The sequence below is a fragment of the Mangifera indica genome, chromosome 2 (genome assembly GCF_011075055.1).
Source record: "Mangifera indica cultivar Alphonso chromosome 2, CATAS_Mindica_2.1, whole genome shotgun sequence".
NCBI classification, from domain to species: domain Eukaryota; kingdom Viridiplantae; phylum Streptophyta; class Magnoliopsida; order Sapindales; family Anacardiaceae; genus Mangifera; species Mangifera indica.
In genome coordinates this window covers 13,199,072-13,343,161 of record NC_058138.1, presented here as the reverse complement: position 1 = coordinate 13,343,161, position 144,090 = coordinate 13,199,072, and the positions used below count along the sequence as shown (strand labels likewise).

At 31.2% G+C, this 144,090-nt stretch overlaps 11 protein-coding genes across 22 annotated transcripts in view; 6 read left to right on the top strand and 5 right to left on the bottom strand.

The window, feature by feature from the left end:
• LOC123209780 (oligoribonuclease-like) overlaps positions 1 to 4,129 on the bottom strand; it is a 7,597-nt gene extending 3,468 nt beyond the window's left edge. The window contains exons 1-3 of one of the 2 annotated variants that reach the window (XM_044627918.1): positions 3,838 to 4,129; positions 3,571 to 3,702; positions 2,354 to 2,430 (exon numbers count right to left, since the gene is read on the bottom strand). In XM_044627918.1, coding sequence (XP_044483853.1) covers positions 2,354 to 2,430; positions 3,571 to 3,702; positions 3,838 to 3,934 — 306 coding nt within the window. In that variant the 5' untranslated portion in view covers positions 3,935 to 4,129. The remainder of the gene's footprint in view (positions 1 to 2,353; positions 2,431 to 3,570; positions 3,703 to 3,837) is intronic. The other variant, XM_044627919.1, reaches the window with a different exon arrangement.
• An 11,193-nt stretch (positions 4,130 to 15,322) lies between these two features.
• Positions 15,323 to 23,940, top strand: LOC123208835 (protein FAR1-RELATED SEQUENCE 3-like). 6 transcript variants are annotated; one of them, XM_044626417.1, is made up of 6 exons: positions 15,323 to 15,385; positions 16,062 to 18,415; positions 18,498 to 18,587; positions 18,877 to 19,026; positions 21,412 to 21,528; positions 23,629 to 23,940. In XM_044626417.1, exons 2-6 carry the CDS (start codon positions 16,166 to 16,168, stop codon positions 23,671 to 23,673), a joined length of 2,652 nt encoding a protein of 883 aa, XP_044482352.1. In that variant the 5' UTR covers positions 15,323 to 15,385; positions 16,062 to 16,165; the 3' UTR covers positions 23,674 to 23,940. The 6 variants fall into 6 exon arrangements, with proteins under 6 accessions (XP_044482352.1, XP_044482355.1, XP_044482354.1 ...); XM_044626419.1 differs by lacking the exon at positions 15,323 to 15,385 and adding an exon at positions 15,423 to 15,670 and having other exon boundaries at positions 16,065 to 18,415; positions 21,412 to 21,525; XM_044626418.1 differs by lacking the exon at positions 15,323 to 15,385 and adding an exon at positions 15,424 to 15,670 and having other exon boundaries at positions 16,081 to 18,415.
• Positions 23,941 to 29,831: 5,891 nt separating this feature from the next.
• Positions 29,832 to 38,708, bottom strand: LOC123208886 (serrate RNA effector molecule-like). Its single transcript, XM_044626504.1, has 12 exons — positions 38,193 to 38,708; positions 36,047 to 36,168; positions 34,042 to 34,099; positions 33,791 to 33,865; positions 33,600 to 33,674; positions 33,476 to 33,523; positions 33,228 to 33,296; positions 32,329 to 33,132; positions 32,194 to 32,242; positions 30,920 to 31,197; positions 30,663 to 30,842; positions 29,832 to 30,298 (listed from the first exon to the last, which is right to left on the bottom strand). The coding sequence occupies exons 1-12, from the start codon at positions 38,657 to 38,659 to the stop codon at positions 30,238 to 30,240; spliced, it is 2,286 nt and encodes a 761-aa protein (XP_044482439.1). The 5' UTR covers positions 38,660 to 38,708; the 3' UTR covers positions 29,832 to 30,237.
• A 5,843-nt stretch (positions 38,709 to 44,551) lies between these two features.
• Positions 44,552 to 51,164, bottom strand: LOC123197305. 3 transcript variants are annotated; one of them, XM_044611537.1, is made up of 7 exons: positions 50,901 to 51,164; positions 50,406 to 50,668; positions 47,327 to 47,407; positions 45,869 to 46,105; positions 45,446 to 45,523; positions 45,142 to 45,359; positions 44,552 to 44,983 (listed from the first exon to the last, which is right to left on the bottom strand). In XM_044611537.1, exons 1-7 carry the CDS (start codon positions 51,013 to 51,015, stop codon positions 44,881 to 44,883), a joined length of 1,095 nt encoding a protein of 364 aa, XP_044467472.1. In that variant the 5' UTR covers positions 51,016 to 51,164; the 3' UTR covers positions 44,552 to 44,880. The 3 variants fall into 3 exon arrangements, with proteins under 3 accessions (XP_044467472.1, XP_044467481.1, XP_044467489.1); XM_044611546.1 differs by having other exon boundaries at positions 44,552 to 44,945; positions 50,901 to 51,163; XM_044611554.1 differs by having other exon boundaries at positions 50,472 to 50,668; positions 50,901 to 51,160.
• A 4,912-nt stretch (positions 51,165 to 56,076) lies between these two features.
• Positions 56,077 to 64,262, top strand: LOC123208781 (protein ALTERED PHOSPHATE STARVATION RESPONSE 1-like). The gene is made up of 6 exons (XM_044626308.1): positions 56,077 to 56,232; positions 57,488 to 58,653; positions 59,022 to 59,093; positions 60,662 to 60,876; positions 61,333 to 61,556; positions 63,175 to 64,262. The coding sequence occupies exons 2-6, from the start codon at positions 57,543 to 57,545 to the stop codon at positions 63,899 to 63,901; spliced, it is 2,349 nt and encodes a 782-aa protein (XP_044482243.1). The 5' UTR covers positions 56,077 to 56,232; positions 57,488 to 57,542; the 3' UTR covers positions 63,902 to 64,262.
• A 5,901-nt stretch (positions 64,263 to 70,163) lies between these two features.
• LOC123209704 (NDR1/HIN1-like protein 13) lies at positions 70,164 to 77,247 on the top strand. The gene is made up of 2 exons (XM_044627833.1): positions 70,164 to 70,269; positions 76,150 to 77,247. Exon 2 carries the CDS (start codon positions 76,181 to 76,183, stop codon positions 77,021 to 77,023), a length of 843 nt encoding a protein of 280 aa, XP_044483768.1. The 5' UTR covers positions 70,164 to 70,269; positions 76,150 to 76,180; the 3' UTR covers positions 77,024 to 77,247.
• Positions 77,248 to 84,779: 7,532 nt separating this feature from the next.
• LOC123208799 (ETHYLENE INSENSITIVE 3-like 1 protein) lies at positions 84,780 to 88,013 on the bottom strand. Its single transcript, XM_044626348.1, has 2 exons — positions 87,677 to 88,013; positions 84,780 to 87,151 (listed from the first exon to the last, which is right to left on the bottom strand). The coding sequence occupies exon 2, from the start codon at positions 87,011 to 87,013 to the stop codon at positions 85,157 to 85,159; it is 1,857 nt and encodes a 618-aa protein (XP_044482283.1). The 5' UTR covers positions 87,014 to 87,151; positions 87,677 to 88,013; the 3' UTR covers positions 84,780 to 85,156.
• A 9,519-nt stretch (positions 88,014 to 97,532) lies between these two features.
• LOC123209540 (leucine-rich repeat protein 1-like) lies at positions 97,533 to 101,097 on the top strand. The gene is made up of 6 exons (XM_044627629.1): positions 97,533 to 97,953; positions 98,364 to 98,435; positions 98,621 to 98,764; positions 99,413 to 99,484; positions 99,604 to 99,675; positions 100,809 to 101,097. The coding sequence occupies exons 1-6, from the start codon at positions 97,727 to 97,729 to the stop codon at positions 100,879 to 100,881; spliced, it is 660 nt and encodes a 219-aa protein (XP_044483564.1). The 5' UTR covers positions 97,533 to 97,726; the 3' UTR covers positions 100,882 to 101,097.
• Positions 101,098 to 109,840: 8,743 nt separating this feature from the next.
• Positions 109,841 to 113,157, top strand: LOC123201810 (L-ascorbate oxidase-like). Its single transcript, XM_044617376.1, has 5 exons — positions 109,841 to 110,284; positions 110,395 to 110,487; positions 110,571 to 110,783; positions 111,056 to 111,250; positions 112,070 to 113,157. Exons 1-5 carry the CDS (start codon positions 110,024 to 110,026, stop codon positions 113,027 to 113,029), a joined length of 1,722 nt encoding a protein of 573 aa, XP_044473311.1. The 5' UTR covers positions 109,841 to 110,023; the 3' UTR covers positions 113,030 to 113,157.
• A 7,250-nt stretch (positions 113,158 to 120,407) lies between these two features.
• Positions 120,408 to 128,565, top strand: LOC123209612 (protein argonaute 4-like). Its single transcript, XM_044627727.1, has 24 exons — positions 120,408 to 120,537; positions 121,041 to 121,074; positions 122,272 to 122,547; positions 123,109 to 123,314; positions 123,401 to 123,625; positions 123,704 to 123,840; positions 123,916 to 124,013; positions 124,106 to 124,203; positions 124,345 to 124,516; positions 124,638 to 124,754; positions 124,840 to 124,947; positions 125,051 to 125,113; positions 125,191 to 125,304; positions 125,391 to 125,556; positions 125,644 to 125,756; positions 125,946 to 126,083; positions 126,182 to 126,312; positions 126,492 to 126,557; positions 126,666 to 126,729; positions 126,816 to 126,927; positions 126,996 to 127,069; positions 127,798 to 127,892; positions 127,981 to 128,012; positions 128,122 to 128,565. The coding sequence occupies exons 3-24, from the start codon at positions 122,275 to 122,277 to the stop codon at positions 128,295 to 128,297; spliced, it is 2,778 nt and encodes a 925-aa protein (XP_044483662.1). The 5' UTR covers positions 120,408 to 120,537; positions 121,041 to 121,074; positions 122,272 to 122,274; the 3' UTR covers positions 128,298 to 128,565.
• Positions 128,566 to 130,294: 1,729 nt separating this feature from the next.
• LOC123209610 (la-related protein 1A) lies at positions 130,295 to 142,735 on the bottom strand. Of its 4 annotated transcripts, none has more exons than XM_044627725.1 (15): positions 142,241 to 142,735; positions 141,633 to 142,152; positions 140,761 to 140,923; positions 140,403 to 140,493; positions 140,164 to 140,235; positions 139,557 to 139,779; positions 139,244 to 139,478; positions 137,848 to 137,917; positions 136,171 to 136,284; positions 135,704 to 136,044; positions 135,337 to 135,480; positions 135,194 to 135,257; positions 134,375 to 134,520; positions 134,099 to 134,203; positions 130,295 to 130,904 (listed from the first exon to the last, which is right to left on the bottom strand). In XM_044627725.1, the coding sequence occupies exons 1-15, from the start codon at positions 142,427 to 142,429 to the stop codon at positions 130,754 to 130,756; spliced, it is 2,628 nt and encodes an 875-aa protein (XP_044483660.1). In that variant the 5' UTR covers positions 142,430 to 142,735; the 3' UTR covers positions 130,295 to 130,753. The 4 variants fall into 4 exon arrangements, 3 of the variants coding, with proteins under 3 accessions (XP_044483660.1, XP_044483661.1, XP_044483659.1); XM_044627726.1 differs by having other exon boundaries at positions 139,244 to 139,466; XM_044627724.1 differs by having other exon boundaries at positions 139,244 to 139,779.
• Between the last annotated feature and the right edge of the window lie 1,355 nt (positions 142,736 to 144,090).

Sequence of the window (144,090 nt, the reverse complement as noted above, 5' to 3'; positions counted from 1 at the left end):
CATAGTGAATATTAATCATTATCTCTCCTTGGTCCCATAGCAGAAGTCTAGGAGCAAACCCTCAAAGACTTTTAGCAAGCCATGTGTGCTCTTAGCTTCAGATATTTCAGTGCTTATTGAAAAATTATATTCTTTCACCAAAAGAAGAAAAACATTGGTGTTATAGAACTAAAAGGTTTCAGCTACTTTAGGATTAATTGGTTGGAAAGATGCAGAAGCAGAATTTCTGGGCATAAAACTCAAATTTTGACAACTTTTTTGACATCAGCTTCAAGCAAATTCATTGACAATCCACCCTTTCAATCAGAAAATTTTGAGAACAATTATAAGATGACTTCTAGATAAACATTGATTTTTTTCATTATTATAGATGTCTTCTTTTTGTGCTCTAGCGGTTCAATGGCAATGGAAAGTTTAGCTTTCCATCAAAATGAAGGTTCCATACATGGAAATTTTGTTACATAAGATAGAACATCAACTGTTTTACTCTAAAGCAAATGGGTATAGGAAGCTACAGAGTATTGGAACTGAACTCAAGGTTTTTTTTTCTAGTTTCCCAATATCCACAATATGTGAGGAGAAATTTATCACAGTAACTGAATCAAGATTTCACACACAAAAGTACTGACTTATATAGCAATTAGAATGTTAAAGCAGTCTCCCTTTCCCATCTTATTTTTTTATAATGCTTTACATTACTTGATAATAATTCCATCTTAAAGTTTTAATCATGAACTCAAATTGCACTATTTTGAATACATTTACAAACATCAAGTATGAACCTTGTTGCCATTCATATTAGGGCTGGACTCGAGCCGAACCAGCTCGAGCTCGAGCTCAGCTCGGCTCGGTTCGAGCCCGAAACGAGCCGGGCTCTGCTCGGCTCGATCAAGCTTGAGCTGGCTCGGGTTGGCTCGGTAGATTTTTTTTTTAAATTTTTTATACAAAACGACATCGTTTTGATCCATATATATACAAAACGATGTCGTTTTAATATGGAAAATGTGCCGAGCCGAGCTGAAAACGAGCCGAACTCGAGCCGCCCATAAATAAACCGAGCCGAGCCGAGCTCGAATTCAACCCTAATTCATATTGCTGTAATATTTATAGAAACTTCATATATACAAAGGAAAATGCAAAATAATTAATGGAAGTATTAGCACTCAATCTTATGCTCTCAAAATTGTACTAAATAGAATAAAATCACAAGGAAAGATGAAAATCAATCCTAACACTCTTCCCACCCCTAAAGAGGTTCTTTCAATGATGTGCACGTTACCATAGCTAAAGGTGGATTCGAGCTAAACAGACTTTGAACTTGGGTTTGCTCGAGTTCAACTCGAAGTTCAAGCTCTATTTGGCTCAAGGGAGTCGAGCTTAAGCCTAAGACCAAGTTTGATGAGTTTTGACAAAGTCAAGCTAGAGTTCAATATGATGAGCCAAGCTCAAGCTTGGCTCTATACTATTCCAATCTTTAAATTTAACTATTAATTTTAAACTTATTAATTATTCATTTTAAAAAATTATGTTTTTTGATATAAGAAAATATGAAAGAAAGTTAAATAGTGACAAGAAAGGAAAAGAGTAGGCTTATTTTCACAAGTGAGATGAGTTGTTAGAATTTCTCTCACTTGATGTAGGAGTTTTAGAATTGGGTTAAAAGCTTATTTATAATGGATAAAGTGAGTATTTTGAAAAGTATCTTTCTAATGTAGGATTTTTGCAAAAAGGATATACATTAAACAACTCACTTTACCCACTATAAATAAACTCTCAACTCAATTTTAAAACTTACATATCAAGTGAGAGGAATCCTAACAACTCATCTCGCTTATTATAAATATGCTAACTATTTTCCTTATCACAATTCCACTTCCTTCCATGCTTTCATTTATTAAAAAACATAAATTTTAAAAAATAATTGTTTAGAGTTAAAAAAAAAAAATTTGTTGAGCTCAACTCCCATGGCTCGAGCTCAATGAAATCTTAAAACCATGACTCAAGCACGAGCCATGACTACTTATTTCGGGCTAAATCAAGTCGAGCTAACAATTGAGCTCGAACGCTCGAGGCAACTTAACTCAAATCCAACCCTACATAGTCCATTGATTTTAATCATAGAACAATCTACACAAATTCAATAGTCTTATACATGAAGGAGTTACTTCCTTACAAGGTTTTAAATGGGATGCAATGGAGCAAATGATGGAGCAAGGCGTATGATCTTTCTAAAAGTCATATAACAGTATCATACTGTGGAAACATCTATATACACTTTAGTTGAATAAAAAAAATGACATAGAAAACAAGGTCTGTAAACACCCTTAAAAGCACTACTAGATAAAATATGTACCTCCACCAATTTTTTCAAATGGCCATCTGTAATTATACAAGCAATCTCCAGTATTCGATCAACTTCTATGTTCAAACCTGTATAGCAAGACAATAAATTATAAAAAGATTTCCTATCTACTTTATCCTCAGATATAATCAATATAGTCTGTTATGATGGTTCTAATAAAGACAATTTATAGATATGTTTATGAAAGAATTTTTATGATTAAAGAAACACAGTTGAAAAAACAAATCTTTATTATAAAATAATATAGTGTAGCCACAAATTTTTACAAGCAAAAACAATCCATACACGGATAACAGAATGTAGAATGTGCAAAAGAGACTTTCTAAGGTAAGAGGGTTTTTAAATTCAATTGCTATAGGGACAAATAAAATAAAGATGATAATCAAAGGCTCATCATAGGAAGAGTAGGCTAAGGGAAAATAAATCATCTATTTAGACATGGGTGATAACTGAATGTAAAATTTCTTCTGATGACAATAATTCATTTTTATTGTCTCCGCCACTTAGGTGGCTGATTGGAAGGCAATAAGATTCAGGGTTGATTGTGGATAATGCTTTTTATGTTTGTTGTTTTGTAGCTTAAACAGGATGTCTTCATTGTAAATTCAACAATCAGAAGTTCGTAGGTCCAGCTTTTATATATATAGATGAGATGCAAATTTATTTCTGTGTCTTCAATGATAGGCAGAAGATTCTTCCTATGTTTTCTGATATTTTAAAAGTTAGTTTAGTCCACAAAAATCTCCAAGTGTGCAAAGATCAACAAAGAATAAAGATATGCCAATACGGGCATCTTCCCAACTTCACAAAAAAAAAAAATTCGAAACAAGCCAGATTAACTGAAATTTATCAAACAGATTTCAAGTTCATGACAAACATTCTCACCAACAGCCTAACCCATGTACGGGCAGTTACAAAACACAACAATGATTAAGAACATTATTCATATTTTAATTCTTCATTTTAAGGGATTAGGCATACGGAGAACCTTCCAAATTATCTCCAACACATTTTTCTTCTTATTTTCGTGACATTCTAAATTTACCCATAGTTCAAAGTATTGCACCTCATCATAGAGAGTGAAGCTATTGGCAATTTAAAAACAAAAAGAAAAAAAAAACTAAAATGACAATATAAATAACCTAAAGGTTAAGCAACTAAATTGTTCACAAAAACCTCAAACATAACGATTTAAAAAATAAGTTTACCAGTCATTTCCAAGTCAATCCACACAAGAGGCAATTTGTAATCCAAACAATTCTCAGAATTTTCCTCATTTCTTTTCTCAATTTTAACCGGCTTGGCATCACTAGAAACTTTTGCTTTATTTTTGGCTTGACCTGCAATTGTCATGATGAAATTATAGAACAAAGAATTAAAAAAAAATCACGATAACCAAAAATAAAATAGTATTCCAAATTTGCTAACTTAAAGCTATACAAAAATACAAAGTGTTCAAATGGAAATAATAAAACCTGACGTGCGGGAAGAGGAAGAAGCAGAGGAGGATTGAAGTTGATCATCTTCAGCATCGAGCTCTAACTCAGAAAATCTATTTGAGATGGTTTCCATTCTTCAGTCTTATGTTTGGCCTGCGCTCATAGGTGAAGATGATGACGCCTCAAGCGCTCCCGTGTATCTTAAACCCTAAATCTCCCAAATTCCCCGCCTTTATTTAGAAGATGAATCGTGCTGCGTCACTTTTATTTCTTTCTATATTCAGGCAAATATATCTGGAAATATGTTTGGGAAATTAATCATTTTGCCCTTTTTATTTTTTTAATCCGTTTATGTTTTTTAATTTTTTTAATTATACCATGCAGTCACCGCTTTATCTTCTTTACCAGTAAGCAAGCTTAAGAATTCTTCGCTTTACATTTATATCTTCAAAGGAGCCTTTCCATTAAGGAATGTTTTATTTGATATAAATTATCATTATATTTAATAAAATTTAATAAAAATAAATACGCATAAATAATTATGAAATTTGGTTAGAGGTAATAAAAGAATAAACAATATTATATTTATTTATTTATTTTAGGTATATAAATATATACACATTTATATGTGTTATAATATGTTTGGATTGATTTTATCTTTAATTTAAAATCACTCAATCGTATAATGACATATATATGTATGTATATATTTGTATACTTAAAATAGATATACATAATTTTATTATAAAAAAATATTTATCTTGATAATCTTTTAATATCAAATAAAAAAAAAAGATAATCAAAGTAATCTTTAATCTCTCTCAATCAAACACCGCTTAAAAGTTATTGTATGTAAATAAGTATATGGAAACTTATAATTAGGGTTGGATTCGAATCGAGCCAAGCTGAGCTTAAGCTTAGCTCGGTTTACATATACTTGAGCTCGAGCTAGTGAAAGTCAAATTCGAATTTGACTCAGTTCATTTTTTGTTATTAAAATGACGTCATTTTGAATACATATTGGTTAAAACGATATCGTTTTGTATCAAAATTTTTAATTGAAAAATTTGACGAATAATTCGAGTTCGAATTCGAGCTCAACCAAATTTGTATAGGATTAACTCATTTCAGATTCGTTCAAATTTAAGCTCGAACAGACTCAATTCAAGTTAAACCGTACTTGTAATCTAAGTATCCATCGTTATAATATGGTGATAGAATCCTTGAATTATGATATGTATATTGTTGTTGTTTTTTTTTTTTTTTTCTATTGATTTAAACTTGAAGTAATGATAAGAGTAGTAGTAGATTTACATCAAGCTTATGTTAGATTGAAAGTGGACAAATTATAGTGATCAAATAGAGATAAAACATGCATTTTTCTTGGAAAAAAAATAGGTGGGATAGGTGGATAGGAATGATGTAGAAGGGTAAGGAGTAAACGAGTACTCACAAGGTTGACGAGTAGGCGTAAGGTAGGTCGGTGAGCACGACAAATGAAAAAATCAATTTTTTTAAAATTCTTAGGTAGATTTTGAAATATACAAGAATTTAGAGGGTTATATGAGATTTTAGAAACATAAATTTTATCTCGCGGATACCCAAAGTTGTTTAATCATAATAATATTATTAACTAAAGGTATAATAATAATATTATTATTATTAACTCTCTCTCTCTCTCTCTCTCTCTCTCTCTCTCTCTCTCTCTCTATATATATATATATATATATATATATATATATATATATATATATATTATAAACAATGAAACCTTACTAATTAATGTTCACTTCTTTAGTCTTTTTCAAACGTCTTGTTTGAAAAAATGATTTTATCATTCTTAATACATGCATGAGCATACATCCTTATAGTGTGCGTTCATTCATGCTCCCAAACAACACACAAACAACGTAAATAATAAAAAAAAAAAAATAGAAATACCTTTGAGTATATCTATGAGTGTTACACATCTATTTAAATCTATATTCTTCCTAAGGTTATGTATATGAAAAAGTGTATTTCATATAATTTCCTCGAAGGCTAATGAATAACCCATGAGCACATAATTTAATGTAGGTGTATATCTATAAATAGTAGATATCGACGGGTTATGTTGTTGTATTTCTTTTGAATTGCCCATCTCATGGACTCAATTGTTAAGTTGCATACCATGTCACCTCATAGATAATAGTTGAACACCTTCGTATCATTAACTAGAAAAAAAAAAAAAGTGGTCCAAGAAAATAAAGGACAACTAACTTAACAATATCCTCATTGTTGTCTCCCCAGGAATAAGACTCAAATGTCATGGGCAAGTTTCCATATGAAATTGATATAGATCTAAGAAAGTATTGTTACCTCAACCTTAGGACCCCTTACACCGTCACGTAGGACTACACATCGATGTCATCACTAAAAAACAATCTTGTAACCAATGTAAACTCAATCAGTCTGAAATGAAGGCCACATTGTATAGCTAAAACCAAAACTTTCTAGTAAGGTCCTCTTATTCACTTGCCAAAAGAGCACTTAATATATTAGAACTACATCAAACCAGTGCTCTTCTAGTCAAGAATGTAACCGAAACATGTGGTAGATAACTTCGGCCAAGTGTTGCTTGTTGTTTCCTTATGCCCTAAAACAGTTAACTGCATTTTAAATTGGTGTATCTCGTTAAATTTTAATGGACATGATAATTTATTGTATATCTCAAAAAAAACCAAATATAACATTTACGTTAGTGAATGAAACTTTTAAATAGGATAACAAATATGAAATAAATTAAACGAGATCAATAATTTTAAAAAAAAAAAATTGTGAACAGTAATTTCCGTTAAATTTAATGGATACAATTCAATGCATGGTACTCTGAGCGAGGGATGGCAATGGGGAGGGGCGGGGAGGGGATATCAATCCCCGTCCCTGCCCTGTCCCCGTTACGGGAATAAAAAATAATCTCCGTCCCCTCCCCGTGAAGGAAAATCCCCTCCCCATCCCCTCTCCGTCCCTGCGGGAAAAAATCCTCTCCCCATCCCCACCCCGTCCCCATGGGAAAAAATCCTCTCCCTATACCCATAAATATAAATTTTAATTCTTTTATTTATTTTAATAAATAAAATAAATCATATTTTCCTAAAATATCACTTATTACAAGACGTACAAAATATTCTTTGTTATTGTAGTTTAAATAAAAGTTTTTATAAAATCTAACAATATACAATAATCAATCTCTTCATTAGTAGCTCTTCATATATGTGATTTAGAGTAATTTTATAATAACATTAAATTTAACACTTTTCATTCACTTCAATTGATTTTATCAAGTTTATAATTTATTATTTTTTGTGTGTAAAACCTGGTGGATTGACTAACTAAGTTTTGAAGTTGAAATAAAATTAATTTGGTGCATTTGCATTTTATGATAATGAGATTCTGTGGTTTTTTTAATATATTAGATTAATAGTTTAGAAATTAGTAAAAGCTAATAATTGATAATTCAAAAATTAGTAAAATTAAAGTTATAGTTTTAATAAATCATAATGTAAAAATTTCTAAAACTTAATAGTCTAGAAATTATTATATTAATATATTACGTTTAGGGGTGGGGATGGGGCGAGGCGGGGACACATGTATCCTCGTCCCCGACCCGTACCTGATTACGGAGATTTTTTTCGTCTCCATCCCCACCCCTTTTCCCATTTTTATCGAGAATCCTCTCCCCGTTAGGGTCAGAGATGGTCAAAACCCCTAAAGTCGGGTTCAAATCGCCATCCCTACTCTGAGCAATAATTTCGTTAACGTTTTCCATTAAAGTTAACCGAGGTGCTACTATAAACGTTTACGTGAACAGTGCGTCACAAGATTTGAACAATGCAGTGGGCAGGCTGTGCAAAATGTCAATTTGCCCCCCATAGGCGTCCAAGCTGCCGATTTCCTCCTAAACAATTACTGGCAGGGCGTGTAAAATTTCATTTTGTCCTCTAGGCGACCAACCAATTTCACCTCTAAACAGGGAAGGCATATGATAGGCGGATTATGCCTAGCCCATTTTCAACATTAGTAATAGGGTTGAATTTAAAGTGAGTTCATTTGAGTTTGAGTTCGATTCGAATAAGTTCAAAAAGAGCTAGTCTTATACAAGCTTGATCGAACTCGAGCTATTCGCCAAATTTTTCAATTAAAAATTTCGATACAAAACGACGTCGTTTTGACTAATATATATTAAAACGACGTCGTTTTAATAACAAAATAGTTAAAAACTCGAGCTCAAAATAAATCGAGCTGAATTTGAGCCAAGTTCAAGCTTGGCTTCCATGAGTAAGGTTGGATTAGAGCTTAGCAGAACTTGGCTCGGTTTACATATACTTGAGCTCGAGTTCAAGTTCAAGTTCAAGCTCATGAAAGTCAAACTCGAACTCAGTTCGAATTCAGTTGGACTCATTTTTTGTTATTAAAACGACATTCTTTTAATACATATTGATCAAAACGACATCGTTTTATATCAAAAATTTTAATTAAAAAATTTGATGAGTAGCTCGAGCTAGATCGAGTTTGTATAGGGCTAGTTCGTTTCAGACTCATTCGAGTCGAGTTTGAGCTCTAATTCGAACTGACTCGATTCAAGTCTAACCCTATCCACGAGCTTGAGCTCAAATTCGAGTTATGTTATATACAAATCGAGGTCAACTCAGTTCGAATCCAATCCTAATTAATAATAACAAAAACTATCTTGTTTCTAGTTATATTCAATGTTATAGGGTATAAATAAGTCAAAACGATTATTCAAAAATACTATTTCGACATTTAAGGGTTAATTTAACACAAAATAGTAACTGATTAACTAATAAATATTGAAAATTTAAACCCTAGGCTGATAGAAATTAATTTCTCCAACAAGATTTTCAATTTCAACACATAAATTATCTATTATACAATCGAATAGGCATTTACACGTCTCAATAACCATTTCCAAACTCAAAACTAATAAAATCAAATTAAAAATCAAAAATCATAGTTGAATCGACGAATATCAAAAATTGAATAGTAAACAAACATATTACTAACTTGTGAAATCATTTTTAGTTGAATGTACAAAGATTATGAAGATTTGGATGTCGAAATCATTGAAAAATTGAGGACATTTTGGTGAAGGGTAGGATGGGTAGATGGGTGAAGTGAAGAAAATATGTTCCTTTCCCCTTTCATATTGAGGCGCAAATTCGAAAATATGTATTATCATGACTAAAACGGTATGATGAAAAAATAAAAAATAAAAAAAGTTCAGAAAAGTTTTAAAAAAAACTAAAATAAATAATTTTCCAATATATTTCATGATAAAAGGGCTTGGTTTTCACAAGAATATCCAAAGTTTTCAAAAAATAATTAAATATCACACTTTTATGTCTATATAATTATCTCTCAAGTGATGAAAATGATCTCATATATAAACTAAACTTTTACCGATTTTCTATTTTATAGGTTTATAAATCTCCACATCTCTCATTTTGTTTCGACACAAAATTGAACCATTTTCAATATCTAACCTTCAGGTTTGAAGATAAAAATGTATTTTAAAGTTATTTTTTAAATCTTTTTTAGTTTTAGTTCTTTTTTTTTTTTTGTCTTTTTGTATCACAACCTGCGTGTTTAGATTATTTTTATGTCTACAAAATTGGGAAAGAAGAGTTTAATGCATTTTTAAAAAATATTTTCTATAAGTATATGAATAAAATATTATATACACAAATTTTATGTACTAACATTTTACGCACACTAATGTGGCGACGGTCATTTCATCTGCCATGTGACAACATTACCATATCATGAATGGTAAAATAAAATCAAAACACTCAGTTTTTTTATGCAAATTGCACATGTCTTCTTGCCTAAAAATTTCACCTCTTTTTCACACAAAAAGTTCACCTCCTCTCTCTACCACCATGACCAAATGTCAACTATCACCACCACCATCATCTTGCATTCGACTAAAGATTCATAAGGGTTTGTGATGAAGCTAATTTCATTTTATTTGAACCCAAAGGCACACCCCATAAAACATAATTTTCAGTTTCTTTGATATTTGCTTTTTAAGTTATAAAATCTTTCATATTTTTCTTGTTTTGACAACAATCTGTAAGAATTTTTGTTTATATAATTGCTCTATAATATAATAAGCAATCTCTTAAGTATAAGAAGTCGTTCAAACAAGTTGGCTAATGCTCCCCGAGCTATGAGAAAATCACCTTTTATCTAACTGAACTTGAATCTACCAAACCATTTTTTTTATGTGACTGATTACCAAATGGGTGGATGTAAAGTTTCCTTGTGTTCTTGAATTTCATTTGTACTCACCGATCCCCCACTCATGTGAATTAGTCTTTGGTAGAATAAAAAGAACTATAAATACAAAGTAAAATTCAAGAACATTAAATCACTCATTTGACAATGGTTGCATACTAGAAAAGAATAGGTGAGATAGGATGTGACTATTTTATAGTCTATGAAATATTAATCTAACTTATATAAACAACTTTTTACATTGAGTGTTTTCTTTTAGCACATACTCATTGGCAAATTTGTTGCTTGATTTTAATGAATTTTTGTTAGAATTTTGGTGATCGATATAAAATATAATTGGGATTAAAGAAAATATAAGTATTTTTTGTTATATAAAATGCAAATGCATAAAATTGGTATAATCTTTTAAATGAATTGGAGAAATATGTGAACTGTCTAATTCTTAATCAATAGTTCAAGTATTTTTCCTAAAACATTTAAAAAATTATGCCAACAGAGGAAAAGCTATAGAAAATTACATGAACTTGGTATGCATAGTTTTAGCATATATACATATATATATATATATAATATTATATGCACAACTTTACCTCCTCTCTCTACCACCATGACCAAATGTCAACTATCGCCACCACCATCGTCTTCCATTTGACTAAAGATTCATAAGGATTTGTGACGAAGCTAATTTCATTTTTAGTCTCTTTGACATTTGTTTTTAAGTTATAAAATCTTTCATATTTTTCTTGTTTCGACAACAATATGGAAGAATTTTTGTTTATGTAATTGCTCTTGAGTTTGGCTGTATAAAAATTGTGGTCTTGCAAGGTATTTAATGAAATGCCTCCGAAAAAATAAATGTGTTTTTGTTATATATTTCTTTATTATTTGGGTTTTGTTTTTGTTATGGATGGCCTTACACTTTGAACTTCTTATATCACTGTTTGTTCTCCACTTTGTCTCCATCATTAGTTCTCTGTGTTTGAGTAGCATGTTTTAATGTGGCCGAGTCTAAAATTGGTTGATGCAGAACCTTCACTGAACTTTACTTTCATGCCTAGGATATGCGTTACCCGAATTATTTATAGACTTACCTTTTATTTTTGGGTCATGCTAGCGACCTTTCACAGACACCATTATGCATTGCACTTCCGTGTTGACTAATAGCATAAGCTTTATTGTTTTTAGCGTATGAACCACAAAATTTGGAGTCAATATGCAGTATATTTTATTGGTAAGCAATATATATATATATATATATATATATATATACAAAACTTATTTTTAGAACTTTATAAATATTATAAGTTAGTCGTCATCATTTGCCAAAGAGAAAGTCGAATAAAGGGAAGACAAAGGTGGTGATGATTGTCACTATCACTAGAGATGGAAAAAAAACTTTAGGGATTTAATGGGAAGTGTTACAAGTTAGTCGTCATCATTTGTCAAAGAAAAAGACGATCAAAGAGAGAAAAAATGTGGTGATAATAGTTGTCACTATCGTTAGAGAAGAAAAAAAAACCTTAGGGATTTGGTGAGAGGGGGCAAATTACTTTTCAAAACTAAGAAATTTAAAACTAAGATAAAATTATTAATTTTAAAAATCTGAGATGAAAAATGAGATATAATTATATTTTTTTAATATAACTAATAAAATAATCATTTTATTCTTAATTTATCAAAAAAATTTTAATAAAATTTAGATAAAAATTAAATATTTAAGTTTTTTAAATTTTATAAATAAGAATTTAAAAATATATCAAACCTTATGTGAGAATCAGTCCGTTTGGCTTAATAACAACAAGATATTGGTGTTTTGAATTGCTAGCTGGTTGTCCTAAAAATGGTCCCATTTCATGGGTAATGTTTGATGTAAGCCCATTTTCCTAGTAATTGACCATTACGATATTTCAGGTCATTTACATTATTATAAAAATCTGATTAAATTGATCGATTCGATCAATTCGATTGAGGTAGGCCAAGCTCGAAGCAAAAAAAATTAATGAAATTTATGAAAGTTCCTAACACAAAACAAATCTTCCCTTCAAGCATACGAACCCAACTTCCACAATTAAGGAATTATCATGTTTAACCATCCAACCAAATTCAATTTTGTTGAAATATGCCCCAAATTTAATATTTAATGATTTAATGAAAAAAAATTGTTTTAAACATTTTATTTAATATTTATTTAAATAGTGCATCAATCCAATTATCAATTAAGCAATCCAATTATCCACTGATCTAGATTGATCTTATTACCAAGTCAATGTTCAGTTTATGTCTAAAAATATTAGTAATTTGTATAACGCTTCCTATGTTCTAGCTTTTGCAACAAATGTAACACTGTATGTGTATCATGATTATTAGTATTTTATAATATATAAAACATATGATACAATATATATAAAAAATAATATATACTATAAAATGTATCAAATTAGTTTAATTTAATAAATGATATAATATATATTGTAATATATGATACATAAGTCTATTAAGGATCGTTAAAGTTTTTTAGATAAATGATTATATGATAAAAGTGTATCTAAGAAATTTCAAATTTTTAAGAGGTGTTTATAGTATTTTCAAAGATGATGACATGATAATTAGACTTTATGTGATACGAAAAAGTTTCCTTGTGTTCTTGAATTTCATTTGTACTCACTGGTTCCCCACTCATGTGAATTAGTCTTTGGTAGAATAAAAAGAACTATAAATACAAAGTAAAATTCAAGAACATTAAATCACTCATTTGACAATGGTTGCATACTAGAAAAGGTTGGGTGAGATAGGATGTGACTATTTTATAGTCTATGAAATATTAATCAACTTACATAAACAACTTTTTACATTGAGTGTTTTCTTTTAATGCATACTCGTCGAAAATGTAAAAACATGCGAAACGTAGTATAATTGAGATATAATAATAGTCATTACTCTAAGTAAGTAGAGAAATGAAAAATGTAAAACCTTATATGATAAATGGTCATAAAAAAAAAAAAACCCTATATGGCAAATACTCATACGGCGTTAATCACATAATATATTAAACATATAACAATAAATAGGAAGTAAATGTAAATAATAATGGAGAAGAAATGCTAAGGGATCTTTTACAATGGTTCAAAGTTTTGATCCACAACCTTTTATATTCACTTCCTCAAGGGAACACCTTAGGGGTCATTTGGTTTCGAGGTTTTAAAAGATTACATCGGTAATCTATTTTTTATTACTTATATTATCTTGTTTGATTTATCAATTATAAAATATTGTGATAATCTTCTATTTTCAATGGTAATTTAGAAGGTAATATAAGTGGTAAACCTATATTATTATTTATTAATATAATAAAAATATAAAAAATATTAAAAGATTGTCAAAGTAATCTTGATTTTATTATAATTATATTATTATTTATTAATTTTTTAAGACAAATAAATTTATTTTTAATCAATATAATAGCTAATTTAAAAATAATTATATCCAAGGACATTTAAGTAAAATAATTTACTAGTATGTATTTATTACTTTTAATCAAATAAAATAATTATTTATATTTATCTATTTTTATCAAATTTTATCAAATATAGTAATTATTTATACCAGTAATTTTCTAAATAACTATATTCAAGGTAATCTTCCTATTTTGATAATAAAATATTATCCAAACTAAATGTCCTCTTAAAGAAAAAGAAATGTTCTAACATTTTCTCGTAATAAAAACGAAGTGTGTTAATACTCTGTTGAATTGAAACTTTTTTAAATTAAAAAATTTTTATAAAAAAATAATTATGGAAAGTTTTTTCTGCTCATTTGTCAAAGTGGAACGAGACTTGGCCATCTCTTCCCGGTGCCCCTGGCTCATCAGTTCTGCTTTAAAGTAGCTCGATGTTGGAAATCTTTCTGTTTTAATAAATAATTATTGTTTTCATTTGCGGTTTAAACTACATTTTGCACAAAAAAAACAAATTAGTTAGTTTTCATAGTATTTACATATTGTAATTCTTTATTACAAAAAAGGGACAAAAGAATTTGGAAAAAACACTTACATATTAAACAAAGGCCAAAGGACTATTTTCCACTTATGGTATAGTGAAATCTCAAATTCTTATCTTTTAACTTTTAAAAATCTAAACACTCACCTATAATTAAACGTTCGTTAAAAATTTCAGTTAATGTTAAAAGTAAAACTATCATTTACTAAAAAATTAAAGTTTTATCATATTTTTCTTTTTTAAATTTAAAAACTTAATTTTCCCCCAGCCAAAAGTTTAAAAAGTGACAAAACCCTCATAGGATTTATTCCTCTTCCTTCAACATCAATTTCTCATTCCCTGGTCATCGGCCATCTTCCTTTCCCTCTTTATCTCTCCTTCAGTCTCATTCTCTTGCCTCTGTCTCTGATCGAAGACAGTCAGAGAGGTAAGAGAAAGAGACTGGAGGAGAGACAAGGGGGAAGGGAGGATGGTTGATGGTTAGGGAAGAAAAAATTGACTACGGAGGAAGAGAAACAAACTCTAGAAAAGTTTTGATCACTTTTCAAACTTTGAGTTAAAAGAAAAATATAAGTTTTTAAATATAGAAGAGGAAAATATGATAAATCTTTAATTTTTAGTAAATAATAATTTTATCCCTAACCTTAACTGAAATTTTTAACAAAAATTTGATTGTGAGTAGGTGTTTAGGTTTTTGAAAGTTGAAGGGTGGGAACAGGATTTCACTATAGTTTAGGTGGGACATAGTTTTTTGGCCTTAAATAAATAAAACATGCTTACTAAAAAATATCAATAAACCACTACTATACGGGACCCACATGTTGAAAAATACTTGAACTTCCTCTCGCATGCTAAAAAATTATCAATGACCCCCAATACATCACGCAAGTTTAACAAATACCCAAAAACTGCTCACTTTCATAAGCTTTTACCATGCATGATCCGTGCATAGTGGAAAAATTGAACCAAATCACTTTATTTTCAAACTCAGTTTTATCATTAATCAATTGTAAACCTATTTAAGCACAAAACCATTGACAAAATTCCTGTAAATCACAACAGATTCAAACTATTTTATACAAAAACACAACCTTTGAAATCTAACATTCAAAACCTATAAAAATTATGCAAAATACTTAAATCTTAATATTATAAGCAATAAAAATATGGTGATGTACGCTATATTAACTTTTTTTTTTTTCCCTATTTCAATCACAAGAATCACTGAAAAATCTTGTCGAAATTCAATATATGGGATTTTCCTTGATGTAAATGTTGAAAATGGATTTAAGGTTTGTTTATACAAAATAGTTTTGTTCAAGTATAATCCATTGGTAAAGTGGGTTCTGCGTAAACCCAAGTCATTTTAATCATTTACCATTATTATTATTATTATTATTGTTGTTGTTGTTGTTGTCGTCTTTGTTAATTTAAAAAGTTGAACCGGTAAAGTTAGGGTTTCTGAGAATTCTATGAAAATTAATGTGATCAAACCATCACTTCCACTCTAAGACTTGTTACCAAATTAAGCTTCTTCTCTAACGCCATATAATTCTACTGCAAAATTTTCATAAAAGGTACTCTTCCTCTCTGTCTGTACACCTTTTCCTTTCACTGCGAATTGGGTTTTTTATTGGTTCAAGTTTTCCTGTGCCATTCATAGATATGTTATTAATTTCGTCTCCACAGTGTCCAATTTCAGTTCCTTTTTTGGTTTTAATTTTCATCTGAATTCCGTTTGCTTTGGTCACACAATAGGTGAATTTTGAAACATGAAATTATGGAAAGTGGGTTCTGTTCCTTTTCGTGTTTTCATTTAGTATTTGAATATAAGCGCTTGGTTATGTTTGTTGCGACAATTTGAGTTGATGAAATCAAACTGATCTTTTTTTTTTCCTTGAACTTGCGTTGTTTTTCTAAGGAAGCTTCTGGTTGCTAATTTATAATTGTATTGTTTCATAAATAAAGCAGCTGATGCTGTTTGCAGACTGCACCAGTGGGAATGTAAAACATTTGTATTCTTAGTCAATTGGCTTGCTTCATAGTATTAAATTTAAAGACATAGTCTGCATATGGATGTTGAAGTAATTGAAGTTGAAGGTGAAATGGGTCATCGTGGAGTGTCAGATGATGGAGATGCTGAACCCAATGAGGTTGGTGATGCGAATACTACAGAGAATTCCTCTACTCATGGTGATGATGATGGGATAATGGAGCCATATGTGGGGATGGAATTTGATACTGAAGATGCTGCCAAGACTTTTTACAGTGAGTATGCTAGACGTTTGGGTTTTAGTTTTAAAGTCGGTCAACATAGCCGATCAAGAAGTGATGGGTCAAGTGTTGCAAGGGAGTTTGTATGTGGAAGAGAGGGTTTGAAAAGAAGGCATGCAGATAGTTGTGAAGCAATGCTTAGGATAGAATTAAAGGGTGAAGATAAATGGGTAGTTACAAAATTTATAAAAGAGCATACCCATTCTATGGTGAGCCCTGGTAAAGTGCATTACCTTCGGCCCCGTAGGCATTTTGCTGCTGCTGGAAAGGCCGCACCTGAAGTTTATCAGGGAGTGGGAATGGTACCTAGTGGTGTAATGTATGTATCCATGGATGGCAACCGAGTGACTGTAGAAACAAATAATCATGGATCTAGGGCCACTCCTGCCATTGAGTCAAATCGCTCTTTTAAAAATATGGGGGTGATGAATTATGCTGTTAGGCCTGCCAATAGAAAAAGGACATTAGGAAGAGATGCTCAGAACCTACTTGACTATTTCAAGAAAATGCAAGCTGAAAACCCTGGTTTCTTTTATGCAATACAACTTGATGATGATAATCGCATGACTAATGCATTTTGGGCTGATTCAAGGTCAAGGACAGCTTACAGTCATTTTGGCGATGCGGTTACACTGGACACTATGTACAGAGTATATCAATATAAAGTACCATTTGCTCCATTTACAGGAGTAAACCATCATGGTCAGCCTATCTTATTTGGGTGTGCTCTACTACTGGATGATTCTGAGGCTTCTTTTGCTTGGCTGTTTAAGACGTTTCTTACAGCAATGAATGATCAGCAACCTGTCTCAATAACTACTGATCAAGACAAAGCCATACAGGCAGCAGTTTTTCAGGTATTTCCAGGAGCACGCCACTGTATCAGTAAGTGGCACATCTTGAGGGAAGGCCAGGAAAAGCTGGCTCATGTATGTCATGCTTATCCAACTCTTCAGGCAGAGCTTTACAATTGCATCAATATGACTGAAACTATAGAGGAGTTTGAATTGTCTTGGAATTCAATCCTTGACAAATATGATCTCAGGAGACATGATTGGCTTAATTCAATATATAGTGCTCGCGCACAATGGGTACCCGTTTATTTTCGAGATTCCTTTTTTGCTGCAGTATCGCCGAATCCAGGATATGATGTTTCCTTTTTTGATGGTTATGTGAATCAACAGATGACAATTCCAGTGTTCTTTAGGCAGTATGAAAGAGCTTTAGAAAACTCATTTGAGAGGGAGATAGAAGCAGACTTTGACACAATTTGCACAACAGCAGTCTTGCGAACGCCTTCACCTATGGAGAAACAGGCTGCAGATTTTTATACAAGGAAAATATTTGCTAAATTTCAAGAAGAACTGGTGGAAACTTTTGTATATACTGCAAATAGAATTGAAGGAGATGGAACTATCAGCACATTCAGGGTTGCAAAATTTGAAGATGACAACAAGGCTTACATTGTTACGTTAAATTATCCTGAAATGAGAGCAAACTGTAGCTGCCAAATGTTTGAGTATTCTGGTATTCTCTGTAGACATGTTTTGACAGTTTTCACTGTCACAAATGTACTTACGTTACCACCTCATTATATCTTGAGACGGTGGACAAGAAATGCAAAGACTGGGGCTGGCATAGATGAACGTAGCAGTGAACTACATTGCCAGGAGTCACTGACTATGCGTTATAACAATTTGTGTCGGGAGGCAATAAAATATGTAGAGGATGGAGCAATTGCTGTAGAGACCTATAATGTTGCGATGGGTTTTCTTAGAGAAGGTGGGAAGAAGATTGCTGCTGTGAAGAAAAGTGTTGCCAAAGTTGCACCTCCTAGTTCACAGGTCAGTGGCACAGGTTATGAGGACAGGAAGGCAGCTACATCAGCTTCGGATGCTACCCCTTTGTTATGGCCTCGCCAAGATGAAATGACAAAACGGTTTAATCTTAATGATTCTGGTCCTCCAATTCAACCTGCTTCTGATTTAAATTTGCCACGTATGGCACCTGTGTCCCTTTACCGTGATGATGTTCCTTCTGATAACATGGTAGATTTTAAGAATCCTTGTGTTGTTTGTTTGTTTGTTTGTTTGTTTTATTTATCATTTATATTCTGACTCTTTTGCATAGGTGGTTCTTCCTTGTCTAAAGTCAATGACTTGGGTGATGGAAAATAAAAATTCACCGCCAGGGAATAGAATAGCAGTGATTAACCTGAAGGTATGTATATAATGTCCTGAAATATCTTAATAGCAAATGGGAGTTTTTGAGTCATGAGCCATCTCCAGTTGGGATGTGATCAATGTGACAATGAACAAAACCCAAGTGTTGCCATTTAAATATGTGAAACTTTATTACATGTTAAAATAATTGTTTTAACAATTTCTTTTTGGTTTGACCATTCATAGAATGTTCGTGTCAACTCTAGGTAGTCTGAGTGGAATGCCTTAGCTGTTATAATTCAATTGCCATTGTTATATAGCTAACTGAATTTTATATATATATGCAGTTGCAAGATTATAGCAAGGCTCCATCAACAGAATTGGAGGTTAAGTTTCAGCTCTCTCGTGTTACGCTCGAACCCATGTTGAGGTCTATGGCCTATATTAGTGAGCAACTTTCTACCCCAGCTAATAGGGTTGCTGTCATCAATTTGAAGGTAAGAAATTAAGACATGAAGTTGACCTTTTGATGCTGGATCTTCTACACTGATATTAACTTTTTTTCTCTAAAAGGAAGAAAATGTATGGAATGATTTAAATTTTTTGAAACAGAATTAATATAAAATCAACACACACACACATGCACACACACTCACATATATAAATATCAATGAATTCCGCATACATTGTTTACATGAGCAACTAGAAAGAACAATATATTTTGGGACTGGGCTTATGCACACCCCGTTGCAGCAGTCTTATATGTTTATCTTTCCTTCGATGTCCTACCTTGGTGGTAGTTCTGATGAAAATATGAATAGGATGGCATCTTGGGTTTCATTCATACAGGTGTTGAGCACTATATTCTTGCATTTTGATTTTGTCTGTTTGTTTGATTTTACTGGAGTTATAGTTTTAGCAATTGTCAATGGGTTCCTGCTTGGCTTAGATGGTAAAAGGAAAAAGGATTGCCTGAATAAACAAAGTATGTCTTTTTTATTGATGGTAATATATTCTTATAAAAATTTCAATAATAGCAAGCAGAGAGGAGGTGTAGTAATTGCATTTTGAGATGATTCAGAAAATAGTGTTCAGCAGGCGTTTCTGAGAATGTCATTGCTGTCTGGCAGTGAAGGTTACCCAATACTTTGAATTTGTGCTTTTAATGTTCTGGAGATCATTAGTTTGATGAATTAGAAATGTCCTTCAGAATTCTCCTGTTACCTTTTCTAATGTTTTACCTTATAAATGCATTCGTTTTCTTTTTATCCCTTACCAGGTGTTCCACAGTTTGCATTATCAGGAATGTTGGATTGAGGAGTGTGAGCTTGTGTATGTGTGTATTTGTAGATATTGAAGTAAAAGTTAATCTCGGGGTGATGTATTTATATATTATTTTTTTAATATCATTTTAGGCCGTATATTAAGTGTCTCATATTTTTTAATATTTGGGGATCAACTCTGCACAATTTTGCATTTTTGTTTCAATGTTGGTCTTTATTTGATTTTTTTAGTTTTAATCTTTGTAAACCTTGTCATCGTTTTTAATTTTCTCCGTCCTCTTGTGTAGAAGACAAATCAATAGATTTTCTTTTTAGCAACCATGAAAAAAATGGGAGGGTGCTTCAATATATACACTCAATGTGACATTTGATAAAGAATGGATGGTCAGTGAGGTGTGGCACTGAGTGATAAATTAGAATTTTCAAAATGACTTGAAAGTGGGTGAAGTAGGAATAATTGATGAGGGTAGCATATTAGGTATGGTACCATGACTAGTAATCAGAGAAGGTGAAACTGAAATTACTGCATAAAACTCAATATAATTTGGCATTAAGTGAAACGAATATTGACGGTCATATCATAGTATGAGTTGAAAAGAGATGATTCAGGAGTAGGATTGAGAGGAAGGAAAACACTGGTAGAAAACTTCCTCGTTAATTTTTGCTCTAATGCCTGTTAAGTCCTCTCTTGTTATAGCACTCATTTTGTTAGTGACTGAATTAGTTTATGTTTCCTATTCTTTGTAGGTCTCTTAATAGAGCCATGGGATAATGTGAAATTGATTAATACCTATCTTTCATTATTTATAGGTCTGTTAATAGAGTTCCACTGTACATGGGATAATGTGAATATGGTTCAGATCTGTCTGTCAATATTGGCAAATTTTCTCTTTAACCTTTTCTTATTGATCAATGTGTGCCTGTAATAAGATCTAGGAGATAGTTGCATCTAATTAACTTAGCCATCTGATGTTAATTTTTTTCTTTTTACCTGGTTTAAGAGATTTTAAGCCATTTCTTTGCTCTTGTGCTTCATCTTCTTTTATCAACTATCATTTCTTGAAAAGTAAATAAACGACTGTCTTCCATGTAAACTGAACTGAGGCTTCAGGCCTTGCTTCTTGTAAATTCACCTTGTTCTTCTTCTTCTTCTTCTCATCTTTTCGTGAATAAGTACATATATGATTGTTAGTATGCGTAAATTGAACACAGGATTTCAGCCCTTGCTCCTTGTAAATTCATGTTGGATTGTTCAATAGAAATGAAGCAAGATTATAGATACTTTATGTGAGTTATGGATGTTCAGCTTCATCCACCATATCTGGTTTACATTTTAGATGCGTCTAATTTTGAACTTCCATTGATTACCAATTCTTTGTCTTTAATAGGTTTAAATATGAATCATGAAATGATAATTAGGTTACAAGAAGATAATCTGTGTATATATTTCACATCTCTCAGTTATGTCCAGTTGCAATGTTGTTGCGTTGTTTTTCTCTTTTCCTTTTCTTTTTTTTTTAATTCTTTGAATGCTTTTTTTAAATTTTTTCTTTTTCTTTTTTTTTTTTAATTCTTTGAATGCTTTTTATTTCATTTCAGCTTCAAGATACTGAGACAACATCTGGAGAGTCGGAGGTTAAATTTCAAGTTTCAAGAGACACCTTAGGTGCTATGTTGAGATCAATGGCTTACATCCGGGAACAACTTTCTAATGTTGTAAGCATTGTCTCTTTAATCTTGTTATCACTATTTTTGGTGCATAACTCACACATATTCTTCGGTGCTAAAATTATGACTTTCTGCCATCTATCTTCTAGTGTTTTTGCTTTTTTAAATTTTCGACAATGTGCTGAAGTTTGTTTGCATGATCTTGTCACCAGATCTGATCTGTAAAATTAAAATGGAATTTACATGTTTGATGATGGAGTTGAGACACTTCTTATGTTGCTCAAGTTCAAACTTTGTATTAAAGTAAATGCTATTTCTTTGCTATGTCAAGATTTAGAAAATGCTGCTTAGCAGCCCAAAAAAACAAAGATATAGGAAATGCTATTTCTTTGCTATGTCAAGAATTGATTATGCCTGGGTAATTTTGATGTGTCAAGATATAGAAAATGCTAATTCTTTGCTAGAGTATGTTCAACAGGTGAACCTTTGATTGTCCTCTTTTGCAGTATGAAAAACAGCTTTTTGAAAGCTTAAAAGGAAACTTCTTTTGCACAGATTTGATTGGCATGCTATATATGCCTGGTAATTGTGTTTAAAACATAATTACCATATATTGGTTGAATGTTATTACACATGATTTCTTACTACTTGTAGTTAGAGGAGCTAATGCTTTTGGAGCCACCTATCTTAAATATTTTATTCCATCGATTTTTTCACCGCTTAAGGCTTTAGGGTCTAATTGAGTACCCAATTTCAAATCCAGGGTATAGACAAGTGAGGTCGACGGATTTTTTGATACTAAAAGAGGGAGAAAGCAAAGATTGTGTCAAAAACATGTATCATTTTCCAATTTCCCAAAGATTGTACCAAGATAGTTTATTGGTGAACTAGGTTTTGGCATTCCTTATGAGATTCTATCTATTTTGGTAAACAAGACATGGGAGAGATAAGATAAGCAGATGCTTTGCCTGAACGAACAAAATCCAGGTTAATTAGGGGAAATTAACAAAGGTTAGACAAAATTGGTAGAAGCCTTTGAACCCATAACTGAAGGTAAATCAACCTACTATGGATCGATCCCCTCCTTCCCCTTGTTTTAGTTCCGTGGGTTCAACAATTATAGATCTACTCCCATTAGTGTGTATGTGTAAAATTGATGCAAAATCCTATGATCATTTGTTTGTTCATTGTCCAATGGCTTCTTGGTTATGGGCTAAAGTTTAGAGAAAACCTAACTTCAGTAGATTATTCCAAAACCTTGTATTGATTTATTTATGGAGAATTTGAATTTCTTTAGTGAAGGGTAAAAGGCCAAGACGCAAGCTACAAATTTGAATTGCCAATCTAAGACATAGTCATTGGATCATTAAAGTGGCTGTCGAAACATTGTGTATTGTGTATGGGAAGATACTGTTGTTCTATGGATTTGTTAAATGTTATGAATTATTTTATTTTAATTAATTGAATTTTGTTATTTTATAATTTACTAGTGATGGCGTGTATGGGAGAATGTTATCCAATATGTGTTATATGCATGAAATAAAGATGGCATTGCTTTCTTCCTTCTCTCTCTAGAATTTGTAATTTTTTGTCTCCCCTCTCTTCTTCATATGTTCAATCAGTTATGGGTTTAGATGGCATCAGTTAGGTCCAGAGCATCGATTATGATCATGTCTGAGGGTACAAGATCTCAAGAGTTGAAAAGGGAGCTAATGCAAATGGTGCAAGAATCCAAGCTGTACCAACAAAGATTCTCAAGGAATCTATTTATGAGATTACTGATGTTTTTTCTGATGTTTTTTCTTATAGCAGTACTGCTAACCCTTGATGATTCATTGTGCTTTGTGAAAAGAGAGGAACCCTAAATTGGCAAACTGATGTAGGATTCTCTAAAATAGTTCTCTTTTAGATATTCATTAACTTGTTCTTCTAGTAAAATCATACTAGAACTCCTTAGTAGAATTCTATTTGATGCAGGCTGGTTTGGTACTGATCTTTTTGAGTGCGGTTGTTATTTCTATGTCGACTTTGGAATTAACATGAATGTTGCGTATTAAGTTACCATTTTTGTTCAAATACATCACACATATTTTTAACAAATTAAACTCGAAGGTATTGTCTGATCACTGGAAAATTATGTTTTGGCAGGCTGAACCCCATTCAGAGCCTCTGCAGAAGAAGCAGCGAAAGTAAACTCAAGTTAGTTTGTTTGTAATTCAGGTGTGCTCTGTTAATTTGTTTCTGTGGATTGACAAGCTTGTTCACCAAATTTTTGGTCACTAGTCTCAGTTAGCTTGAATCCTTATGGCTCTGGTATTAATTAGCCTTTCTTTTTTCAATTTATATATATTCCTTTTTCTTTAATTTCTTTGCCTCAACTTTTTGTAAGTTATGTACCACACTTGTAAATGTATAATATCCATATTCAGAAATTCAAGGCATCGAGGAGCTTTATGTGAAGGTTTAATCTGGTCCTCTGGTGACACTGTTAAGTTCATGTCCTATCTCACTTATTGTTAATATGGATTGCTCAAATAAAATATCTATTCTTATTTTTATTATTATTGTGAAATGGGTGAACTGTGAGACTGATCTTGTAACTGTTAGGATTACCTGCTTGTGGGTATTTCTTCTGCTGGTAGTCTTGATCTGGGAATTAGGTGGTGCAATGCACTGGAATTTACTAATTTTTTCGTCATTTGGATGGAATTAGCTTGCATTTGTCATCTCCTCTGTGGCCACTTCTGAACACTTGAATGCCATCAATAAAAAAGTTAAGCTAAATTCAGAACCAAAAGTTTATTTAGTTTTTGTCTTCCAGTGCCGTACACCACCCCCAGGCCCCGGCCAAAGGAACCAGTGTGTGTTAATATCCAGTTGTTCCTCCTAGACAGTTTCTCATTCTGAAGGGGAGAATAACTATTTTCCATCTGTTTTTTCGGTCTAAATGGTGTTATTTTAATATTCGAAAACAACAAATTGTCAAATTTTGTCCAATTTTTTTGTCATCTTTAACTATAAAATGATTTGTTGGTAGTTTTCCATTTGTTTAATTCTTTATTTTTTGTCTAAAGGATTTTTTTTTGTCAACTATAAAGAGGGAGAACAACTATTTTCCATATGTTACTCAATTTTGTTTTCAATTTTTTGTCAATTTTCCATATCAGTTTTAATAATTTAGATCTTTAATGATTGTAAAGATTAATAGTATTTGGAAAAGTACATGTATTATGAAGGAAAACTTGTGGTTTTTGTCAAATAAGAGTAATGAAACGCTTGAAGAGAGATAGCTTGAAAGAGCAGATGTATGTTTATATATTGCGTTTTTTTTTTTTTTTCTAATTTTTTAACTTTTTTTTTTAATGTTATATGTAGGAGAATACATAATTTAATTTAAACCATAAAATTATATTAAACTGTTTAAAAATTATAATATAGTTTAGTTTTATTTGGTTTATTCGGTTTAAGTTAATAAATTTTAGAAATAATAGTTTACGATTTGGGTTACAGTTTAAACAATTTTCAAATCGAATCAAATTGTAAATTGTATTTTTTAAATACATATATAAAAAACCATATTTGACCAAAAAAAATTCGATAAGCAAATAGGTATAACACTTGGTTTTTATATATATTTTGTCATTTTCTTTATATGTTTATCATATATGTATTTCATATCTTAGATAACTATAATTTAATTATTATTTATTAAGTATGAAATTTTTGAAATTGAAAATTTTGAAATTAAATGATTTTTAATAGGTTCAAACTGTAATTCAAATAAAATCAAACCAAATTTTTTTAAATTAGTTTGGCTGGAAATTTTTTTAAATTGTCTTTTATAGTTTAATTTTAGAAAAAAAATTTAAACTGCGCCAAACCAAATCTGTTATTTTGTTGGTGTTGATTATTTGTAAAATCTCTTGACATTCTCATAAAGCATATTAAAAATAATTAACCTTCATTAAGCACTGTCAATTGCATTATTCCTTTAAATTTGTATCAATAGTTTCTAAAAACCCTAATTCACTTTCCTCTTAGTTTGCTTATTGTTGTTAACTTATCCGTTCAGAGCTACGAACATGAACCCTAGGGAAATCTTATACCATTTGTGAAAGGTTTGCTCTCAATAAATCGTTATTATTTGATAGCATCTGATACACCCATTGAAAGAATCGCATGTTGATGGATGTAGTGCAAGATAAAGCTTTTGTTCCCACGAAAAAAATAGATATAATACAAGTGTTTAAAACTAGTTAAAAAAGTAAGTCTTATTAGTTTTACGATTTACTCAATTGTATTTTATCTCTATCTTTTATTTTTACGAGAAAATAATTATATCCTATTTTTACAGAATAGTACAATCAACACATCTTCTTAAACATCTAGATTCAATGTATTAAGATTTAGATATATTTGCTTTTAACTATATAATTTCACAATAATTCTTTTCTCTTAGTCTATAAATATAAAATTGTATAGACGCAAAAAGATGATACTTTGTATTCTCATACCACAACTCTCTTACAGTCTCTCCAGAAAACCTAATAGCTAACAATAAATGTAGGCTTTCAATCAACAAGTCCAACCACTCAAAATCTTATTTTGTTCTTTGTTACTTGTTGAGGAGCATTTATTTGGGTGGAGGAAATTGGGGTGACCATTTAAAGTGAGTTGAATGAAAATCCTGAGTTGGTTGGAAAGGTTAAAAAAAAAAAGGAAGGAAATTGATAAGAAAATAAGAAAAGAAAGTAAAAAATTTTCTATTTTACTGTTTGATTTCTGCTTGTGTTCACAAATGATTGCTCAACTATATATATATAAAAACTTGTGGATAAATTTTTAATCTAATCTCAAAATTTAAACTCTAATTCAATCTAATCTCACATTTTAAACATAAATTAAATTTAAACTCAAATTGGATGTCTTGATTAGGCAGACTTTGTCTTATCTACCAAACGTCATCCAACTCAAGACTCACTCAACATCCTACTCCTAGACTTTGCAAAACAACCATGGAGTCAAAAGGAGCTAGTGGGGTTGGTGCCACTAACAAAAAACTTTTTAACACTCTAATCAGATTTACCCATTCCCCTGGTCCGGCTCAACGCTAGATTAGATTAGTTCCCTCAATCTTAGACTTTTGTCCCTGGACTTGTACTCACCAATCCATAATATCACCCTCTATTTCATGTCATGTTATAGCAGTGACTCAAAAGATGTGTATTTTGTGTGAGATATTGCGTTAGTGTACAGAAAACATAGCCCCAATTGTCTTGCAAGTCATCTGTTTTTTATAAACTAGTTTCCAAGTCGCCATGTGTTGCCTTGTACGCAAAATGTGGAGGTGTTGCCCATCCACCTCATGTGTCTTTGGCTACTATTCGCTTATAATGAAATATATTGTTCATTAAATATTTTGGTAATACAACGATTCTGAATTATATTATAAAATACATAAAAAGATATACTCATGTAACAAACGTAAATTAAAGATATAAACTTTTGATAAAACACTAAAACTGAAACGTGATTAACAAAGTATTAGACGGGTGACATCACCTTCGAACAAGATTGGAGATGAGGCATTGGATCCTTATGTCCACGTCTAAGTGGAGATTTTCTTTGTCAAATTTTTCAATAAATATTTTCAACTATGAATCATCATGATTATTTTGTGCGTCAAGGAAAAAATTATGGAGTTGTGGGGGCTTCTATGTGGAATATGTTAGCATTGTGGAGGAGGATAAAGGTGACTGAATTATTGTCATCTTTAGACGCTTCTAAGTTAGTAAAATTCAACAGAAATTCTGAGAGAAGTAAGATAAACACTGAGAGGATTATTAAAAATAGCATGTTGAGTAGGATAAACATCTTCTAAAAGTGGGATCTCTCATCAATGGTGACACGCATTAAATGGTTTTCATGAGAGCATATTTTATTTCGTTGGCACTTGATGTGATTGTAGTAAGTTGTGTTTGAAACCAAATGGTTTCTTTGAGGGCTGTTCAAAATTGGTTGATAATCAAATCGATTTTCTTGGATAACCAAATTGAATTTTTCAGTTACCCATTTTTTGAATTTTATATAATAATAATCTATTTTAAATCAATTTTTTATGGGTTGGTTGGTTGTTGAGGAATGAAAATCAGTTAAGGCCAAGTGGGAACTGGGCAAGGCAAGACTCAAAAAATAGAGAAATGAAAAATATAGTAGCACGCCACATGTTCTCACACTGTCCAAGAGAATATAGAAAGCCAACAGATTTTTTAAATTCTTTTTTTATTTTGACTTTTGGTTAATGATATTGTTAAGAGAAAATATTTTTTATTATTTATTCAATTTGAAGATCGATTTGATTTTGGTACCCAATTTTCAAATTTTAGTAAACTAAAAATCAAACTGAAATTTTGATTTTCATAATATTTTAACCCAATAACCAAATCGGTTTTATGAAAACCTTATTCTTTGGATCGGTTTATGATTCTAATACTATTTCAGTTTGGCTCTCGTATCATTTCGAACACCTTTAGCTTCTTTGGTGATAAGTTTGTGGGTGGCTCATGGTTTTGGGCTCTCAATTTGATGCTCAAGTCCAAGCTTGTATTGCAGCATTGCGGTACCTTCAGCCTAATGCTACTACTCTGGACTCCCATCCAGGCCTTTGAACGTTTGACACTCAAGCTTGCCTTCCACCTTCCAATTTCCTTTCCAAAGGCGAATTTCCCTTTCTTTTACCTTTGAAACTGACCTAAATCTATGGCTCAATCATCATTATCAATAACATCCTAGTTTATTTATTTCTTCTTTGGAGGAATCATATGTCTGGATCCTGGAGTGTCATGCTTCAAGCTTGCAACTGGTTGATGATTTATGGCCACTGCCACTTTAATAATTTGTTGTATAATAATTAACTAACGTGTAAAAGGATGAACTAGTCCAAGATGAGACAAAAGGTGAAAGTGTAAGATTATAGGATATAAGGACTAAATTGATAGTTAGATGGTGAGCTTTTATAAAAACATATTCTCTTGTTGCTCGCCTCTAAATGTAAAATTGTAACAGATGTGGCTTCAAGCCCAGTTTGATTATAGTATAAAGGCCAAAAGACTTATTCCCACCCAAGGTTTAACCTAATACCAATACACACCCGTAAAGTTTCAAAAACCTAAATATTTACTCATAAACTGTTAAACTTAATCAAAACCATTAGTTATAGAAGGAAAATGATATAAGTTTTTAATATTTTAAGATTTAATGATAAAATTATGATTTTACCTTTTATAACTAACGGTTGCGGTTGGGTTTAATGACAACTTATAGATAAATGTTTAAATTTTTAAAATTTTACGAATATGTATTTGAAAATAGGTTAAACCTTGGGTGAGAATAAGTCTTTTAGCCTAGTATAAAATACAGACTTAAAAGTATAACATGATATACTTGTTATGATGTTCATAATTATTATGTTTCCAAAATCTTACACACAAATTATTTATTGCTTAACATTTCAATTTTAGTGGGATTCAATTTAATGGTTCTACTTATTAGGCACCAGATGTCAATCTTCCACAACCACATGATATTTCAAAAAGTAATATTACGGTGCATCAAGTATCCAATCAAATACTATATGATATATTATTATTATGTAAATAGTATTATTTTATTATTAATTTAAAATAATATAATGATATATTATATAAATATATAATTAGATACTCAAATATAAATACACATAATTTTATTGTTTGTTTTAACATACAACAGACAGTCAAATGTTGTATCTGACACTGGAATTATATGTAAAAAAATTATCTCGTATGCAGTCTTAAAACATTTTATTATATCATATCATATAATACATTCATTATACTATATTAATTAAATATACTTTATAATATATATTGTTTCTCATCTATATTACACCGTCAAGTATCGATAACTATAATTCAACCTTTAATTTTGTTGAGTATAAAACACAAACATTGTATAATGTTATCACGGGCTAATTCAACATTTCATAATCATTTATTCAATCATAATAACATAGATAGAAACTTGCTATTTCTAAAAATTGAGCACAACTCATTTAAAATGTTAATACGAGTACGTTCATAGAAATATTTAGTTAAAAAATATAATGATCTAGCTTTAAATTCTCAGAACACTTATTTTTTGCAAATTATTTAATGTTTTCATTATTGTTAAATGTTTGCTTCCAGCAAATTTTGAGGCTGTCCATGCTGAACACTGTATAATAAACCGTAATTTGAGAACCAAAAAGACTTACACAGTCCAGAATGACATAGGCAACTACTCAAAACTCATCAGACGATGCCCAGGAGTTTACCATCAAAATATCTTATTGTCCAAAGGAAAGCAAAATGTTTGGTTTATCATCTATTCAACACCAAGGGGAAAACAAATGAGCAACTAATAAAAATCTACTTCATTAACCATAGTATAAACCCACCCTAAATTTGTAAAAAGAAAATCTTTTTTCAAAGCCAGTCAAACGGTGGGGGAAAAATTGGAAATTGGATCACTAACACACAACTCAGACATTGCAGGACAAAGTACCACTGTCATTCCACAGATGCAGAAACAATGAGCTACCCGCATTAGATACACATTCTAATTAACTAAGCATAATGTGGTTTCTTTTACCATTGCAAATTGATGTCCCGGTAGTGCAAGAGTTGACCCGATCCTCCAAAAATATCAGCTTATCCTCTTTCACAATTCACCACTTCTTTACAAACTCCTGTAGTCTATAACGGTGACTTCATCCTCTGGTGCATCGAGGTCTTGGTAGCTGCATGACATTAAATATTTGCTGAGATTTGATCACAGGTGAAAATTTGAAAACAGCATAAAACAATAACAATCAAATGAACTGAGTTCTTTCTTTCTCCAGAAACAGAATCTTCCTCAATCAACTGGGAAATTTGTGTTTCACCTTACAGTAAATTAATATTTAGGAGACAAATCTTTTATAAGTAAAGCTGTCCTTCCCCTTAAAGGTAAAAGTTTTATATGCCACAAAATGCTATTCACTAACTATAATTTCAGTACCATCTAAATTTGCTCTCATGTGGACTAACAGAATTTAATAGTTTCACCACACAACCATGTCACATTCATTAAGTTTATAATGTGAGAGCCTGAACAAAGTTTACCTTCTTAATCGTCGAGGATCCTGTCGAAAACCAGGAGACAAAAGAATAGGGCCAGGTCCACCTAGTTGGGGCCCAGGCCGCCCATTTCTACCACCCCCTTCGAAAGGAGGAGGACCACCCTGCTCTCTAAACATCCGCATAGCAACTTCAGGTGGCGCAGGGACAAAAGGCCCCAATGGACTGCAATTACAGGCATATATAAGCTCCCTAGAAAGATGGCCAAACTCTTTCAAATGAATCACAAACTGTTGACTTACCCAGCACCAGGAACAGGCATCAACACCGGTGGAGGGGGTATATCAGAGGCAAAAGGAGGCCCAACCCGTATGCCTCCTCCAAAAGCATCAAACATCGGTTCATCATGATTTACTCCATCAGGACCATCATTATTGGATGGAAATTCACTAGACTGAGCATTGTCAGACCTATCATATCTATCACTCCCATTAGCTCGATAGTCACGATCTCTACGGTTTCCACGTTCATCTTTTAATCGGTTGTCTGAACCCAGCTTGCGTCTCAGTGGTTTTTCTTTCTGCAAAGAAAAAATGTATATAGCAACACTGACTCCAAAAACCAACAATCACTGATGGTGATAATAATAAATTTTGTTTAATAAGATATACCAATTATAATTAAAACACCCATAAGAACAATTATATCATGAGGGTGCAGTTATATATATTATGCTGTCTAGCGTCTAGTTCCATATAAAGTCAATTTTTTGAAGTCATGATATGCATCATCAAGTCAAACAGAGTGGAAATGTGTTGCAGTATACGATAGCTGCAAACCAACGAGCACAACCTTTAGGCATACTATATGAACTTATACATATAAATGAAAAAGGCCTTAATTACAAACTCCAAAAAGAAGATGAAACTAACAATATCAGATTAGAAAGACAAATATATGCTACCAGGCATCAGAAAAGATTGAAAAACTATTTTCAACTCAAAGTCATTCTGACAGCTATGATCCCTTCCCTCTTTCTTCATATTCAATTATTACCAAAAAAAAAAAAAGCTTTGATACTAAGCCTACTTTATCCATCTCTTGCAGTGTCTATTCTTTCAAATCCTTAAACTAAAATCAAGAAAATTTTTCTTTAGACAAAATGAAAATCACTGATTGAACATAAAAGATATTACTAACTGAGAACAAAACTCTTACTTCTCAAACAATTGTTGTGGTGGATACTAACATGTACTATAGCCACAGCCCTATCTGTTGATAAATAAATTTTCCAATAATCTACGTAATAAGAAGTTTACAAAATAATCAAAGCACCTGTAAAATGTTAGCAAGACTTTTAAGATAGGAAACAGCAACAGGACTAAGGCACTCTTGAATCAGTTTGCAGAAATAATATAAAAGTAGCATTTCAACTCTTAGTGCCAGTGATCCTATTCCAATATTTCCAGCCAATTGTAAATATAGTCAAACTGGCTGGCCCATTCATATTAAAAATATCTCCTTAAAATAAAAAGCATTGATTGAATAGGACAAATAACAATCAGATAAATCATACCGGTAAAGGTTGCTGCATGACAGGTGTCCCACCAGGTGCATCTGCATCACTGTCAGTGGCATTAAAGAATTTACTTTAGCATCCTTACAAAAAGTACAAAGAAAATCAACATAATATCTAGAAAACTACCCTTACTTCATGTAGTTCTGAAAATACAGTTCTTCACGGACTTTGACAGTGAGCTCCATCACAAGTTCTGGGTGCTTCAGTTTAAGATGCTTGTGCACAAACTCAGCAGCATGAAAAAGCTTTGTGCAACCTTTGGCTCCACAACCATACTTCCACCCATACTTTTCATCCCTGATCTTCCTAACAAAGGGATCCAAAGCATCAAAAGCAGCAGCATCGATCTTGTCCTTTGCAGTCATTATTTCTAATGGATCTTGGGTCCTTAATCTCTCTTGCCAATAAGAGTCAAGTTTCTTTTCCCACTCAGACCCATTACCACCTAAGTCACTACTCTTTCCCTCTCCCCTAACATGTCTGAGACCCTTTGCTTCACTTGTTTCAACCATCCCATAATAATCCACACCATGGATGCGCCACATATAAGTAAGAAGTGTATCCAGAAGTTCAACACCCTCCAAGCCCTTGACAGAGGTCAACCCCCTTATGATAATAACCGGACCAGTAGAGCCACCATGGGATTTCTCCCGACTCATTTTATCATTATCAGACCCACATAAGATATTTTCCTCGATTCCTTTCTCCAAATCAAGTTTGCGCACAAGAGCCTGCGCTTGTTCAATATCAACTTGGATTCTTCTAGGTTCTGAACTAATTGGGTGTGCCTTAGGAGCAGCGGATAGAAGGTCAGTTTCTTTAGCAGGTCCCCTACCATGCCGCCTTCTTTTACCACCAGTATCTGCTTCATCATCAGAATTTGGATCACTAGTCTGTCCAGATTTATTTGATGATGAGGCATTTACACCGGGACCTCTGCATCATAAAAGTAAATATAAGCTTACAGACAAAAAAAAAACGAAGTAAACTATGCACACGTATGAAAGTAATCAAGGAGTTGCAGCTCTTACAAGTTCAATGTCCCACTCTGTAAATCTAGAAAGAAATCTTTTGCAACTTTTCGTGCAAGTTCATTCCTCCTACATAGAAATTCCCCAATATGATTAACTGACTACCAACATGATACGAGATGGTAACGGGTTTTTTAAGGAGAGACATAAAAAGTCAACAACCATGAAAATAAGGAGCCTCACAATTCTGTCAAACTAATTTTAATTTAAGAAATTCCTATCATCATCAAATAGGTGGGAAACCTCACCTTTCTATGACTGATAGTAAATTGGTTGGGTGATATTTGTCCTTCAACCTATGTGCAAAAGCACAATCAATTAGCACAATGATGAGAAAAATAAAGGTAGAAATCAAAGAATGATGAATAGTACCATTCCTCATCCTTATGAGCATCAAAAAATACTCGCTTCTGAGTTGAAATATATTCTGACTTGTATTCTTGATATCTGCAAAATTAAGGGCCAAAGTGACCTTATCTGTTATTTCTCCTTCTAAAACTTGAAGTTGTAAGTATAGAGCACAATCTAACTCTAGAGCAATTTAAACAGCCAGCATTCTGTACCTTCGCTCTGCTTCAGCTGGTAGTATATCATCTTCAAGCTCCTGAATAAATTGCTTGTATGACATCAAGCCCTCCCTGATAGAAATTACATAATATGTTACGTTTATTTGTGCATCAAATAAGGCTCCAATTCATTGAATTGAAAACAAATGAAATAATGGAAGAGAGCGAACACCATGGAGGAATTATCAAATAAAGGATAAATCAAACCTCAAGAAATATTAAAGTCCATTAACACCATCAATTCTAACCTTTGCGCACTCCCTGTGTTCGGAACATCACTGTATCCACTACGACCTGAATCCCATTCTACAAAGATAGAGAAGCCAATAAGTTCTACTTCAACAAATGCAATGATGTGTTCTATATACACTAATATATGCAGCCACACCAGATAAAAGTTGACCAACCAGCTAAAATTCATAAAAATCATAACACGGGGGTCTCCTGAATCGACGTAAATTAAAATTCTTCAACATGTAATGGATTCCAGAAATATTGTTATATTTATTCCATCTACAGGTTTTTCAAAAGCAAATACTACGTGCATCAACTCTATCATCATGAAACTCCTATTAATAGTGGTGTGTACAGTTAGATTTGGTATGATTTAAAAGTTTGTTCAAACTAAACTGAAGAAAAATTTCCAAACCAAACTGATAAAAAAAGGGTTTGCTCCAGTTTGGATTACGATTTAAACATATTAAAATCATTCACTTTTAAATATATATTATTTAACAAAATTAATTGAATTATAATTTTCTAAAACATAATATCAACATATAAAATAAATATGAAATATATACAATATACATATAAAGAAAATAACAAAATAAATAAGTAAAAAAACACGTTATACACCTAATTACTTACCAAAAATTTTTGTCAAATATAGTTATACATATGTATTTTTTAAAATTGATTCGATTTGAAAATCGTACGAATCGCAATCCAAACTAAAAACAGCTTTTCAAAAATTTATCCAAAGCAAAGCAAGCTGTAATTTTTGAACGGTTTGGTCCAATTTTACAATTTAAACCAAATTATGCACACCCCTACCTATTAATATTTAAAGCAAAGCATTCCAGGCTATCTACCTCAAACTCAGTCCTCAAAACTATCTTAAGAGATAATCATGAAATTCCAATGCGCTACTCCTAAGCAAAGACTTGAACTACAAGTTATAAAAGATCAACACATGAGGTTATATTTTAAGAGAGATGCTAAGTGTATGAATGATGATGTGTCATCATGTAATTAGAGTTACTTTATCCTTAATTTAAAATTATCCAATTACATGGTGACACATCATCATTAATACTCATTACAAATGTATATTATTTTATTGATATTTTAACGACATAGGCTACGAGAACCTAAATATTTGAAATTCAAGAGTTAATTATTGGCATGTACCTAGTGTGAATTGATGAACTTGAGAAGAAAGATGAAATAATTTGAATTAAAATTAAGTCCAATATTAAGTTACTATAGCATAACCCTATAATAAATCCCAAATTCATTGCACACTTTTAAGACAAATGAAAGTGCATCTCTTATAATTGTATGTACACGGGTGAATACTAGAGTCATAAGAGTATCATAAACACCATTTTCAATTAAAGAAGTAGGGTATGTCATAGGTTTGATAATTTTACAATATAAAATTGACAATGCAAGTACTTTCATACTTTTCAATATACTTCATATCATGCAACAATAAATTTCAGAATAACCTCAATTGGAAGCCACTTGCTAGTGAATCTTGCACCAAATAACAAAGTGCTTTGAGTTGAAAACAAGAACTTAAAAATATAATAGTAACTTGATATTGTAGATGCTATAGCAATAAATGTGCAGTGCTACATCCAGCAAGAGTGAAAAATTAGTACTAGTAAAATTAGGCAGTCCATATATGGAAAGAAGTTACTAAACTAGAAAATACTACAGCTACAAAATGGACCAAGATGTCAAACAAAATAGACTATATTCGATTATATTACCAATTTAAATCAGTTCTAAAACAAAGTCAGAAATAAGAGAATCAATCAATTATGTTACCATATTTATACCAGTTATATAACAAAAAGTCAATAATAAGGAATAAGCCATGCATTCGGGGCTCAAATGCAAGGCATACTCCTTGCTTGAGAACAATTCAACAAAGCACTAGATCAAAACTTTTCCAGAACTTGCTAATTGGAATACATTTGAATACTTGAAGCAGTAGCAACTTCAAAGTACTTGAGCAGTTACCTGGAGGACCACCATAACCACCTATTGGCCGACCAATATACCGGCCATGAGGCCTTTCATCACCATAGCCAGGTCTGCCCCCTATCTCACGTTCATATCCACCAGCATAATCGTACCCGAACCTATGGCAACAAACGCATAAATCAATATACTCAACAAATATTTTAACAAAACAAAATGCTAAATTCAAAATACCCTTTTATAAGAAGTGGATGAAGGAACACTGAATGTATAATCCCATGAGAAGAATCAAAGGAATACCCTATGCATGAACAAAAAGAGCAGAGAATATAGAGCCACAGTAAACAGTATTAGGTTTTTTTTTTGGGAAAATCAGTGCACTTCTGCACAGTGACAGCTACCTCGTCTCTGTTAAAGAAAAAACTATGAAGCTTTAGCTACCCATAAACTGATTTCAATAAGTAATTTCCTCTGTAATCACTTTCAAAAACCGAAAGTTACCATCCTTCCGACCCCCACAAACCAAGAAACTTAACACTGCCAGTGAAACTCATCTAAACACCCTTTTAACTTTCTGAAAACATCATTTGATTACATGCCTGAAAATTGTAAATATCTACATACTATCATATTTACATCATCAGATTAGCCCAGCATATTATAGCTCAACTACAAGAAATGCAGACAACATTAATAAGCGAAAAAGGTGGTAGACACATATCACAGGAATGTAACCCAACAGTCAGTTCATGCAGGTCGCAACAGCTGGAAATATCTCTCAGCTTGTCAAAGGAATCTAACAGACATTTGAAATAAAATTTGCTTACAGTATGTGAAGGAGTCTCACACTAAAAGATCTATCTAGGATATGGACCAGTCACCCCATGACATAAAATCAATATCATTATGACTTTGGACAGTATCCACAAATTATTTCAGGAAATCACAACCAAAGAAATTACCCAAAAGAAAAAAAGCAGAAGCAGCCTCTAGATGGCTTGAGATGCCATGAATGTTAGAAGAAAGTTCATTTTTCTGGTATGATCCAGGGGCACAGAGCTGCTAATAATCATCCCATGCAGTCAAGCTTCTTCCTCTGGCTATGTATAAAAGTAAGCCATTTTTTCTACTCCAGGTCTCTTAATTTTCTAAGTAATGACTAACTGACTGCCATGTCCTATATTTGTACATCACTGTCCTCATCAAGGCTGCATATTTTACATCTCAATCATAGCCACAAAGATAAAAAGTCTACAATATATAAATCAACATAATATCAAGCAATTTGTTAATATAAGTGTTTTATGTATTCACTGATTAGGAATTTGAGGTGATATCCTATTGCTATAATCTTAACCCTATCTACATTATTTTGCCAAATAAATACAAGAGTTTCTCACTCAGAAGCAGAATGTTTAGTCTCTCCTAAAGGCAATAATGTCAAAAATATATAGTGAAGGCCCTAAATTTTGTCAGCAATAGGTACCCAATAACATCTACCAAGTAAAAAAATTCACATGTAGCCAGCACTCCAATGTTTTCCAAAAACAGTGACTATATCCCAAATTTCTATCTCCTAAATCTTTCACCAAAAGATTATCATGGCTCTATTATCTTCATTATCTTCCCTTTCCCTCTATAATCCATCCTCTGAGTTGATTTCATATTGGCATTCCCCCACGTAATTATGACAGAAAATCTGACTTAAGATTATATCTACTTTCATTATGAGGTCATAAGAGGAAATCGCGACAAATATTCATGAGTATCAGTATGTTTCACACCATAAATACAAATTATAAATTTCTCGATATAACTTGTTTCAGATATGTAATTGGAAGAAAAATTTTAAATGTCTCTCAAAATTTACGCCTATGCTCATTATAGAGATCACATATAAAAATCAACATCCCCAGCTTAGTAAAAATTTCATACAGCCAGTCATAATTAAAAGCCAGGCAACTTTTCTATTTGATTTCCAACAAAAATCAATTCAAAACATAACTTTATAGTAAGACTAACCAATCGAAAAACAAAAGGCATTTCAAAAGAAAGAATTATGAGGCTAACTCAACTATGCCTAGCTTCCTTAATCTCTCATAAACGACTATAATTGCCACATTTACCCACTAAAAAAATCAAATTCTTAAATCAAAGACATAATTACCCAAAAAATATACCCTACCTTCTATCACCAGGTCCAAAACCGCCACGTGGACTTCCTCTCCTGCCGTCATAACCTCCATCGTCCCTCCTAGACCGCTTGTAAGGAGGCGACCTTCTCGGTGGCGGCGAGTGCCTTCTATCTCTATACGAAACAGGCTGAGGAGGACTCAATGTGCTACGCCTCTTATAATCCCTATCTCTATCTCTAGCCATCGGCGGAGAGCGATTCCTGTCATAATAATCAGGTCCACGACGGTTAGGTGGACGGTCAAGGTCTCGATCATCACGCCTTTCTCGCGAGTCTCTATCGCGTCTTCTAGAAGACGGTGGGGGTTGAGTTTGCTGTTGAGGTGGCGGTGGTGGAGAGGACTGGGATGCGTCAGTGGTGTTTTCAAGGGTGGTGTCGTCAGCAGAAGAGGATTTGTCTTTGCGATCGCGACGACGGTCGAGTGAATCGACCGCCATGTTGTTCAATACTTGGGCCATGGTTGTGGAACCCTAGAACCAGGAGACGATGGAGTGTAAATGAAATGAATAAGATTATTTATTTATTTATTTCTTTATGTTTTTTACAGGGTGGCTGTCTTGCGTGGGGATAGATTTTAAGATAGAGAAAAAAATTTACGTGTGATTGTTTTGTTTTGTTTTGTGGATGGATTGTTATTTTTAACCCCCTTATTTATTATGAGCAATGTTATATGTACTTATTTTTCGTACATAATTTATATATATAATGATGTATCATCATGTAATTAGATTATTTTAAAATATGTTATCATATGATAAAGAAACATCCAATAATATAATAACACCTTATTTATGTATACAAATTATGTATTAAAAATAGACACACATAGTTTTATTGATTTATTATTATTATTTTAACCAAAATCCTAGCCATGGGTGGGATGGTCCATTACCCTAGGAAGCCATGCCAAGCTTACAAATTGTCCGAATTATGCATAGTAAAAATATGTATAACTAGATTTATATTGTAATATCAGATTAAATTATTTAAAAATTATGATTTAGTTTAGATTAATAAATTTTTTTAAAATAATTTTCAGTTTGGATTATTGTTTGAATAATTTTTAAACTGAATCAAATTATAAACCGTATTTTAAAAATACATACATACATATAATTTGATATAATTTTTTATATTTATTTTGTTATTTTATATATATATATATTTATATTATATTCTTAAAAACCATAATTGAATTAATTTTATTAAACAAAATATATTTAAAAATAGATCGTTTTAATATATTTAAACTATATTTTTTTTAATTTCTCAATTTTTAATTTTACCTAACAATTTAATTTTTATTTTATTTTTATAATTTCCCTTTAATCTCCATCTCTCTAAACTTTTTGAAATTTCTCAATTTTAATTTTTTTCAAACAATTTTTAAATTTTTTCTAACAATTTAATTTTTATTTTATTTTTATAACTTTATTTTTTTTTTTTTTTTGAATACTTTCATAGTGAAAAAATTTAATATATTTTAAACGAAAAATATGATTAAACAACTAAGACAAATTATTTTTTTAGATTCAAATTGGAAGAAAATGACTTAGTTATAATAGAGCTTTGTAAGAGTAAGTAAGGTTTTTTAAGTAAAATTTTATAGTTTTTTTTTTTAATTTGAACACAAATAGATATAATAAAAATACACAAATGATTTTACATAATTTAAAAATAAATAAAAAATATAATTTGATAGGTCGATCCATAATTTTTGAGATACTGTTGTCAATTTTAGGAATTTGAAAGTAAATATAAATTAATAATATTTAATTATTTAATTTAACAAAAATTATTTTATTATTAAATTAATAGGTCAGATATTAAGAGTTTGACATAACAAGACCCACTATAGTGTGGATTATGTCACAAGCTTTTATTAACTGGTAAATTGGGTAACTTACAAAGTTTGCATTATGGCAAACCTTGTCACAATCTAACTTGTCAACACAACAAGTCGAGCTAAGGTTGGCACGACATAACCTGGCCGAAGCCTGACCATGTCTATTCCCATCCATGATTTGTTGAGTAGACAAAATTTCACCTTAAAATTTGAAAAAGGTAGATTTTCTACTACCATTCATTTTCATTTATGAATTTATGTCAAATTATGTTAGCAAATATTTATTTTTAACTTTTTTTTTTATTCTGTTTATTTCCTCTTGTTTATTTTTTTTCTCTTTAATTTTTTTTGTTTTCTCTTTAAAAAATTAAATCATTAAAATATTAATAAGCATTTTTAAGGGATTTTAAAATTTTAAAATTTTTTTAATAATATTTATAAAAATTTTAAAACATCAATATCTTTTCGTTAGTTTCAAAAATATTAAATTTTGTTTACGTTAATAAAATTGAATAAAATAAGAACTAGACATACGACTTCAACCAAGAAATAACCTTTGAATATTAATTTGTCTTAATAAATGTGGTAACCAATATTTTTTTTGGTAACGAGGAATTGATAACCGAATTTTTCCAAAGGCAAAATCATCTATCTCTATTTTATATTACTTTCGAAAATTATCTAACAAATATTCTTTAATATATGTCTTATGCATATTTTTTTCTTTAATATAGGAAAATAAAATCATCTTTAATTGTGAAATTTAAAGGGAAAGGAATGAGTTTAAAATAAAAAGTGAAGACAAGACGAAAAAAAGTATTTCACATTTTTCCGTAGTTGATCAAATACGTCAATAAAGAAGTTCAGGTTCGATTTGATTTTAGGAGAATTTATTAAACTTGATCTTATTAAACTTAATCCTAAGATCAAGTTTGAGTCTTTTAAATTGAGTTGAATTCGAATTACGCTAAAATTAAGTTTAACTCTTTTTAAATTCATCTGTGGATCAAACCCTATTGATCCATCCCTGGTTTATTAAATTTAAAGATGGGTCACTGGGGTTGGGATTGTTCTTGGATTTGGTTTGGGTTCCACAAATAATTCTTGATTGATTGACTTCAACCCACCAAATGTTTTCAAATGTGATACTAGTAGTGTTGTTACCACAAACATCGATTAATTTCTTTTCTCAAATCTACTTTATTTAGCCCTTATGAAATAGATAAATATCATACTTATACTTAATAAGATTATATTTGATTCAAATCGAGTTCAAATTTAAATTCGTCTAAGTTTGAACTCGGTTTAATTTCAGTGAAATCAAACTCAAGTTTGTCAAATTCAGCTCGTTAAAAAAGAGTTGAATTTGGGTTTAAGTTCAAATCTAGTTTTGAGCTCGGTTCGATACTATAACTGATATCATTTTGATACATATTCATCAAAACAATAATTTTTAGTTGATTCATATAAGAAATTTTCAAACTCGTAAGTTTAACAAGGTGAACATTCCTAACATTCGAGCTCAAAAATATTATCCTCTTTAGGAACACCCTTGTTGCCAATGATATGTGATGGTTTCATCTATTTATTAAATTAAAAGTCTAATATACCCTTTCATCAGTTACTAACTCAATGAATTTCTTAAATCCTCCTCTCAGTAAATATATCAAACTTCTTACAACTGTATTTTCTCAGAGAATATGCAATTATATAGCAAATCTAAAGAAACATTTAATTGAAAAAACATTAGATATTAAGTTTCTCTCTTAGAAAAATATTAAAATTAAAATCATAAATACACAGTAAATTATGTGAATTTTTTTTCTATATTAATATTTAATAAAAACAACCAAGTAAGAGGGCCCAAAAAAATATTTTTGAAGTTGGCCAAAGGACTTATTCCCACCCAAGGTCAACTAAGACCCGCTAAATCTTGAAATATCAAACTCTCATCCGTAAATTGTTAAAATTTATAAAACTAGTTAGTTTCAAAGATAAAATTGTTATTTAACTAGTAGTATATCAAAAATAATAAAACTGTATCTATTTTCTCATTAGTTTAAAAAACTAACAACATACTCTTATAATTAAACTTTAAAAAGTTATATTTTTCCCTTGTTAAGTTTTCATTTATCTGATAAAATTCCTCTGGTGTTTTTCCCTCTGGCAATCAAACGCCCCCTTCTTTGGCGTCTTCATCAACAATGTAGATGATACTAGAGGGTAGTTGACGACTAATCTATAAGAGATCGTGTTGAGAGCGAGATCATCGGTGGCAAAGAAAAAGAGGTCACAACCAAATTCTAGTCGTTAGAGAAAGATGAGTTGAAAATAAAACCTTAGGGGAGAAAATATGATTTTTCAAAACTTAATCTTTGAAAAATTATTAGTTTTTCAAATTAAGAAAAAAAATGATATAAATTGTTATATCTTTAACTATTAACAATTAAATGATGATTTTACCTTAAAATTAATAGATTTTATTAATTTTAACATCGTACGAGTGAGAGTAGGTATTAGTTTGAGAATTTAAGAAACCTTGGGTGGGAAAGTTAGTAAGTGGTGGGAAGGGATAAAATATATTTTAAATTTAAAATTTAAAATGGAACCTAACATATCCCTCAAGGTGGAGATTTTTTTTTCTTTAGTTACAAATAAAAGTGTTGGGTTTGATGGTAAACAATCTCATAAGATTAAATGAAATAAACTACATGAAATAAATTAATTAATTAAGGCCAATAAAGGGAAGTATAAGATAATCCTTCAAGTATAAGATAATTCTCCAAATGTGGAGGAAGGCCAAAGTTAATTTTCATACCTATGGGTTGTAGGAACAAAACTAAGTATTCACGTTGATATGTTATTAGATGAATAATGTTATATATATATACTTTGATTACAAAAAATATATATATTGATGATGTGTTTTCATATGATTGAATATTATTTTATCCTTAATTCAATATCCTTAACCACATTATAATACATCATTTGTGTACACATAGATGATTCAATAAAATTATACGTACTCACTTTGAGTATATAAATAGATACACACTTATATATGTCATGAAATAATTTAATGATTTTAAATTAAGAATTAAAAAATATTCAATCACATAATGACTCCTATAAGTATGTATCTATTTATATATATAAAATAAATAATATAACATTATTCTATTTGATTAAATAATTTTAAATTAAAATAATAATAACATTTAGTTATATGAAAACGTATTTTTGTTATATCCATATTAGTACACACATAGCATTGCTCCCAAAAGTAGCCCCATAGGGAAAGTGTATGATGATAACCCTAAAGCTAATTTGGGATTTATTTCTTGTTCCCCAAGGAAATATGTATTATAAATTATTAAGAAACTTATATTTAAATAGACTTTTCCACCATCTCTCCAACTACAATCAAAGACTAGGAGACTCCATTAACAAGGTTAATGACTCAAAAGCTCGGTTACTGTGATCATTGTCTGAGACTCATCAAAGTGATCATAGATGGTTATTTCATGTAAGTAATCTCTTTCTTTCTTTCTTTCTTTCAATTAATTTGCAAATTGGTGGCAATTTTATGTGTAATTTTAACCTTAATCTGTCCTTTCTAATAAAATCCTTTCATTACGAATTTCTTTTTCCTTTGAAAAAAAGGGAAATTGTATTAAATAGCTTTTTTTTTTTTTTTAAATTTTAAGTTGAGAACAAATATATGTATAAAATATTAAAACTTTATCAGAAAAAATTGTTATATTTCAAAATTTCAATATAAATTAACAAAATTGAGAAAGTGTATTTGAAACATTAGGCACTAAAATTTTGAAATAGGGTCTCCTATAAACAAAGTTAGTCCTAAAAAATCAATTATTTATGGCCAAACAATTTTTACCATTAATTTGAACAATAAAATTATGTGTATACACATAACAATGCTTTAATTTGAAATTAATTTTTAAATTTTCGGTTTCTCTTTGGTTGACTTAACGAGAACTCCAATAAAATTTTCAGTTTTAAATATAAATATAAATGGTAAGACTCGAACCCGAATATTTTACTTAAAAGTTCAAATACCTTACCAGTTTTACTAATCTCTGGTTTCAATGCTTCTGATATATGAGTGCAGGACTTGTGATATATGTGGGAAGGTATTGGCAGATAAGAGCACAATGCTTGGAACCAAAAAATTGATGCCTAAAAAAATTAGAAAGAGAACTAGACGACGACGTCCCACTTCTACAAGGAAAAATTACCGTGCATATCAATTAATCTTGACATATGTGGTGGCCGAATTTTTTCCAGGGCAAAATAATGAATCTCTATGTGATATTACTTACCTATTAAGAAAGTTATTTTATTAATATCTGTCTAATGTATATTCTTTTCTTTAATGAAGGAAATAGAATCATACTTGATTGAGAAATTCTAAGGATATTATGAATGTCAAAATAAAAAGAAAAGTAGACAAAAAAAGATTTAACAATTTTTTTGTAACTATCAAGATACACCAATAAAGAAGTCTTGACTTGAGTTGGTTTGAAGAGAGCTACATGAATGTCGACAAAAAACGACTTTACATTTTTTCCATAACTATCAAGATTCAAAATACAACAATAAAGAAACCTAGACTCGAGTTGGTTTGACGAGAGCTCATTGAGCTGAAACCTCAGATTAAACCCAACTCTTTCAAATTGAGTCATATCCGAACTAACCAAGTTTGGATTCGACTCAGCACCAAATCTATCATCTGTCAGTCATCTATCTTACTTTAGGGATAGTGTGTAGATAATTCAATAAATCAAAATAAAACTTATAATATGAAATTTACAGAAGGGTTGCACCTGTGACTTTTAGCCAATTCATCTCTTGACAAGGAGTTTGAGGCTTTTCTGAAATGAAGAAATCAGGTGCTTGCATGAGTGTCCATCTATGTAAAGAAGTCTGTTAGAAAAGCTAATCACTAATGCAATATAAGTTCATTCCAACATTTAAATTATACACGCCGTTTTGGCTGTCCATAGCACTAATTGTTACCCAAAACTAAGAATTGTGAACCAATTTCCATCTTAGTCATAAGAGCATTACATTTGACGGGTAGAGCTTCGAGTTACTCTTTTTGTATCCGAACTAGATATAAATGTTTGAGAAGAACTACCATCAACATCAGCATTTCTAAGCCTCTTTCTCTTAGATCGTACAACTTCAGGTTGCTCACTTTGATTTAGCCCATTTGCCTCCTCTAAGGGTTCTTTAGGTGCTTCAAGCTGCCACTGCATGCCACAACTTGGACAAACTACAGCGCCCTGAAACAAATTAAGTTAGTAGATTCGTCATCAAGCAATTCTGTCATAATACACAAGACACAAAGGAATGTGGCAGGACTTTGTACCATTTTCTGAGAAAATTTTTTCTTTAGGCAGTAGTGATGAATCCGAGCCAGGCAACCTTCAGATTGGCACAGTTCTCCCTATCAAATATAATTAAAGTATCAATGGAGTCAGCAAATAATGTTATAGCAACTCAGCTTAAAATATGACTAATGCTTCAGTTATGTCGTAAATTGCAAGAACCAGTCATCAAGAACAACCCAGAAAGTACTTCTATTAATGTTATCAGATAAGCTAAAGGGATATTGTTAGGATCCCAAGTGCAAAGTATGAGACTTGGATATAGCTAACTTTTGAGGTGTAGTTCTCCTAAGGTTCGTATCAGATATCATATAGACTAAATCAAAACAAAAATAAAACTTGTTACTAAACAAACATCAATCTGATTTCGCAAGAAGAGTAGCAAAGAAACAATTGAATACAACCTTCAGCACAGCTTCGTTGCATAATTCACAGGAAGCAATGTCCAGACTGCGGAACCAACTCCGCAAATCAAGGAAAGACCTGACACCAAGTCCTATTTTACCATCATCTATATAATTAAGCCACTTGTCTTGCACTAGATCATCCAAAGTTTTTTCCTTCTGAGACATTGTGAAATTTCTGAATGCAGAGGGGACATGAACACCATTTTGTAACTGGGATCCCATACCAGAAAGAACCTGAAAATAAACCATAAGAATCATAAAGAACTAAGAATGATTTCTCATTTCTTTTTCTAAAGGGCAAGAATTTATTGCTAAATAGAAAAATAAAGTAACACAATAATGTAAACAAGCAATCAACCAGGAATTTCTATTAATTAGAAAAAACCAGAAAATTAGATTAAAGATGAAAATCACAAAAAAAAAAAAAAAATTTGATCCAAAATAATGAAAAAATAACTGAATTCATTTGTGATGCAAGACCAAAGAGATGCATAAAATTGAACTCTACTTCATAAAATCAGGTCTCCTCTTTGTTATCTCCTGAAGCTTTTCTAAGCATTTCCATCCAAATAAACCAAAAATAAAAATAGCAGCACTCCTATACAAGAAAATAATGAACAACCTAAATCTATGTTTGTAGTGTAGCCTTTTTTTAAAATGCCAAATACAGAGTACCGCTCAATGTACAGGGAATTACAGGATTCTGAAACAACTCAATTGCGTCTTGTTGATTAAGTTTGTGTTACGATCCTATTGCAAAGTATGTGACTTGAGTCTCACATTGGAAGTATGAGATTCTAGTGTGGGATTTATATTGACTTTGGACTCTCCACCCTCAAAAACTAGCTTTTGGATGTTGTTCTCCCAAAGTCTGTATCAGTTTAATTATAAACTTAAGGCAATGAGACAATGAAGAAAGATGATTAATGCTCTCCTCTTGCCTTTTAGACATAACACACCATCGTGGTTAAATTAACAACTTCCTTCTCCAACCCCTCAACGCTAATTTATGGAGCTAGACTGAGGTCAATTTCCCTTTATGGCAACATATTCCTCAAAACTAATGTAAGCTAGATAAGTTTCTCATACTAACAGATAAAATGATATGAAACATTAAAAACAATTTATGTTGACCAAAAGTCAATAAAAACTTGGTGAATTAAAGCTAATATCCTGATTATTTTGACTCCTAAGTTTTGATTCGTCATACTTGATATGCTATAATTCACTTAATTTGTTCTTTGAGTTATTCACAAAGAATATATCGACATAGTTGCTGCATCTCATCAATGTTTAAAGCTATAATTCAGTAACAAATTGAAAATAATTAATTTTAATTTTTTTTATTTCCTAGATTATAGTTCCACCTACAGAAACTTGAATTTTCATGAAAATAGATCATGTTTATTATATTTTGACTTGTAAACATATATAGATTAGGAAATAATACTAAACCTGATTTTCTAGTCGTATGTTGAGAGCATCAATGTTGGATATGCTACCTTGAGCCATCACATCTTGGGCAATTGCTTCTATCTGATGATTAGCATCAATTGAATACAAAACGAAAGAGTGTAAAAAAGTCCATTACTGAAAAAAAGGCTTACGCACTGATAGATATTATATGCACTTATTTTTTAAGACAAGAACAAGAGAATAAACATAGCCCAAAGAACAGTCCAAAAATTAAATAATGTAAAGCAAGGTGCTTAATTGTAATAAAAAAATAAAGAGAGATGACTTATAAAATGTTAAAAGCAAACATAAAAAAAATAAAGATAGTTTTCTCAAAAAATGAAACAGAAGAGAGGCACATAAAGAAAAGGGAATAGACTGAATGTTAACCGATGGCATCCTTAGAAAGAAAGTGAAGATAATTTTACAGGTTCTCCTTGACTGGTTTGTTTCACAATAGAAACTTTAAGGGTCTTTTTCATTTGTTAGCTTGCCTTCATATCTAGATTTAGGTTTGCCAAAAACAGAAAATAGATATTAAGAATTTATTAAAGTTTAAGGACCAATCATTCCTGACTTTGACAAGATGATTACTGACATTTAGAACTTCCAAATAATTTCTTTTGCCTGCATACTTCTATTCTCATCATTTCTTTTACCTTTTTCTCCTGGAATTGATGTGGAAAGGTAAATGACCCCATCTTTTCTCACTCTAATGGCCATATTAATCAAGGATCAGTTAGAGATGATGTCATACCTGCTGTAAATGTAGTTAGAGAATGAAGTGAAAGAGATTTACTTCATTTCCCCTTACTGAGTAAACTACACATTAGGAATATTGATTATTAAATTAAGAAGATGATGCTCCCTGACCTTTGAGATCAAGCTTAAAAAATAAAATATAGGAAGACTATAAAACTAGTGCTGCACATATAACTGATATCCAGCATTTGACTAATATTTGGCAAAAAGATGTGCCCTATTAAAGCTACCTGACACAAAAAAGGTCTGGCAGTGAACATAATTTAATTGCAAAGATAAAAGATAACTTCGAAGTTAGAAGATAGAATGTGAAAGCAATAAATAAAAAATAAATCAAAATAGTGTATGCCGTTGCAGTAAAGATAGTTATTGAATTGGCCAGAAATGAGCCCAATGCAACATCCAAAGCAGCAACTAAGCCTCTTGAAATATTTCCGCAACCTAACTGTTGATATGTGCCAAGAATTCCAATTCCTCAATGAAATCATGGCAGGCCGAAGCTAAAATAGAAAACTCAATGGAGTCCAACAAAAGAAGATCACTTTGATACAAAAGAAGAATTTGACTTGATAGTACAGCACAAAACTATAAAGATTGTACTTTTTTATGAAATAGGGAATCATAAGAAAAGTTGGATGAGTCGACCGATAAACAAAAAAATTTGAACGCTATGATACAATTTCTTTTTATATAACAAAAGACTTGGTTATTCAAAATCTTATTCCTATCACTTCTCCAACAAAATACAACATTAGATTCGAATGAAAATTTTTCTAATCAAAACAGTTACTTAGAAGTTTCTTTGAAGAGTGTTTCCTTCTCCGCTCCTTCTATTTTACCGATCAACCAAAGTACATGGTTATCAAGCCAAAGGAGCATTTGTCTTCTCTTAAACCAAATTATTTCACAATAAGTAGAAACAAAAATATTCATAAGCTAAATGGGTAACTTTCTTCTCCTGAGCCAGTTTATAAGTACTCTTTTAGTGAAAAAGCAAGAATAACAGTAAGTTAAATGGGCATCTTTCTTCTCTTTAAACCAATTTATAATCACTCTAGGTAAAATAACAGTAATGAGCTTAAGCCAAGTTGGCCTGTTTCTCATATACAAGAATTCATTATGCATTCAGAGATTCATCAAACTAGTTAGTAAACTGTACAACCATATCCCGTGAACTCCAAACATGAGATGTATAATATGAGTTTTACCAGAAAAGCAATGTTGTGTGCATACAGTTTTAAGTACACAATTAGGTACCCAGATGATGTGTCATCATGTGATTAGGTGTTATTTTATCATTATTCAAAATTACTTAATCACATGATCATATACTATCAATTAATTATGTACTCAAAACTTTCGCATATAGTTTTATTGCTACCAAAATATGGCATTTTCAGTTTTCTGATACTTCTTGTATTTTTAAGTACCCTAATAAGATGAAAAGCATACAATCACAATCCATATTTTTGCAAAACAAGAGAAAACTCTATATTTCCTTGGACTTTATGAAAGCCTTTTTCAAAATGCTTGTCAGAAACTAAACTTATCATCAAAATTTCATCAACTTTATAAAATTTCTAATGCCTACCTTCCAGCAGCCTGGTTCAAATATTTATCATAAATAGCCATGAGCAAATAAACACTACTGAAAGAACAAAATTTATAACTCCACATATACAAAGAATATTTCACTTGGATGTTCATAAAGCTTAGCAAGAGGGAGAACAATAATCATCCAAGCAAATCTTTTATTATTTATTTAAGCCAAGTATTCCTAAAACTAAATTAGGTATCAAAATTCTATCAGTTTAGTTTTGTTGTTAGAAAGTAAAGTCTTTGACAAATGGAAAAGCACCAATGCAAGAGTCAGAATTATTGTATAAATACACAACACATGGTTACAATAACAAGACATGCTCAATTTATATAAGGGTCCCTAGAGGGTTTATTTTGCCAGCAAAAACTTGTATACTGCTGTACAACAAGTGAAACCAAATAAATTGCCAAACATTAATCATAGAAAGCAATAACTCAAGTTCCAATCCAAGTTTAGAGACGAAAAGAAATCAGTTCAACTTATATGTTCTAAAAGCTAACCTCCTAGATGAGGCTACCACATGTTCCATCATGTTTCATGTTTGTTCAATATAAATATATACCTAAAATATATATGCACACTCACAAAAGTGTTCCATCAGAGATATATGTCAAGAATGAATGAAATTAACTAGGACCAAACACTTTGACTACATTACTTCCCATTGTCTAATTATGACAGACTGGAGAATTGCACTAAAGAAAAGAAATAACTTACTTGGAAACCAACATGGGTAAAAGCAATTATTTGCTTCAACGAATAAGAATTGACAACGAGACTTACAATGCCCTTATAGAAAGCGATCTGTGGAATAGAGTATCTTGTTCCAAGCTTGGAATGTTCGTCGGCAACATTGTTAACCACCCCATAAAAAACATGGCCATCATATTGGTTTCTGCACCCACGCAACTCAAACTGACACGATGAAAGCTCCCTATTTATCTTTAGGAGATACTCATTAAACAGTTCCTGGTGAGCACCTTCACGGAAAATTGATTACAAGCTAATCATAAGCTTTTTCAACTACCTTGAGTAGAAGATTTTAGAAGCTAAATCAAAGAGAATGAAAATATAAAACTTAATCAGAAGATGAATGCTCTAGGTTAATTTTCAAACAAATAACCAAGAAATCTCCCTAGGCACTTTCTCGCAAACTAAACAAGTCAAATCTCACCATATTTCTAAAATACCAAAAAAGTTAAAGGAAAAAACCTGGACTCTTGCCGGTAACGGCAGAGAAGATTTCATGGAAGTCGTTTTCCTTAAGAGGGCCGCGAGTGAGCAACGCTTGAATCAGCGATTGGTGCTTCCAGCTTAACGACGGCATGTTGGAATGTCGATTAAGTTATTTCTTCAAACCAAAAAAAAGTTCCAGATTGAGAGAAATGGAGGGAAACTTTGGCTGAAGTGTAAGGCTTTTTCACCTTTACTGGAATTTAGTAAAATCAATCTCAAAGAGGGCAATTAAAATATCTTTTTTTCTTTTTTTTTTTTTCTTTTTACTCTTCCATTCTCGGTCAAATAAGGTCAGATTAAAGGCTTCGGCCATCATAGAGGCCTAATCTGGTCTTATGTGGTTATTTCAAGGCCTTGACCATTGAAGACTACCACGCCCACAGTCACAAGTAGAAGTGTCAAATAGGTTGGTCAGCCTCAAAGGCTCAGCTTGTTATTATAGTAGATTGGGCCTCGGGTCTAGATACAAGGTTTATAGGTTAACCCGTTATTATTTTTATAATTATTTAAAAAATATAAAATTAATTAATAATTATAACATAAAAATTATTTTTTATTTAAATTAATAGACTGGTGTGTTACTATTAAGCTCAGCCTGCTATTGTAACAGACTGGGCCAGTTCGTTATCGTTTTCATAATTATTAAAAAATAATAATTATTATAACATAAAAAATTATTTTTTTATTAATGGGATGGCCCGTTATTGTAAAGCCCAACCCACCTTATATATAAGGTTAGGTCATGGGTCTCACACTTCCCATGGGCGCCCCAACTTGCTATCATCTCTAATCAGAAATATGATTTCTTTTTTAATTACAAGTATAATCTTGCATCTACATGAAATTTGATTATTTATCAAATGTTTTTAAAATCAATCTGATAATTGAACTAACTTTTTTATTAGTTTATGGTTTAATTGATTTGATCAATCGATTTCAATTTAAACAAGTATAAACGAATAAATAATCATAAAATGTTAAATTAACAATTTATAACATTATACAATCACTCCATTAATTAATATGAATATTGAACCTTACAATTCTAGTTTGAGAGATGAGTAAAATTTATTTACGTTTGAGTTAGCTACGATTCTAGATTTTACTTTTTAGCTTTAAGTTTTATTTTTTAAACTTTATATTTTGAATTTCTAATGATTTCAATAAAAATTGTAGAACCGGTTCATGGTTGAACCAAGTGAACCGATAAATTTGATCCAATTTCAACAACATTATATTAATTAAGTGGTTCATGGTTGTCAATAATAATTTATTTTGTCTTGAAATTAAGTGGAATTGATTGATTTTGCTTCTTATTCATGGCTCTGTTAGTACGGGTATATATAGATACAAAGTCAAGTGTTGTGCAAGCAAGGTCAACAATGGTGGTTGCAAAAAGAGTTGTAAAGTCCCATGGTGGTTGCAAAAAGAGCTGTAAAGTCCCATATTGCCCGAGATGCATAGGCAAGGCTATGAAAACAAAGTAGTGATAAATTTTAATGATCAAGACAAACAATATTTTGACATTGAATCACATTATACAAACAGAATCAAACTTGATCCCAATTGAAACTTGTGGCTGATCTATCACTCAAGATTTGTAGCATGTTGAATATGAGGATGTCAAGTCTAATTTACGAGGTGAATGCATTAACTCGTATTACTTAGGAAAGAATTGCGAGGGTTAGTTAACTAGTTTTTAAAATTTTTAAATTGTTCTAGAGACATTTTTATTGAAAAAACTAAAAATAAAAATCATGTTAGACAATATATCGAAAGTAAACAATAAATCACCAATGGGTTAAGTTCTAAAAAAAATTTATTTAGACTCGAGAAAACATTATGAAAAGTTGTTGAAATGTTTAATTATTGGATTATGTATCGACATGACTCATTTCCAACCCCTAGTTTGATCAATTTCTTAACACTTTTTTTAATCAATTTAGTATTAGTGACCATTGCTACTTAACTCATATTTTGAAACATATACTTTACGTTCATTATTTTTTATTTTTGTAAAATATATATTATTTTAAATAATAAAGAATAAAACAAGGTCAAAAGATTTATTCCCATCCAAAGTTTGATGTGTATTTAATCTCTCATCTCGTAAGATTTTAAAAACTCAAACATTTACTTTTTTGTTAAAATATGTTATTATGGTTAAGAGTAAATCATCATATAACAAAAAATTGAAAAAAACTAAAATTTTATTTCATTTTCCCCTCTAGTTTAAAAATTAACAATTTTTTTCCCTCTTCCCACCCAAAGATTGAAAAGTTAAAATTTCACCCAAGGGTTTGCAAGTCTTCTCTAGCCACCTTCTTCGTTGCTACCAATAGTCGATGTTTTTCACCCATCTTCTCATGTCAGCCGCTTGGAAGATATTGTAACATCGTAAAAAAAAACGGATAAAGACACGAAACTCATCGTCTTCACCTATTCTTCAAATATGTTATCCTTGTCCATTCTTTAGATTCGTTGTTCATCAAATCAGCTCCAAACAAAGCTTTCATCATGTAATTCATCTTCTCCCAAAGTCAATTCTCATAATCTTTGATTTGTTGTCTTCATTCTTCAGTCTTTGGCCTTCATTGTCTTCATTCGTCGTTTGCAGAGAAAAAAGAGGAAGTTGCCGGTGTTAGGAATGGAAGAAGAAAAAACCCTAAGGTAAAATAGTAATTTTTTAAACTTTAAGTGAGGAGAGGAATTGTTAGTTTTTAAATTAGAAGGGGAAAGAAGATAATATTTAGGTTTTTTTTTAATTTTTTATAAAATAACAGTTTTACCCTTAATCATAATAGAAAATTTTAACAGAATAGTGGACTTTAGGTTTTTTAAATCTTAAGGGTGAAAGTTTGGACATACACCAAACCTTAGGTGGGAATAAGTCTTTGGACTATAAAACAAATAAAAATACGATGACGACAAAAGCTTTAGGACGTTATGAAATAAATTCGATGCAATTTTGAACGAGACATGTCCCTGACTCTCAAGAGATCAGCCCATCTATCCCATAAAAAGTAGGGTTAAAGTGACAACCTATCAAAGGTTCATCTTAAAAGTGGCTACGCAGAAAACAAAAAATAAAGAAGGAGCACTTGACATGTCTCTTCACTTATGTTTTCATCTTGTAATGAAAAGCTATTAACTTTGACAAAAAGAAACGAAAGATAAGCTAAAGTAGTTGAAAGTGGATTACAAAGGCTACCTTATACTTTTTGAAACATCTTGTAAAGTAAATGCCAGCCACTTTATGTGAAAGATAGTATTAACTTATTTATAAAAGCTTTGTAAAAACAAGGGTATTTAGATTAAAGTTTTGCAGAAATGTTTATTAGGGCAAAGATTTGAGAATCTTTTGACTTGCCTTTTGTCAGATGGATGCACCTGCATGATTTAGCCTCTCTTGCGCTTAATTGCTGATTTTGGTTTTATCGCATGGAAAAGGCCAAAGAATTTATTCCCCACCAAGGTTCGTTGCATTCCCAAATTGGTGTTGATTGATTATTAAAAATTTAAATACTTATCCTAAAATCTTAAACCCTAAACCCTAAACTCTAAATCAGTTAACGTTATTTATTTCTCTTATAGGTTTAAAAAACTAATAGTTTTTTTTTAAGATTAAACTTTAAAATGTTACATTCCTTTTAAAGTTTTTTTCTCTTCTTTCTACCTCTGGTTTTTTACGTCGTCTTTGATCGACTTCTCTCTCTATTCTCTTTTTCAGTGCCATCGTTGACTTCTCTCTCCATCCTCTTTTCTGGTATTGTCTTCATCTAGAGACAACGTTGAAAAATGGGAAGAAGAGGAAAACTGATCAAAGATGACATTAGAAAAGAGAGAAAGAAAAAAAAAAACACTAAAAAAGAAAATATACTATTTTAAAATTTAATTCATAAAAAAATTATTAATTTTTTAAAAACAAAAAAAATAAATATTATTTTATTATTTTTAATAAATTATTAATTAAATAATAATTTTATATTTAAAATTTAATTATTTTTATTAATTTTAATAATATATAGGTGGGTGTTTAACTTTTCATTACACGATGTGTATCAATTTGAAAGTGCGAGGAACCTTTGGTGGGAACAGTGTTTTGGCCAATGGAATATCGCAAAACTAAAAGCGAACACCTTTTCTGCTACAACTCAATAACTTCCCATGATAATCTCGTTGGCACGCTACTGGCCAGGTCTGAATACGTTGGATTATGTTTGATGTTTAGGGCAAGTTTGGCAAAAAGTAAGGGAAGCCACGTGGCCTTGCCTCATAGTGGCCAATGCTGACAAGCCGTCCATAGATTTCCTTCAAGATAAATATAATTAGAGTAAATAGCAGTTTCGCACCCAAGGTTTGGTCAAATGATTGTCACCCTTAGTTAAGATAAATAGCATTTTTCACCCAAAATCAATCTCTAAATGAAAAAAAATAACAACAACGTAAGGACATAATTATAATTTCGCCATCCATTAATTAAAAAAGCAATAGCTGTCAATTAAAAAAATTTAAAAACTTATAAATTAATTTATAAATTTTTTAAACTTTTATATATTTTTAAACTATGATATAATTCAAATAATTATGACATAATATGATAATATTTTATTATTTGTATATATAATATTATTTATATTTTAATTAAAATTATATTGTTAGGATGTGACTCTATGCAATTTTGTTGTATGTCATCATCTCGAATGCGATTGCAACCAAATCGCTCCATCTTAGGTATATGATTGAGATTGCAATTGACTAGTTTGTCAATAGCTTTTGTTGATAGTCATTTTTTAAAATTGTATGTTAATTCTTTTTTTTTTTATAACTATTAATCTTAAAAGTGAGGAACATTAAATAATTTTTTCTAGAAGAAATATTCCTCAGCTTTAATAAATATTAAAAAAGATAATAAAAATAATTTTCGTTTTTTGAATGAATGTAATACGTTAATTAATTTGTTTTATTGCAAAATCTGATGATGGGTGAAAAACTTACGTTTTAAACTTAAAGGCTAGAAAAGATTACTATGAAACACCTTGGGTGGACAAGGATCTTTTATTTTTTTAAATTGATAGGAGAAGTTGAAAGCATCACGTAACGGAGTTACAGGCAAATGATAAAAAAGGGAAGAAATGAGTAGCGATGGGCCCACACTCTGCTTACTGAGTCAGCGGTGTGTACGGTTTTCCCAAACGCCGTTTTGCATGGAAGTTGGCATCAGTTCTTCAGATTCGTTTATTTCTTTATTCTATAATTCTCTCTGAACTGAAAGCTGATTGATTGATTTCTCCATCTCGTTTCCCAGGTGATTTTATAATTTTTCTCTACTCATCGCAATTGGGTTTCATTTTGTTGTTGATTGATTAGTAATATGGGGCTTTAGAATTTTGTTTGAATTGCTTGTGTATCTTGTTGTTCATCGTTGTTTCTCATTTACAGCTATCTTCTGGACTTCAAATTTTATGCAGCTATACCTTATTCAACTGGGTTTCTTATTTAACAATAAGAAACAATAGAATTCTGCTTTATGGAATGGGTTTTCAGATTCATTTCTTGTTTTTATTATGGTTTTTGCTGATGAATTATAAATTATTTGTTTGCTTTCTGCGAATTTGAAATTATCCCTAGAGGTTCCGTTCCTTTTTTTCCTCTTATTTTATTGTTTGTTTATTTAGCTTCCTCTTCAATGAAAAATTGATGTTTTGTGGACATGATTTTGATTATCCTTAAACAGCATCTCATTGGGTGAGTAAAGTCTTACAGTTATGAGCTTTGAGCTATATAATTTTAGGTCAGTTCTTTTTTAGAAATCAGTGTGTCGGATGCTTCAGGACATGGGACCAATGTCCGTTGCCGCATTCAACAACTATTCAAGAAAAAGTTGTGGTGGATAGGCCATGATTTGCTTAATGCTTAATGCCTCCAATATGCCCAACATCTTGATGGTGCCAAAAAGATTTCTAATGGACTTTCACAACTTGCAAGCAGGACAACATTTTAGAAACCATGGTTCTGGTAGAAACCTAGTAACATATGATCATGTATACCCTGTTATGTCCTTTTATACCATGAATGCTAGAAACAGATGTATACATGTGCCTTGTGCCTAGATTTTGAAGGTTTCCTTGTCTGACTGATACCATTGTTCTGTTATGTGACTGGTTGATTTTATTGAATTGTGAATAGATATTTAATTAAGCTCCCTTCTTCTGCCTGATTAATTAATGAAATTGGCTGGTTGATTCCTTTGCCAAAATTGATGTGGAAACTAGGACAGTGTGACCTCACTAGTCAAAATAGTCAGTGTTGCTTCTCAAATACATGTTTTTTTTTTTTTTTTTGAAATTTGAAGTAACTTTGATTTTTTATTTATATTATTTATATAAAAAACTTATTATCATTTATATCTTTCTTTTTAATAAGTGGATGTGGCGATATTTTTTATCTTTCCTGAAGTGAATTGTTTTCAGTACATGATAATTCTATTTTGCATACAGTACTGAGATTCTGAGAAATTAGCATTTAGTTATCTTTTTCTTTTGACATTGATTAATTTCCAGGGAAAGGTTCCTGTTCGCTTCTAAAGTGTGATACCCAACATATAGAGCTGAGAAGATGGGGGCTTCCAGCTCTAAGATAGACGAAGATAAAGCCCTGAAGCTATGTCGCGAAAGGAAGAAGTTTATCAGACAAGCACTTGATGGCAGGTGCTCACTGTTAACTGCTCATATTGCGTATGTTCAGTCGTTGAGGAATACAGGAACTGCTCTAAGGAAGTTTGTTGAACATGATGGTCCAATTGAATCTTCTTTGTACACTTCCACTAATGCAACTCCAGAGCCAGTTGTTTTAACTGAAAAGTCTCTATCCCAGTTCTCATTGTCCTCTCCAACCTTTTTGCAACAGGTAGATGCAACTGAAAACCCTTTTCCATCTCCTTCTCCTCCTAATTCAAGTCAATTTCAGGCAAGTCACATGAAATTTAGCAGTATATCATCCAAAAAGGTTGAAGAAAAACTTCCTTCACCCATTGTTGGAACAGTAACGTCATCAAGCACCCCACAAAATAGCAAACCTCATTACACTGAAAAACAAGAGGTGTCACTATTTAAAGAATCTGCTATCCCACCAAGAACTCCACCATGGGATTACTTTGGACCTCACCATCCGATTGACCTTCAATTTTCTTTTCAAGAAGGGAAGGGGATGAACCAAGGGTTTGAGAATGTCGATGATTTAAGAAAGCTTAGGGAAGAGGAGGGAATTCATGAGCTGGAAGATGAAGAAGTGAATGCTTCTTTAAGTGAAAGGGAAGAGTCGTTAGATTCAGAGGATGAATTTGACGAACCTTCTGCTGATACTCTAGTTAGACATTTTGAAAATTTTAACCGGCTACATGATCATAATGCACCTAGTGCTTCACCTACTATGCCGTCTGCTGGTAGTATAGCTTCTGAACGAGAGTTAATGAACGGGGAAAAAAGCAACTCTCCCGATTTATCACCAGTGAGAGCCACTTCCTCTAGAACTGTCCTTCCATCTAATACAAAGAATACACTGGTGAAGGAAGATTGTATTGAAAATAAGGTTACCTCTAAGGACTTCCTTTCGAGCATGAAAGATATTGAACATCTCTTTATTAAAGCTTCTGAATCTGGGAAGGAAGTTCCAAGGATGCTTGAAGCAAATAAATTGCATTTCCGTCCAATATTTCCAGCAAAAGAAAGTATGCTCATTCTGTTTGAATTACTCAGGGAATATTATATTTTAGTTTCTGTTTTGATTCCATTTTATCTATTAGCCATAATGGTTTATAGAATCTAGGACTAGAATGTTCTCTGTCTTTTTTATTCCCCTACATTTCATCACTCATTTTTCAATTTTAGACCTACTTGGAGGAGTTCATTAACTTGGATGTTTTGAAATGTGAGCATGTATGGTATTGACTGAAATGTTCTCTATTTTTTTAGGGTTCATAAGAAACTAACGCTTTTGCTAATATTTGGGAAGACATAGGAAATTATTGATTTAGATGTTTCTCCTTTTATCTGACTTGGTATATAATTTTAATAAAGAAAAAAATTGCTGTGGTAGGTGGATCAGTGGTGTCTACATTCTTCAAAGCTTGTTTCTCCTGTGGGGAAGAATATAGCGAAGTTCAAGAAGGTAGGCCTCCTTATCTTTGCTCTTGCCAATTACATATTAGAATTAGAAAGAAAGGAAGAGAAAATTATTCTTCTATTGAACCAATTCTGATAGATAAGTTTGGAGCTGAACTAATGTTTAAGAATATTTTTCACTTAGATGCATCTATCATATTAGATTAAAGTTTGATTGTTCTAGTTCTTAGTTTGTGTATATCTGGCTTATGTTCAGAGTTATTGACAACATTATTTGCAGGTTTGGACATGATTGAATTTGATATCTTTGACCGTCCGGTTAAAGATGAAATTTATAAGTTCAGTAATACAATTGACAAGAAATGTCTTCTTACTAAAAGTCTATTTTCTTTTCCTGTAGATGCCAATACTGCATTCATTGACAATCAATTTGGTTTAAACTGAAGATCGTGCTCAATCACTTAAAAAACATTTTCATTTAAATGAATGCCTTGTCTTTTTATATGTTTCTAAATCATTTAAGAAAAGGCAGTGGCTTTTTTCCTTTTTTGTTCTTTATACTATATTTGATTTGACTGGCCTAAAAAGTACATAAAAATCACTTGAAAACAATATAGTGTTTCAGTTGTTTAGAATTTGATCATTCTAGAAAATTCAACACAACAGAAATCTTGTAGAAATTGGGTTCACAGATCACATAGAAAATCCCAGTTTATAATTTAAGGAAAAGGCATCAGATGAACAATGGTAGAAATATGTTAGAGGCGAATACTCTTAAAGCGAAACTATTGAAACTTGATGTCAACTTTAAGTAACTATTGAAACTTGATGTCAACTTTAAGTTTGGTAAAATAATTTAAGAGATGGTACTTGGGATTATTTTGCACACTTGTTTTGTGCTTCACACGAACAGTAGTGCAATGCTCACACACTTCTCTTAGCTTTTTAAAACAACCTGATTCAGTACTCTCTGAGTCCCTATTTTACAGCAGAACACTGAACTATGCACCTATATTTTGCTTTTCGATCAACCATAGTGCTCCATTCATTCACTTGGCCTAAGAACTACCACCTGGCTCACTTGTACAAAAACTCCACAGACTCATTTTTGGCTCTCTTAGCCATGGCTTGAAACGGCAAATTCACTTTATCTATGTAGCAAAGAGAAACAGTTTACTAGCTTTCTTGCTTAAATTTCAATTTTCTTGTTTTTGCATTGGCTGAATACCCAAAACCAGAGAAAATATTTCTCATGGAAATCATTGCATGTCTATCTTGTGATAGTGCCAAAAGTTTAAGCTTATTGGCGGCAAATAATGGTACTTAAAATTTTAAATAACATTCCACCTTGCAATTTATGTGCATTTAATTGATGGGCTTGTCATGCAAAAACATAATTATGGAGAAAGATAAAATCGCAAGCTCTCAAACACAAAGCGAACATGTAACAGATTGAACACATGACCTTTTGGATGAATTGGATCTGATAACATGTTAAAAAACTACTAAACCCAGAAGGTTTGATCTTAGAGGTTAGGATCCAACACATCTTTCATCTTTCTTGTTGCTTTTCTACTTTAGTCACTAAAACATTTCTTTTAACTGCTATCTTAGAGCCGGCTCAAAATTCCGTAAAGTACTTAACATGGCATAGGACGGAATCATCTCGATCATCTTCATCCAGGACTCCTCTGCATTCGAATTCAGGCAACAAGGTTGAGGACCTTACCTGTAGTGTTTTTGACAGTATTCACATGATCTCGAGCAGTCATGCCTCAACCTTGGATAGACTATATGCATGGGAGGGGAAGCTTTATGATGAAGTAAAGGTATTATCAGTATCTCTAATAGTTTTAGTTTTTTATTCTGGAACTTCCTAGTTCAAGCAGCTAAATTCTAAGTTTTATATTATATAAAAACCATAAAATTATTTGGAATTATGGGTAACAGAGATATGTATCTTGTCAGTTGAAATCATAGTAATGGAAAATGTTTAGTCAAATATTGGAGGAAGTTACGCCATTATTTTAGGCTGTAAATTAAATTTTTGACTGAATTGTTTTTAAAATACAACATAAATAACAAATTCACTTTGACATTTTTTGAACAATACATGCCTTCAAAATCTGAAACTGATATTCTTTTTCTAATAAAAATATACTCCTGCTATTTCATGCTATCCTATCCAAGCACAAGAAATATATTGGTTATGGAATTCTCAACAGATGACATAATTGAATGTTGCCCTTGTAAATACTTAACTTTCTAAATTCTCTAAAATCCAGGCTGGTGAGATGGTCAGAAGAGTGTATGATGCAAAGCGTAAAATGTTAAGAGAACAGGAATCAAATGGAGAAAGTACTACCAGAATTGATAAAACCCGAGCTGTTGTCAAAGATCTACACTCCAGAATCAGAGTTGCAATTAACAGGATTGAGTCAATATCAAAGAGGATTGAAGAACTGCGAGACACAGAGCTACAACCGCAACTTGAGGAACTCATTGAAGGGTATGTCTTTGATATAATTATTTTCTTATTTGATGTCATATAGCTTCAGTTTGGAGCTATGTATTATGGATACTAATAGGTGTGTATGCTTCTTGTTGCACTTATTCTCAAGCAACATTGTATGTTTGTAAGTCCACAAACTTATTATATAATGGTTTGAATTTCTTCCTTTTAGATGAGTTAAATGGGATTGGTTTGCAGAGACTGAAGTTTTGCCTATATATTTTGCAGTCTATTGGTCATACTTCAAAAGTCCTGATTTTTTTGTTTACACATTTCTCACAGATTTTTTGTCAGACTTTAAAAGGCCTGATCAGTCATTCTATATATTTTTGCTTACTTGAATGCTATTTTAGGTGGCTTTCCAAGTAGTAAAAGTAGGTTTTCCTGAATAAAATTGCAGAAAAGGCAGTACCCCTGATAAACCATATGAAAATAGTCTGACACTAATACTTATTTAAAAAAAAAGGATATGTGCCTGGTAACGTCTTTTTGTCTATATGATACTAAAACTTTGTGATGTGTGAACGGACTTCCTTCGATGATTTGCTTGTATAGAAGGTTTATTGCTTTTTCATCATTTTTTACAGAGGTTATTAAAATAGTATAAATTTATATTATCATGCATGTTCAGTGGTGGTAGTTTATTTCTCAGGGCTGAGCAAACATGGCATAAATATACAATTACTAGAGTATTGTATAACAATATCAGTTGCTTTCTCTGAACATAAATGGACGAGCTCTTGTGCATGCATGAACACACCATATGAGTGGCTTTCTATTTTCAAAAATAGAGCAGAATCCAAACTGGTGTTTGAAATTTAATTCAATGTATTTTTATGTTTGTAGCTGTCTAATCTATATGTATGTATCTATCTATAAGGAATCTTGTAAAGTGGATCTTTTTATTTTATTATATCTAACATAAATTCATTGATTTAGTACTATAACTTGGGTGCTGCTTCTTACAAATTTCAAGGTAAATGTATCAACCTCTCTTGAGGATTAGGCTTATAATAGGGTAGCCACTTGGGTTTTAAAATAGGTAGAGACCTTTTCTACATTCTACAGAGGAGGGTTTTGATAAATTTCTTGAAACTCTATGGGTGGTCTGTAATGATTTTCAAACCTTGAGGGACCTGTACTAGACCAAACTTCAGGAGCTCAATGAAATATTCCTTTGTCTTCATTGAGCTGGAATTGTCTTGATCATAAGGGACACGTCCCACTAGCCAACACTTCTGCTGAATTTTTATTCTAGGTTCATTGTGTTGCAGATAAGGTTTATTATAAAATTTATCATTTTGGTCCTCAAAATTTAATCCTTAACTTACATTAAAGCGTCTATTAATTCAAAAATTTTCTATTAAATAAAAGTTTTAAAAAGTGTCACTTTATTTTTGTTTTTATTCAAATGCAAATGTCTTAGAAGAAGTGTTTTAAAGTAAAAAAAATAATAAATAATCTGAAATGTCTTAATGATCAATGTTAAGTTGAATACAGACTCTAGATACAATGAGCATCTTTTAGGATTTTTCCCCTTACTATAATTTTTGTTTGTGCATGTGCAATTGCCAGACTCAACTTTTCTCTTTTTTTTTTTAATCATTTATTCCAGGTTAAGTCGAATGTGGGAAGTAATGTATGAGTGTCACAGTCTTCAGTTTCATATTATCTCATTAGCTTACAACAATGGTGATAGCAAAATCTACATACAGTCAGATTCACATCGGCAGATTACCACTCATTTAGAAAGTGAACTAAACTCTCTGTCTTTGAGTTTTACAAGGTGGATTGATGCTCAGAAATCTTATCTCCAGGCCATAAGGGACTGGCTTTACAAATGTGTCTATCTTCCTCAGAAGTATTCCAGGAGAAAAAAACTAGTAGCAGCCCCCCCTTTGCATATGGTTGGCCCTCCTATATATGCCACTTGTGATGGTTGGTTGGAAAAACTGAATGAATTGCGTCCCGAGCGTGTCAGTGATTCTATAAAGAATTTAGTGGCAGAAACAATTTGCTTCCTGCCACATCAAGAAAAGAATAAAGGGAAGAGTGCCACCCTTCCTTCAACATCCGGGAATGCTGATAATGACAGTGATCCTGCAATTAATATAATGACAGATGAAGCTTCAGAGGAATGGATTTCAGGTTTTGACCGGTTTAGATCAAGCCTGGTGGGATTTATCGGTCAGCTGAACAATTTTGCTAAGGATTCTGTAGTTAAGTATACAGAGCTTATGCAAGCAATCAAAGATGCTAAGAATAATTACACTGAGATGATTTACCGAGACTCTAAGAGCAATGCTGATCAGGTACACAATAATGGTCAATTAGCATCATAATCTTCTTAAACTTGGAATTCATGAATGAAGTTGCAAATGGGGAGAAGGAAGAATTACAAATAGTGGGAAAGTTTCATTTCTATAGCTTAAAGGCAGAAGCATAGAATAAAGAAAGGTAGAAGATAATTAGGAATAAGATGGGTTGTATAAATTCAGCATAGAATGTAACATAAATTTCCACTACTAATCTCAGTTTTCATAGTGTCCTTGTATAGTCATAGTATAGTGCTTTGAAAATGTACTTTTTTTGGTCAAATATTTGTTTTTCTTAAAGTAATGTAATTTGTGACAAATAAACTGTTTTTGATCTCTTTGATGTCACATTGTTTTATTAGTGCAAGTTGTTTTAGTTGAAGAGCCATATTAGGAGAATTAAGATCCTAATGGATGATATGCATTAAAAGATCAATGTGAAAATAAATTGAATGGTGTCTGGCATTGACCAAGCAATAAACGATGTCGTTATTGCTCCTAATTTGTTTTAACAAAATGTTGCTTTTCTCTGCTTTCCTTTCAATTCTTTTAACCTCCTTTCCGCATATCAGTTTATATCAATACCCCCTCTCCAAATGCTCAAGGAAGAATGTGGGAAACTTGAGCTAAACTTATCTGCAAACTCCTAGGTAGCTATAATGATTGGTTCTCCTTGTCAATGCACCACTAGTTTAATTGCAGGGGCATTCCTCTACTCTCTTAACCAACTTTTGATCTATGATGACTTGTGGAGTGAGTGTTGGTGACTAGATGTGATGAGGGAGTAGCAAAAGCCTGTATATTGCCGTGGGCAGGTCTGAGGAGAGAAACATGGAACCTAGTCAAGAATTTTGGTGTTTGCTTGAAGTTCGTAGGCTACCTTCCCTATGACATCTTGAACCTAGAAGGGCTTAAAGTACTCGGGTTGTAACTTTTGATTTCCTTGGTGCATAGTTACTTGCCTCTAAGGTTAAATTTCCAAGGCAAGAAATAGAGACCAAACTGAGCAACAAAGCAAGAAAAAAGGTTTTACAACTAGAAGTAGCATTCGTAATACCTTGGGCTTGAAATTTTTTTGCTAGATAAATTTGGTTCAAGGATTACCATGGCTTCTTCAACAATTATGTTTGCAGCTTACAGGAAGGCATCCTCTTCAATCTCAAATGTCAGACTTATCACAATCTTAGTTTGATTCATGTAATTGCTAGTTTCTAGAATGTTTATTAGTCAAATGTAATGTGCCTTACTAATTTAATTTGATCATGTTAACAAATTCACATGTTGGTATCCACAAGAAAGGCAAATGGTTGTGTTGTATAGATGTTTTTGTTGGTGGACAGATGATATTGGGGTGCAAATGGCTTTGTGTGTGTGTGTATATATATATATATATATATTGTTAAGTAAGTACATATAAATAAAGAAAAGGAAGGAGGCTACCAAAGTTCAAACACACTAAGCATCTTTAAGCCACAAAAGGCAAAGATAATAAGGAACTAACGCAAAGCAAATCGAACCATAGAACGATTCTTTAGGATTCGACAAACTAAGAAGAGGGAAAAAGAATGCTACTCTCTTTAAAAGCTATCAAAAGCAAGCCAAAGATAGAGAATGATGTCAATGATTGGAATTTTGTTGCACAAATTGAAGAAGTTGTTGACTAAATGAACAACTTAGTTTCCAACATCAATGAAGTAGTTTAATATACTGAAACTTGCTTGTGAAGTTTGTCTTGTCATGGCCATGTTAAAATTCTCATTATTTAGTAATACAAATCAAATGTCAGGGTTCAGTTCAATTCAATACATTCAAATTTATATTGTAGGCACATGAATTCCCAATTAAACCCTTATGAAGGTCATTATTTTGAATAAAAAACAAGGGTAAATTTGTAATTTAAATCCACTTCAATAAATTTGATGGTAATTCAACTCATGTTATTGTCATCTAAACTTCAAATGTCAACTACAATATTTTAATCTTTTTCCTTTTTTTTTTTTTTTGCCAAAATTTAAGAGAATTTATTAACATAGTATGACTAAAGATGATAATTTGTCATTTTTTAAATTTGAGGGTGACAATTTGTCATTTATACAAAATAAATAAATGAAAACAGTCGTTTTCCTAAAATAAAAATTCATTATGAAACCAATGGAAAAATCTTTCTTTGAATAAAGGGCAAATGTTTATTAACCAAGTTTTAGTTTAACCCTAAAAATATATTTGTAGTAGTTGAAACTTTCAAATACTTACTTATGACCTAACTGCTGTTAAATTTTTCTGTTAGAAATAAGAATAAAATCGTTCTTTTATTATTAATATTAAAAAGATATAAAATTCATTATATTTTCCTCCACATATTTTAAAAACTAACAATTTCACTCTCGTTTAAAGTTTTTAAACTTTAAAAAGTAACATTTTCTCTCTAAAGTTAAGGTTTTCATCTTTTTCAAACTATAGTTACCCCCATAACTTTTAAAAATAACAGTTTCATCTCTACTCTTGAACTTCAGTTTCTGACATCCCTTCCGACCTTCTCCTTTGCCTGAGCTGATAGGAAAATGTGATGCAACAAAGAAATGTCTCTTCATCCATACTACCAAAGCGAACCAAACATTTATAAAGCTTGGACTCGAAAATATTAAACTTTCACATTTAAGCTTGTTTTAGATTCGTTCGAATCAAATTTGAATTCGAACTTGAACAAACTCGATTTAAATCTAATCCTGGACATCACAATGTTAAAATTCTTATTATTTTTGCAATACAAATCAAATGTAAGAGAGTAGAGATTCAAATCTATTCAATACATTTAAATTTATATTACATGCACATGAATTCTCAACTAAACCCTCATTAAGTTCACTATTTTGAATTAAAAAACAAGGGTAAATTTGTAATTTAAATCTACTTCTATCAATCTATGGTTCTGGTTTTCTGTCATTTTAATCCTTCAATAGGCATTTGATGTTAATTAAACCCATGTCCCTTATTAGTATAACATCACACAAAGATGACAATTTGTCATTTTTTAAATTTAAGGGTCACAATTAATATAAATTTTTTTAGAATCGAGAATTCCATTTATATTTATTAGACTATTAGATTTATGATACAACGATCAAATGTATAATTATTATATCAAATAAAATAAAATTTTATAAATACGATAAAAAATAATTAATCTTTTAGACAAATGGCAAATAAAAAATAATCGTTCTCCTTAAATGTAAATCAAAACAAAGCCCATGGAAAAATCTTTCGTCAAAGAAAAAACATAAATTCCATAAGAAAAATCATCTCATGAGATGCATTCGTAAATTCAAGTTTCCTGCCAAATGATAACCGTCTTTGAAGGGCATTGAAATTTTCGACTGCAAGTTTCTTTGTCATTTGGTTAGGATTATTTTTAAGTTTGCCACCTAACTCTTCAAAATTCACAACTACTCCAAATTTAAATTTGCCCCAACACTCCATTTCAATTTTTACGTATAACGTTTATACACAAACAATGACATATCATCGTATAATTAAATAAATATAAATTAAAAATAAAATAATATATATTCATATATTAATTAATACATCATTATTTATATATAAAATTATACATAAAAATCATACGTATAATATTATTATTCGATTTTATGACCCAATTACAAAGTCAGCTCACAAAAGTGTATGGCCGGACTGGCAAGCAATGAATGAATATTCCATATTGATTCTTTCTTATAAGTATACATTTAGAAGTGGTTAATGTACATTTAATTAAGGGAATTTAGAAGGCATTCAAGAAAATTTAACCTTTAATTAATTAATATATAAAAGATTTAACTTTTTCAAATACCTTTTAAAAATTGTATCTTTTTTTTTCTAATGACAATTTGGTCCTGTAAGTATTTAAATTCTTTAATGAATTATTGTTAAAGTTGAAGAAAAAGTTATAGCTTAATTTAGAAATATAAAAATGTCTGCGTATGAATTACAACATTGATGGTTATAATAAGGTTGTGATGTATTTGTGACAGTGAAAATGAACATGCTTATCCCAATAAATAAAATGGCCCAAAACTCCCACCTAAGGTTTGACATATTTCTAAATTCTCAACCACAAAGATTTCAAAAATTTAAATAATTAATCTTATATTTATATTCGGGTTAAGGGTAAAATCATCATTTAATAAAAAATTTAAAAACTAAAATTTTATTTTATTTTTCTCTTTTGTTTAAAAAACTAACTATTTTCTCTTATCCAAAAGTTTGAAAAGTTAACTTTTCCCCCTAAGGTTTTTTTTCTTCTTTCTTCAGTAATTGGAATTAGGCCGGTTGATTTCGTCTTTCCACCTATGCATTCATTGATTCTCTCGCTCTCTCTTCATATTCAATTACATTTCATCGAAATCAACTGAAGAAGAGCGATGCTCTAATTCAGACATCTCACTCCCAATTCGTGTATGCTTCTGTCGAAATTGATTGAAGTCAAAACCAAAGAGGAGACAAATGTGTCACTCAAGAATAAGAAGATGTCAATTTTTGGTTAGATGAAGATGAATCGTTTTTTTTCGGTCCAAGAGATAAAGACCACCTTTGTCTCTTCGTTATCGTCTTCATCTGATGAAAATAGTTGCCAATCTTCACACTCAATGGGAGAATAAGAGATCTAGGAAGGCCAGCCACAAGCCAAAAGGGAGATGGTCACCGAAGAAAGCTAAAAAAATCCTAAGGGAGAAATGAACATTTTTCAAACTTTGAGTAGAGGGAAATTGTTATCTTGTTAAACTAAAAAGATAAAATGTAATAAAATTTTAGTTTTTTAATATTTTTAATTAAATAACATTTTTACCTTTAACTGAAAATTTTAATAAAGACATGAATATTTAAGTTTTTGAAATCTTACAGATAAGAGTTTAGAAATACACTAAACCCTAGGCGGGAATAATAAGTCTTTTGGCCAATCCTTTTCATATACGAATTTGTCCACCCGCATGCATGGTTGAATTTTCTTACCATCGGACGTCACTCAATCGAATAGCATCCTCTCTTACTAAATTAATGTGCATTATATTTAGAATTTAATCAACCAATTGGTAAGCCATGTATATGTAAATGGCGAAGACTTTTTCAATACACCTTTCCCACAGTTGAACCATCAATATTGCTTGTTAATTGATTCAACTTATTAGTTAATAAGATAAGGCTAATCATTATCATAATTAATGAAAAATAAATTAGATTTTACCAACAGTTTGTGCCAATTGCCAAATGAAAATCAAATGGATTAATTAGTATATTAAAACAAGTTTGCTTGACTACTTCTACTTCTCGCCGGTACTCCATTTCCACTTCTAGATGGCCAAAAGACTTGTTCCCACCCAAGGTTTTGTTCAAAATTAAGCCCACATCCACAGGGTTTCAAAAACTCAAATATCACCTATCATGAAAATTTTGTTAAAACTTGTCCTTAACATAAGGGCAAAATCATCATTAACTAATATTTTAAAAAATTAAAAATTTATCATATTTTTTTCTGAGGTTTAAAAATCTAACAATTTTCTCTACTCAAAGTTTGAAAAATGATTATTTTCCCCCTAGAGTTTCTTTCCTTCCCCTCCCTTCTCTGGTGACCATTCTCCAGTTGACCTATCATCTGTTGGCGCTCTCTCTAGCCTCCACGAAGAAGACACAACCACTAAGAGGCCACGAAGGCAATGTCGAAGAGCCATTCACTTCCACTTCGACATAGCTTCCATTCCACTTCTATATCTCAGATCTCGACGTTGCTTCCACTTCAATAGATCTTGGCATAGTCAAGAAGCGTCTTTGATGAATCGAAGCATGACGAAAATGGTTGAGATTTTTCGTGCAACAGATCTTCGATAACAACGATCACCTCTTCGTCAGTCATTGATGGCTCGGATTGAGAGAGAGAACACAACCGTCATCATCTCTAGCTACCAACAGTGGTGATTAGAATTTGCAATAAAGGATTTGAAGGTATAAAGTTACTTTTCAAAATTGAGCTAGGGTGAAATATGAGTTTTCAAAACCCAAAGAGGAAATTAAGATAAAATTATATATATTTTAATATTATTAATGAACTGACGATTGTACCTTTAATCCTCAAAGAAAATTTAACAGCAGTTAATCTATATGTGAATATTTGAAACTCTATGGATGTAAATTTGCCTTTGAATAAAACTTAGGTGGGAAATAGTCTTTTGGGCTTTCTATATGTATATATTTTACTCTTTCAAAAGCCCTTCTTGATCAATTCTCTTTCCTTCCATAATCCACCATTTTTCTTTCTCTCTCTGTCTCGCAAATTCCCTCAACTCAAAAGACAAAGGCCACCTTCAGAAAGAAAGAGTCTTTGTTTTGCCGCAGATTGATTTCAGGTATGTTTGTGACTGAAGCCTGCATTACATTTTTTTCCGTGTGAAGTTCTTCAAGTTTCTTCAGCAGCTGTGATTATTTTTCTTGAATGGTTTCAAATAACAAGTTACGCATTCTGTTCATTGATTTTATTAATTTTGTTTTTTGTTTATGGAAATTTCGATTCTGGGAATTGAATGCTATGGCTTTGTAATCACTTAATATATATTCCTAATGAATTAATCGAACGAAATTAATTATTATTCATTTTCTTGGGTTTATTGTTTCTAATATTCAAATACCTTCGAAGAAGGAATTATGAAACTGAGATGAGTTATGGGAAATCATTTAAAGAATTTTATTGAAGAGTAAATAACATATCCCACCCAAAGTTTGGGGTAATAACACTTTTCCCCCTATAATTGGTATAAAAAAATATTTTTTGACCCAAAATCAAATTCTATTAAAAAAATTAATAGTGTAAAGACAAGGTAGTAATTTTGTTATCCATTACTTCTGTAAACAAAAAAAACAAAAGCAACAGTTTTTTATTAGACATAAAAATTTCAAATATGGGAATTTAACTTTTAAAAAAATTTATAAATTTATAAATTTATAAATTAAATTTTGAAAATTTTTCAAACGCTCATATATTTTAAAATACTATATGACCTTAATAGTTATAATATGAGATTTATAACCGTTATTTGTTACATTATGTTCAATTCTTTGTGGGTATAACAATTATTTTTTAAACTATTAGAGATAAAATGATATTTCAAAAAATTTAAAACCCCCCAAAATTTTTAATATTCCAATAACCCCTTGAAAACTTCAAAAAAATCTCAGTATGTTCAAAAATTATAATTTATTATCTGATATACAATTATCTAATAAAAACATTTTTAATTATAGAAAGAAAGGAAGAATGATCAAGGGTGAAAAGGAAAGAGAAATAAAAGTCTTTTTATATAATTTTAGTATTTAAAAAAAAATATTTTAAATTATTAATCTAGAATTATATAATAATTTTGAAAAAAATAATATAAATAAAATAATAATTTCACTTCCTAATATTATTATCTTATTAATAAATTTAATTTAAGAAAAATATTATTTATATTAATTAAGAGTATCAAGTGTCTTCATAACACAAGAAATGATCATGTAATTTAATAAAGAGTATTTTTTTTTTTTGGCAGAGTAATTTACATTCCTAAAGGTTTGGCCTTAAAACATTTTAAAATTACTACACGGCCTCAATAATTGTAATATGGTATTTATAGCCATTATTTGTTATATTATGTTTAATTCTTTAGAGGTTGGAGATAGACTGATATTTCAAAAAATTTAAAAGGCCCCCAAACTTTTTTAAATATTTCAATAACACCTTGAAAATTTAAAAAAAAAATCTTAATATGTTCAAAAATTATAATTTACTATTTAATATATGATTATATGACAAAGATATCTCTAATTATAGAAAAAGAGGGAAAAAAGTTAAGAGTGAAAGGAAAGAAAAATAAAAGTTTTTTTTATATAATTTAAGTATTTAAAAAATTTATTTTTTAAATTTTTGTTAATTTAAGATTATATAATAATTTTAAAAAATAAAATAACGTAAATAAAGCAGTAATTTCATTGCTTAGTATTATTGTTTCATTAATAAATTTAATTTTGGTTGAGAAAATGTTATTTATACTAACTAAGAGTGAAAAAATATTTTAAGGCTAAATCTTTAGAAAGAACGATACTACGTATACATATTTTTGGTATATAGAAGATATATTATTATGTGAGTGAGTATTACTTTATCTTTAAATCAAATCACTTAATTACATAATAATACATTATTTGTATAATTAAATTATATATAAAAAATGTGTACAATAATTTTACTGCCTTCGGAAATGTACATTACTCTTTATTAAAGGCCAAAAGACTATTTCTCAATCAAGTTTTAACGTAAAGATAAATACATACTCACAAGGTTTTAAAAACTCAAATACTTATTTATAAGATAATTTTCGTTAAAATTTTTAGTTATAGTAAAGGGTAAAGTCGTCATTATAATTATAATATTTAAAAATATATATGATTTATTTATTTTCCCCCCTAAGTTTTCAAAACTAACAATTTCACCCTTGTCTAAAGTTTTCTAATTTTAAAAAATCATATTTCCCCTCAAACCTAAGGTTTCCATCTTTTTCTCATTTCAATCATCTCCAAACTTTTAAAAATTTAATTTAACCCCTCATCTTCAACTTTAGATTACTAAAAAATTGAACGACCTTTTCCTTTGTCGATCGAGCCTGCCTCAACCTTTGCCTCTAGCGTGATGTACACAGATCTCTTCATTGGCTCTGCTTGTGCACATCTTCGTCACCTTTTATGGTAGATCCAGGAGAAGAAAGTATTGGCGACAGGAGATAGAGAGACACAACTAGATTTTGAGTGAGTGACTATGACTTGAGAATATTGTTTTCTCTTATTTATTCAGAGTACATAACGTTAAAATATATACAATTATAGAGAAGGTATAAAAGAAAATAAATCAAATCAAATCAAATTCCTAAAAATATATTTTATCATAATATGCTCTAATAACTTTCCTAATATAACAGGATACAACTCAACACTCCCTCTCAAGCTGGAACATATAAATCATATGCACCAAGCTTGTTCCAAATAAAATTAATTTGAGGCCCTAAAAAAGATTTAGTAAGTATATCCGCTAGCTGATCATTTGAACTGACATGACTTGTAGAGATATAATTGGACAAAATCTTTTCTCTCACAAAATGACAATCGATTTCTATATGTTTTGTTCTTTCATGAAACACAGGATTCGATGAAATGTGAAAAGCAGTCTGATTATCACAAAATAATAATATTTGTGATATTTCTGTAAACTTTAATTCTTGGATCAACTGCTTCAACTAAATAAGTTCACAAGTGACTAAGGTCATAACACGATATTCTTGGATCTGTAAGTGGCTCCCCTGTCTAAGTAAGAGCTTAGTATTAGGGTCCATGGGAGAGTCTATAGGTTTGCAATCTGACATCCTTGTTTTCTTCAGAATATCCAATGTATACTTTCTTTGAGAGATGATAATTCCAAATTTAGACTGGGCGACTTCTGTACCAAGAAAGTATCTGAGTGAACCTAAATCTTTGGTTTGAAAATGACTAAACAAATGCTTCTTTAATTGCTCAATACCCTCGTGATCACTTCTTATAATAACAATATCATCAACATAGACCACTAGATAGATACATTTGTCGTGTGGAGTATGTCTATAGAATACTGAATGATCAGATTCACTTCATAGCATGTCAAATTCTTGAATAACAGTACTAAAACGACCAAACCAAGCCCGAGGAGATTATTTTAAGCCATATAGAGAATGACGGAGTTTACAAACCAATCCAGACTCCCCCTGAGCAATAAAACCAGGAGGTTGCTTTATATAAATTTCTTCTTGCAGTTTACCATGAAGAAAGACATTCTTGATATCTAACTTATGCAAGGGCCAATGGCGAATGGCAACCATAGAGAAAAATAGGTTAATAGAGGATATTTTAGCAATCGGAGAGAAAGTCTCATAATAATCAAGACCATTTGTCTGAGTATATCCTTTAGCAACCAACCGCGTTTTCAATCTGTCAACCTGACCATCAAGACCAACTTTAATAGTATAGATCCACCGACATCTAATCGTTGAGTGACCAAGAGGCAAAGGAACTAGTTCCCAAGTATTATTAGCATGTAGAGTAGACATCTCATCCACCATTGCTTGTCACCATTCGGAATCAAATAATGCCTCATGAACGGTAACAAGGATAAATATAGAGGATAAAGTGGACATAAAGACATAGTATGGTGAAGATAAACGATGATAACTCAAAAAATTATAGATGGGATGAGATGATAACTTGGAATCAAGGACCCATGACTTGAAAAAAGAATAGTGAGTGAGGCATACGACTGAATTACCCGAATGACCAATCGAAACAACAGAAGATGAAGATTGTTTTGCACTCTGATATCAGAGATAATCTTCAAGATTATCACCTATAAGTGTCAAAAATGGTGGCAACTGCACTCTAGAGGAATCAATAGGAGAATCAGAAGTCTGAACAATATTAGTAGTTCGAGGAGGACAATCATGAAACTTATAATACTTGTCTCTGATGTGACCTCATTTGTTACAATAACTACACTTTGATCGATTTCCATGACCACTATGCTTACCTGGTTTAGAGTTTTCAATGGATATAGTGAATCACAAATCAGAGAACAAAAGAAGCTTTTTAGAGAAAAGTGAAGATCTGAAGAAACCGAAGCACACAAACTGATCAGAAAACTATTGAACCATGAAACAAAGCCTTCGAAATGCATGAACAAAGGAGGAACTATTTAGTGACGTCACCGATGGAGCGTGGAGCACCTAGTGGAGTTGGGTCTTCTACAGAATTGACCACTGGCTTCTACTGAGTCGATTGGCTAAGGCGATGTAGTTCCACGTGCGTCGAAACAGTAGATTAGAGATCTCGTTTCAAGAGGATAAATGACTAGCGCATGCAGCAGATTTCAACATTGGATGACTGCAAAGTCACCACAGATGGACTTGTCGACGTTGTCTGAGTTCAACGGAAAAGGCGATGTCATCGCACTATTGACGGAATAAGAGATCGATGTCGAAAGATACTGAGAGATCAAGCAACGCGTGTAAGCACGTGGAACAATGACCAATGATGCTGCTTTGACGGATGTGTCAACAAGAGAATCCTGATCACACTGGTATAAGTACGATCATCGAAAAATGACAGAAGCACAGTGATCAGAGAAATAGTGGAACGACTTGGATTCACCGAAAACTAAGTTGAGAACGCCGGAAAAAATTTTAAATGCGTAAAATAGGCTCTGATACCATATGACTTGAGAATATTGTTTTCTCTTATTTATTCAGAGTACAAAATGTTATAATATATACAATTACAGAGAAAGTATAAAAGGAAATAAATCAAATCAAATCTCAAATCAAATCAAATCCTTAAAAATATATTATATCCTAATATGTTTTGATAACTTTCCTAATATAACAGGATACAACTCAATAGTGACAATTTTGCTATTATCTCTAATAAAAAAATTTAATAAAAATTAACCTATAAATAATTGTTTGGGTTATTCAAACTTCATAAATATATATTTGTATTTATATTAAAACTTTGGCCATTATTAAATTACGTGGACATGTCTTGTGTTGTGAGGGCACCTGATACGTGTCCATGCATGTATGTTGTATTCATACATTAATTAATTAATACACCTGTCTTCTTTATTTATTAACCAATATAATCTGAGTGAGTGACCTTTTTGAGAATCAGAAATCCAGCGGCCAGCCAGCCAGCCAGCCAGCAGGTTATTTGTCTTGGCTGTGACTGCTACATCATTGTCTTCTTTTGAAAACTCGAAGTTCCATCGGCCTTGTTTCTCAATTCACTCCATTCATGTGACATCTTTGTGCCTTTTTAATTAATTTATTTGACCATTGAAATTTAACAGACCATATATTAATAATTATCTATTAATCATTATTGTAATGGCATTTTTGAGAATTATTAATATTTTTTATATTATATTGTAATTTTAATCTAGCCTGCCTGAACAACTCCATATTATATAATGGACTTTCAATATTTATTAAAAATAATTAAATTAAAAAAATGATAAATATTTGAGAAATCAGATTCTACAAATTACAGGTGGTTATTGTTTTAATTTCTTTCCATATTTGCCCTCTTACGCGGTTTCTTCCTAGTCTTTAGGCTTTGCTTTCCTTAAGTGTATGTTTCCATGTATCATTGTTCATTTCTTCTCTTTTGAATTTCTACAGAAACTGGAAGCAAATCTTGCCAACAATTCCCATGGCTGATGAAAGAGTTCACCCTCACCAGTCGCCCTCCCAGCATGAAGATGGTGATAAAGAAGAAGTCTCAAAATCCAGAGCTTTTCCTTCTCCTCCTCAAAACCAAAAAACCATTCCTAAATCTCCTCAACCGGCTGCTGGCACTTACGTTATTCAAATCCCTAAAGACCAAATCTACCGCGTCCCTCCACCCGAAAACGCTGAGCGTTTCAGGCGCCTCTCTCGCCGGAAACCTTCTAGACCTTGCTGCTGCTGTCGCTTCGTCTGTTGCACCCTCCTCTCCCTCATTCTCATCCTCGCCATCGCCTCCGGCATCTTTTACCTCATTTTTCGTCCAGAGGCGCCTCATTATTCCATCAACTCTATCTCCATCAAACCTCTCAATCTCTCTTCTTCTTCTTCTTCTTCTTCTTCACCTATATCTCCTCAGTTCAACATTTCAGTCACCGCAAAAAATCCCAATGACCACATCGGAATCTACTACGAGACAGACAGCTCAGTCAAGGCTTATTACGAGGACGTCGTCTTATGCGACGGCGTTTTGCCGCAGTTTTATCAGCCCAATAATAACGTTACAATCTTCAATGTGGATCTTAAAGGCTCTACTATTCAGTTAGCGAGCTCCGTTCAAAACCAGCTAGTAGAGGCTGAGAAATCCGAAACGGTGCCGCTTAGGATATATTTCATAGCTCCTGTCAAGATCAAGGTGGGGTCAGTGAAGACGTGGACGGTCAAGGTCAAGGTCAATTGTCATCTAACGGTGGATAAGTTGACATCTCAGTCGAAGATTATGTCAAGGGATTGTGAATATAAAGTGAAACTTTGGTGGGTAAGGTATTAATATGGATGGAAGGGGAGTGTATGGTTGTAAGAATATTAACATTCCGCCCGCTTGCGTTTTAGTTAATTTTCTGGTTTTGTGGTGGTTTACAAGGGGATAAGGGACAAGACTTATCCTTGTTGGGTTTTTTTTTTTTTTAATTGGGATCTTGTCTGTATTTATTAGACGAGTATATCTGAAATAGTGTTACTAAACTTATAACTACTACACTAATTAAATTAAAATTTCACAAACGTAGTAAAAGTTGAAGCCTTAACTTTCACTTTAAAAATTTTAGTGCTCCACCAATTTTACTAACTTTAAAGTCATCTTATTGAGTTTCTTATTTACTCATTATAGGATATGTTTTAGTTTGCTGTCGTCTTTATATTTGATCAATTCTTTTTATAATTACTATGAATAATAAAGATGGGAGATTATATTAAATAATATTACTTGAAGGCAAAGATCAAGAACCCACATATTTTATTTTGGGATATTGAATTTTTTACCCCAAAATAGGTGCATTTATACATTTATATCTTTTTTTTATAATCTAAACATTTTTATCATTTTATATATCAGAATGCTTAAATTACTATTGTCTTTAACCTTATAAACGCAAGGGAGGAGAGCTAGAAATTTCATTAGAGAATTCATATATCTTATAAAGATTTCACAGCAAATTCATCTAAGTCTAGGTCAGTCTTGAATCAAGTCTCTATGTTTTGTGTTTTCTTATTTAACAATTAAAAATCAAATAATGTATGATAAATTTATGTTTATGACTTCATGTAAAATATAATTTTGATATGATTTTAAGTTGTTATATTGTTTAATATTATAATTTCATATTATTGTATTATTTAATATTGTTATAATGTAATTGAAGTATTGATGGTAAAAATTGAAAATGAGTTGACAAAGATCCAATGTCTAGATAAAAAAACACACAAAGAATAAGTTGGCATTGACGCTAAGGCTTGACATTCCTATTCTTCTGGACCAAATCCTAGATAAAATCAACATAGGTGTTTTATGTTTCAGGTTTTTTTTTTTCATCTTTGACTTCAATTAAACCTGAAACATAAAACACTTGTGTTGATTTTATCTAGGATTTGGTCCACAAGAACAAGTTGACGTTAACGTCAAGCCTTGACAACAACGCCAATCTGTTTTTTGTATGTTTTTTAATCCAAACTTGGATTTTTGTCAACTCATTTTCAATTTTAACCATCAATACTTCAATCATATTATAACGACATTAAACAATATAACAATATAAAATCATAATATTAAACAATATAACAATATAAAATCACAAGAAAATTATATTTTACATGAAGTTATAAATATGAACTTACCATATATTATTTGATTTTTAATTGTTAAATAAGAAAACACATAGTATAAAAGATTGAATCAAGACTAACTTGGATTTGGATGATTTTGTCATGAAATCTTTACAAAATATGTGAATTCTCTAATGATCTCCCTCCCTTGTGTTTATAAGGTTGAAGACAAAGTAATTTAGGTATTTTACCACATAAAATGGTAAAAATGTTTAGACTATAAAAAGAGGTATAAATATATAGGTGGAGCTATTTTGGGATAAAAAATTCAGTATCCCTTTTATGTTTTCGTTTGGGGCACAAAATCAATCTTGAATCTAAGTATTAAAATGAAAAATCCTTTCTCACTATCATCAAACAATAAATATTTTGAGGGCCTCCAATACAAACACTATAAAGGCTCTCTTCATTTTTAAATATTGAGCATTGATTTCCTTTATCTAAATCTCAACATTTTCGTATCTTCACATATAAGGTATTTGTTAAAATGGATGTGAAATGATTGATATATGTAAACGAAACATATATTTTTTAGTCGAATCCAATATAATTGACCAAAAAACATAGGCTTCATTAATGATTTACCAACTATATTTAGATATATCTTCTAGGTTTTCATTTTAATGTTGTCCAAAGGAGTAGCTAATGTCGGTTCTAGATGACTCATGCTTGTGTTTCTTAAAAAAAAAAACTCGGGTTTTTACAAAAAAAAATCTATGTATTATTATACATGTGACTAGGGATGGCAATGGGGAGGGGCGGGGAGGGGATATCAATCCCCGTCCCCGTCCCCGTAGGGGATATCAATCCCCGTCCCCGCCCCGTCCCCGTTGCGGGGATAAAAAATAATCCCCGTCCTCTCCCCGCGAAGGAAAATCCCCTCCCCATCCCCTCCCCGTCCTCGCGGGGAAAAATCCCCTCCCCATCCCCGCCCCGTCCCCGTGGGGAAAAATCCCCTCCCCATCCCCGCCCCGCCCCGTCCCCGCGGGGAAAAATCCCCTCCCCATACCCATTAATATAAATTTTAATTCTTTTATATATTTCAATAAATAAAATAAATAATATTTTTCCAAAATATCACTTGCTACAAGAGCTATAAAATATTCTTTGTTATTTTAGTTCAAATATAAAGTTTTCATAAAATTTAACAATATGCAATAATCAATCTCTTCATTAGTAGCTCTTCATGTATGTGATTTAGGGTAATTTTATAATAACATTAAACTTAACACTTTTCATTGACTTCAATTGATTTTATTAAGTTTATAATTTATTATTTTTTGTGTGTAAAACCTAGTGGATTGACTAACTAAGTTTTGAAGTTGAAATAAAATTAATTTGGTGCATTTACATTTTATGATAATGAAATTCTAGGTTTTTTTTAATATATTAGATTAATAGTTTAGAAATTAGTAAAAGCTAATAATTGATAATTCAAAAATTAGTAAAATTAAAGTTATAGTTTTAATAAATTATAATGTAAAATTTTCTAGAAATTATTAAATTAATATATTAGATTTAGGGGGTGGGGAGGGGATGGGGAGGGGAGGGGAGGGGAGGGGCCGGGAGGGGCGGGGCGGGGAGGGGAGGGGCGGGGAGGGTCGGGGCGGGGCGGGGAGGGGAGGGGAGGGGCGGGGCGGGGCGGGGACACATGTATCCCCGTCCCCGACCCGTCCCCGATTACGGGGATTTTTTTTGTCCCCATCCCCGCCCCTTTCCCCGTTTTTATCGGGGAATCCCCTCCCCGTTAGGGTCAGGGAGGGTCGGGGCCCCTAAAGTCGGGCCCAAATTGCCATCCCTACATGTGACAAACAATATAAAAGTTCCAAGTATGTGAATAGTAGTTGCAAGAACAAGGATATAATAAACTACAAATACATTTTTTGTGCTTTATGATAGCAAGGATGTGGGTGGTGGATGTAATATCATACGAGATGTTGTCAAGTTTGTAGGTGGTAGATATGATATCAATAGGTCATACTGTATGTGGGTGGTAGACATAAGATTTGGAGGTCATTCTATCGAGTACAAGGATCTATAGATGACATTATCAAAATAAATGTCTAATCTACGTGTTTTTAATAAAAATATGTTTTCTCAATTGAACCCTCATCTTCTAAGAGAAAGAGACTTAAAAATGTTTAGATTATTATAGGAAAGTGATCATAATTCTTCTCAATAAAGAACTTGAAAGTGTTAAGTACTGGTGATTGTAATTCTTCTTGAGAAGGAACTAAGAAGTGATAATATACATATGACACCAAATTCTGGTTATTATAATGTACTTGTTATAACACATAACATGATGGAATGAAAATTTTCATTTTGTTTACATTTGAAATTAAATTCTTTGGTAGTTATTGTGGAATACATGTAAATTTGTTATCACAAAGATAGAATTTTTATAATTTATAGAAAATCTCTCAATAACACAACAATTAAATGGTGAATAATAATGGAAAAAGAATATGCAAGCCCAAATTAAGAGACATAAGACAAAATCCATTAAGAGTGGTGATATGTTGACAACTTTTGTATATAATTTTATCTACTTATAACGATGTATTATTATGTGATTAAATAATTAAAAATTAAAGATAAAATAACACTTAATCATATAATGACATATCATTATTTATGTACAAAATTGCAAGCTTTAAGTTGTCCCAAGTTAGAAGTTGACATTAACTACTCTTTCAAACAAGTTCTTAAAAAATCCTAGAAATTTTGTTAATGGGAATCTCTTCAATTTTAATATATTACTAATTAAGATGTCAAATAGGGTTGGATTCGAACTGAGCCGAGCTTGAGCTCGGCTCAGTTTACATATAGCTGAGCTCAAGTTCGTCGAGCTCATGAAAGCTAAACTCAAACTCGATTCGAATTTAGTTCAACTCGTTTTTTGTTATTAAAATAACGTCGTTTTAATACATATTAATCAAAACGACGTCATTTTATATCAAAATTTTTAATTAAAAATTTAACTAGTAGCTCGAGCTTGACTAGGGTGGCTTGTTTCAAGCTCATTCAAACCGAGCTCAAGCTCAAACTTAAGCTTGAACGGGCTTAGTTTGAGTTCAGCCCTAATGTCAAATATAAATGTTTTTATAAGATAAAAATTCACATTTCACTACATACATGTGACCTATTGGATAATGACATTGATGTATTTCAGATTTGTTTATCTTTTTTATACACATTGATTATTATAATTCGGTTTTTCATGCTAATATACTTTCTTTTATAAAATAATAAACAAATACAAAAGCTCAGTTATTAATAATAAAGTACAAAATTTTCCTATTCATAAAAAATCTCTTTATTATATAACAATTAATGTTGTAACTTTATGTTTTTTAAAACCGAATTGACCTCGAACTGCTCATTTTACTGGTTGATCATTTGATCGGTTCAATTGAACAATTAATTAATTCAATTTATTATCAAATTATTATATATTTTTTAAATTGTATTAAATATTTGTCACATTTTTTAAATATAAAACATATGTAACATATAAAATATAATTTTAAATATATTAATTAAACAATTGAAACTCAATTACATATATAAAAGAACCCGATTACAAATTGTTCGTTTTAAATAGTTTTTCTAATTCAACAGATTTATCGAATTTGACTAAATTTTAAATAACTCAATATTTACATATAGATTAGATCGAATTATAAAATTAGATCAAATTATAAATTAGTTTACAGTTTAATTGATTAAATCGAACAGTCTCATTCAATTTTAAAAACACTGATGTAATCCTTTGAATGTTCATACATTAATGAACACGATCACAAATTATATTATAAAAATTTGTAGAAATATGTTTCATAATTCTCCCGGTTGCAACTATACACATAAATACTGCATTTTCATATATTCAAATCATATAACATGGCAACCTCACAGCACAAGCATTATCACCATGATCATACAATCTGTACAAAAACTCAGCTACAATCTCCTTACTTGTATCACCTGTTGAACGATTTGCAGCCGGTTATCTTCTTTCTTCCCCTCTAACTCGCTAGAACTTCCTCCGCTTGCTTGTCACTTTGTTAGAATCGAGATACGGACAAGGTTGTAAGATGGGATAACGATCCCCAAACTCTTTGCAACGTGTCTTTATAAACTTTTCTTTTCATCTTGGGTTGCATGGACATGCATCCTTAGCATATACGACTGTGTATCCATCCCAACGTGACATGTTATGCACTTTTATGAGGTAGCGCTAGATGAATGGTTGAGTATCTTTTATGTTCAACCCTTTTAAGTCTTAAAATTTGAGACATATCTATGACTGCTATAGTATACAGCAAGAGTTGTTGGTTATATTTACATTGACCATTTAAGAAGTAGTTTTATTAATAAAACTATACATACATATTTTTAATATATAATTTAGGTATATAAATAATATATCATTATGTGATTAGATGAGTTTAAATTAAAAATAAAATAATATATAATTATATAATAATTTATTATCTATATATTTAAATTATATATAAAAATATATACATATAATATTACCCGTAGTTTTATTAATTAATATCTCTATAGAGCACCCCACCTAAGAACCCGTCTTCCCGCATAATTTGTATCTACTCTCCGAAAGCAGCTACAACACTCCTCATCTCCATTCAACCCAATAACCCACAACCCACAACACCCACAAAAAGTAGCATTTGGACAAACCTTTCGGTCCTTAACCTCTCAAAGCCCATAACTCGCACAACCAAAACTCTACAACACCCGCCATTTTAAAACCTTAAAGAAGTAAAAACTCTAAACTGATGACACAACCCCAGTAGAAAAGAAGCAACACCATCAGAGGAATTTGATTTAGGTAATATTTTATTATTAAAATAGAGAGATTATCTTAAAGATAGATTACTAAGAAGATTACTGAGTATAAATGATTACTATATTTGATAAAATTTGATAAAAATAGATAGTATTTAATTAACTGTAATAAAATAATACTAGTAAATTATTTTACTTAAATACCCTTAAATATAATTATTTTTAAATATTTTTATATTATTTGTTATATTAATTAAAAATAAATTTAATTTTGTTTTAAAAATTAATAAACAATAATATAATTATAATAAAATCAAGATTACTTTGATAATATTTTAATACCTAAGATAAAGGTGATAATCAGATTACCACCTATATTACCTGTCACGTCAGCATAGTTAATAGAAGATTATTATAATATTTTATTATTGATAAACCAAACAAGATAATATCAGTAATAAAAAATAGATAATCTTTAAAACACTTCAAAATGCATAGATATGGCTAAACAGACTGTGCATGTTATTTCATTTCGATTAAGGGTGGAGACGGTTGAGTGGTTAGGAGGTGCATTGAATTACCTTAATGAATGGATGTTTATTTGAGGATTTGGTGGTGATTATGGTTTTTTTTTTTTTCTGATTATCCGGATTTTTTCCCCAAATTTATTCATGTGTTGGAGGTGTAAATCGATCACTTGCTAGCCAAGGTAGTGTTCCAACAATGGCGGATGCATCTTCTTGGTGTCTCATCCATCTTTCGGTCCTGGTTTGGCTGGAAAAATTGAAGGTCACAAAAAGCCTTTACAATTGCAGCAATACCGTTGAACTGATACTTGAATCACCTAGGACCATAAATAAGGTGCATAAAATTACACTGAAGACTGCTGGGCAGCAAAAGTTGCAACCAACAGTGACTCAAAAGCAAGACATGCCTTCTAATTAGGCTTAGATGGGCATGCTGGAGACTATAATTTTCTATTCAACTTTTCAATTAGAAAAGGATTGCAAGGGGGGTTTTTATCCTATTCTCAAATGAATAAAATTATATGTATATATTTTTCTAAAACACAATCAGATATATAGAGTATATGTTATTATGTAATTAAGTGATTTTGAATTAAAAAAAAAAAAACATCTCATCGCATAATAATACATTATTGGTGGCAATTTGATACTCGGTAAATCTAGGGGATGCATGCTGAATTGCTGACAAGCCAAAGAAAAAATGTGAACCAATAAAATGAGCAAGTATTGGAGTGGAAGACGAAAATGGTAGATCTGGTATTCATGTAATTGTTTGATAGGTAGTAGATATGGTCAAATTAAATGAATAAAGACACAGTGCAAATGATAAAGTTCCAAACTTTGAACAAAGTATGTTGACAGCTTGCAGACTTTTAGATAAGCCTCCATTCTTACCGGCCCTACCATTACAAGGATGCAAGCCCACTTGGCATTTACTTTAACTTGTTCTATTTGTGTGTCTAATTCTTAACATGCCATGACAAAGCCACCCGTTGCCTGTTTCATTCAACAACTTACACATTTCTTAATACAAAACAACACTTTCATATTCCTACTATATTCATTCAATGTAATGTTGACTCATCCAATAATAACTTAGCTTCTGCCCATAAAATATTAAATATTCAGAAATGGAGATCAACACTATTTATTTGACATTTCATATATGAAAGTAAGGCAAGTTTTTTTTTTTGTGGAATGGGACCTTTCTAATCCTTTTATTAATCCCAATTCACCCTTGCTTACTTCCTATTTCTAGTGGTACAAACAAACTAATACAACTACCAACAACTTTTAGACAAACTAAGTTTTCACCACATAATAATCAAGACCAAAGGTGTATAAAATAAAATCTCCAGAATATAACTAATTTAGAATGTATGAACCCAACACCGAGGGATACAGAGAGACATCTCAACTGAAAAAGAGGCCATGTTGATGAGAAGTTTGCAATGTAACTAGAACCAGATTGAGGAATCCTGCTTTGGCAGACTATCCATTCCTACTGCTTGTAGATCTTCTTTATAATCGAAGGTTCCTAAATCAAATGGCGTACCAAACATTAACTGGAAGCTATTGTTGTTGTGGTTGGGCTCGAATGAAGAATTCATTATCTTAAACTTGTCGAATTGACCTTCCTCCCGGAGAAACATCTGATGATTATCAGTCATGTTGGATCCTTCAAACAAGTTCCCATCCATCACGACTCCTTGTCCATGGAAGTAATTGTCCTGTTGATGTTGAGCTTTTTGCTGAAGCAGATTTTGACTTTCTGTCACTGCTGCATTATTACTAGGAGTGATGCTCTGGTTGCCTTGGACATTGTTATCGTAGATTGACATGAGCTCACTTATCATTTTCTGTCCATCTTCTGGAACTCCAAGTCCTGATATATCGAAGGAAGGTTGCACCAAATTAAAGGATAGACCAGTTGGCTTGGACGGTGCAAATGTTTGAGGGAAGATAACTGGTTTTACATCATTCAAATGAAAATTGGACCCTCCAAATTCTGAAGAATTGTTCCTGTACGGGCAAGTCAATTGGTGATTATCCCTGGAAGACCTGTCATGATAGCCCAATCGGGGTTCGCTGTAAGGACACTGAAGGTACTCACAAGTATAGATCTTGTGTTCCATTGCCATTTCAGTTGATGGCTTCCTTTTCCGAACAACAAAATCAAAGTTTGTAACAACTTCTCCCTTAATTGGATAAGATGGTTGCTGTACTGGCAGCCTCTCCCTCATCCTTTCCATCCCCAAATGGGAAGAAGTGAAATTCTCTGGTTTAGGCTCTTGGACATCAAAGTTTGGCTCATCTTCAACCCCATCAACATCATACTCATTGCAGTCATTGATTACCAAAGACCTGCTTCCCCCACCAGATGACAAAGTGGGGCAGGATTCAGGATACAGCTCTCGAGCCAAGGCCTCCTCCTGGCTGATGATTGCAAGCCATGTGGCACTCTCCTTGGCTGTCATCTTGTCCTGCAAGCACTTCGATTGCCTCACAAGCTTTCGAATCTTGGCAATATCTGGGGACATATGTTTAATCACAGCTGTTAGAACACCCACTTTCCAAGCCTTCTTCAGGTCATGAGGCTTCTTGTAAGGTGGAGGGCCTTGACCCTTTGGCAAACCCAAGTGAGGCCACCATTCCTCATTTCCGGTGGGCCACCATGGTGGGGAAACACCTTTCTCCAATGGAAATCGCCTCTGAGGAGGATCACAATGTTGCATGAGTGCTGACAACAGTGAACCAAGGGTGGTGTCTTGTAGTTCTTGCAAGGTGTGAGGAGTTGGACCAATTGGATTACAGCCCTCATTTTTGCCAGTGATTGAATTATCAGCTTGGTACTTGGATATAGCAGCTGGACCATTCCGATCAAACCTGACCTTATCCTTCCACCATTCTCGAAGATTGTCAGATGCCCCAGTCACAGGCTTTCCTTTCTCAGGGATAATCCCATAAACGAAGCCTTGAGCTTTACAAACTTCCATCATCTTCAACATGTATTTCAAGATCCCATCTTGAGCCCTGGACATCTTCTTCCTCCTTGCCTGCTCTTGCGACTGATGCTGCTTACATATATCAATTCCCTCCTTACCCTTAGATTGTTCTTTAAGCCTTTTGTGACGCATTCTGTCCCTCCACATTCTCCTTTCAAGCTCATGAACATCAATCTCCTCATCGGTATAATCATCCTCCATGGTTGCCTCTGGTTCAGTTTGTGCAGGGACCACATCTGACTCCCCCATAGGAGCGGAGAAGAAACCCATATCTCCACAAAGACCCATCTCATCAAATACTAACATCATTTCAGAAAGTCAGCCCCCCAGGAACTCAAAATTTGCACAAGCCTCTGTCAAGACTCAACCACAAACTTAAATCTCTCAAGCTAACTTCCACTATTTCTCTATGAAACTCGATTTGCCAATATTTCAGTGCCTTCTGACCTGTGTACATCATCATATTAAAAACATTGACAACCGAATTCAATAGATTAAATACATATAGGCTCATAAAAACTGTTAAATCAGAGTCTAAACTCATAGCCATAAATTAATCTAACATTTACAGAAAAAAGAACAAGAAACAATAAAGATCAAGCACCAATAATTTATTAAAGATCCCTCAAAACAGAGCCTGCTTAAAGTAAAATATATACTTGAAATATAATCTCCAGACAAAATCATAACTTTACTCCAACAAAGAGATATTACTTCATCAAAATTCAAACAGACTGATATTTCCCAGAAACTTATACAGGCCAAAACAAATAAAGTATAAGAAACAACATAGATCCATACAAGCAGAAGCTAAACTCAAGATATGAAAAAAAAAAAAAAAGACTTTTTCCAACAAAATTTACATCAAGGCAAATATATTGATTGCAACAAAAAATATACAGTAAACCAGATAAATAAATAAGAGATCAAATACTTAAATTCAAGCATCAGAAACCGGAGATCAGATCTTACCGTATAACAAACTGAAACCCCAATAAACTTCAGAAGACAAGAAAAAGAAACGAATTATTTATTTTTCCCAAGAAAAGAGAAAAGTCCGACCGATCTCAAGCAGATAGGATCTGATGATGCAAAAATCATGCCACGAATCCCATATCAAAGTGTTAGCAGTGAACTCAAGCAACAACAGAGCTTCGCTTAAAAGAGACTACGACTAACAAAACAAAAACAACCCAATAGAGCAAGAAGATAAACGCTACCGAGATGGAACAGAAGATGTTTGACCAGGAAGAGACGGGTCTAGGGGAGAAACTGAAAGTCAATAATGGAATACGAAGAGATGAAAGTATATAATAAACTAGAAGAAAAACAGATTAGTTAAAAGCGTGTGGTTAATGCAATCTAGGCAAGTATGGGACAGTGTTTACCTTACCCTGTCTTTTTGCAATAATAATTTAGAAAATTCTCATTGACCACTTACACTGTTCTTACCGGGAATTCATTAACTCCACCTTGGGATTTGGATTTTTGTTTCCCTCCATTGGCATCCTGTTTCTTTCAGTTAGAATCACACCTTCTGACTCACCGTTTCCTATGGTCCTAATATTTTCAGAAGTTTCGTTTAGCGCTTCATTATACCCATTCATTTTTATCACTCATAAGGGATTAAACGAAGAATGATAGAGAAACACTATAATAACTCGTAAAGTTAAGATTGAATGAGAGTATAACGTTTCTCATCTTCTCATCTCGATTAATGTTGGTAGCTTCTCATTTTAGAATCAATTGTTTCTCATTTTACTTAAACTATCTTTCGAATTTGAACAAAATTATTTATTGTTTATCTTGATTAAACCATCTTTCAGATTCGATGAACTCAATGAGGTCAATGAAATCAATCTCCTCTCTCATCTTGATCTTGATGTCTTTCACCATTTTATTTTATCCTTAGCCAAATCTGTAATTCTGACATCTTTCACTAAGAATTTTGATGTTTTCTCCCGAAGATTTTGGTGGCTAGTGATGGTGGGCAGTGGGTGGGGGTGTTAATGTTGAAAGAGTAATTTTTTTTAATTTAGAATAAAAGTATTTTAGTCTTAGTGATTTTTAGGTAGGGCAAAATATATAAAATAAGGGTTTAGGGATGTAAGATAAATTATTCAAAACAAAAGTTTTGTTTAAAAAAAGATTAATTATTATAGTTGAACACATGGTATTAATATAAAAACAAAATTTTTTATCTATATCATATTATATTATAAATATATATTATATATAATAGAATATTAATAATTATAGTTGAATTTTTTCAAATTCCTTGGTATAATTATGTGATACTGTGTGGGCAATTGATTGGAACAATTGGCATTGACTTGGTGACATGTTGTGGTATACAAATGTTCAAAGATCATAGATGAGGGAACTCTTGTCATGATTTAAGATATTTGGCTATATCCATATAACCCCTAGAGTGTTGACTAAGATTATATAGGCCCTCCTAAAATAGTCAATATAATAAATTTGCCTTTACTTTATACCCCATTTTACCAATCGGGATTTTCTAAAACAATCGTATGATATTTATATCTTTGAGTAATTTAATTTATAACGTTGAGATTTGGTACAATATTCCACATGTAAATTGTTATGCTTCACTTTTATAAAATTATCATATTAACCCTAAAAAATTTTGCCAATGAATTGGCCAAATCCAATTATGATAGTTGAATCTATATTGTATCGTATATCAAAAATTTAATTTTTTATATTATATATCGAATATCATATTATATCATATAATATAATTTTTAGAAAATAAAATATTAAAATATTAATAAAATAATAAAAAAAGTTAATTGATACATCATTATTTTGAAAAATATTATAAACACTATTAAAAATTTAAAATTTTTCATATATATATATATATACTATATCATCATTTTTTCTAAAAATGTATCTTCATTTATATCGATAATATATATCATATTATAAGATACATTCACTATATTATATTAATTAGATATATTTTATGATATGTATCATTTTTTATCTGTATCATATTATATTATAAGATATATATGTATCATATATCATACGATACTGGTAACTATATATCCAATATGAAAAGCGATAGCCAATCACTAGCCAGTTTTTTTTTTTTTTTTTTTTTATTCTTCTCCTTTCCACCTTTCCTCCTTTCCTGCATAAGTATTATTATGACAATCCTGAGCTACTCCAATCAAAAACTAAAGTTGAGAGAGAGAGTAGGAAAAGTCATCAGGCTTTCGGTCAAAAGTGGAGGCTGCATAATTAGGTTTAGTCTAAATATTCGTAAGAATAAAGTGTTAGAATTTTAAAAATTTTGAAAACCTATAATTTATTATAAGAGTTACAAATTGAAATGAAATAATAAGTTAAAAAAATTTAAAAAATACAAATAAATTTGTAATATGAGTTACAAATTATATATTAAAATAAATTTATAATTTATTAATTTAAAAAATTACTATAAAAATAAGTTATTTGAAAATTTATTATAAATTTATTATTATATTTGATGAAATTAATATGTATAATTAATTATTATGTTTGATAGATTGAAATTAATAAAAATATATTAATATATTATTTTATTTATTATATGGTTATTCTTTTAAAGGGTAATCTTTATTTTCGATGATCAACTCATATATAACTAAAAATGAATAGAACAGAGTGTGATGAAGCAACAACAACTATGCAAAATATGGTATATACAGAGAAGAGAGCAAGCCTTCTTCGATTTCATATCAAGATCAGTGTTATATGTATAATTTTTATATATAATTTTATATACAAACAACGATGTGTCATTATGTGATTGAACAGTTAAAAATAAAAAATAAAATAATATTTAATCACATAATAATATATTATTATTTATATATAAACTCGTGTACATATTATTATAGTCGTATCAATCTCCTCTATAACGGGCAAAGCCACAAATTCAGTATGACCGAAGTTATATCCCAAATGCATCAGCACTCAAACTCTAAAGGTGATTTCGCAACTTAAAATCATGACTCTTAGTAGATCATTCTCTATATTATACTACACATGCAGAGTGATTCTAGAATTACAAAGTGTGTGATGCTAGCGTATTGTTTTGGGAGATAATCCTATCTTTTTTTTTTTATAACCGAGGACCTCGTCTATATTTGTTGGACGGATAAACTCAAGACACAATGACCAAACCTACACCCATCGCATCAAGTTTCACTCCTAATAAATTATAAGAACAGACTGAAGAATTGTAATTTCAAGTGATTAATCAATTTTTATTATATAATATGAAAATAAAATCAAAACAAGTCAAATCATACTATAACCCGAAAAGATCAAAATAAAAAAAATCATATATTAATTAAAACAATATTAAACATTTCAAAATACATAAAAATCATCAAAATATAGAAATTTAGATCTACCCAAGATTTAAAAAAAAAAAAATCAAACAAAAAATTAATAAAAATAAACATAAAAAGAAGAGAGACAAGTTACCAGGAATATATGCAAACAAATTATATACAATTTTTAAATTAATATAATAAGAAAATATTTTTATAACAAGGATTATTATAAATGCCACCATAAGTTTTAATTTTTTTTATTAATTTATAGAAGCAATTCTTATAAATGTCACACTAAGACATTATTTTTTTGACTTCCCATATTTTTTAGTGGCTTTTAATTAAATGTAAAAAAAAAAAAAACCAGTAAATATTATTTTTGTTGTTGTGTTTCTATATTTGGCTTACATTTTGAAGATGTATCAATGCTTTATGTAATTTTATTTTTCATTTAAATTTTTATGATATATTGATAAATGTACAAAATTTATCTTTTAGTGCAACACCTGCACAGCTTTAGGAGGCATTTAAGAAATTTGGGAATATTAAGGAAGATGGCTTCCAGGTCAGAAGCAATAAGGTTTGTTTCCATTCTATTGTCCTCTACCAGACATGATATTTTTTTTTATTGCAGTTTTTAAGGGTCATGTACTTATGTTCTGCAGCAAGGATATTGTTCTGGTTTGGCTTTGTTCTTTATCATACAAGGAAGCTACAGAAGAAGTTCATAAACTCAGAGTGACACTTTCTTGGTTGCATATAGAAGTTATGGAGGAAGTTGATTAGGCTTTAGTTGTGGAAATTCTAATACGGCTTGTTCTAGTTCAAGTTCAGTTACCTTGTAGGGTGCATGTGGTTCAGATAATGTTTTATTACAAAATATGAAATATTACCTTGAAAATAGATTAATTAGAAATAATGACAAACCCAGAAATGAAACTTATGGGGGTTAAGATTAGAAATATTAATAAATTGTAAATAAAAATAAATGCAATCAAAGTTGGATTCAAACAGACCTAATTTAGTCTCATAAATTGGCTTAATTTGGTTCAGATCAGTTCGAATTTATTTAATTTGAATTAAAGTCAAATTTAAATAGAATGATTTGGCTAATTTTTTTAAACTAAATTGAACTCGAGCTAGGGATGTTCAACTTGAATTCAATTCAAATTTATAACTCAAATCTATAGTTTAGATTTGTGACTCAAGTTTGACTTGAGTTCATAACTCAAATTAGTGATTTAGATTCATAGCTCACATTCACGATTCATTAATAAATTAACATGGTTTTTCTCAAATAATAGAAAAATGATGTTGTTTTGTAAATAAGTTATAAACTAACACTACGAATCCGAACTATAAATTTGAGCTATTAATTCAAGTCATAAACTTAAATTGAACTTGAGTTGAATCGAATAATTTTTTATTCGAAGCAAACTTGAGCCACAAATTGAACTAATGAGAGTAGAGCACTAACAAAGGGTACAATGTAAATTTTGATTTAAATTTGTGGGTTTTTTTAAATAGCCAAGGTGGGTGAAGTCTCCTAATTGACACCCCTTCGTCCACCGTTGTCTAGAAGATAATAAAAATTGATAAATATAAATAATTATTATATTTAATTAAATATAATAAAATAATATTAAGATATTAATCTACTTAAATATCCATAAATATAATTATTATGAGTCCATTGTTGGTCAAGTGTAGCAATCTAAAGATGGTGGAAGATCCTCATGTGTCTCAAGTTGTTAAACAATTGGATCAACCTTTTAGGTAAGTTTGAACAAACATGCTTAAAATGATTGCTTCAAAAAACCGCAATATTTATGGCTTCCATTTTGAATCCATTGAATGAAGGAATTTGGATTCCTCATTATCTAGTCAAGACTATAACTTCATGCATAACATAACATAACATGTTCTGTTGTTTATTATTTGACCAAAGGGGCTATGGCAATCCGAAGTCCCTCAGAAAAGAGCACAAAGTCATCGACCTAGATGTTACTTAACAAATTATTTAATTTTTATTATTACAACGATTATATTAGATAAGTTAAAGTTTCACAGACATAATAAAAACTTAAACTTAAGTTTTTTTTTATGAAAATTTTAATATTTTATCAGTTTTAGTAATCTATACATCTGATTTTAATAATTTAAGTATAACATATCCTGTAAGCTTTTAGTGTTCCTTTTGACAAGCCAGTTCACTTTAAAGCATTGATGGAAGGGTATATTAAAATGCAGAACTATATCAGTTTGATTCTGTCTTTCTGAGTTAGGTCAAATTTCAAATAACTTCTATACACTGAAAATCTTTCAACCCATTTTGATTTATCAGTAGTGTCAGAGCTTTCTAAGAATATTTCATAGTGAACCTCTTTAGGACTGACTGGGTCACCATAAAGGTGACAGAGCAGAAGATTCATTTTGGGCATATTGCATTATTAGTTACCCAGGCCAATTTTGGCGCTTATTTGAGTACCCTTTGTCTAATATGCATGAGTACTCTTTGTCTTTTTAATGTTTTATTTTTGTTGTATTATTTTACACACAATAGACAAATATATAGCTTAACAATGGTTAGTGGGGCAAAGGACTATTTCTTATTCAAATTTTAGCTTAATTTTGAAAATATATTTATAATAAATAAAAAATTCAAACATGTATCTATTTCTAAATTATTGATAAATAATAAAATTAAAAAATATATAATTTTATTCTATCTTTCTCCTCAAGTTTTAAAAGTTAATATTTTGTCTCATGTTTGAATTCTGACAAATGACTTTTTCTCTCTCAAATCTTTAAGTTTTTTTCTTCACATTTCCCTTCGGTCACTAGTGATTGGCACAACGTTTTGTTAGACGATGAAGCATTGTCCAGATCTAGATGATTATCATTGTAGAGGTCGTCCTCTAGATGAATCTGTCTTGTTCCTCTGCTATTTGTCAGAGAAAGTAACTGAATTTCAGGTTTGGTATCCTAGGGAGAAAAAGTAAATTTTTCAAAACTTAATCCAAAGAAAAATGTTAGTTTTTCAAATCAAGGAGAAAAAATGAAATATAATTTTAATTATTTTAATATTACTAGTAAAATGATAATTTTATCCCTTAATCTTAACAGAAAATTTGTGATGTGTCCTAACAAAATTTTTCTTACATCTTATAAAATTTGTTGTAATGAGAGCAGTGACAGCTTGTAATATTGCCAAGCTGGGTGGACTATTTTTGAAGAAGCGAGGAGTTACTGAAGTTGCAACACCATGACCAGCCGGTGCTCGCCTTTGGCTCCAAGAGGCGAAGGGGCTAAGTAAAACATGAATTAGTAGTTAATATAAGGCGACTTCTGGATAAAGGCTCTTAGAGGGACAGATTGAGGATGAAAAAAAGATAATTAAGGATGCCGAAAAAACCAAAATTTAACAATAATCGAAACAAATTATACCTTGATTCTCTATCGTTTTGAACTTTCAGCCTCTTGATCCACTTGACCTATTGTGGAGAAGCATGATTTTTCATCCCTCTCAGCAACAAAAACTAGGATGAAAGCGCTAATAATGGTGTTAGCAGAGCAGCATCTAAAATTCCAGCACGTTTTCCTGAAAATTCTGACACTGCTATTTCTACCCGGATTGAAAGAACAAACAAACATAATTTTAAGCGACATTAACTTGTAACTTTAGGTTTTGGGTCGGTTTCAGTTCCCAAGAGCAAAGAACGAAAACCAATCTTGAAACATGCAGATTCCTTTAGTTTATAACCTGGAACCTATCATATTTCCTTTGATTCAGAATAAAAATCGAAACCAATAATTGGGTACTTTGACAATTGTAATTTCAAACGGGTAATTTGCTCACCTTAAATATTAAATAACATAACTGTAAACATAAATTGAATCTGGGTTCACTTATGATAGATCGATCTGATCCGATTTTCTTAGCTGTCAAAAGACAATTATTAAAGATTAATGATCGGTAGTTAAACTCTTATTTATAATTCAAACTGTCTCCCTAAAAAAATAGAGGAACGCTATTTTTTTTACCAGAAAAGAATTCTCTACCTTAATGCAAAACCAAAAATGGCATAGATCTTATCTCTTTAATTGAAAAGCATTACGTAATGTAAATTGGATTGTAAGAATCGACTAACGTCAATATCTTGTTTCGTATTCGAAAAAGCTTTATCGAAAATTAAATCTAGGTATGCAAATTTTTATTTACAAAATTTTATAAAATTTGATTTTGACATGTTTGATTATTACCAACAAACCTGATTAAAGACACACTATTAATAATCTAACTATTTCTAATAACCTGCACCTAATCGCACACACAATCTAATGTATTTTATATTATTTATTATATTAATTAAAAATAAAAATATTTTAATTATAAAAAATTAATAAATAAAGATAAAATTATAACAACATCCCGATTATAAATTCCCTTAGCCACCTTTTCCTCGTGGAAAGATGAACCTTTGGCCAAAAGAGAATATGCAACAAAATGATCATTTATGCTCCATTTACAAAACCCATTTACAAAAACATCATGATTCTTTAAGAAGGTCAACTCCTCAACTTTATTATTTCAAATATGGATTGGACACACAATATCTAGTGGAACAATTTGAAAAGGTAGGCAGTGATTACTCAACATTGCAATGGAGCTGGCTTAGACTCCTTTAGCTTTTTCCTTTGCATGTCAAACATTATAATTGAGAGTTGAATGTTCTTGATCCCACTTTAGCTTGGGACTGATTTTGGAATAACATAAATTTCTTGAAGACGATTTGGTAAAATGATATATCATCATATAATTATGTATTATTTTATTTTTAATTCAAAATCAATTGATTATATAATAACACATCATCTATGTATTTAAATTATGTATAAAAAATACGTACACATAATTTTATTAATTTGGTATTATATTTTAACTCAAAATAGTGTAAATTTCGATGGGTTATTAAAATTTTGTAATTACTTCAAATCTAAAGCTAGATATGTTATATGAATATGAAATCATACTCTTTTAATTAAATTAATCAATATAAATTATGCATACTCATTTTGAGAATATAAATGGATACATATTTAATGTGTATCATTATATAATTGAGTGATTTTGAATTAAGAATAAAGTAATATCTAATCACATGATAATACATATAAATACGTATTTATTTATGTATTTAAAATAGGTATATATAATATTATTCTAAATTAATATATAATTGCAATACGGGGAGTTTTATGTCTATTAGTGGATATACCAAAAGTATACAATAAGCTTAATCATCTTGGACATAGGCTATGATGGGTTGAAATAAAAACTACGAGCATTTATAACAAGTATTTAGAATGGGAATTATTAACACGATTTGTTAACCTAATACTAAAAAATTGGATTATGGGTAAGTCTTTTTTATACGAAATATAGTTTGAATGAATCTAATATGACTTAAAACTAAATCTAATTATGTTAGAGTTGATCCGAAATCAATTCAAATTAATCTAAATTGAGTCGAACTTTTAGAAAAATGTTAGTATAGTAAAATTTTGTTAGGATTGGATTGAAGATATAATAAAGGACAAGTGTCGATAACAATGTGTTATCGATATTGTTAACTGATCTAATTTGCTAGTTTGAGAATCTAACGTGTTATTGTATAATTAAATAATTTTAAATTAATAATAAAATAAAATCTCATAATAATTTTGAATTAATTATACAAGAATTTCAAATAAAAATTAAAAATAAAATATTCAATGTCATCAGTGGTTACAGTTATGGACAAAATTGATGGTCAAAACAAAACTTATTCACTTTGTCTTTGACTTAAAGCTTCCACGCCAAACCCACTTTTCTGTAATTATTTATTTATGCACTGACTTTACAATAATATTTTTAATTTATTTTTTTTTTTGTTAGGTCTTGTCTATTATTTAAAAAAAATTACTTTTTATTTTTTATTTTTCAAGCATCTAAATTTTTATTCATAACTGTTGGTTTAAAAAGTAATATTTTAAATGGTTTATTTTATTTTATTTTCTAAATTTACCATCAGAAAAAAATTTTAAATAAAATATATGATTTCATAATAAAAACCCCACCTTAATTAAAAATAATTAATAATTAATGAGGTGGTAAAATAATAATAATATAAACAATAAAATTATATATATTTATTTTAAATACATAAATATATACATATTTATATATATTATCATGTGATTGAATAATTTTGAATTAATGATAAAATAATATTTTATTATGTAATAACATATATAAATATATATTTATATAATTAAAATAAATAAATATTATTATTATTATTATATATAAATAATAATATATTATTATATAATTAAATTTTATTTTATTTTTTATTTTTTATTATTTAACTATGCAATAATGTGTTATTATTTATATATAAAATTAAAAAAAAAAAAAAAGGGAAAATCACAGCACTCCTCAATGTGAAAGTATGAAGAATCACAACAATAGGAAACGATGAAGAAGATGAAATAAAAAGAAAACAAAGTACAAATAGTTTTATGACTTGTCACTCTTGATATTCCCAAAGCCGATCCTCTCCTTTCCTCTTTCTCTTCCGTTGTCAAGAATCTTTTAAACAAACCCTAGAAGGAGCCTTCAGCTATGGCAGCCACAACTATTTCCACGCCTTTGTTTTGTTTTTGTTTATGTTTATGTTTAAGCGTTTTAGTGAGTGTTGTGATTGGGAATTCTGAAGGAGACGCTCTTTACACTTTTAGAAAAAGCTTGTCAGATCCAGATAACGTTCTCCAAAGCTGGGATCCTACGCTTGTTAATCCCTGCACTTGGTTCCACATCACTTGCAATCAAAACAATCACGTTACTCGGGTGTATTTACTCTTTCTTGATCTATTTGCATTGTTTTCTTTTCTTTCTTTTTTTTTCTTCAGCTTTTTTTCCTTCTGGATTTCAATTTTTTTTTTTAATTTTTGGTAAAGTGGGTTTTTAATTTCTGATTTTATTGATGCTTCACTTGCTGATTAATGCGCTTCAACTGAGGTCATTTCCTTTCAGTTTTATATTTATGCAAAGAATTGTGTGCTCTGAGCTGGGCTTTTTTTCCCTTCTTGATTAGCAGCTGCATGTATAAAAATTGTGTTTTGGTGCTTTTGGTAATCTGTTTCTAAATAGTGTTCAACTTTCTTTTCGCTTTTACTGTGAGTTTTTTTTTTTTTTAAATTTTAAAAAGTGTTTATTTCTAACATGTTCATGACTGATGAGCTTTTGATCATTTATGCAGTGATTTAGGTAATTCAAATCTGTCTGGACATCTAGTCCCTGAACTTGGGAAGCTGGAGCATTTGCAATATTTGTATGTTTTTTCTGCTTGAATTATTCTCTACACTATTCGCTTGTGTATGTTGCTATATGAATTGTTGTTTTGAAGATCATCATTTACTTTATTACTATTGTTACATAGTTCAAAAATGCATTGTCATGGTGCTCTGGATATTTTGCTGCTGATGTTTAGATTTTATTGACCTTGTGTGCTTGTAGGGAGCTTTACAAAAACAACATTCAAGGAACTATCCCTCCTGAGCTTGGTAACTTGAAGAGCCTCATTAGCTTGGACTTGTATAGCAACAACATCTCTGGAACAATCCCTCCCTCCTTGGGGAAACTCAAGTCTCTTGTCTTTTTGTAAGTTAACTAATATTAATCATTTTTATTATGACAAGACATCAATTGGGGGTGCATGGTTGAAATGTGCAAGGCTTTGATTTTCTCTGCTTGCTTCTTAATTCGTTATTGGATTATCTGTTTTTTCCCTAACTTGACTGCAAAAATATGCAAGGTTAGATAGTTAACTACCTAGATGCCAGAAGTAAGGTTAGTAAACATTTTTGATTGTTTGCTATGCACTTGTAGTTTCTAGGAGATCTGCTGTACTCAAACATCCTAACGTTTAATCTTTTTTTCCTTCATTGTGTGTGTGGATTAATTATTCTCCTTATTCTAGAGATTTTTTGGTTTCAAGCTTTAGCATTTCTATTTAAAGACTGATTGCTAGTTTATTGTGGAATTCACACAAGGATCTGCAGGATTAGGCAGATATTTTCTCCATTTCTAAGTGGGGAAGTAACGTTTGAAAAGAAACTGTGAATTCTTGGCATCTGTCTAGTTCCTTACTGGAACCTCTAAGGGGTGCCCGATGGTTCTTGCAGTTTGCATATCTCTTTGATTAATTTCAGGCAGATTTTTCTCAACTTATTTTTGCTGGTTATTGGTTCATGCTGAATGGTTATATTAGTTGCTGACTTTTCTTACATGTTTGTTTCCGTTTGGCAGACGGCTTAATGATAACCAACTTTCTGGAAAAATTCCCAAGGAACTTGTTGGAATTTCAAGCCTCAAAGTTGTGTATGTGCAATGTTTTCATATGATTTTCTTTATCTTTTATTTTGATAGATGCAGTCTTATGTTTCATCATGTACAGCAGCAAACTTAGAAACTGATAAATTTTGATATTTCATTTTAAGGGATGTATCTAGCAATGATCTATGTGGAACAATTCCTGCCAGTGGGCCATTTGAACACATACCTCTCAGCAAGTATGTTTTGTTCCCCTGCTATTTATACTTTTATCATACTGAATGTGCAAGGACATTGATTCTATGACTTGTTTTATTAGTGCACCTTCTTTCTGAAACATTTGTCTGTGTCCTCCTGGCATTGCTATAATTTTTGTTTTAGGTCTTCTTTAATCAATAATTGATGATTTAATGTATAATTATTTTTTGTGTTCATTTAATTTGTGTCAGGCTCAGAATTTTCATGTTTAGTTAGGCATCTTGCACTAACAGGAACATTGTGTGTAATTTGTGTGATTATAGATGAAGAATGTGTTAATTAGTTTGTCCTATAGATTGCAACCTGCATCTGTGTTGATGTGGTTCCTCACTGAAGATGGAGTTCAACAATGGCTGAGTTTTGTATATGTATTTACACAGTGTGTAATAGATATTAATAACAAAGCTATAATCACCTCAAAAAACTATGATCCAGGAAACAAAATTGGCTAAAACTCCTTCTGTTTTAAGTGTATAAACAGAGATAAAGTATGCCTTTGACATTATGGATGAATGCACTAAGAGAAGCTAAAGGAAGGGACCTTTCACCATGAAATATTATCATTACTAACGTTACTGATGGAATTCATCACTTTAGAAAGCTGCATTTTGCTGGCCTTTATATATAATTGCTTTCATTCTGTTTTTTATTTCTTGTACTTGTGCTATTGATTCATTTGATTTCTTAAAGAATTGTCTGGTGCAATTTCTTATGCATGTCTTACATAGAAAATAGGTGGCTTTAATCCATTTGGAAATTAAAAGATGTCAACTGAAAAGATTATTAGCATTCTTTTGTGATATTGATTGCTGTTCTGACCAATCCCTGTCTTTAAACTATGGGATTTTTTGTATTCTAAGACTAAGCATGAAACACCTTTGTTACCTCATATCTACTATAGTTTGCTTAAATTTGTACCATTGAGCAAATTGATAAGAAACAATCTACTGATGAATGTAGGTTGGCTTTCATTGAATATTAGTATTTTAAAAACTTTAGGAGGGACTTTTTTCGAAGGCAGTGGAGTTTTGTTCAAACTTATTTAGGTCTCTAGTACTTGTATGCTTACTTATTCTCTGGTACTCTAGTGACAATATTTTGTTTTTATGTGTAGCTTTGAGAATAATCCTAAACTAGAAGGTCCACAGTTGCTGGGACTTGCGAGTTATGGCACAAACTGCTCATGAATTATTGACCGGTTGGTTTCAGATGGATATGTACTTGAAAAATCAAAAGTTTCTCACCTTTACCTCAAAACTAGTTGGATTGGCCAAATGAAACCCATATATATGTAAAATATACTATACTGCATGAATAAATGCATCTGTAATTCCATTGTTATGCTCTTTCCAAAACTTTCAAGACAAGAATTTTATTGATGCAATACTAGTGAAGGTTTCTCAGTTGTTGTTGATGCCTTAACTGGACTTACCAGCTCAATTCTCTCGTTTGGGTGTGTTCTTCTTCATCTACTTTCTCTGCACGTTCCCTTTTAAAACTGTTGAAAGACTTCGGACTAATATTTCTCTAGGTTGGCATCTAAAGATTTTGAAGCTGGTACCAGTTGTAAGATATTTTGTAAGTCCGCCACAGAATCTTGACATTAAATCTAGTTGATATTTCATCTTTATCATCTGTTTGTTATTTCGTCAAACCTACAATGTTATGTGTACATATTTTTTAGTACACAATTAAATATACAAATAATATATCATCATATAATTGGATGATACATAATCTGTCATGTGATTGAGTATGTAATGGTATGTTATCATATGATTATTTTTTCTTATTATACCGTAATTATTTTTTACTCGATCAAATCCCTTGCCTCAAATAATGTATCTTTGTATGTTTAAAGCTATTATACCTTTAGTCTTTGGTGAATGCTTCCTTTATTTGACTTTTTCCCTTCCCATTCCATTATTTGCTTGTAAAGGAATGGGCATTCATGAAATGTTTATTTCTACTTTAGAATGATTTTGGAGTTACAATGGATGTTAATGACTTGATGCAATGAAGGAGGGGGGCAACGGAAAATCACCATAGCACCCTCGTAATTTTAATAGACTTTGACTACGTTAGGTTTTTATTTAGGGGATAATTCATTAGTTTTTGAAACAATGGGGGGTAACTTAATTAAAATATTAATAGTTGCATGAAAATTGCACTCCCAAACTGAAGGGGCAAATGGGTTTTCACTTATTCTGTATTTCTCAAACTGAGAGTGAATCAAGACAAATTTCTTCCAAATGATTATCTTCTTTTATTCAACTAATTCTCATTTTCTCTTTGAGAATTTTTCTCATAAAATCTCATAAATTTTAATAAATATTTTCTCAAATGAAAACCGAAACAAAATTTTGTCTTCATTAATTAATTTCCTTATGAATCTTAACTTTTTCGTTATATTCATTTTATCGACTATCCTTTATTGTGCTACAATAAAACTATACTTAAAATATTTGGTCTAGTGATTATAAATTTAATTATTATATTTCAATATTTAACTATTTGACAATGTTAAATAAGATTTTCGATCATTAAAAAAAAAAAAAAACTACCCTTACACTTTTTAGATATGAGTCTCTTTTATTATTTTTCTTCAAAAATGATCATTTTCCCCCATGCCTTCCCTATGTAAAGGCTAGCTCCTTATTCATGGATCATTTGATTGACCAGCACAACTTGTCATATTTTGAGAGCCAATAAACAATATTATATATACCCATTTTTGGTAAATAATAATTATATACACATTTATATATGTTATCATATGAGTATGTATTATTTTATCTCTAATTTAAAATCACTCAATTATATGATGATATATATAAATGTATATACATTTGTGTATAAAAATGGTATACAGTTTTATTGTATATTTTATTGACATGATTGTTCATCCTAGCTTTACAAGAACCCTATAAATAGGGGTGTTAATGATATACAATTGTATGTCAGAAGTAAATTATAATTTTTGGAAATATTAGAGATATTAATATAATTTTTAGGGGTTTTTGTAAATTAAAAAAATTTAGGGTTTTTTTATAATTTTAATTTTTTTTAATTGAATCTCTTAATTGTTTAAAAAATAATAGTTACACTCAAAAAATTAAACAAAATGCAACAAACTAAGGGTGTAAATATCGTATTATAAATTATTTGGTTCATAATAGCATTTTCAAAATTATGGGGGTTTGAAAATGTTTCATGAATTGATTTGTGAATTTTTAAACCCTTTCTATGGGTTAACTTGTCAAATTTTATAACATTTGTTTTTTTAAAATAATTGCCAATAAAATTATTTATTTACTTTTACATGGGTAATTATTTTAAAATAGATTTTGATTTTGAATGAGAAAATAATATTTATACCCATTATGGGTGAAAAAGTGCTTTTAGGTGGAAGCTTTGATGAGAAAATGTTATTTCCTCTTCAAAATATTCCAAAAGCAACAACCCATTACAAAATTATTAAGAAAAATAAAAGTAGAAGTATGCATAATTTAGTTCAAATTATAAAATCAGATCAAACTATTAAAAAGTTACAATTTGATTTGGTTTAATTTGGGTAAATAAATTCACCTGTAAGAGATCAATAATTTATGAAAAAAATCAAAACTTATAATAATTATGTTTTATCGATAGTTCAAAACTTGTAATATAACTAGTTTGTAAGTTCCCAAAAATGAATCAAATGTTTGTTTTCCTACCCTTTGATTTCAATAAAAATTCTCTTAAAAATTTCTCATCTAGGGTTTGTGAAGAGTTTTAGCTTAGCTATTGATAAGTATTTAATATTCAAAATTCAAAATTCCAAAGTTTAATATTTATTTCAATATCTCAATATATTCTAATTGCATACATTACATCAATCATTTTCAAATTTGTTAATTTCATATATCAATCACTTTATTATTTTCATCCATATTTTCATTTATACACGTTTTTTATCCTCCCGAAATGATCCATGACTTGTTTATATATATATATATATATATATATATATATATATATATATATATATATATATATATATATATATATGAAAACAAGTCACGGATCATTTCGAGAGGATAAAAAATGAGTGTGGGTGAAAATATGGATGAAAATAATAATAAGGTGATTGATATATGAAATTAACAAATTTGAAAAAATATATATATTTAACAAAAGTTTGATTGAATCATTGTTGACGTCTTTTATGTACACAATTGGGTCCCCGATTCCTTTGAAAGAACATTTGTCTTCGCATGATATCTAAATGAGCTGTAAAACAAGATTTTAGTATTGATGAAAAGATGAAGATGATCTGTTCATTAATCTATTTATTTATCAAACAAGTTAAAGCATATTAAATTATTAAATAGAGAATATGTCCCTTTCTTGTTTTCCAGGAAAATTCAGGACATCTCCATTGCCAGAACAATCAATGCAATTTATAAAATCTACTTTAATTCCAGCAGGCAGATTTCATAATTTCATGCTTATTTCACTTTAGTATAGAAAACTTAAGAAAAAGGGTTGCTGCAAATACAGGAAATTCTACCGAGAATATATGACAGAAAAAGTTGGAACCATGAAATAGGCTAATAGTAAAAGAGCAAAATATATATATATATATTTTTACGTAGATAATATATCATTATATAAATAAATGTTATTTTATCTTTAATTTAAAATTATTTATTCATATGATGATATATCATTTATGTACTTTAATTGTGTACATTTCTCCCAAGTTTAAAAATCTTACATTTTCCCTCAACCAAAAGTTTGAAAAGTGACATATCTTTTAGGGTTTGTTCATCTTTTCTCCGACACTAATTTCTTTATCTTCAATCATCGGTTATCGTCCCTCTTACATTTTCTCTCTCTAGCCTCTCTCTCTCTTGTTTCTCTAACTGTCTTTGACCTAAACGAAGATGAAATCATCTTTGGTCAAAGACGGTTGGAGACACTGTCACTTTTTAAACTTTGGATTTAGGGGAAATTGTAAGATTTTTAAACATATGGAGGAAAATGTGATAAAACTTTAATATTTTAAATTTTTAGTAAATGAAGGTTTTACTATTAATTAGGGTTAGATTCGAGCTGAGTAAAGCTCGAGCTCGACTCGATTTACATATAGTTGAGCTCGAGCTCATGAAAGTCAAACTTGAACTCGGCTAGAATTCAGCTCGACTCTTTTTTCGTTATTAAAATGACATCATTTTAATATATATTCATCAAAATGATGTCGTTTTGTATCAAAATTTTTAATTGAAAAATTTGTTAAGTAGTATGAACTCGATCGAGCTCGTATAGGACTGGCTTGTTTCAAACTCATTCGAACCAAGCTCAAGCTTGAACGAGCTCAATTCGAGTCTACCCTTACTACTAATCCTAATTAAAATTTTTAATATAAATTTGTTTATGGATAAGTGTTTAGATTTTTGAAAGTTTGAGGGTTTGAGTTTGAAATTTCACTATACTTGTGTGGGACATAGTGATGTGGCCTAAATAATAAAATAATATGTGGCTTTTTACCTAAATTTTAGTTGCCATATTAATAAAAAAGAGTATGAATGAAAATATGGATGAAAATAATAATAAGATTCACTTGAAAGAACATTTGCCTTCGCAAGATATCTAAATGAGCTGTAAAACAAGATTTTAGTATTATGAAAACATGATGATGATCCGTTTATCAACGGAAATTGAAATTTTTACTCTTATTTAATTTATATATATTTATATTATATTTTTTATATTTTAAATATTTTTATCATTTTATATGATAAGATGTCTAAATTATTTTTATCTTTAACTTCGAGAAATCAAAACTAAATTGACGGTATTATTTACTTTTAATGTACTGTAGAGAGAGAATATATATAAATATTTAGTATCAGTATTTGAAACAAGACTGATATATATGTGTTAGATAAGATCAAGTGAATTTAAAATTGTTGAGTTTAAATTTTTTAGATTAAATGTTGAAAATTGTAAATTCAGTTGATTTTATCAATCGAAAATTTTAAAGTAGCACATAAAAAGATAATTCAAGAAACCACCCATGAAGAGCATGCATTGAAGTACTTAGTGTTGAATATGCAAAGAATATATCAATATATATATATCCGAAGAATCAAAACAAAAATAAATTGGATATTCACGTGAGCTTGCAGGGAATAATTTTAAAATTTGCATAAGTTTGCAGAGAATAACTTGACTTGCAAAGGAGAGATAATGTAATGATTTGTATAATAGTATTTACGTGAAGATATATTCATCTTTAGTACATATATTTTAAACATATCATAAAAGAGAGATCTATATTTAGCACAGATTTACATGAAAAAAATTCAGTGAACAATCGATCGATGAAACTTGTTAGATTTGTAGAGGTGAAATAATAGCAGAACAACAAGTGAGATTTTCTTATAAAATAGAAACATAAATATATTGTATCGTACCAAAATTAATTCAATTTGAATTTTATGTAAATTAATTCAATTTAATTCTATCAGAATTCAATTAAATAAATCAAAATATTATTAAATATTATAATTTTAATAATAATATTAATTAATTAATTATTATAATTTTAAAAATAAAAAAATGTCAGCACACTGATTTTGGATGGGAAGATTATTTTGGGAGAGGGGCTTGGCGGCGCAAATTTCCCCAACCTACGCCAAACCTTGTATGTAAATTTAAGGGGGTTGGCGCCGACCCCTTAAAGTTGACTAAAGGGTTGGCGACGCCAGCCCCTTTATTTTGGCTTTATGGGGAGGGGCTGGCAACCAGCCCCTTTATTTTGCAAATTAAATTTTTTATTTAAATAAAGGGTTGGCCAAACGACTATTTCCCACCCAAGGTTTAGCGTTTTCTCAAAAGTCCCTCCTTTCACTATGGAAACACCAAACACCCACCCATGGCCGGTTAGATTTAACCAAACCCTAACGGTGATAGGGGTAAAATCGTCATTTTTGCTATAATATTAAAAATAAACTAAAATAGAAACTGATTTTGCCCTCCTAAACTTTAAAAACTGAAATTTTCCCCCCGCCTAAGTTTTAAAAAATTGTAGTTTCACCCTAGGGTTTGGTTTTGAAATCTCCGGTGACCTCTCCGGCTCCGTTGCTGACGGCCGCTCCCTCCCGAAGCAACCTCTCCTTCCAGTGATCTCTTTCCTCCTATTTGGAGGTCCGATCGGTGCCCGGAGACACCGTGGGAGACGAAGAACTTCGTCGGGAAGACGAAGTTCTTCGTCTGGAAAGACGATCGTCTTCCCAGAAGAAGACCTCTGGGAAGACGAAGAACTTCGTCTTCCCGACGAAGTGCTTCGTCTCCCACGACGTCTCCGGGCGCCGATCGGACCTCCAAATGGGAGGAAAGAGATCGCCGGAATGAGAGGTTGCTTAGGGAGGGAGCAACCATCGGCAATGGAGCCGGAGAAGTCGCCGGAGATTTCAAAACCAAACCCTAGGGTGAAACTGCAATTTTTTAAAACTTAGGCGGGGGGAAAATTTCAGTTTTTAAAGTTTAGGGGGGCAAAAGGAGATAAAATTTTCAGGCGTTAGGGTTTGGTTAAATCTAACCGGCCATGGGTGGGTATTTGGTGTTTCCATAGTTAAAGGGGGGACTTTTGAGAATACATCAAACCTTGGGTGGGAAATAGTCGTTTGGCCTTAAATAAAGTCACATGCCTTTATTTAATTTTTATTTAAATAAATAAATATATTTTATTAGAAATATTTCTTCTTAAAATAGATATTATTTTGTTAAATAATAAATCTTTTTTGTTAGTTCTACGTTTGAAAATTTTTCAGACAAAAATTTTTGTATTTTTTAATCATCAATATAACATTAAATAATATTATAAATACTTTAAACAATGAAATAACAATATTAAATAATCTAACAACATAAAATCACAACAAAATTTAATTTTATATGAAGTCATAAGCATGAATCTACTATACATTATTTGATTTTCAATTATTCATAAAAAAATCATATGATATATGAGCTTGAATCAAAACTACCCTGAATGTAGATGATTTTATTATGAAATCTTTGCAACAAATATTAATTCTCTAAATAAATCTATGAATTTTCGTCTCTCCTCCCTTGTGTCTAATCTGAATACCTTATAATGAGTTTCTCTCAAATTTTACTGTTCAATCACATGTGTTCTCTATTGAAAAAGTGTTTTTCCTATTCTACAGAGATTTCTTCCTCATTGGAAGGCTAAAGAAAAAGATTCTCCCTTTCTGTATGCAGGAGTTACATCAAGGGAGTATTTTGAAAAAATAAAATATTATTGTGATATTTTTGTTTAAGTTTTGAGATAAGTGTTATATATGTATACACGGTTAAAAAAAAAAGGTAAAAATTTCAATTTTCCGTTTATTAATCTATTTATTTATCAAACAAGTTAAAGCATCTTAAATTATTAAATAAAGAATATATCCCTTTCTTGTTTTCCAGGAAAATTCAGGACATTTCCCAGTGCCAGAACAGTTAATGCAATTTGTAAAATCTACTTGAATTCCAGCAAGCAGATTTCATAATTTCATGCTTATTTCACTTTAGTATAGAAAACTTCAAAAAAAAACAAAAAAGGGTTGCCGCAAATCTAGGAAATTTCTACTGAGAATATATGACATAGAAAAAGCTGGAACCATGAAATAGGTTAAATCAGAAGCTTTTGTCACAATGATCTCATTCTTCTATTTTAGAATCACTATAATTAATGAATTATAGTTTTATGTACTTTGATTTAGACAAGAAAATTAGTCTGCTAATAGCAAAAGAGTAATATTTTTTATATATATATATATATATATAATAAAATTATGTATATTTATTTTTAATACATAATTTATATACACAGATAAGGTGATATTATGTTATTAGATATTTTTTTATCATATGATGACACATATTTTAAAATCATCTAATTATATGATGACATATTATTGTGTATATGAATCGTGTATCAAAAATATGTACACATAGCATTGTTTTTTTTATATATATATATTTTGTACGTAGATGATATATCATCATATGATTAGATATTATTTTATTTTTAATTTAAAATTTTTTATTCATATGATGATACATTATTTATGTATTTAAATTGTGTATATTTCCCCCAGGTTTAAAATCTTACATTTCCTCTCAATCCAAAGTTTGAAGAGTAACAATTATCTCTCTTTTTAGCCTCTCTGACTATCTTTGACCTAAACAAAGACGAAATTGTCTTCGGTCAAAGATGGTTAGAGAGACAAGGGAAAGAAACTGAAGGGAGAGATAAGGTAAAACAGAGGATAACCGACAATTAGAGACAAAAGAAGATGAACAAACCCTAAAAGGTATTTGTCACTTTTCAAACTTTAGATTTTAGGAGAAATTATAAGATTTTTAAACATAGAGAGAAAAAAATGATAAAACTTTAATATTTTAATTTTTTAGTAAATAATGGTTTTACCACTAATCCTAATTAAAATTTTTAATATAAATTTGTTTATGAATAAGTGTTTAAATTTTTGAAAATTAGAGAGTTAAAGTTTGAGATTTCACTATACTTGTGTAGGACATAGTCATGTGGCCTAAATAATAAAATAATATGTAGCTTTTTACCTAAATTTTAGTTGCCATACCAGATTTCCTCCGTTTAGGTAATTTATTGTTATCAAAAATTAAAATATCACTATAAAAACAGATTTGGAAGATTCTTTAGTAAACTGAGTTGTATCATCTATCATGACATCTTTGTCATCTTGGAAATAAAAAGTTTTCAAAATCTTTTATTATTTGAAATATTAAGTAAAATAATTGTAGGGTACCCAAGTAATCAAAGATTAAACTAAATAAAAAATGGTCGAATGTTTGATTCATAAGGAGTAAGATATTTATGAGTATAATAAAATTATGTGTATAAATAATGATTTATTATTATATAATTAAGTATTATTTTATCTTTAATATTTATTTATTCAATTATATGATGATATATCGTTATTTGTGTATAAAGTTATGTATAAAATTATACACGTAAGACTACACATATGTAACATGCATGCGCTCTAAGTGATAATTGAAAGAAGAATGTTATCCCCACCACTCTGCGCGCTTAATAATTCAACTGCTCTTGCTTTCTGAGTGCAAGCATACTTGAACCAATCTTTGCTTTATAAATTGATGCAACATCACTACTACAATAGTACCCTCCACATACCCACAGCTAGCTTCTTGTCACCCCTCTAACCGTTCACTTTTTCATCTTTCTCATTCTTCTGAAAGCCTTGCATTTCTCCTTTTGGGTACAAAATGTTTAGACGTGTTGTGATTTGGTGCATTTTGATTTCTACATTAGTTGAAATCTCATTTGGTTCTAAAGTTAGACACTTACGATGGGAAGTGGAGTACATGTTTGGATCACCAGATTGCGTGGAGCTTGTTGTGATGGGAATCAATGGACAGTTTCCAGGGCCAACCATCAGAGCCAAAGCTGGAGATACAATTGCTGTTGAGCTCACTAATAAACTCCATACTGAAGGAGTTGTCATTCACTGGCATGGAATTAGACAGGTTTCTTTCTTTCTTTCTTTCTTTCAGTTTGCATGATGAACAGAAGGGTTTTTTTAAAAAAAAAAAAAATCGGGGGTTGTATAATATAGTAATTGTTGATTGGTTTACAGCTTGGAACACCATGGGCCGATGGGACTGCTGCCATCTCACAATGTGCAATAAACCCTGGAGAAACCTTCCTTTACAGGTTCAAAGTTGACAAGGTAAACTTTTCTCTTTAGATGTTCAGACTCTCTAATTTCTTCAACTGTAGATTCACCCATTTATATCAATGGATGGTGTACAGCCAGGAACTTATCTTTACCATGGACACCTTGGAATGCAAAGATCAGCAGGATTATATGGATCTCTGATAGTGGAAGTGGGAAATGGAGAAAAAGAGCCATTCCATTATGATGGTGAATTCAACCTATTATTGAGTGATTGGTGGCACCAAAGTGTTCAGGTCCAAGAAGTTGGCCTCTCCTCAAAGCCATTTCGTTGGGTTGGTGAGCCACAGGTGCGTTATCAAAAACAATAAAATTATATGTATATATTTTTTAGTATACCAAAAACTTGTGTTGGCATTATTGTTGAAAATTCCTTGTCACTCTCTTTGGATGCCAAGCCAATTCATTTTCCAACGAGGTAATCTAAATTATTCAACATTAAATTGACTTGAAAATGTATGGAAAGGAAAATACAATAGGTTTGGTGGGTGGTCCAACTCATTATTTATGATTAAAGTTAAACGGAAAATTTTTGACAAAGTTTTGGAAATTCTTGTTTCAGTCACTACTCATTAACGGAAGAGGGCAATACAACTGTTCATTGGCCGCGCATTTTAGCAACTCATCCGCTCAACAATGCAAGTTCAGAGGAAATGAACAATGCAGACCCGTGATTCTGCCTGTGCTGCCAAATAAAACCTACAGGCTACGGATTGCTAGCTCCACAGCTCTTGCCTCACTAAATTTAGCTATTGGGGTAACATTTTTACTTGTAATTTCTTATTTTCACTTTTATGAAAATTGATATTTAAAAAAATATAATTAAAAAAAGTTGGAAATGTTTTCCTGAATTGGATTCTTTATTACATACAATCGGACAAAAAGATGACAACCTACGGATTAAAGTGACTCTTCCACTTTTGATTAGGGCAATAAAGTTAGACAAGAGAACATTACATTAGACAATCCATTATACCTAACTGCTGTCCACTAAGTTGCTTTTATCAAAGCAACTTATTTGACTTTTGTGTTTTTTCTTGATCTTCAAGGTATGAGAAATGATTCTTTTGAAAATATATGAATATTAGAATATGTCAAAGAGCAAGGACAAAAGTTGGTATGAATGATTTTAGCAATACGTTTTTCATATATAATTTCTTATCAATTGTGAGTGTTTTTGAACCATCACTCTCTTATGTTTGGAATCTCGGGCCATGCTTGTACTAGAAGGCACATGCGTGAAATTTGAATACCTTTTAACAGTGATGCTTGTACCAGAAGGCAGGTGCCTGAAATTTGAATACCTCTTAACAGTGATCTGCCCCCTTGGCTGACTGCCAACTGGGTCTTCTGTTTCAGTATTTCTGCTTTTACACAGCAATGTGATTCACATGGTGACCTTTTCCCATTTTCAATATATTCCTCATACATCAAAACTCTTCAATGATTAGGAGGTGGTTTAGGTGATAATAGAAAATATTTTATGTATAAAAAATATAGATTTTTTTTGGATAATATTTTAAAATTAAATTCTTAATTTATTGATCAATGTTGGTCTTCAATGTCAATGATCCAGAATCACAAGATGGTGGTGGTGGAAGCGGATGGAAATTATGTGCAACCATTTGAAGTAAAAGATATTGACATTTATTCAGGTGATAGTTACTCAGTTTTATTCACAACAAATCAAGATCCCTCAAAGAACTACTGGATTTCAGTTGGTGTAAGGGGAAGAGAACCCAAAACCCCTCAAGCTCTCTCCATATTAAACTATCAGCCAACTTCTGCTTCAATGTTACCTTCCTCTCCACCTCCCATTACTCCAAAATGGAATGATTATAACCACAGCAAGTCTTTCAGCAACAAAATATTTGCCCTAATGGGTTCCCCTCAGCCTCCTAAAACTTACCAACGGAGAATTATTCTTCTCAACACTCAAAACACCATCAATGGATTTACCAAATGGGCTATCAACAATATTTCCTTGACTTTGCCTACCACTCCCTACATTGGTTCCATTAAATTCTCCCTCAAAACTGCATTTGATCAGAAAAGTCCACCGGAAAACTTTCCCGACGTTTACGACGTGATGAAGCCGCCGGTTAACCCCAACTCGACGACAGGAAGTGGGGTTTACATGCTTGATCTTAACACCACAGTTGATGTTATACTTCAAAATGCCAATGCATTATCAGCAAATGTCAGTGAAATACATCCTTGGCATTTGCATGGGCATGATTTTTGGGTATTGGGGTATGGAGAAGGAAAGTTCTCCAATAAAGATGAGAAGAAATTTAACTTGAAGAACCCACCATTGAGAAATACTGCAATTATTTTTCCTTATGGGTGGACAGCTTTGAGGTTTGTTGCTGATAACCCTGGAGTTTGGGCATTCCATTGCCACATTGAGCCTCATTTGCACATGGGCATGGGAGTCGTATTTGCTGAAGGCGTCCAACATGTTCATGGCATTCCAAACGAGGCACTTGCTTGTGGTTTGACTGCCAGGACATTCATGAATGATAAAGGAAATTGAGACAAAGCTTATTATTATTAATTAGATCATGATTATCAATAAAAATTTTAAGAATAATCCCTTATGTAATAATTAATTTATGCATGTTTGGTACCGCTTATAAGTATTGGATTATGGTTTGTGGTTTATTTGTGTTAAAATGTTAGTACTAATAATTTTTAGATTAAGATCGTAAAAATTTTATTAATTCAAAAGCTAATCCTAATAGCTTCTAGATTACTATTTAAATAATCTAAAATTTCAATTATAATTCATAATTAGATTATTTACATTAGTTAGCGTAAACATGATTACATAGTTGACAATCTGGTTCATTGCAACAACCATTTTGATTTTGAAAGATTAAACTTGGATGATGAATTTGAGTATGAGTAATACCAATGATTTTACAACCGGATCGAATCAATTGGTTCAACCAGTTTAACCAGGAATCGGCTTTAAGTCTGATCTAGTTAATATAAAGTACTGATTTTTTTATTGATTCGGTCAAAAATTGGGTTTGATCGGATGAACCGATCAAAACTGGGTTTGATCAGGTTTGACTAAAATTTAAAATTTTTTTTAAAATTTTAATTATTTTTTTGAAATTTCATAGTTGAACCGATCAAACCACGAACTAGTGAGACAACTAATTCGATCGCCAATTTGATTTTAAAAACATTAAGTAATACTATATATATATACTTTTAAACATACAATTGGGTATATAGATTATGTGTCATTATATAATTGAGTGTTAGTTTATTTATAATACAAAATCACTCAATCACATAATGACACGTAATCTATGTTTCTAATTGTGTATTAAAAAATACGTATATAGTTTTATTGATTTGTGTATATTATAAATAAGAAAAAAGCAACAATCCTTAATTTTTTTAAAATTTTTCAAAAGAACCTCAGGGTTGACACCATTACAAATTCATATATATATATATATATATATATATATATATATATATACATTTTCCCTTTTCTTCCCATTATTACCACTTTCAAATGAGCTTAGTAATTTAGTTTTCTTTATCTATTTGTGAACTCAATAATGAAGTATTAGTAACTAAAATTTAAAAAATTTGGTATGCCTTTTTTACAAATATTAGGGAAAAAGCTGAAATTGAAGAAAATTCGACCTTAAATTAGTATTTGATGTTTTATAGTATTGGTGTTAGATTTGAAATTTAAACTAAAATGAGTGTTGTTTCCAATTTTGTAAAGGTAGCTCCAATGGTCCAAATCCAAACCAATTTTAAGAGAATCTAACACTACAGAAAAGTACATTAGGTGCCATGCTAATAATATGTCCCCTTCACTCTTTTTGGGAAAGGCCAAGAGGCTTTTCCCTGCCCAAGGTTAGATAAAGTAATAAAGTTTTTAAATTAAGAGTGGAAATATTATTTAATTAAAAATTTATCATATTTTTTGTTTTAATTTAAAATTTTAATAATTTTTTTTACTCAAAATTTAAAATATGTGCATTTCCCTTTTAAAGTTATCTTTATTTTTTATGAACATAACAGAAGAGTGTGACGAGAGCGATCATGAGAGAGAGAAATTGGTAAAAAGGAAGAATGTCGATGACTAAAAAAGAGATAATTATTAGAGAGAAAGAGAAAAAAATCTTAAAGAGAAAATGATCACTTTTTAAATTTAAGTGAGAAAAAATTATTAATTTTTTAAATTAAGAAAAAAATATAATAAATACTTTATTTTTAAAATATTTTTAATTAAATAATATTATTATTTTTTATTTTTTAATTTAATGGATAGAATTTGATCGTTTCAGCGAACCTGGGGGGGGGGGGGGGGGGGGGGGGGGGGGGGGTGGGGTTTGGGCCTTTACTGGCCCAATCCATTTAATGAGACATTTTGGTGGGCTATAATGTCCAATAAGGCTTATTAAGACCGCATTATTTCTTTAAATTAGGCTCACTTGGGGCACTCTAATTGGGTATATTAATAAGCTTTAAATTAAAAAAAATAGTAAAATGCCAAAATCTAACTTATTTTCAAATCAATTAAACTAGATATATTTAAAGTGAGCATCAATTTCATTATCAATTATAACATATTATTATATAATTAAGAAATTTTAATTATGATAAAAAAATACTTAATCCTATAATGATAAAGAAATTTATACTTTTTACTACTCTATATATTAAGAAAATGTCCAAAAATTTCCGACCTAACAATTTTAAAATTGGATTCAAGCGAACGAGTTTGGCAAGCCTGTGGGAAGTTCGGCTTGTCTAAATAAACCCGAGTTGAGCATGAACTTCTTATCTATAAAGCAAGTCAAATAGGAACGAATTATTCTCTAGGCTCCTTGGGCTAGAGTCGAGCCCGAGTTCGACTCCCAAAAATGAGCTTCACTATGTTTAGGCTCGATTCGATTCAAATCCAACCTTAATTACAATCATGCTTGAACACTATTGGTTTTATTTGCATAATATCAATTTAAGTTCATTTATGATGAATCTAATAATGCTTTTAAGTATGGTTTTTTTAAAAACTATGTAAGTACATCATTTCCTTACTGGAGTATTACACTGCATATACATAATTTGATAAAATTATGTGTGTTCATTTTATATACACAAATATATATATATATATATATATATACACACACACACACATACTTATATGTGTCATCATATGATTGAATAATTTTGAATCAAATATTAATCTTTAATCATATGATGATATATATAAATGTGTATACATTTATATACCTAAAATAACTATACATATCATTGCTCTACAAAATTATAGTTATTCACTTGCCAGGATGTTTTGATATAAATTCATCATATTTATATCAAGAAAACTGTGTGTATAAATAATATATACAATTTTGCGTTAAAATCATAATATGTCATTATATGATTGTGTATTGTTTTATCTTTAATTTTAAATTATTCAATTACATTATGATACATTAATGTTTGTATACAAAATTATACATGTCACACCCCTCTATGAATGATCTTGGTTAATTTATATTATGATGTTGTATATAGAGATTTATTATATGTATGTATGAATATACATACCACCATTTCTTCTTGCACTTGTGAAATGGCTTATTGCTTGCAAATATTGCAAAATTAAAGGGAATGATGGAACTTCAACAATTTAAGTAATAAAATTAAAAATCTTTGCAAGTTGATTGCTTTTGTTTGAAGAAATGTTAAATGCTTTAATTGTGTTATACTTTTGGTCCTCATTTAATGCATTTCCTAAATTATAAGAGGCATTCCTATTACAATTGGCATAGCTGCTGCCAGCTGCCCAACAAATGTGACTTTCTTTAACTTTGGGGCTAAAGTACTGTTTCCCACCCGAGGTTTGATGTAAATCACTTTCCATCTGGTAAATTTTATTATTATTATTATAATAAAATTATCATTTAATAAAAATATTTAAAAAACTAAAAATTTATCTTATTTTCAACACTAGGTTTAAAACTAACAAATTCCCCCCACCTAAAGTTTGAAAAACTTTATTTCTCTCACGAGATTTTTTTAGCATATTGTTAGTGATATTCTCCCTCCCTCTAGGCTTCTCTTTCGGTTGCGCTATATTTTCAACCATTATTGGCTAACAAAGATGATGCATTATCGTATTTGTCTGAAAAGAAGATGATGTATCATCTTCGTCTCTGATAAAGAAGAATCATAACTTCATCTAAAGACGAAAACACATCTTCATCGACCGCTTTCTTGAGTTGGTGATAGCTAGAAATGGAACAGGAGGGAGAGAGAACGCATCTATTATTGCCATCAGACACCAACAAAGATGATTGGAAAAGTCATAGGGGGAATGTTTATTTTTCAAACTTTGATTAGAGATATTTGTTAGATTTTTAAATTTTGAAGGGCGAGACTATGATAAATTTTTAGTTTTTTTAAATACTTTTGTTAAATAACAATTTTGCCCTTAATAATATCAATAAAATTTAACAAATTGATGAATATTTAGATTTTTAATAATTAACAAGTAAAAAGTTAAGTTTACACCAAACCTTGGGTGGAATATAGTCATTGACCAAACTTTCGAGAACGCTGATTTTCTCTTACTAAAATAAAAGTAATTCTATATATTTTTTTTAAAATATGAATTACTAACAAAAATAAAATTTAAAAAGCATTTTATGCAAAATTATTATAAACAAGGAAAATAATAACACATTTACTTAAAAATATTTATTTTATGATGTATCTAAATTAAATTAACAATTACTTATTTTAATAATTATTAATTTTTGTTTCAAATATCTCTATTGCATCATCTCCATTATGGTATCTATATCTTATTCATTAATTAAAGCAATATGCACCTATATATTTCTCTAATAAAATCATTCTAAATATATAGAATATGAGAAGACAATCTTTTAAATAATAACTATTAAAAGAAATAATGATATTATCAAAATGCGTTAATCTTATGATGGGTTAAAAAAATATTTTATTATTAAAATTAAAAGATTAACTTAAAGATAAAATATTTAAAAAAGATTATTGGGTGTAAATAATTACTATATTTTATAAAATTTGATAGGTATAAATAATTATAGTATTTAGTTAAATTTAATAAAATAATACTAATATATTATTTTACTTTAAATATTATTGGGTATAATTATTTTAAAATATTGTTTATTTTACTTGTTATTTTAATTAAAAATTGAGTTATTTTTGTCATAAAAATTAATAAATAAGAATATAATTATAATAAAATTAAGCGTACCTTAATAATTTTTAATATATGATAATTGAATTATTTTTTAATTACTTATTACATTATGTTGATAATAAAAAATTATTATTATATTTTATTACCTCATAAATCAATAACATAATATCAATAATAAAATATAAATTATCAAATTAATATTTTTATATTTTTAAAAACAAATGTCTACTCTTAGCCATATATAATATATTAACTTAATTACAAAAAATGTGTTTTGATGATTAAAAGTAATTGGGAAGTTCAATTTTAATTATTTTAAATAGAAATAAATGGGATATTTGCATTTTAAAAGTGTTTATATGATTTCTAAATAAGTTATTTAAGGGTTTATTTATTTACTATTTACAGTGGTGAAATTTAAAATATTTCTCATAATATTTATGGTTATGGATAGGGTTGGATTCGAATTGAGTTTATTTGAGTTTGAGCTTGAATTCTGTTCGAATGAGCTCGAAATGAGTTAGCTTTAGTCGAGCTCGAGCTACTCGTTAAAATTTTCAATTAAAAATTTTGATACAAAACGACATCGTTTTGATTAATATGTATTAAAATGACGTCGTTTTAATAATGAAAAATAAACCAAACCAAATTCGAACCGAGTTCAAGCTTAGCTTTTACGAGATTGAACTCAAGCTCACCTATATGTAAATTGAGTTGAGCTTGAACTCAGTTTAACTCGAATCTAACCCTAGTTGTGGAGTTGACTCTGCTTATTTAGTGTATTAATTTCTTGATTAATTAATATAATTTTTTTCCTTTTTTACCTGAACAATTAATAAAATTTTCATAAAAAATTTAATTTTAGAAAATCCACATGAAATTTACTATAATAAACTTCTTTCATAAATTATATATATTTGTGGTCTTTTTATCCTCCCATTGCCTCACAAGTATTTAATAAGGAAAATTAATATATATATATATATATATATATATATATATATATATATATATATATTTTTTTTTTTAATTTCAGAAAGTTGTGATTCTTTATGTTTATCAGCATGATAGGGTACAAATATAAAATAATATATAATAAAATATATCAAATTAATATAATACAATAAATATATCATACAACACGATATAATATATATTATTGATAAAAATTGATATATCTAAAAAAAAGTAATATAATAAAAATGTATAGACAAAATTTTAAAATTTTAAATATATTTATGATTTTTTTAAATAAATAATATGTTTATTAAAATTTTTAATTATTTTATTAAAATTTTATATTTTAAAAATAACAAGGATGGCTAAATTCATGTTAATTAAAGTTGGGAACTCAGGTCCTGAGCCTAATCAATAATTCCAGTGGAATAAATAAAATATTTTTACAATCTCAAAATTAATTTATAAAAAAAAAAGGAATGAAATATATAAGATATCAAAAAAAAAAAAAAAATTTGTCTGGCTAATTTTAAGGGATATACTAGGATTTGTTTATTTTCTTATCTGCAATGCTCTAAGTCTAAGATGATGCACAAATTTCGTTGAATTTTATATTACGTTTTTTGGCTAACAAACTCTATCCCACCCAAGGTTTAGTGTAAAACCAATTTTTCATTTGTTAATTATCAATGATCAAAATTTCTACTATTACATCAATTTTCATTATTATTACTAGAAATAAAATTATTATTTAACAAAAATATTTTAAAAACTAAAAATTTATTATATTTTCAACCTAAGTTTAAAAACTAACAAAACCTTCCCATCATAAGTTTGAAAAACTTATATTTTCTTTTAGAGTTTTTATAGTAATTACTGACAGAGACAAAGATGATAGTGGTATTTTCTCTTCCTTTCAACATCTCTTTCAGTCACGATCCATTTTCAATCATTATCAATCATCCTCTCTTTCATCGATTAGTGCATAATAAAATCGAGATCTGAGCATTTCGTCCTATGACTACAACAAAGAGACCGAGATCTCTTTGTTACATGACAAAGAAACCTAGATTCCAGTTTTGCCATGCGTTGGTCGGGGAGGGAGAAACTATCAATGATGATAAAAAATAGATTGCGGTTGAGAGGAAAGCTAAGAGGCAGAAAGAACATCCTCATCTCTGACTATGGACAATATGTTGAAAAAATCTAGAGAAAATATTGATTTTACAAATTTTAGGTGAAAAATATAGGGTAAATTATTAGTTTTTAAATCTGAAGGAGGAAAAATATAATAAATTTATAATTTTTTAAATAACAATTTTATCTCTGATAATATTGATAAAATTTAATGGAATAGTATATATTTAAATTTTTAATAGTTAATGGATGGAAAAGAGTTTTCATTAAACTTTGGGTGGAAAATAGTGATTTGGCCCACTTTTTTTTAATTTATGAATTAATAATTAAAAATGATTGATAAAGTTTTGAATAAAATAATAAATAAATAAAAGGAAAAGGTAGTATGGGCAAAAACGTCAAATGGAAATGACGTGGAAATCGAAGACTGACATAACCTAACCTTTCTGGGATTTTGTTCCCCTCCAGCGTGCACTTCTCTCTGTAAAAATCACAATCCAATAAATGCTCTTCCCCACGTGTACGCGTCAGATTAAAACCCTCTCTGTTACATAGACGGTTATGATTTAACATTTCACACTAGTATTTCACAGTACACATACAATAGTGGTCCCTTTTCTTTCATTTACTCCATCTTACTCGCGTTCTCCTCTCCAACTGAAACGTAAACGTTGACACTAGTGGAGAAAGTTCTTGTCCCGTTTTGTTAGGTCTGTTCAGTGTTCTTCTGCAAACTCTAGGATTTTGACTTTGTCTTTATAGGATTTTCTGTTTTCTGATTTGGTTTTTATGTAAAAATGTTCTGGAGCAAACTCTAGGGTTTTGACTTTGTTTGCTGAGACCTTTCGTTTGTTTCAAATTTGGATTTTATGTTAATAACTTGCAATGCGGCTTTGGTTTTGGTTTTTGCTCTAAGTAACTTCTCTTCCTTTCTGTTTTATATTCCTCTGTAATTTTATTAAATTTTTAAAGATGTTTCTGTTGTGTTTTTGTTTTGTAAAAATCACAAAATCTAGCCTGTTTTTTTTGGATTTGTTTTTATTTTTTTGTTCTAAGAAATTCAGTTCTGCTTTGTGGAGTACTTTTATTCCTCTAGCCTTTTATTTTATTAAGGTTTTTTTTTTCTTATTTAAAATTATTATTACTTTGTCATTTGTGTAGTAAAGCCCAGATCAATGATCATATCTAATGTTTGTCTCTTGTTTTGCTGCAGAACTCCGGTTTAGTTTACAGCTGTATGACATAAGGTAGTTTCATTACATGTTGGACTTTTCAGTTGAATGTGTTGCATGGAACCACATTTTGGTTGTGTTTTTTGTGTTATTAACTGGTTTTCTTTTGTATTAATCATCCTGTGCTTCTATGGTGGTTTGTTTAGGTCTATTAGTAAGGTGTTCTGGATTTACCGTGACATGCATTGTGTCTTTTGGTCGAAAAATGGATCAGTATTTTTTTTAATCAAATGGGTTATCTTTTTTATAGTTGTTTTGAGTTTCTATACGAAGCTGTGTTTTTGCCAGGGGTTTCGAGTGAATTTATTTGTGCAATTCCTTCGCTAGAAATGATTTCACTGTTTATGTGTTGAAGCCTGAAATTTGTTATTTTTAATCTTGATCTTTGAGTAGAATTCGTGTTTGAGTTACTAGCTTTGTTTTTTTTTGTGAAGATACTTTCTTGCGTTCTTTCTTTCTCACTGGTCAAGGAAATAGATAACATTTTGGATTAATTTTAAATTTTAATTTTATTTCCTTTTAAGGGGTTGGTGTTAAGTTCTGCACCATTAATTTTATGGGTTGTAATTGGATAATTTTCAACAAAAAACTATTTTGTTCTCACTATCTATTTATTTTACTTTCTCTATTGTTAACCTTAGTGCTTACTTAAGTTCTTAGTGCTTTCTTTACGTTTCAATTGTGTTGCATCATTCTCATACTGTAAACTTTGTTTTGACTTTCTGTAATTGGTCCTTAGTTGGGGATTCAATATTCTGCAACTTAATTGTTGTTATTGCTGGTTTAAGCCATTTTTAAGAATGCACCCCTTTTTTGTACTATACATATGGGTTGATGACACAGGATTATCTTTTTGTAGCATTACTGTGAAATTTTACAGGTTCAATTTACAGCTTGAAATGTCAGGCTTTACAGGTTAAATTTGTTTGCCTTTGTGTTTATAATCATCAGGCTTTATATGACTTGGTTACGGCATGCTGGCTGAACTTTAAACTTAATGTTTCTGACTTTCTAAAGTCTTACAAAAGTGTCTTTCTGATGTGAAGGGTATATTTTTTTATTGTCAAGGGTTACAGATGCTTGCCAAAGACTTGCTCTTTTCTGTTGGATTTTTTTGGTTTTTAGCCATTCCTGGTGCCTGCTCATGATGTCAAATAGTATGTAAACCTTTTCTGATTTTTATTTGCTTTAATTACTTGTGCTTATTCTTAGGGTATGGATTCACTTGAGCATGAAGGGAATGGGGCTCACGAAGGAAATGGAGCACATAAAGGAAATGGGGCAGATGATGCATTGCCACTACCTCCACCAGTAATTCCACCAGATTTCACTCCAACAAAGGTGGAACCTGAACCATTTAAGAAAAAGGTGGTGAGGCTTCCAATATCGAGGCGTGGCCTTGGATCTAAAGGGCAAAAGATTACTCTGCTTACAAATCACTTCAAAGTTAATGTTACCAATGTTAATGGTCACTTCTTCCATTATAGTGTAAGTCCTCGATTGTTCTTTCTGAGTAGGGCTGGATTTGAGCCATGTTGGTTTGAGGTCGATTGCTAGCTCAGCTCAATTGAGCTCAAAACGAGCAGCCATGTTTCAAGCTCCAGCCATGGGTATATGAAATCCTCTAGCTCGAGCCATGGGGGCTCTGCTAATTTTTTTAACTTATAAAAATTGTTTTTAAATTTTTATGTGCTCTAATAAAAGAATACAAGCTTATTTATTATGGGTATGTGATATATGGAATTTGGTTCAAACTACAACTTACTTCAAGATCAACCCAGTTCCTTAACAACTCACTTCACCTATTGTAAATAAGTTTAACTTTTTTCTTTTTTCAGTGCAATTTAACTTCCATGTTTTCTTCTATTAGAGTACATAAAATAAAAAGTAATGGTTTTTGTAAGTTAATTTTTTCTTGGTTGATTACTGAGCTCGAGCCAAGCTCGTGATTTTGAGAACTCTTTTTTGAGTTTGGGCTTGATAATGATTCTATCTGCAATTTGATGAATACTATTTGCTTAATATCTTTGTTTATTCATTGTTTAACAGGTTTCCCTCTCATATGAAGATGGTCGTCCTGTTGATGGCAAGGGTATTGGAAGACGAGTAATTGACAGAGTGCAAGAGACCTATGATAATGAGTTAGCTGGAAAGGACTTTGCATATGATGGGGAGAAGAGTTTATTTACTGTTGGTCCCCTTCCCCGCAATAAGCTAGAGTTTACTGTTGTGCTTGAGGAAATTTCATCCAGCAGGTAAACATGCTTATTTATGATTAACTACTTTGGTCTATCTTTCTGTCTCTTTATGATTAAGTCTCAGTGGAGCTTCTTGTGTGTAGAAACAATGGAAATGGAAGTCCTGATGGGCACGAGAGCCCTAGTGCGAATGATCGAAAGAGAGTACGTCGCCCTTATCGCTCCAAAACTTACAAAGTGGAGATCAGCTTTGCTGCAAAAATCCCAATGCAATCTATTGCTAATGCACTACGTGGTCAAGAGTCTGAGAACTCCCAAGAAGCTTTGAGGGTTCTGGATATAATACTACGGCAGCATGCAGCTAAACAGTACACACACTTTGTCTAATATTTTTGTCATTTTGACACCATTTTTTCTTGTGTCCAACCAGACTTGAACTGTTGCAGGGGTTGCCTCCTTGTACGACAATCATTCTTTCACAATGATCCGAAAAATTTTGCTGATGTAGGAGGAGGTGTTCTTGGTTGTAGAGGGTTTCATTCTAGCTTTAGAACCACTCAGGGAGGCTTGTCTCTGAATATTGGTTAGATGATTGTCAAGTTCTAATTTGTTTATATTATTGGTCAAGTTTTATATCTTATCAGTTGCCTTTGTTCAGATGTATCAACTACAATGATTATACAGCCTGGCCCTGTTGTTGATTTTCTAATAGCCAATCAACAGGTCAGGGATCCGTATGCAATAGACTGGGCCAAGGTGATTCTAATTCTTCTGTAATTTTGTTGTTTGAGCTGATTTATTTTTATTCTTGATTGATTGGAATTCTCATCTTCTTGTTTGATCAATAGGCTAAACGAACACTAAAGAATCTGAGGATCAAGGTGGCTCCATCCAACCAAGAGTACAAGATAACTGGATTGAGTGAGAAACCCTGCAGAGAGCAGATGTACTCTTCCTTAGTTTAGATTTATACTCTGTTCTGTGGTTACTGTTTATTATTTTCTTTTTTCTGGATTGCCCAATTATAAAAGACTTGATTCAAATTGGTGTTGCATGCTCTGCTGTTTGTTTTCTTTGATTGATCTAGGTTTTCACTCAAGCAGAAAAATGTGAGGGATGAGGATGGTGAAGTTCAGTCCCAGGAAATAACTGTTTATGACTACTTTGTCAATCATCGCAATATGGATTTACGATATTCAGCAGATATTCCTTGCATCAATGTTGGGAAGCCAAAGCGCCCTACGTATATTCCTCTTGAGGTGAGTAGATGTTTTATGGTTCTGGTGCCAGTTTGCATACAATGATTGAATGTGGCTGTTATTATAACAATGAAATTTCTTTCTTATATAAATTTCCATTTTTTGAATGGAATTGTTGCAGCTTTGTTCTTTGGTTTCCTTACAACGATACACAAAAGCTCTTAACACTCTACAGAGAGCTTCGCTTGTAGAAAAATCAAGGCAGAAGCCACAAGAAAGGATGAATACATTATCTAATGTAAGTGTGTCCTGAATCTTTTCCTTTAGACTTGCTACATTTTTTTTTATTTTCCTGTTTCTGACATATGTCTTTTTGATTGCAGGTTCTACGAAATGGCAAGTATGATGCTGAACCAATGCTACGTTCATGTGGCATTTCAATAAGTACTAATTTTGCTAAAGTGGAAGGCCGTGTTCTGTCCGCCCCTAGGGTACATTTCAAAGTTTATTTTTTAGTGGATTAATCATTCTCTTGTTGCAGTGTTGTTTTAAATTAGGATTTGCTCTATGTTATAACTTGATTTCTTTTATCAGTTAAAAGTAGGAAATGGTGAGGATTTCTTTCCTCGAAATGGGCGGTGGAATTTCAATAATAAGGTATTCCTATTTTTGTTATGTCTGATGATGATTTTGGTTCTCCGTGATTCTCACTTTTTCCTTCAAATGCTTTGTAGAAATTAGTGGAGCCAACAAAGATAGAACGATGGGCTCTTGTGAACTTTTCTGCGCGTTGTGATATTCGTGGCCTTGTTCGCGATCTGATAAAATGTGGCGATATGAAAGGCATCGTAAGTTTTGTGAGTTTATATCGATTTGGTGCCACTGCCCTGTCATAATAAATGGATTTAAAATCTGTTTATTTGCCTTATTACAGAAAATAGATGATCCATTTGATGTGTTTGAAGAGAATCCACAGCTTAGACGAGCCCCACCCTTGGTTAGAGTGGAAAAGATGTTTGATGACATTCAGTCTAAACTTCCTGGGGCTCCACAGTTCCTTCTTTGTTTGCTTCCGGAGAGGAAGAATTGTGAACTTTATGGTTGAATTTTATTGTTGGATTTCTTGAAGTAAATATTAAAGGTATTTTCCTGTTGTTCTAATGTGTGTTTTTTACTGAATCCCTAAGGTCCATGGAAGCGAAAGAATCTTGCTGAATTTGGAATAGTTACCCAGTGCATTGCTCCTACGAGGGTCAATGACCAATATCTTACAAATGTTCTCCTCAAAATTAATGCAAAGGTGAGTATTATGCAGCATCCCTATTTTATGGACTTTCTACTCCAATAATTCTTCTTTTATTGTTGAGAGTTTTGAATCTTTAGCTTTTGTCATGCATGGGTTTGTTATTGTCATATGTCCTACATCTTTTTTTTTTTTTTTTGGGTGAATTGTCCTACATCTGATAATGTACTTTTAATTATTTTGCAGCTTGGTGGGTTAAACTCTATCCTAGCTGTTGAACATTCTCCTTCCATTCCTGTTGTTTCCAAGGCTCCCACCATAATCCTTGGGATGGATGTGTCGCATGGGTCTCCTGGACAATCTGATATTCCATCAATTGCTGCTGTACTATGTTTTCTGTGATTCATGTGAATTCTTTATTGATGTTCTTTATTGATAATATGTAATTCTTTTTGCTGCTTTCATGCTGTTGGAGTTTGTAGGTTGTCAGCTCCAGGCATTGGCCTCTGATATCTCGGTACAGAGCAGCTGTTCGGACACAGTCTCCAAAGGTTGAAATGATTGATTCTTTATTCAAGAAAATTTCTGACACTGTTGATGAAGGCATTATGAGGTTTGTGTTGTTTTTTCTGTCTGGGTTTATGGTGTTTGATATATCATTGGAGATCATATATTTATTCTCCAAATTAAGAGTCTGAATCATAAACGCTTAACATCATTTGTTGTTGTCAACACTTCTAAATGTAAATATACTCTGTAGATATATTATCCATAATCTTTTTTCTCTATCAGGGAGCTGCTCTTGGACTTTTATACCAGTTCAGGGAAAAGGAAACCTGATCAAATCATCATATTCAGGTATTTTTTACTGTGTGGTACTGCATATAAATTCTGCATCAAAATCAGCTTTATAAATCTCGGATGTTTCTTGTGTTAGTTTTGTGCCTGATGTTATTTTCAACTCAGGGATGGTGTTAGCGAGTCACAATTCAATCAAGTCTTGAACATTGAACTTGATCAGATCATTGAGGTTTAAAACTAGATCCTTTAAAAATATATTATACAAGCTTTAAAGCTTATTAATCTCTTTGGAACTAAGAAGACTAATCATTACAGGCTTGCAAGTTTTTAGATGAGAAATGGAGTCCTAAGTTTGTGGTGATTGTTGCACAGAAAAATCACCACACTAAGTTCTTTCAATCTGGATCTCCTGATAATGTTCCACCTGGTATGTGTAAACTCTTCACACTGGAAATCTTTACAGCATTTGGTGTAACAATTTTGCTTCCTGTGCAGGAACTGTTATAGACAACAGAGTTTGTCATCCAAAGAATTACGACTTCTATCTTTGTGCACATGCTGGAATGATTGTGAGTATTCTTCATATGTTTTAACTTGGAAGTGTTTGACTTAAACCTAGCCTAACAAAGTAGAATTAAGAAGAATTAAGAAAGGAAGTTTATATCAGACTTCAAAGGTGGTGTTACCTATGTTGTTCCTTGACAACCCTGTCCTTACATAGTCTTCTGAAGTGGGTCATTGCTATTATGAACGATGTGTATTAAATTTTAATTACATACCAGTTTTGTTGTAACTCTTTAGTGAATTATCAAGTGTAGATCTTGAATAAATTTGCTTTACTACACTGAAAGTACCTATTGTATGGAATGGTGTTTGTGACAGATTAATTTTTAAAAAAAAAAAAATCATGCGTGACATAATACACGCACAAACTGATTGGCTTGGATCTTCTAACTTGGTATTTAAATGTAATGAACATAAGATTAATAATAATCTGCAATGGTAAACATAATTGATTAACCTAAATTTGTTGGAATTGCCAACGTGCATTTATTATGCATTCCAGATTTAGTCCTCTTGCATTACAATCTAAATAGCCAAATTTAGTTCTAGTCCAATGTTTAATATGTCAAGTTGAAAGTGTCAGTTAATATTATAATCTCAAAGGTTTTTGTTTACCATGAAAGCTTTTGTTAAGTAATATTTCAATACTCAAGTGTAATGTGCTTTATTTTTCTAAAATTATTTGATGAATTGTTATTGAGTTCTGCAATTTTGTTCTATGGTTGATGTTCAGGGAACTACAAGGCCAACTCATTATCATGTTCTGTTGGATGAGGTGGGCTTCTCGGCTGATGATTTGCAGGATCTTGTGCATTCCCTTTCATATGTGTAAGTACAGTGAAATAATTGCATTAGATCTGGCTCAGTAGGTATTAACCGTTATGATCTTTCTAAATTATATTTCCAAACATTTCAGGTACCAGAGAAGCACCACAGCCATTTCTGTGGGTAAGTTTAGATATCTTGAAACTGTTTAAATTTGTCATCATATCAGATACCAAGCAATGGATTAGTGAATTGAAGATCTGTTTGTAATAGTTTTATTCCCTGCATGCAGTTGCCCCAATATGCTATGCACACTTGGCTGCCTCCCAGGTAGGATCTTTTGTGAAATTCGATGACAAATCAGAGACATCTTCGAGCCATGGCGGTATGGCTACTGCAGGAGCTGCTGCAGTTCCTCAGCTGCCGAGACTGCAGGAGAAAGTGTGCAATTCAATGTTCTTTTGCTGAGGCTTGAGAAGGCCTGTTTCCCAGTTTGTGTATAGGCTCTTTGGTTTTGCTTTGGTGATGCCTAGTCATTGCCCTATTTCCTGACTCCCTAGTGACTGTGTGACGATAACTTTGGTAATTATGCTTGTTGGTTTTGCTTTGGTGATGCCTAGTCATGTTATCCATACTTGCTGACTCCCTAGTAACTAATTATGCTATGCTTATGTACTTACCTAATGGCCTTTCTGGCCTAGTGAAATGCATGCGTTTGATGTTGCATTTAATCAAATTTAGTGTAATTCAGCTGTTGGTTCTTATTGCACTTATGAACATGATAGTGCAATCGCATGTTATGTGTTTGGAAATCTTAATTTTTTTATTTCTTTGCATCGCATGTTGTGTATTGGAACCTTAATTTTTTGAATCGGGTATATCGAATCAAATGATAGTGTTTAAAATATAAAATAATAAAAAAAATTAATTTATGTCATTATTTTAAAAAATATCTCTTAAAATTTAAAGTTTTTTCATATATATTTTTATTGCATTATTTTTTATTAAATATATTAGTTTGTATTGTGTTGTATAATGTTAATTGTATTATATTAATTTGATATATTTTATGGTATGAATTAAATTTTACTTAATCATATTAACAATAATTATGCCTTTCAAATATCCAATAATTATGAAATCCTGCGAGTGTTACTTGCATTCTCGGTATTTATGTTAACAGTTGCCTCTCCAGGGCTTAAAGGCATCTACTGAGTCATGCAGATTAAAATGGCCTGATGTTCTCTCACTGTAGTGTAGAAATTGTGGCATTTTTTTCTATTAATCGAAATAAAAATATTTTGATTTTTCAAATAATAAAATTCAGTTAAATCACCAGATTATGGGATCATTTGCTAAATTTAGGTGGAGTAAATCATAGTTCTTTAAAATGCGGTGCCCAGTATGGTTGACTAAAACGTCAATTGAAGTCTTTTACCCCGAGAATTAGCAATCGAAATGAAATAAATCTTGACCGAAAGGAGCACAAGGAATAGACATTTAGCCAATGTTTTAGGCATGTTATAGCTTATACTTTCAAAGCATGTTTGATCCGTTTGGCAATGATGCTGATTTAAATAATAAGAAACAAGTATAGTCACTTTACCATCAAAACCATAGAAGACAGACCAGATGTTAATAGACAGAAGCTTAGCAGAGTCAGGGGGTCAATAGCATTCTAAACTAAGTTGTTAACTGTCAAACCATCATGGGACAGTCCAGCTTGATGTGGCACGTCAATGGGGAATCCCTAGTTACCGGGCGGGTGTTGAAGAAAGAGAATGGCTGAAGGCTGGGCATCGAAAATTGCTCTGTTATAGGCCTACTTCGGTGCCTACTTAGTAAATACAGAAGTAGGAAATAAACGTTATAAAAATTAATTATATAGATATAAAAATAAGAAATAAACTATATGAAAACTATATAAGTATAATACGATAAATAATAAAAAAATACGTTTATAAAAAAATTATAAAATTTGAAAACGAAAAAAATATAAAACATGTATTTACAAGTTTAATACGATATACCATCAATAATACTTTTTTAAAAATACAAATTTAATATATTTTAAGTTCAAAAATTATAAACAACATATTTAAATTACAAAATAAATAAAAAAGTAAATTAAACACAAATAATTTTTGTTTTTACAAACTAAACTCTAGTGAGTAATCCACATTCAATAACCCATTTCAGTTTCAAGATGGATTTTCCGAATGGCTGTTCAATGTTTATATGCTTAGATAATTCTGGTGGAGAATTGAGTATAAATTACTGCCGCTTTTATAGATTTGAAGAGGACGAATAATAATCCTGGCATGAATCAGAAACAGAAGCACTCAATGAATTGAAACTATTCAAAATCTTGGCCTTACGCAGACACATCAGCACCTAATGAATTGAATCATACCTGTCGACCATCACCCATAAAAATATCAAAAATGAAAAATAGCGAAAAAATCTGTCACTAAAATTTAAAATTGAATTTCTTATTGTTCACTTTCAGAAGGTACCTACAACCTTATTTTGTTTTTTTTTTTTTTTGGAGTGATGGGGAGGTCTTCAGTTTTCGTTTCTGTACAAGTTACAATTAGGGGGGAACTGAACTGACCAATTAAAATAAAAAGAAAAAAAAACACAGGCACCTTTCCAAGCTTGCAGACAACTCAAAAATAAAAATCACAGGGAGCCAGAATAGCTCAAGCAATAGAACCATATCAAAACCTCAGAAATGAGCAGCCCTCACAAGTGAAGGATCCCCCCCTAATATACAATATACAAAATTAAAAAAAAAAATCACTGGCATTGAAAACATGTACCGGCCAGAGTCTCCGACTGGCTTTGTTAAGTTGTCAGGATTCATTTTCAAAATTGGAATGTCATCATCTCAATGCCGCCAGAAAACAAGTAATTAGTTGGGCCTAATGGCTGTCTTCCTTCATACTTTTACTTTTTTCTTTAGCAGGAAAGTCTGCCATGCTACGATATTTTTCCCTAAGTAACCTTTCCAACTCTGGATGTTTCTTTAGGGGCTCTTTCTGCTCACCTGACCCTCGAAAATGATGGAATGCCCTGTTGTATTCATTACAAAAACAAGTTTTAAGATAAACTAGTCCACAGAAGCAGCAAACCATGATGGCCATACAACTGCATCCAGGGAATACACATAATCATAAAATTTTATATAAATATATAGGATTCAAACTGTATCCCACTTTAAAAGTGATTCCGAATCTGATAATACAAAGTTTCCTACAACTTGACATTGCAGAGAGAAACATCAGAATAAAGCTGGAATTTCTTTTGACAACATATTTAGGTCTCTTTATGCACTTAAAAAGTTTAAAAGACTTATTAAAAAGCTTGCATTCCACAATGCATTTGTGACTCACTTACTAAAACATTTATTTTAGAAAACTGAACCATTTGCCTTTGTAGAATCTAACCAGCAAAGACATTACAGGAGATTCCAAATCCCAAACTCAAGCCCAAAGTATGGGAACTTACTGTTTACATGCAGTAAATATTCAATAGAAATATATGATATGTATTATCACACCACTGAATGATGATTATGGGACCTATATGGTGCCATTACTTGATAATCCTATCATTAAGCATTGAATGAAGATTAGGGCCAATATGGTGTCTGAATTGAATCATTGGGAATTAGATTAAAAAACAGTCATAGTTCTAAAAGAGAATCAACACATAAACTTCATAATATGAAATAGAAAAACTAATAATCATGTTTGGACCAGTGACACAATCAGAACTGCCCAAATACAAAATATGACTGATACAGGAGCTGATGGAAAAAAGAAATAAAGATTCAAGAAATAGAAAAAATAAAACATGCATAAAACTCCAAACTAAAACTCTAAAAAGGTACTTCGGTAAATAAATCCCAAATAATAACTAAAGCAAAGACTAGCACAGCCTTAGCCTAATCCTACATTAAATCAATAACACAGACATTTTTTTTTCCCCCTTTGTTTGCATTTTTTGGCCAACCCAGTCCATGATTAAATAAATGAATGTGCAAATGGTTGATGGAACATCTTAGACACTTGATTGAGGTCAGAAGAAATGCATCCTCTCATTTGATAAGGCAAAAAGCAATTATCATGTAGGGAACAGTGACACAATGAGGCATGTGGTTGTTTATGTAATGATAAGGGCTAACACAAAACTAACTGGAGCACAGTCCAAGATGGTGTCAATCTCTATCAAGGTAGGTGCCACTATACCATTGGCTAGATGGTATTGTTTCCTTCTTTTATGTTCATTTTCTGTATTAATAAGCTATCTTTTATATTTTGTGCACTTTAATTCTGGTGAATAATGATACTCCAGTGAGTTCAGGATTTCTCTAGAAACAGAATGTCACACTTCTGATTTCAGTAACAGCATCTCTAGATATGTTTCAGGAACCATGAAGCACTCTTAGATGGTACTAGATAAGTAATACAATTTTTATTAAACTCGTGTGGATCTATCTATCTATCTAATATTACTATATCTAATATTACCATAGGAACTAAGGTGTGACCCCAAACAAATTCTCAGTGCTATACCTAACCCCACAAACCTTACCATTCCCCCTATAATTGTAGCAAAAATAATCTTCTACCATTAAAATTGAACTATTTACATTCTTATTTGAACCCTAACCATAAAATCCCAAAGTAAATATGTGATTCGTCCAAGTTTTCAACCACTTTTTAGCCCCTAAAACTGAAAGATTCAAAGTTCACATATATCATACATCAGGTATATTTTAGATCCCAATTTTATCAATTGCAAACATCGAAATACCAAATAACAGAAGCATAACTTCCTTATCCATAGGAAATCAGTGATCTTCATTATCACAAACTCTTAGCACCCCAGTCAACAACACTCACAACCAGCAATTCACCCGCACACAGCCAGCAAACAGACAACACAAAGAATGCAATTACCCAGATGTCAGCACAGTTTATGACAAAGTTGGAAAACCTCTCTGTTGAACTTATATTAGCAAGTGAATGGCAGTAATTACAAAGTTCTCTATACACTTTGAATAAGAAAATGACAGAAATTAAAATGGATAGCCAGCAGTTTGAGGAGCCAGGAACTCCCTCAGCCAAAGGCTGCTCACACCATAATCCCTTTCTCTCCTTTGTCTCCTTTTCATTCTACCTTTCTAACTAATCTCCTAACCCACATGGCCTCCCTCCATCATGTGGAATCTTCCAAAATCTCTCTTAGGTCCACATTTCTTTTCCTGAATAATTCCTCTAGTGGATGCTCCACCTCCCTTATTGTGCACCATAAAGGCAGAGGTCCTAACACAAACTTAATTCTAGAACACATTCTAACACCATCAATGTTTATAATGTTATCCTGTCAAAAAGCCCCCAATGGAGATGTAGAGCAGAACAGTGATTCCTAAATATGATTTAATCTAGTGGCATTTCTTATATACTGCTTTGTTACACATAACTTCACTTGGAAAGGAAAGGAAATTATATTCAAATGTAAGGAAGTCCTAGTAAATTGTTCTGTCAGAAGCAGATCACATACTTCCAACATACATCAAAGCATGCTACATTCCTTGTTAGTCTCAGAAACTACCAACAGAAGATGTTACTGTAAAAATGCAGCCATCCAGTTTTCTCACAATTAGAAACCCCGTTGTTTTTATCTATTCTATGCGAACTTTAAAGTCCTAAAAGACCACAATCATGGAGTAGTTTTAGCTTAATGCAATTAGTATAAATCAATACCTCATTATTTTCCAAACAATTAAATTCACATAGGAAGTTCACTCCAACCTTCATTTGATCCTCAAACCCTCAAGATACCTTGTAACAATTATCACATCCAGTCCCTGTAGCTTGATTTTTCTCGTCACAAATTTCTCTAATGTCAGAAACATCATTCTAGTCATCAAATTTGTCATTTTGATATTGTTCCATCAAAACAAATATAGATTATATAAGTAAAGCCTAAGCAATTATCAAAAGTAATACTAAGATTCATTTAAATAACAACTTGCATTCTCGTTCCACAATGACTTGGTTCTTAATTTATTTATTTCCACATATTAGCAATTTCTCACTGATAATTCCTATAAGTAAAATCAAAAGAAATAGTTTATTATAAAGCATCAAAAATCAAATAATTAGCCAATTATGCAAGCTTTATTAGGAATTTGAAGTGTCCACATCTAATTTTGTGCCATAAATTATATTAAAAAAGAAAGAGTACAAAGTAGATACCAGTATTTTTCAAGGCCATAAAGATTGCCTCTGTGGTAGAAGTCAAGTGTCAGCCGCTCAAAGTCGTTATAAAGATCCTCTCTGAACTCTTTTTCCAAACCATAACTGAAAGGGAAAAAAAAAATCTGCTTTAAAAAATGACATTATGCATGTAACAGAGAAAAAGCTTCTTTAAAAGAAGACAAAAAAGAAAAAGCCGAGCCAACTACTTGAAAGGTGGCCTAAAATTCTTAAAGATAATGAGAAAACAAAAGGAGCATAACTTACAAGCATTACCTATAAAACCTGAAAAGACACTCTATTCCATAATTATAATTAGCAGCTGCATCTTCGAGAGCAAACTTCTTAAAGTCGTTATACATAGTAGGGATGAACATGTCTCTAATGAAATATGACCAAAACGTGTACAGTGTATTCATGTCCTACATATAAAATGACAGAAAGAATTTTTTCAATATCATATAAAGTAAACTAATGCAGATAGAAATGACAGACTTTTTTTTTTTTTTTTTGGGTAAGACATTATTGAGCCTTATATTTTACAAAATCCCAGCACCAAAATACCTAGACAATTGTATGTCCTTCTAAATAGATGTAGCCATAAGGACAGATGTTTTGAATTTTCAACTTCTAGAACACAGCTTGTACAAATGAAGCAGCCAGATGTTAGGGAAAGACAAAGGACTGATTTTCAGAGCTACAGTGAATCATAGATGATAAAACACTATATGCCAATACTAGCAACACCAAATCTGCTACCATGCGGTAACTAAATTCATTGAATTGGTTTTCATTTAATATTATTTTACGAAATCACAATATGCATAAGGAAACAAGTTATTCTTTGTATTTATAAAGTGACAAGAATGGGAAAGGAAATTAAACGGGAATAGACATGCATTTCTTATGTAACCGAGAAGGAAAATAATCAGAAGATATGATATATAAGATTCTGAATTAGAATAAGCCATTGTATGAAAAAACTGCATCACACAGACTTATCAACCCATGAAAATATGCAACTCAGAATTATTTTTTCCATTTTCTGAAACGCGGTTAAAACATATAAACAGAAAGTTTAGAGACGATGTCCACCTCACTGCAGCCAACTCCCAACTTCTTCCTCTCATTTAAGCACCGCTTCCGAAACTTTAAGTACCTTTAAGTAATAACAGCGAGATCAGACAATTTTCATAAACAGACAAAAATATAAGTAAAATCAATCAACATCTCCTTACTTCTGCTGTCTGAAGCCATTTTCTTCTAAAACCTGATGACCTGGATGCTGGAATGGAGGGAACGATTTTGGCATGGAACCCACAGGTGGACTACTTCCAGAGAGAAACCCATGGGGTGAAACACTCAATTTTGAAGGCCTTGGGCTGTAAGATTTAATTTGTAGTGTATTAGCTTAGGCGACCCTAAAAGTATTACATCAGCTAAGACATAATCTGGGCAGCAAATTGGATGGAATATTTTTGCATTTGAACAATTATTGCCCTCCAAAGCAAGCAATGGCAATAATATTATGCTAGCCAAAAGTACTTTAGTTTATACGAATAATTTAAAATTTCAAATGACAAGCAATAGTCACTTTCAACTGACCCATGATTTTCAGGAGGGGTTGAACCAAAGAAATATCCAACTGAATTACTTGGTGGACTTTCTGATACAATTCCAAGAGAATTCCGACCGGTTCCATGATTTCTAAAGTTGCTGGAGAAAAATCGCTGCTTGTGGGAAGATTGCTGCCTGTGAAAACCTTTATTTTGCTTACGGCGTGAACTGGCACTTCCAGATTCTTCATTACCACTGCTTGTAGCAGTATTGTCACCTGCCTTTGAATTTGACACTCCTGGAGCACAAACTGAAGGCCTTGGGTTTCCATCTTTGTTCTCAAAACCCGAGTTATTCTTCCTACGATGTGATCTCTTAGTTTTAAGCTCCTGCCCATGGTGATCATGTTAAAATAATTATATATCATCAAGAAACTTCAAAGGGAAGTGAATGTGAACAGTGCAAAACTTGAGCTCAAAATAAAAGTAAAACCAACAGACAATAGCCATCTCAACCTGCTCATAGAAATAAAGACCATCATTTATTGCAGAAGCGAGCTCATTAGAAATGGATTTCAATCCTTTTAATCCTTCACCATCAGTTTTAGATCCTTCAACCATCCAACTATTCTGCACAGCAGACACAGAAGAATGAGCCAACAAACCTTTAACAAACTTAAAGGAGAAAATTCAAACTATATTTTCTTAGGCTGCTAAAGAAGCTTCTTTTAAGAACATAAAGGCCTGTTTAATATCTTCTTTTGAATTTGTTAACACAAAAAATAAAAAAACATATTTGCATTTTCAAAATTTAGGAATGCCTATCATTTTCTTTAAACAAAATCAGACATAAATATGTTAAAATAGATAATGTAATGCCTTATTGATGATTTCAAACTTCCATTTAGAAATGTAAAATCAGGAAAATTATTAAAAGTGCTTTAAGTTTTTGACAAGTACATCTTTGGAAACAATTGAACCTGCTCAAAACTTACAGTGGCTAATAAAGAATTATACCAATAAACTAAGCTGATGAAGAAGGAACTATTCCATAAATGTACTTATATCATAATTATAAACCAAATTTCAAAATGAAAATAAAAAATAGATTTCAAATCTAATTCTGAATTTCCATCTGTGAGAACCAGAAAAAGGTCATTCTATGTTTTCAAAACATTTTTGAAATCAGTCATTATTTAACACATTTTAGTTCAGAAAACTCAAAATTATCTTTAGGGAAATGATTACCAAACACCCTTGAAAATTTTCTAATAAAAAGCATAACTTCTTTCTCATAGCACCTCTCAAATTTATATTGGTGAATAATTGATAGATCTCTTTCAGTTACAAGCTGACACAGAATGCAATCCTTTACACCATGAAATACTTCTAACAATTACAAAGGAACCAAGCAATTTTCTGTGACACACACATGTATATTCTCTCTTTTACATAAAAGAGAAATGCAAAACTCTTTGAAGTTCATAAGAACAAGGAAAATTTACCCAAAAAAAAGGTGACAATAAAAAAAAAAAAGAATCTCTCCCGTTCTTGGTGGAAGTGTCTTCTTTCTATTGTTAGCAATATAAACAAACCTAAATGCTTGAAAAGCTTTTTACATGACTAAAGATGATGACAAGATAATCAACAGACACAGTACAAAGTGCCAAAGATCTCCAACTCCATAAATTGAAACCATCAAATAGATGGGGATCAGAGACTAAATTAAAAGGATGTCAACATGAAATTGACTCAGGGGCTGGATATTCACAGAGAAAAAATGACCTATCAAATCTGCCTGGAGCTCAAGAGATCAATAAATTTATAGGTCTCCATTCTATTGATATGAAAACTTTATTACGTGTAAAGAATGCACTTCCTATTCACTCTCAAGGATTAAGGACACAACCCCTTTGTAGCAATCAATTTAAGTAAAAACAGAAAAAAATCTACTGCACATTAATTGCAATATATATAAAAAACAGTATAATACATGTAACCATGCATACACTTGATGCTTGTAGCTTCCTAAACTTTATATGTCCTAAGAATTTTCAGCATAGTAAAGACAAAATGAATAAAATCAAATGACAGCACTATATTAATCACTTTTAAAGAATAGCAAAGCAAGGGGCTTCAATCTCAGAAAGATGAAAAAAAGTGCCTAAGAAATCTAGTACTGAACAGCCATACCTGTGTGACAATTACAAGTCTCTGAACATCATGATCATTTACAACAACCTCATCATCTTCATCATCAATCCTTCGAAAAACAAGCCATTCATTTAAGAATACAGACAGCTTTTACAGAACTATTAATTAGAAAGCACATGAACAGTAGTTGGGTAGCAGCAGAAAGCATATGTACCCCATGCTAAGCTTGAAATTGAATCAGCTGGTCAGCATTACTTGATCCAAAAACAATATACTAATAAAAAACAAAGCTGTAATATCAAGAATGCTGTTAAAGATTATTTTTAAAAGAAGCATTCAGTTAATAGTCTGAAAAGCAAACTTATGCTAACAAAGAATACATTTCCAAAAACATACTTTTAACAGAAAATTTATGAATGAAATCCCCAGATATAACTATGAAAGGTAACACAAGAACATATGAACTGTAACATAAGAAAACCTCTTTTATCTTCACAAGCTTTTCTAGAACAACATGTTAGGAGGCCTTAAACCACCCTGGACACATTTATCTATGCTTTTTAGGGACCAGACTTGTTTCCTGCATTTCTAAGGGAATGTCAGATTCTTATCTTTTCCCTATATTCTGCTGAACTGGAAAAAGGTTGTAACCTAAATGCATATTCGGGTTTTCACAGTAGAAACTAAAGTTATTCTGCCATGATTAGATAGTCAAAGATAATTAAATATAGTTGTATACTTTGGCTCCCCAAAGGATGGCAAACATCAAGCCCAGGTTTAGGTCTGCATTCTTGTACCCCAGTCCTAGACCAGGGTTTAATTTTAACTAAATTATGAAAGTACTATGTCAACATCATTGATTATAAACTACAAGAGCCATTTATTATAAATTATTAACTATTGTAAAAAAACTGAATAAAGTATTATGTATAAGTATTATTTTATATAGCACATAAGCATATTATATATTATATTATGTACGCAGGCTGTGTTCCAGCCTATTGTAAGGCCTGGGGTGTTTTACCCATCTGTTAAATGGACCTAATAATACAGTACATCAATGTCTAAAACTATTTAGCCACCAGAACTTTTCAACCATCAATGACGTAGATACTATGATAAAAAAAACCATTAAAAAATCTCTCTTTTCTATTGAAAAATAGTATACCAAATCACAAGCTATTTATTGAAAATTTTAATCAAAACAAGAGTAATTTATTATTTAAATTATAATTTATCATTTACAGGTCAACCTACATGGTATTCAGGACAAATGACATGTAATAAAATTGTAAACATACCTTTAAACTAGTCAAATCTGAAGTCAACCATTTTCAAATATTGAATACTTAAGATTTACATCTACTTTCTCAATAATCACCAAACCTAGCACAGAAGAGAATTGGGATTTAAAAGAAAACCAAATATGCAATACCTTCTGGCTGCAGTAAGCTCATCCTTTTTTGCTGTTTTCTGTTCAATCTCTAGTTCTTCATCAAGCATAAATGTGTTTGCAAAATCATTTGACAGGTCATTAAGATGCCGTACAGCCATATTTGAAGTGGACTCCAAGCTTTCAGCCTTGTGGTCAACAAATCTTGCAGACTCATCTCTTTGTAACTGGTTTTGACAGGAACTATCATCCCTGTTCTCAATACCTGACAAGTTATCTGAATCAAAAATCGATGCTATCAACACACCATTTTCGGCACAGAATGCTTGTTTTCTGCCATTAATAACAGACTCACCACTCTGTTCAGCATTACTGTCATGTGTTATATCTGCACTATCCCTGTTCGGCTGTATTTCAGTATTTTCTTCAGAGGCTTCCCCTGTATTACCTTCATTACTATCACCTTTGTTAATTAAATCGATAGAGTTCTCTAACTGTTGGCTTGGGGATTTCTCCTTAAGTTCAGCAGAGGATGGAATCCACTTGGACCATTCATCACGTCTCCGAATCTTATTACCCTAGATTAATAACACCATACAAAGAAGGCGGTTCAAAATAAATAAAATAATAAAAATAAAGTCACCGAATATCTGTCCATATTACAACCCAATCATACACTAGTATAAAGGTTTATACAGTGGCTAAATTAAGCAGCCTTTCATATGTGGTTTTCATCCTGACAAAACAAATTAAGAACTCTATAAATTCAGAAAAAAGGTAAAGCATCAAAATTGCAAAAGTTTTTCTTGTACAAATCAACTGCCATTATCCAAAGAAAAAGAAAAGCAGCGTTTTCACATTGTACTTCCTTAAACTTCAAAATTTATCACCATAAAATTATATGAATAAAAGTCTGTATGCAGAGTAAACAGGACAAATATATCATAGTGGAGAAACCCAACCTGCACTTCTACAGTACTAGAACTGTGCATTGCATCAAGTATAAAGGGTATATTTGTACTCATTCTCTTTACCTGCAACACATGAAAATATCAAAATTAAACAAAATTTCAAATCTCATCAGCAGCAACCCAATCATGAAAATATCACAATTACATAATTTAAGATATTCGCATATTGGAAATTGCATGCAAATATAGAAGTTATAATAATTACGCAGTGTTGCACAGTTTAAACATACCCTTTTAAATTCAGCAATAGTGGATATTGGAACCCATCCTTGGGCATCCATCAAGGAAATTAGGTAATGGTCATTCTGAAGATTTTCATCACTGGCAAAAGGAAGGCATGTCATTAGATAACAGCAAACAAAGTCATTTATATTATAAGATAATTCTACAGTTTCTTTTAGCAATATTTCCCGCCCTATTGGATGGCTCAGTTTTGTTTTTAAACTGAATAACTAATACAGATTTGTTTTAAACCAAATATATAATGCAAAGTGATTGCATGATCTATCAAATGCAGTCAAAATGATCAATGTTCTTAAAGCAGTCACCAATCAGAACTTTAACACATAACAGTATATCAACCAGTACCTGAAATAATAATCAATTTGTTTTACAATGCTACCCGTCAATGCCAGTGTCTCTGGAGGTAACATGGGGTTGCCTGGAGGAATAGGATATCGGACAAAGTGAGGAGGATGAGGTCCCCTAACAGAGCCTGGAGGTGCTACAGACACATAGCAAACTGCAGGTCCTGTGGCAACCAATTAACGAGTTATTTAATACTATCCTATTAAAAGCTCCAAGATTATACAAACAATTAAGTGGAATAACAATTAAGTGAATCAGCAATACTATGGCTAACAAGCTTTCCAAGATTACAAAACCAATTAAGTCTATCATTCTTACATTTATAAGTGTGTTATTTTTTACCTTTGTTTAGACTCGTTATCTAAGAAATAACACTTTGACATATTTAATCTTTCATATTCATGGTAATATAAACAAACTTTAAAAGCTAACACTTTCATATGTTTAATTTTTTTTTCATTGAAATATGAACAAAGTTTAAGAACTGACACTTTCACATATTTAATTTTTTATTTTCATTGTAATATAAAAAAATTTCAACTACTGTCAATTCTTTTTTGAGTTCAGTTAAACACTTACCACATTTCAAACCATCATTTATTCTATTTGCATCGATGGATTGTCTATGTGCTGTTGCTCTACATTCAAAATCATTATTATCTTAGAAGATTGTTTTGAGTCCTTAAGGCTCTGTAAATCATTTACGTTTTACTATTTGCGTTATTTTCAACTTTCAATAAAATCAAAATCTGTTGATTTGAAAGACCTAAAATGTATCATTGTTTACTTCTATTTTTTATATACAATATCAAATACACCAATCACAAATGCAAGAAAGCAGAAAACTTCATGCCGGGTACTTAAGTTATTACCAGTAAAGCTTGGACCAACCATATATCCAGGACTGGGAGTATGACCAAAAAAGGCAGTCCTCACTAAAGGCCGAGGTCCCATAGGAATACCTTCATGGTGATTAATAGGTCTGTGATGATGCCAAGCAGGTTCTTGCATATTAGGAGCTCTTCTACTATAGAAATTTACACTTGCATTGACCCCAGAAGCATTGAGATCTCCTCGAGGAGGCGGTGGAACATTCCGGACAGCATCAACAGCATGAACTACTGGGGAAGCAAAACCTGTCTGATTTTCAACAGCTGAAAAGTGTCCAGGGTACGGCTGATAAGCCGCATAGCCGATGGGCGGGGGAGGCACCATTGGATGAAACATAGGAGCTGGCTGATGGTAAGGAAAAGGTACAGGAAAAGGTGGAGCAGTGTTCGGATTTCGCTTAGACCCTGACTTCTGATTACGCACATGTGAATGTTGCTGTTTATGTGATGGATTAGGATTAGAAATTCCTGAACTATGAGTTTTCTGTTCCACAGAAGCTCCCTGAGTCACCTCAGTAACAAGTAAATTCACAATATGAACACAATAAAAAGAAAAAAAAATACTAAAAATTTAAATAAAAGTGAAAGACCTGGACGAGTGGTGTATCAGAGGAAGGTTTAGGAGAGCGATGTTGAGCGTCGGAGAGAGCGGGCCAAGAGTCGGGACTGATGACGGAAGCGGCATCCATGACAACACAAGTGGTCTTCCACGGAGACTTGAGGCCGCTCACCATCTCCTTCTGACGATCATCTCCTCCTTCATTATCGGCCATTACCATAATAGTAAAACTCTATAATAATGAAATTATTTTTATTAATCCAAGCACAAACAGAGCGTTGCGAGATTAGGGTTTGTAATTTGTTCAACAGGAAGAAAGATAGAGGAGGAGCAGAGCAGAGCAAAACACGGCAGAAACGTGTAAGGGGAGTGACAGTGTGAAAGCGAAAGAAGACGAGAGTGTTTTTATATGTGGGGAGAAGAAGAAAGAGTAGAGTGAAGTAACCAGTAGTGAATAGTGAAATAAAAATGGCAGTTTGTTCGGGTGGGAGTGGTAAGTTGAGTCATTCTGCTTCTACAACTTATCTTTACAGTAACATAAAACCCTAGAATTTTTATTAATAATTATAAGACTATTCCCTCTAGCCCACCCACTAGCCACTACTTCTCGACCTGGATCAGCCCAGCCCAGCCCAGCCCAGCCAGAAACATCTTCTTCTCAGCACTTGGGTCTAATTCTTTTTATCTCATACGCAACTTTGAGTGATGAATCCTACATCTATTATATGCAAGAAAACCAAGTTTATTTCAGCTTGAAAACAAGTTTAGCTTAAACAAATCTGCAATGAGCTCAGCTCAAATTCATTTGACCTTGAGCTCAAAAATTAAATATTTTCAAATTCAAGCTTGAGAAGTATGTGATTCATCAAGCTTACGAACTTAAAAAATTTTTATACAAATCGACTAAAATGACATTATTTTAGTTATTTTTTACTTAATTACAATATTAAACTGAATTCAAAGCTCAGCTCGACTTGACAACATAGTTAAACTCAAGCTCGACAATTCACAAGTAAGTTCGAACAACTTTAAAAAGAGTTTGGTAAATTTGAGTTTGACTTAACTCGAATCTAGCCGTAAGAACACTTGAATTAAATACTTTCTTATATTATCATTTAACTCCTAAAAAAATATCAAATAATACTTTCATAAACCTAGTGATAAGTCTTTATAGTTGGATTGAATGAGTCAAGTTCAAGATTTTTGTTTCTATACTGATTTGGGACATAACCCATAATTTGATAGGTTATGCCTTCATGCGCTTTTTGGCAAGGTAGCTAACATATCTATAACTTTTTTTTTAAATTTCTTTCAAAAATAAGGATAATACCTTTAAAATTTTACTAAAAACCCTTATTTATGGCAAAGGAAAATCGTGGTTATATGCTAATGAAAATTAACTCAACAAAATAAAATAAGTCTATGGTTTAGATGGAAAAATAAACTCATACGTACAAGTATCATACATTTTCACTTTCTTATATGTATAAATTATTGAAATCTTCTAATATATGTTCAGCAACACAATTTTGTACACAGAATTTTGTTGTCACCCAATCTTTTATGCACATAATACTTGTAACAACACTTGAATATAAATTTGATCTTCTATCGTCTACTACACATCCACATGTATTAACAATGTATTGGGATGCTACGGCGAAAATTTGAGGCGTTAGTAAATCGCATGTTATGACGAAAAGTACAAGATAAGTTTGCTAATATACTTTTCACCATGCAAGAATATTAATTTAATCATTTTCATTTATAATTTAGACAAATGATCAATATTTATATAATTTGCAAATTCATAAAAGGAAAAGCTTGAACCTATCGATTGTTTACCTTTTGTAAGAATAGGCCAAAGGCATTATTTACCTT

What these genes read in the sequence shown, in the direction of transcription:
- LOC123209610 (XM_044627724.1), bottom strand. Translation starts at nt 142,429, where the DNA reads ATGGTAATGGCCGATAATGAAGGAGGAGATGATCGTCAGAAGGAGATG. An exon ending in CTATTGCTGAATTTAAAAGG is followed by an intron (nt 140,236 to 140,402) that starts GTATGTTTAAAC and finishes CATGTGTTGCAG; the next exon opens with GTAAAGAGAATGAGTACAAA. An exon ending in TGGGAGTTGGCTGCAGTGAG is followed by an intron (nt 134,521 to 135,193) that starts GTGGACATCGTC and finishes TTTTATATGTAG; the next exon opens with GACATGAATACACTGTACAC.
- LOC123208835 (XM_044626417.1), top strand. Translation starts at nt 16,166, where the DNA reads ATGGATGTTGAAGTAATTGAAGTTGAAGGTGAAATGGGTCATCGTGGA. An exon ending in ATGTTCCTTCTGATAACATG is followed by an intron (nt 18,416 to 18,497) that starts GTAGATTTTAAG and finishes TCTTTTGCATAG; the next exon opens with GTGGTTCTTCCTTGTCTAAA. An exon ending in GGGAACAACTTTCTAATGTT is followed by an intron (nt 21,529 to 23,628) that starts GTAAGCATTGTC and finishes ATGTTTTGGCAG; the next exon opens with GCTGAACCCCATTCAGAGCC.
- LOC123208886 (XM_044626504.1), bottom strand. Translation starts at nt 38,659, where the DNA reads ATGGCCCAAGTATTGAACAACATGGCGGTCGATTCACTCGACCGTCGT. An exon ending in CAGAGTGGGACATTGAACTT is followed by an intron (nt 33,133 to 33,227) that starts GTAAGAGCTGCA and finishes TTTATGATGCAG; the next exon opens with AGGTCCCGGTGTAAATGCCT. An exon ending in TCATGCAGCAACCTTTACCG is followed by an intron (nt 31,198 to 32,193) that starts GTATGATTTATC and finishes TTTTCTTTGCAG; the next exon opens with AAAGAAAAACCACTGAGACG.
- LOC123201810 (XM_044617376.1), top strand. Translation starts at nt 110,024, where the DNA reads ATGTTTAGACGTGTTGTGATTTGGTGCATTTTGATTTCTACATTAGTT. An exon ending in ACTGGCATGGAATTAGACAG is followed by an intron (nt 110,285 to 110,394) that starts GTTTCTTTCTTT and finishes ATTGGTTTACAG; the next exon opens with CTTGGAACACCATGGGCCGA. An exon ending in GTTGGGTTGGTGAGCCACAG is followed by an intron (nt 110,784 to 111,055) that starts GTGCGTTATCAA and finishes TTCTTGTTTCAG; the next exon opens with TCACTACTCATTAACGGAAG.
- LOC123197305 (XM_044611537.1), bottom strand. Translation starts at nt 51,015, where the DNA reads ATGCCGTCGTTAAGCTGGAAGCACCAATCGCTGATTCAAGCGTTGCTC. An exon ending in CGTTACCGGCAAGAGTCCAG is followed by an intron (nt 50,669 to 50,900) that starts GTTTTTTCCTTT and finishes TTTTCCGTGAAG; the next exon opens with GTGCTCACCAGGAACTGTTT. An exon ending in CGAAGCTCTACCCGTCAAAT is followed by an intron (nt 44,984 to 45,141) that starts GTAATGCTCTTA and finishes TTCTTTACATAG; the next exon opens with ATGGACACTCATGCAAGCAC.
- LOC123208781 (XM_044626308.1), top strand. Translation starts at nt 57,543, where the DNA reads ATGGGGGCTTCCAGCTCTAAGATAGACGAAGATAAAGCCCTGAAGCTA. An exon ending in AATATTTCCAGCAAAAGAAA is followed by an intron (nt 58,654 to 59,021) that starts GTATGCTCATTC and finishes TTGCTGTGGTAG; the next exon opens with GTGGATCAGTGGTGTCTACA. An exon ending in CTTGAGGAACTCATTGAAGG is followed by an intron (nt 61,557 to 63,174) that starts GTATGTCTTTGA and finishes CATTTATTCCAG; the next exon opens with GTTAAGTCGAATGTGGGAAG.
- LOC123208799 (XM_044626348.1), bottom strand. Translation starts at nt 87,013, where the DNA reads ATGATGTTAGTATTTGATGAGATGGGTCTTTGTGGAGATATGGGTTTC.
- LOC123209540 (XM_044627629.1), top strand. Translation starts at nt 97,727, where the DNA reads ATGGCAGCCACAACTATTTCCACGCCTTTGTTTTGTTTTTGTTTATGT. An exon ending in AACAATCACGTTACTCGGGT is followed by an intron (nt 97,954 to 98,363) that starts GTATTTACTCTT and finishes TCATTTATGCAG; the next exon opens with TGATTTAGGTAATTCAAATC. An exon ending in CTGGAGCATTTGCAATATTT is followed by an intron (nt 98,436 to 98,620) that starts GTATGTTTTTTC and finishes GTGTGCTTGTAG; the next exon opens with GGAGCTTTACAAAAACAACA.
- LOC123209612 (XM_044627727.1), top strand. Translation starts at nt 122,275, where the DNA reads ATGGATTCACTTGAGCATGAAGGGAATGGGGCTCACGAAGGAAATGGA. An exon ending in AACTTGATCAGATCATTGAG is followed by an intron (nt 126,730 to 126,815) that starts GTTTAAAACTAG and finishes TAATCATTACAG; the next exon opens with GCTTGCAAGTTTTTAGATGA. An exon ending in GTGCACATGCTGGAATGATT is followed by an intron (nt 127,070 to 127,797) that starts GTGAGTATTCTT and finishes GTTGATGTTCAG; the next exon opens with GGAACTACAAGGCCAACTCA.
- LOC123209704 (XM_044627833.1), top strand. Translation starts at nt 76,181, where the DNA reads ATGGCTGATGAAAGAGTTCACCCTCACCAGTCGCCCTCCCAGCATGAA.